This window comes from Sphaerodactylus townsendi, linkage group LG07, assembly GCF_021028975.2.
Source record: "Sphaerodactylus townsendi isolate TG3544 linkage group LG07, MPM_Stown_v2.3, whole genome shotgun sequence".
NCBI lineage: Eukaryota > Metazoa > Chordata > Lepidosauria > Squamata > Sphaerodactylidae > Sphaerodactylus > Sphaerodactylus townsendi.
The window spans coordinates 104,712,248-104,821,494 of NC_059431.1; the positions used below are offsets into that span (position 1 = coordinate 104,712,248).

Here is a 109,247-nt window from a genome sequence, read left to right on the forward strand (position 1 = left end):
GCCTCTGCAATGAGTGAGACACACAAATGGAAAGGAGTTACAGGATCCAAAGCAGAGTTGCGGTTCTGAAACTGATTAAACTCAAGTCCTGGCTAAGGACGGTGTCTGAATAGGGGGCAGGAAAGAAGTTGTTAGCATGCCATACAGGTTCAAAACAAAGGAAATATCTCTTTACTCAACAAGTAGTTTAACTGTAGGATTCACCATCAGTGTACGTAGCGATAGATCTGAGCATAGATAGCTTTAAAAAGATTTCTGACAGATTGATGGAGAAGAGGTCCATCACTGACTACTAGCAATGGTGATAGAACAGGGGTCTGCAACCTGCGGCTCTCCATATGTTCATGGACTACAATTCCCACCAGCCCCTGCCAGCATGGCCAATTGGCCATGCTGGCAGGGGCTGATGGGATTTGTAGTCCATGAACATCTGGAGAGCCATATGTTGCAGACCCCTAGATAGAAGGAAGCCCCCATATCAGAGGCAGGCAGAAAACTTCTGAATATTAGTGCTGGGAGGCAGAAGTATGGGAGGGCTCCAGTCTTGATTTATTTTCCATTTCCATTTATGTCCTGTATGTTTGGCCCTCATGGGTATCTGGTTGGCTGCTGTGGGAAACAGGATGCTAGACTAGATGGATTTGCTGGTCTGGTCTGATCCAGCAAGGCTCTTATGTTCTTAAGAGCCGTGGAATTTGTAAGCAGAGAAGAGTTGGCAGCCCACGGCCTGCCCCCTTCTCTCTAACCACCCCACTGAAGAAGCCTCCTCAACCAGCAGCAAAGTCTCATTACTTCATTTGTTTTTAATATTTTGGGCAGGGTTTAAGTTGGCCAAGCATCAAGTAACATCCGCAAAACAACATCGTATTGTGTCAATAGTTCAGGAGCATTGCTATGCATTGCCCCAAGTGAAAAGTCTCCACATCTTTACTTGTACATTTAGGACCTGTTTTCTAAGGATCACATCATAATACTGTTTCATATATCCAAATGCTTTCCCATTCCCTTTTCTTCTTGGGCTGCTCAAAGCACTTACAGCAATTTTGTTTATGTGCCAGAGGAGGTGGCCGGGGGGCGGGGACCACAACAAGCTATTCACAGCACTGTGCGGCCAATCATAATGTCAAATGCAACAGTGTAAACAATGCTTCTTTATGTTACGCCTGTCTTTCCGCCCTCAAGAACTATTTAAAGTCTGCCTGGGATGAGTGACTCAAACAGAGCCTCACTGTATTTTGGCCAAATATGTGGTGCCAGTTTAAAAGGTGTGCACCCTATTCCAATGTATGCTTATTGGAAGTTCCTCTGAGTTCAACAGTGCATTCTTCCAAGTAAACATGCACTGGATTGTAATGAAAATGTACACGTCACCTGCATTCAACCGAACATTGCAAAAGATTAAGGGAAGTTCAGTTTTCTTAAGAGGGACAACGATTTCCACCAATTCTTCCTCCTTTCTCACTGCAGACTCCCCTTCCCCCCCCTAGGCTATTTCTGACCATCAGGGAAAAATATCTGGGGGACTGGTTCAGCAGGAGGGAAAACTGGCAGAAATCACAGCACCATCATAAGAAAATGCAGGTGCCTTTAATTTTTTGGAACTGCATGGTTGTACACAGGTCAATAACCAGGTATCTGTGGTCCCTAATGGTTTGTTCAAGTAGTTCCAATAGAGAATTCACTTTTAAACTTTAGCTAACCTCTGTATCAATCATAGCTGGGTAAGCTTCAAATTATTTCATTCAGTGTTTTACATACTACTGAGGATCCCAGTTAAAATTCCAGCTCTGAAAGGTCTGTCTAATACTGCCCCATACTTGTATATCTCTGTGAGCCTAGCTCAAGAGGGAAGGGATCCTCCCTTTTATTCACAACACGAGATTGGAACTGCCAGCACACTTTTCAAAAATGAACCCAACACCATCCAACAAGGAGTGTTCAAGAAATCTCTCCTCCAAGAAAAGTGAGGAAAGGTCGGATGGCACGGCATGCACTTTAATTGTTCATAGCTGCAGCTGAAGCAATACTGTTTTTATGGTCTTTGTGCAATATGGCACCCAGCTCAAGCTTACTCTGACCGCAGCACTACTCGAGCATTTCCTGCATTTTACATTTTTTAAAATCCAACCATTGGGGGTGGACTGGCCTTTTAACTTGCCAGGAGAACATCAAGTAAACAGCTGCCCGGAGAGCCACTGGTGGTCAGCAGCAAGCTGAGTTAACTGTACTGTGTGGAATGGGCAGAGCGGCAGGGGTTGATTGGTCCAGACCAGGGGTCTGCAACTTGTGGCTCTCCAGGTGTTCATGGACTACAAATCCCATCAGCCCCTGCCAGCATGGCCAATTGGCCATGCTGGCAGGGGCTGATGGGAATTGTAGTCCATGAACATCTGGAGAGCCACAAGTTGCAGACCCCTGGTCCAGATCCAGGCCATAGCATGGTAGCCATGGGTGGGGTAAACCTATGCACGCTGTCACGGAAGCTCAGCAATGCCAGCCCTTGGCTCAGCTTCCTCCGAACTGTCTCAATATCAGTAATCCACTCCTATCCCTTTTCTCTCCAGATTCTCCATAACTCATTCTAGTCTCCAAAAAATGTAAACTGAACACAAAATTGTACACTGACAATATCTAAGCTAATTTAATACTCCCCTCTGCCCGCCGCAGTATCCCCAGAAAAATTCCTTTTTCAGAACTGGTGACACCTTGGATGCTGTACAATTACTCATCGGTTGTAAACATATGTAATCTCGGGTAAATCTCTTTTATCAAACACCTACAAAAATTCCAGTTTGCGATCACAGTGATTTCCATTCGCCCTCCTTGCCTGTTCAGTTAGAAGCTCCTTAATAGAAGAATCTGAAAGCGTGTTAGGATGCTTTACCGTGTGCTTCACTCAGCAGGGGTTCCATTTAGTTAAGCGTTCCCCTCAATCCTCCTGAATGCTAGTCGTGACATTTGCTTTCATCTATTCAGCCTCTGTGTTACAACCTCTCGGTACATGATGGAGATATATATAAGTAGCAGAAAGACCACAAAGAAATCGTCCAAAAATCCCAGAATTCCAAACAGTGCTTCAGGCAGAAAATCCAGAGGTGATGCTAGATATAACAAAGCTCCCAATAGACAAAGGAATATTCTGATCCGGAACATCCAGAAGAGACCTCCAAGCGAGAACATTTCTCTGAACGCGTGACGCAATAATGTGGGCAAATCCATAATCCTTTCCATTATCTTAAAAAAGAAAAGAAAGGTACAGTTAACATATAATTTCTAGTCATATGCCAACACATAACTTCAATACGTAACTTCTAATAGGGGATTTTTAAGGAGCACGTAGAATAGTGGTTCTCAACCTTCCTAATGCCGCAACTCTTTAATACAGTTCCTCATGTTGTGGTGACCCCCAACCCTAACATTTATCCATTTTACAGATGGAGAACACTGATGCAGAGAGTCTTAGGCGACCCCTGTGAAAGGGTCATTCGACCCCCAGGTTGAGAACACTGATGTAGAATGTAAGCTCATATCCACAAACAGAAATTTGAAATGACTACTATTCACAGTGCTACAATTGCTCTTTTCTCCAGTCCCTGTCATTTGAGGATCAGAACTGAAGAAAAAAATAAAACAACATCTGGGAACTTAATCACAAAGTTAAGCAAGAACAAGGGCTAAATAAACTATATATTTCAAGAATACACAGCAATGTAGACCTAAAACATTTATTATAGAACTTTTCCCAAGTTCCCAATGCATTTCATATAAATCCCCTCAGTATTTCTAAAAGCAACTCTACAAGACAGGCTAGTATTATTATAACCCCATTACCAATGGGAGAGTCAGGAAACAGAGAGTGGCTTGCCAAAGGCTCCCTTGCGAGTACGTGGCTGAACGGAGACCAACTAGGAAACTTGTTGGCTCATAGTTAATTCTCCTAACGGCAATGACAAAGCTGTCTTCCTAGTTAGATGGCTTAGTACTGCAGAATTTTTCTGATATAGACAGCTGTGTGTTCAAGGTAGATAAAAAGAAATCAAAAACTCTTATCTAAATTAGATTAATTCTCAAAGGCCTGTCTTTAAGAAAATCCCATCTTTGCTTCCTAGACAAGTAAATTTTTTTTTTTTTTGCTCTTTCTGACTTTATCTGCACACATACCGATCTTGGCTGTCCTGAAAATCTCCGGTTGTAATCAGTGACATCCTGAAGTACTTGCATTGCATCCTGTTGATTCTCGTTGAAGAGTGGTAAAAATAAAGTGACCTGAATGCAACAGAAATAAGTCATTCAATGCCTGCATGCTAATTATTTTTGTTTTTTTGCTGAGTAGTTTTCAAAGGTAATAGACAGATGTTTTAAAATGGCCACTCAGTCTACATTCCAGGAGAAGAATCCAAACTTTGAGCTGGGATTCCTTCCAACTGCTGAGTTTATACATACTACTGAGGCTTTGTGGGTGTCAGGGTATTCTGCCCTGAACCACTTGCTGTATTAGTCCAAAACAGGTGCACTTGTAGCCCCAACAAAACAGGAAATTTAGCCCACAGGCTAAACGCTGCATCTCACCATAAACATTCATCTGGATGATTGCAGGTAAATGACTTAAAGAAACAGTTACCAATAAAGAATGCATGAGAACGTACTGCAGACATTTGATCAGCAGCAGTTCACGCCTATTCACGCTGCATATCCCATAAGCGGATTCAAAAACAAACAAGCGTCCTGTCGTAATTCAAAGACTGTGTGATGTTTCATAGACGAGATGCTACTAAAGCCACCACAAAGGTGTCCCTGGTACCCTTGATTTATTTTGCTACATTGGTCTAGCACTGGGGTCTGCAACCTGCGGCTCTCCGGATGTTCATGGACTACCATTCTCATCAGCCCCTGCCAGCATGGCCATGAACATCTGGAGAGCCGCAGGTTACAGACCCCTGGTCTAGGATGGCTAACCTTTCAGAATTTGTAATGCACCAGTTTCTAAAGCAAATACCCTGCTACCTTGCCGGTCTGTATATCCTTAAACAAGCCATCAGATACTTTCAACTTTACTTTCAATGCTTCAATGTGTTTTTAAAAGTCATGACATTTTGACAAATTGGCAATAGAGGCTTGCTGAACTTGCCCTGCAATCAAACACCTTCATTTGCGTGTTTGATCTTAAAATACATCACACAAACCATTAAAGTAAAGCACCGGTTAATATTTACAGAAATGTGACTTGAATTTGATATCAGAATTTTGCATGCCATCGTATTACCGTCTGCCTGCAAATGGGGCAATGTATCGCACCCAGCCATGAGCCACACCGCCAGTATGCAATAATACAGGAACCTAAACAGAAGAAACAATACCATTACTAGCTACTTTTTCTATCTAACTGTAACATTACTACCTCACCCTTCTTCCATGGGTTCTCTCTCCCCAATTTTATCTTCTCAAAATGATAATACGTAAACAGAAGTCATTATTTAACTGAGAGGTAGATGGAAATGGAAGTGTAACATCACAGTTTTAGCCAGGACTGGCGATTGCTCTGAGCAGTCAAACCACGGATTCATATCCTGTTTTGTAGGTTCCGTGCACTTGTAGCCGCAAGTTTTAGGAACTTATTTGGGCTTTTGATGCCGTGTAAGTCCATATTCTTATGACCAGATCATATAAACTGTGCAAGGAAAAAGGGCCCGGAGCTGCTTGAAAGCAACACAACAAGGAAAAATGTACAGAATTAAACAACAGACTTGAGATAATCCAGTGGCTTAATGTTGACCGAACTCTGAGCTAAGAAACTAAGCCAAAAAATACATGGGGAGGCACTCTTTACATCAAAACACATTTAAACACCAATACAAAGTAGTATCTGCAGAACTCAAGGGTTCAGGTATGAATTTTAGGCTGAAATGTATTTAAATGTCGTTTGATAAAACTTGCACTGTAGGGGTTGCTATGATTCTCAATACTACTGTATGATATAAAATACAGTAAGGACTGAGGCAGGATTGCCATCTCCAGTTCGGGAAACTCTGAGGGATTTGGGGGTGGTGCCTATGAAGGATGGCATATGGGGAGGAGAGGGAGCTCAAGGGAGAGGTAATGCCATACAGTTCACCCTCTGAAGCTGTCATTTTTTCTCAGGCCAACTGGTCTCTGAGGACCCTTCCACACAGGCCAATAAATGTGGGCTAACCACAGTATGAAACCCGTGGTTTTTTTGGGGGGACTTCACACGGATTCCACTCCTAACGAGAGTCCACTCCGCGTTTTCCCTTCGAACCCAGTTTTTTCAAGAATCGCGCTATCTGAATGAACGGCTGCCCTGGGAAGTGTGTTACTTGGCCGTGCCTCCCTTTTTTCCCAGTCCCCACCTCTCTGCTGCATAGCTACGGAGGGGCACAGGGACGACAGCATGGCTGAGGAGGCGCATGCCTGCCAGGCTTCGTAGCTAAGCAATGGAGGGAAGTGAGTGGGAAAAAAGCACCTCCGGTGCAAAGGCACGCAACCTGGCCAATGTGCTCACTGACCACAGGACGCCCAGCCATGTGAACAGCCCAGGGCTACGATGGGTTCATTTATCCTGCCTGCAACCCGCTTTACATTTGCTGTGTAGAAAGGACCTGTAATCTGGAAATCAGTTGTAATTCCAAGAGAACTCCAGGTAACCCTGGACAGAAGCAGGGGACTGAAAACAGATTTGGCAAAATGTAATAAGTTCATTAAGATTGATGTCATAGTGGAGAGCACACTGAAATTTACAGGTCACGGTATACTTATTAAAAATCGGTGGTATCAACTAGCAGAGGCAAGGTGAATTAAATAAGGAACCGAAGTAGGATTGCCCTCTCTTTGCATGCTGCAGGGTCAGTTCATCTTGCTACTGTGATGGAATCCAAGATATTAAGTAAAAATAATTTTTTTGCTTACCACAGAACAGGTGTCCACAGTTTGTCTCAATAGGAAACGTAGCCTGTTGTAAACAGACAGGGCAGGACATATCAGTATAGAAGCGTTGCCTGTCTTCAGCTGCATTCTGTTGAGAGAAATGAGGCATGGAAGCTATTAGCAAGACCAGAAAAAAAATAGGCTGGATCCTGTAGAAAATTTCCACTAAGGGAAATAACAGGCAAATTTTCACTAATCTCACAGGGACACTCCTAAGACCACACAGAATGTTTGGCTATTGTCTCATGAGGAGACCACACCTAGATACTGAGCCGGAGAGCCCATGAGGGTGTGTTTAGCTTAACTGGCAGAGTTAAGTGTGGGTTTAGTGAAACCCCAGAGCTTAATCTGTCCCAAGCCAGTGTGAGTTCCCTCTGGAGTTAAGGATGGGAGTTTTAGGAGAGTGTTCAGGACCATGTTGAAAAGGTTTACCCTAAACAGAGACATCTCTGTGTGTGTGTGACGTTATCTGGAAACTGAAATAGCCATATTCAAGTGAAGTTATCTTGTAATTGAAACAGCCATTTAGCAGAAACTGCATGTGCTCTGTAACATCTAAGTAAATATCTGCCTAAATAAATGCTTAAGTATCTCTCTGTAACAACAATCTGAGAAGAAAGCTTGTAAAATAAAATCTAGTTTTGTTTTATCTTTTAAAAGCCTCTCACCAGCCCCTTTCGCACACGCAAAATAATGTGTTTTCAAACCACTTTCACAACTGTTTGCAAGTGGATTTTGCTATTCCGCAGAGCTTCAAAGAGCACTGAAAGCAGTTTGAAAGTGCATTATTCTGCATGTGCGGAATGAGCCTAAGTTCCATATTTTTACCTCAGAATGTGGTGGCAGCTTATTATTATTTTTCCTGACAGGATTGTTGACTAAAGGGCTTGTGTGTGTGTGTGTGCGTGAGTGGGGAATGTTTAAGCAAAAAGGCAACTATCAAACACCCACCCCTGCAACATGCTCCCCCCCCACCACTGAGTGGTTTGTTATGGATGGTAAAGTGGTGGTTTGTTATGGATGGTAAACTGGGATTCTAAACCATGGTTTGTGCATAGCTTGTAAACTGCAGTTCGTCATGAGTAAATAAATCCCAATTTGCTCCATAGTGCCTCCCCTTTTAGCCCCCTGTACAGGAAGGGCAGACCAACAGAACACCTTGTTATTCCTGTTGCATTCAGAAATCGAAGGTATTTTCTAAGGGCTCTGCTTCCCGTCTTCCCTTTGCCTTATGTGTCTACACTGCTTTCTTGCTAGTCAAAATCTTGCAAGCAGGAATATGAAACATTCTCCCAAAACTTAAAACAGCAGAAAGATGGCAAGATATTGTTGTCTGTATGCATAGAGGGTTGTAAAAGATCTATTTTTGTTTCAGAGTGCAGTTCAAAGGATGAACTGATGTGGCTGGTTGAAAGAGGCAGGGGAATTGACAGTCTGCAAAAGGGGAAAAGGGGGTAAAGGGTGCACATTGTTTCTTTATTGTTCATAATTGTCTCATGCCTGTTGGGTACATTTGGTAGACTAATTAGGGTTTTTGCAACAATCTCTGGTTTAAACAAACTATGATTTATTGTGACATCTGAATGCAGCATGTGAGGCAGCTTTATTATTCTGATTGTATCATGAATGTTTATCTATTAGACATATACTGATAATGCTGAACTGAACTCTTAGACCATTAATCTTTCCCCAAGGACATTTACAAAAAGACAGTCACACACACACAGAACAAGGGAGTTTTCATAAGCTTTTAAAAAGTCTAAGTACACTCTATACAATTTCATATTATCACCGTCAAATGCAGCCATTTTTGGACCATGTGCTCAGTCAGGTAATGTGAACTCTTTGAGAATTGCAACCTTCTAAGTTTTAGATGCCTACCCTATGTTCAACAACCCCTAGCGAGGGTATGTTAAGAGGCAGGGGCTACAAGTCTTTGAGACTGCATTTCTCTTCTCTAACATCAATTTATACAACCAGATTTGGTTCTGGTACAAAGAACTCAGGAACGCAAAATCAACCGGCTCAAATTAACCAACACTTCACTGGTTACACAAAATTTTTCTGAGACACAGCTGAAACAAAATGTAACTTATCCAAGGAGAAGTCGATACCAATAGTACCAGTAAGTGCTACTATACCTGTTCTGATTGCAGTTGCTGTCGAACAGCTCTGACTAGCTCTTGGTTTTCCGGGTGAATAGCCGGATGCTCATTTCTGTTTAAAGAAAATATGGAGTTGCAAATAATAATAAAATATTTAGAGCAACAGAATCAAGCCCAATAGTATTCATCTGCCACATTAACAAGTAAATCAGTGGGCTTGGAGGACTGTAGTAACTCCAGCGCATAAGAGTTAGAGTCATATCCATTAGTGCCAAAAGAGTTTCAGGGTATAAGCTTTCTATGCTAACATATTTGGAACCATATAATCTCTTAAAGACCACATTAATTACATGGGATTATGAAAAATTAATAACGGCAGCAAACAAAACATGCTCACCAATAAATTTATCCATTGTAGGTGAAAGAGGCTGCATGTCACCATATATCCAAATATTAAAAGATCCAAATCTGACACATGCACTAGCTATGGCCAGATTTAATGTAATTCCATTGGCTATGTTGCAAGGAAGAAACCAATGGATGAGAGAACTTGCTCATGTGAAGGAGGCCAAATAGAAACTTTAGTGCATTCTCTTTTTTTATTGCCCCCATCAAATGGCCTCCATAAGAAGGAAACATTGGAATCAAGTGTTGTCAAAGAGTGAGGGGTTATCGGATGACCAAAAAATTTACTTTCTTTTAAACAATCCAAATTCTGTGAAATGGTAGCCAAATTTCTCTTCGATGAAATTAATGCTTCGGTATGAAATATGGGTAAGCAACCATTAAGCATCAGTGAGAGTCTGATTGATTTTATATATAATTATATATTTTAGGCTGTGATTTTGTAATTTTTATATGCCAATAAAGGCTTTGCATGCTTGTAAGCTTTCAAGAATCAAAACTCTGTTCATCAGACCAACACAGCTACTCTATCTTTATAGAAGGCACCATATGTGTGATTATAGTATTTTATGCAATGATACGTCACTCAGCATAAGCGATAAATTTCACCCTGAAGGCAGCTAGTAAATGAACGTGCTTCCATAAATATCATTAGTATAAATAAATTCTGGGGAAAATAAATAGTAGACATTAAAAATAAACACTTCCACGTTTTTTTCCCTTAATGTGTACTCATAGCTAAATTATGAAGCAATGAGCAAAACAATAATAACGGTTCCTTTATTTGTTCTTCCCATTAATCAATTTGTTTTATTTATGAAATGTATACCCACCTTTCTGTCCTCACAAAGAATGCCAAGGTGGCTAACAATTTAAAACATGCACAATAAAATCACATTATAAAACCATTAAAATCAAGGCCCTCCCGAACACACATCATTAAAAAACTTTTTAAAGAGTTTCAAAAAGTTAACACACAGAGAACGGTTAAAAGATATACAAAACATAGATACGATGGTTGGGGAGGTGGATCACTGAGAGCATCCCAAATGAAATTAAAAGTCTTAGCCTGCTGGTGGAAGATGGCCACAGAAGGTGACAGACAAATCTCCCTGGGGAAAGTGTTCCATAGCTTTGGTGCCAAGCCCAAGAAAGCCCTTTTCTGAGGTTGCCACATGTCTGTTCTGAGAAGGTGGGAGCATCCAAGGCAGTTCCAAAGATGACCATCATAGTTGGGCGGGTTCATAAGGGACTAAGCGGTCCTTCAGATATGTTGGTCCCAAACTATACAGGGCTTTGAACATCAAGACCAGCACTTTGTACTGTACTTAGAACAAACTGGAAGCCAGTGAAGATGAGCCAGGACTGGAGTGATATTGTCCCTACATCCCATTCCAGTCAACATCCTGGATCCAGAGTTCTGAACCAACTGAAGTTTTCAAACACTTCTCGATGGGAACCCCATAAAGATAGCACTTCAGTGATCTAGTCTAGTTGTAACCATGGCATGCACCACAGTGGCCAGATCTCTTCTGCCCAGGAAAGGCTGCAGCTGGGTGACCAGTCAAAGCTGGCTGAAGACACTGTTGGGCTCAGCTGCCACCTGCCTATGCAGAAGTAGGTTTGGGTCCATGAACACCTGCGGACTATGAGCCTATTTCTTTAAGGGGAGTGCAATCCCATCCAGACATGAGTGAAACCCTAAATCCTGTATCAGACCTTTTGCCTACCAATAGCACTCCCATCTTAATAAACCTATCCCCACCGAAGTATTTTCTCATTGACCACATAAATAATGATATTATGGAGATGGGCTGTCTTGAATTTGAATACTCATACTAACAAAGAACAGGTGTAAGGAAACACAGTAATTGTAATATGTTTGTTAATCCTTTGAACCACCAACTTTAAGGGCATGTTTACATGGTTGGTTTCTGTGAATGGTGGTATAGATTTCTGCTGACTGTCATTCACAGTACAATTTAAGCAGAGCCACACCCTTCCAAATCCACTGAAGTCAGAGAGCTTAAATGGGTGTAGCTCTGTGGATGATCTTTCATTTGGATCCCTGTCTTCTTAGCATCAGTCTGTCCACTATAACATGTTGGTTCTCAAACACATCTATTCCAGATATCACTTCTGGAACGTGTCGTCAAGTCACAGTTGAAGCACGCACAATTTTTTAATTTAGTCTTTTAAAAGTGAGGGTTCGACACATCACAAAACATTTCCAGAGATTCCCGCAAACATCTCACCTTAGAAGCACATATGCCAGTACAACGAGGAACGTGAAGCCGAGCACAACTGCCAGCAACACCTGGTCACTTATTCCTTCTATCATTGAATCATTGTCTAGTTGGACTTCTTGACTGGCCATTCCAGAGCTAGAACCCACAAGAAGCACATGATCACCAATTCATACATGCATACAAGACAATATTCATGCATTGTCTACAAGTAAAAGGATAAACAACAACAATTAGCTTTCAAGGAAGCTTCAGCCTTCAAGGTCAAGCTGCACTGTATATTCTGGTATAGCATTAATGCAACCATAAGCAGAATTACACCCTTCTAAGACTTCAAAAGGTATAGCCAGTGGTGGGGTTCAGCCGGTTCGCACCACTTCGGCAAAACCAATTGTTAAAATGGTGTTTGTAAACAAACAAATTATTTAAATCCCACCACCGGAACTGGTTGTTAAATTATTTGAATCCCACCACTGGGTATAGCTCTTCTTCAGAGAGCACTATGTCTTTCAGATACTCAAGAGATCCAAGGAACTCTACCCCAAATCATTCCCACAGAGCAACGCATAAGGAAATGGTAAGGTTCATACTGGTTTCTTCCGAAGGAAATACCACCATACTATTGCGAGCAGTTATTCCTGCATGTAGAGCATTGTGCTTGTGCTTACGGGGGGTACATGGGAAATCAATATATGACAAATCTCACAAGATTATGGTGAAGATAAATGCAATAATTATTAATAAAGCAATAACTATGGTAACAGTACAAATTAGCACATTAGCAAATGTCAGTTACACAAGAGAACGCTACATGGCACAGTGTTTAAGGTCTCAAAGTTGTGGAACATGTCAAGTGCAGATTGTTGGGATTTTAGTCTGTATAATTTCAAGGCCGAAATTAGGTGAAATTTAATCAAATTGTATGTTCTTAACCTAGTAACCATAGTGCAAATATACAAGCAATACACCATACATAGTAACCATAATGCAAATACACAAGAAAGCCAAATGTTTCCTTTCTAACTGAAGTCCCCGCTGATACATCATTCTCTGTCCTTGTCATGCATTAACTGATACGTTTCTCCATGAATCAGGCTGGGGTTTCCTTGACCCAGCTGGCCTCTCCCATAGCCACATGGCAGCTGTAGGGAACTTATTACCCCATGGGTGGCTGCGGGGTGTGTGTGCGGTCTGTTAACTTAAAGGGCAAATAATGGCCCTAATGCAATTTTGGATTGGGAGAATTGCTTGGAGGAACTGAAGCCTCTTCTCTTGTACTGTGGTTCTGATCCAAATTGAGCCCTGAAGTGCTTGGGGAAATAAGTTCCCTGCATGTGCTGTGTGGCAGGTGAGCCCAGCTGAAGGAGCCGGACATTTTAGGACCTATCTTGTGGAGTTCCACAGAGTGCAATCCCTGTGCTTTTCAATCTCGCATGTAAAGCCCTTAGGGCAAATCATTCATAGCTTTGGGGTCAGATGTCATCAATATATAGATGATATCCAGTTCTACAGATCCTTATCCAAATCCCCTGTTGATGCAGCAGAGGTCCTGAATCACTATCTGGCTGGTGAAGTGGACTGGCTGAGAGTGAACAAATTGAAACTAAACCCTGAAAAGACACAGATAATGCTGGTTGGGAAGGGGAAGATCTTCAAGGGCGTTGTGCTTCCACATTTGATGGAGTTCACCTGACCCTTGCTCATACAGTTAAAAGCTTTAGGATTATACTGAACACAACTTTCTTACTGGAGAAGCAAGATAAAGTAGTGGCAAAAAAGGATTTCTTCCAACTCACCTTAGCCCAAAAGATGGCCCCTTACCTTGATATGACTGATTTGGTCACCTAGATCCATGCCACAGTAACACAGAGACTACTGCTATGACCTGTACATTAATCTCTCCTCAAAATCAAGTTGGTTGGTGCAGAATGCTGTGACTCGGTTATTATCAGGAGCTAGATGAAGCATGCATACTATTCCCATCTTGCAGGCACTTCACTGATTCTCCATGAGTTACTGGGCTCAGTTTATTAGCTATCACATACAAAGCTCTTCATGGCCTTGGCCCTCATATCTGTGAGATTGCTCCCTCTGCCCGCCACCCCCCCCCCCCATGCTCCACCATGATAGCTCCGCTCTCTGGAGCAGGCTCTTCTGCAGGTGCTCACCTGCAAATGGGCAAAATTAGCAACTGCTCACACACATGCTTTCTCCACTGTGGCCCCCACCTCGTGGAAAGACATGCCTGAGGATAGGAAGGTTCCCACTCCTATGGCTTTCCACATACTAGGCAAAACTGAATTATTCAAGAGGACTTTTCTTCACAGGCAGTGGAGGTGCACTGTATTAAAACATTTACAAAGTTACTTGAGAAATTATTAGGGACTGTGGCCTATGCGACAGTATAATTCTTGCTGAAACTAAGATCCTGCTTTAGAATTTTGCATCATTTAATTTGTCATGTTAACACTTAAGCTTTGTTTCAGTTATTTTTTTTACTTTTTGTTGATTAAAAACCCTAATTCCACTGCACTGTTCACTGAATGTTTCACCTGTCGACTGTATTGACTCACTGTGTGTAATGTGCCTTGAGTTCCATGAGTGGGCTACAAATAACATTAATTAAACAAAAAAGATTGTGAAGAAATGTAATTCAAGCTGCAGTCTATTACGGAAGTCCCTTTATGTTTCAGAACTCTGTCTTGCAAGTCTCAACAAGTTTAAGTTGATCTAGTTACAAAAGAACCTGTTTACAAACATGGCTTCCAATCTAGGTTGACAACTGACTAGTCTCAGTAATCATAATGCTATTTGGATATAATGTTCAATTTGGTTCACAGAAAATAAACTGTCACTACATCTCAGTTTTATAATGAAGAGCCAGGTTATATCAACAAACTGACTTTGTCAGCCTCCTGCATCTGAAGAATAAAATGTTAATGTCCTTTATTTACCTCAGCTGGAAATTGACAGACTTAGCACCATGTCATCAGTCTCTTTGGATCCAGTTTCAACCCTTCCAAGCAGTGCCTTGAAAGAAGGGAGTATTTTCAAGCTGCTTCTTGATCCATAATTTTTACATTTATAGAGAAAGGCCTAAGTAACAAAACGAAAAAATTACACTATTAAATCAGCCAAAACAATGACATTGAGATTAGGTGCTGGGATTGAGGTGCTGGGAATACCAGCACTTTAGTATCTCCTTCTGTTCTCTGTTGTCATCTGGGTATAATTGAAGCTGTTGACTTTGAGCGACAAAATGTTAAACAACTTGGGGGCCAACAAATAGCCTGCCTCACCTACCACAGTGTCAAAACTGAATGAAGGCATCATTTCTATGATGTCCTACATTTGTTTACTTCATTTACATGCCACTTTTCTCCCTAGTGGTGACCCAAAATGGCTTACAGCGTTCTCCTTCTCTAGTTTATACATGTATCAGGTTTAGGTAGCAAAGGTAGGAAGAAAAGCTTTCTTAACAGGGTCCCATAGATATGAACTTTCCTTTCCCTTGGATTTGTGGCCAACTGAAAGCCTTATTGTAATAATCTACAAGTGTCTGAAAACCTTTGTTTGGGGTTTGCTTTTCTGAAACAGGGGATCAAAGCCATGCTCCCAAGAGACTGGCTTTTAAAGAAGGGGTTGTAATGCAACTACATTTTATTCTACCTTGCTGGGATTTTCCTAAATTAGGCCTGGAATATGGTTTCCTGGGACAGTATGAAAGCCGTGACAAGCAGAGTTTTTTCCAGATAGCCTGTCAGTGGCTGGCATCTTCAGAGGATCAGATCCTCTGAAGATGCCAGCCACAGATGCAGGCGAAACGCTGCCGTCACGATGCAGGCGAAACGCCAGGAGAGAATGTTGCTAGAACACGACGCCATACAGCCGGAAACCACACACAGCACCCTGTAGTGATTCCCGCCGCGGCAAAAGCTCTCGACAATACATTTTCCTAAATTCTTTTGCATTTGTTATATATTTTAATACTTGGGACATAGGAGAGTTTTACATTTAAGTACATGACCAATGACACATTTTCATCATTGCTTCTCATTCACTGGGTTTTCTGTGACACCAGTAAACAGCACAGAAAATACACTTGTGATAAAATCTGACTCGCAGAGAAAAACACTGTCCCTTATCTGAAAGGAAAAATATGACAGGGATTTTTTTCTTGACCTGCTGCAGAAACTGCAGATTACGGTCCCTGTCCTTCTGCAAGGCTAATTACCCTAACTGTGGTTAGCAGTTACAGTGGCACCAATGTTAACCACATTTAGAAAATGTACTTAATAAAGAAACTGCTTTCCAGTTCAAGCTGCTCTCCAGTTCAACTTGGGTAAGTAGAACTCCAATTAACACTAAGCTCTAATTATGTTAACATTCATGCTTATGCAATGGCTAATCACACTTAGGCCCAGCTAGAGAGCATCCTCCACAGGGGGTGGGAGGTGGTCTGTCAAAAGGATGCATGTGGTCAGAGTGAGTGACTCAGCATGCCTGGACACTGGGGAGCGCTACATCACTCTAAATATACATATAAGTCAGTGGTGGTTCTTGCATCTCCAGATACAGGATCATACTTCCCATCAGTCCCTGCCAGCATGGCCAGGGGCTGATGGGAATTGTAGTCCATAACATCTGGAGTGCCAAAGGTTCGCCACCACGGATATAAGTGTTATCTCCTTGAATGCGATGTCTCTTTGTCTTAGCCTGGGAGCTGCCCTCTGACCCCTCCTCTCTCTTTCTGTCAATGTTCTTCCCACTGTCCATGTGGCTTTCATTGGAGTTACACGTATGTACAAGTCCTTTCTGTAGAAACAATGTCTCATAATCCCATACACATAATGCCACATCAGCTGGTCACTTGTGACAGGACAAAGTACTTTAGATTAGGTTTCTTTTTCTTCCTTTCAACTGTAACTTAAATGTGAACATGTATCAGAATAAAGGCAAGTTTTATTTCTGCAATATACTTCTTGGGAGATTTATTTATTGCACTCACTATCATGTTTCTGAGACTGGGCAAACTGGTATATTAACCAAATATCCCATTACTTACAACCCTATGGCATGCTATGGTATGTCACTGACACTAACATTGACATTATTAGGCATTATGACTGCAGAGAAATGGCTTCCCCCCTCCCTTTTCTTTTCCCTCCTCCTCTTCTCCAACTAGACACCATAGATCTGGAGGACTCAGAAATCCCAGATCAGTATAAGAAAGGTCCTGCCTGGTTGGAGGGCAGAAAAGGTAGTTTGCCTAGCAACACAGATAGAGGGACCCCAAAAGGGGTGGTAATATAAAAGCAGACAGAAACCCATGTGGAGGTCTTTTGTCTTTTGGTCGGTTATTCTTTGTTCTTGAGAGAGAGGGCTCTTGCCTGAGCTGAAAAGGCAGCGGCCATTTTTCTAGACCATGCGCTCAGCCAAGTGATGTGAGCTCTTCGCAAATGGCAACTGTTTAAGCTTCTTTGAGGACTCCACCCTACTTTCCACCATCTATTGTGGGCAGGGTATGCATTAGTGATAGGGAAAGGGGATTTGCATTTTGTCTCCCGCTTATTTGTTATTCCTTGTTTTATCTGGATGCAGTGCCAAAAGGTTCTTGTAGGACTGTTCCACTGTTACTGGGGCTCTTCTTTCTTCAAACCTTACATTTGAGTGACGGTTCTGTGCCAATGCGATGCCCCACTGGACTTGGACATGCTATTCTGAAATAGGAAACTGAGGCAGGAGGCTCTGCAGCCAGGGAGAGGGAAGCTGGGAAATCCCCTGGCCTTTCCCCAGTGCGGAAGTCCTCAAGGATCAGGTGCGTGGCAGCATACCCCTGAGAGAAAGATAGCCCACCCCAGGGAAAAGTTGGTAACTCCTGGGGGTGTGCAGTGTGAAATAGGGCCTGCCAGCCAAAAGCAAGCCCGTTTTGCCACAATGACATTATTAGGCATTATTAGCTATGGTATGTCATTGACATTATTAGGCTTACACTAGCTATGGTATGTCATTGACATTATTAGGCTTCATACTGAAGTCTCTAAAGAAGATTAGATAATAGAACTCAGGCTTTCCAGATAAATTAGGTCTGAGTACTTCATCAAGCTCTACCAGTGATGGCCAATTGGCCATGCTGACAGAGGCTGATGGGAATTGCAGTTCCTGAACATCTGGGGAGCCGCAGGTTCCCTACCCCTGCACTAGGAGCATTACAACTTTTTGATCATGTTTTAGGTAAGTATGCAATCAAGGAATCGCTTTTTATCAATACAGTGACTGTTTTGCCTTCTTGGTCATGGCATCACAGCTCTAGAACTCAAAACCCAGAGAGACTCATTTGTTCCCTTTTCTTAGCCAGTGGCTGTAGTCATTTTGTATTTTGCTTGGCGGTCCCAACCCTCTTCCCTACCTACCAAATCTTTTAACTGTTTCTAAGTTCCTATAAGGAGTTTGTCTATTCCTCGTCTTCAGCAAACATAACTTTTCAAAGTGATTTTATTAATCAGCCCTAAGACAGAGAGCTAAAGTACTTTATAACCAATCTTTTTTTCTATCTCTTTTGTCCCTAAGAAACATGTACCATGAACAGCTGCATTTGTGTTACAACAGAGGCTTTCATTCTTATGCTTTCAGATTAAAAATATTGAATACTGGAGGATTTGAAAGAACATAAGTTGCCATAACAGTTATATTCTTTCACTGGGGTTTCGAATAGACAGCTAAATTTCTCATGTGGCAGAACTGAAACTCTGCTACATGGCAGAGTTCAGATAGAATGTCCCAGTGCCTTGTAGAATACAAGAAATAATTGTGCCTGGCCAACCAAAATAAAATAAAATCCTACTTGCATCTACTTGAAGGCAAGTTCCAGCAGGAATGTAGGAGTGGGGAAACAAATCTGGTTCACCTGATAAAACTCCACTGCTCATGTGGAACAGTGGGGATCAAACCCGTTTCTCCAGATTAGAGTCCACCTGCTCTTAATCACTACACCACTATAACCCTGGCCTTCATCCCCTGCCTTATAAAATATTTAAGTTCATATTATTTCTCATACTGTGTGCTGCAAAATGCCAGTTTCCAAGTTTGTATGGGTGGATAACAGATGTTCCAGCTAAGAGCAAGCTTCCTATGTTAAAACAGCCTGTTTGCAGAAATTTAATCTATGAGTTACTCCAGGCAATACTATCTGGAGGTCACATAACAAGGACATGTATCTTTGATTATCTCACCCTACCAGAGTACTCCATTGACATAATGGAATCTGCACATCTCCTGGACACACCTCGATAAGATGCTTTTGGAAGCCACTATGCTCTTGAGAAAACATTTCTAAACAACTGCTTCTTCTTGCATTCTACCTTCGTAGATATGATCTCCCTTAACAACAAAATCCCTTCCTAAATCACTCAAGTCTCAGCTAATACCTAAGGCAGAGACTTGAGAAGCATCTCTGCATAAACCATTCATGGTATCACTGATATAATCTAGGACCAATTGGCCCCATTGGCCTGGGGTTTAGAACAATAGTTAGAGCTGTTAATTAGCTCTAGCCCCGCAAGTCCATGGAAATCCCAAGCAGTTTCAGAAAAACTAAACCTAAGCTTGAAGTTCCCGCCAAACTAGTGATCCACCCTATACAAATACTGCTCAGAGCCTCAGTGCTCATTACACATTAGCTTGAACCTCTTGGTCACGCTATGTGAGACACGATATCGCCCTTCAAGATTGGGTTTCTACATGGCACAGAAATCCTTCTTGTCTTCTAGATCAGGGACCTGCGCCCAGATGTTCAGGTCCACTTCATCAGCCTTCTGGCCGGCCACTGGCCGCTGGTAGGGGCTGATGGGAATTGTAGTTCCTGAACATCTGGAGAGCAGTAGGTTCCCTACCCCTGTTCTAGATCCTCATCAGCTGATTTAGGTAACGTATAAGTCCCCTGCCTCCCCAAATCCCACTCTATCATCCCATCTATCTTTTCCTCCCTATCTATATACTTAGGAACTGTGTGTATGTGCCTGGACGTCTTACTGTGTGATTGCTTGCAACAAAATCTCTATATTAAAATATTTAAACTGCAATTTGGTCTTTTGTGAATCTCTCTGCAGATAATGCTTCAAGCCGTTTCTGGCATACATAGTCTAAAAGATCCCTTCCAGCTTGCCTCTCACATTGCCAAGCCGAAGTTATTTCCCCATCGCTAATTTTAAAGATATTCGTGGTGCTGTTACAATTTTAGCATTCGTGAGATTCCCTAAAAATATGTTCACAACCTGTTAAAGCTGGGTAACACCATGCTCGCTCTCTATTGATGCTAATTACTAGTAAAGTTTCAATGGCTAGAAAGAACCAACTCGCTCCCAATTTACATGAACCTCCCAATCTTGCCATGTGGCCATAGGATGTGTATGGGTTTACCTACTAAAAATGGGTGACTGCGAAGGGTTTTTTGCTGGAAAGCAAGTTAAGCTTTCCTCCAACTTTACTCTTCAAATACTCACCCCAAATGCAATCAACAATTTCCAATTCAGAATATATGTTTAATTAATCGGGTCCTTGAAAGATCTGGAATCAGTGATTACTGGGAACATCTTTCCCTGAAACTGAAAAAAAAGAAATAGCTATTAATATCTTACACAAGGAATATATTGCTATGCACAGACTACAAAGTATTCTACCCCCAGTTTGAACAAACATAATTCAGTGGTGGAAAATACTTTTTGAGGAAAGCTAATGCAAAAGTCAGACTAAGCAGTTGCGGACTTATCAGTATTCTGTGATGTTGCTTCTGTCCTTTATAAAACCCTGCTTCAAGGCTGATAGATTCTTCTTGTGCTGCCCATTAGCTGTGAAGACAGTACACAATACAACAGGAATCCATCAGCCTAGAATGTTCCTCAAGTTCTTACACTTGGAGCTTTGGGGAAAAAAAGGATATAAATATTTTTAAATAAATAAAAAATTCACAGGTAAATTTAGCCAAATTACCGTAGATAAGACTAAACAGTCTTAGAAAAAAATCACCAGCTTGGATAGATATGAAAAAGACTTACACATTAATGACATGGAACTGAATGCAAGTCACACAGTGAAATCCTAAACAGAATAATACACTTCTAAGCCCACAGATGTTAATGGGGGCTACAAGAATGTAACTCTGTTTAGAATTGTACCATGGTGTCCTCTTGCAATTTACTTTATATAGCTTAGCCACACAGTGAGAGCCAGTGTAATACCGTGGTTAAGGGACTGGACTAGAACCTGGAAAACCCAGGTTTCAATCTTTATTTGTGCTATGGAAGTTTGCTGGGTGACCCTGGGCCAGTCATACATACTCCACCCTGACCCTGGCTAATATTTGGATACTCCTCAGGAATGCCAGGGTCATGACGCAGAGGCAGGCAATGCCAAACTACCGCTGAATGTCTCTTGCCTTGAAACCCCCACGAGGGTCACCATCAGTCAGCTGTGACTGGGTAACAAAAACAGCTACATATCAATCACTGATTACATTTAAGCATGACTTTTAATTAAAACAATAAAAGCATTCACCAATACTGTTGCTGCTGCAGGGCATGAAAATGTGAATTTTCCCCAGACTGATAAGCCCCACCCACAATACACTACTATCAACCACATCTTTGCATAACAAGTTCCACCCAAACACTTACTGATTGGTTCCCCACCCTGGAACATGGACAATGTATACTCCAAACGTTCCCTTCTCTCTGGACACAGTGTGTAACAGACTTCCCTCTGTGATACACCTCTGAAGATGCCAGCGACAGATGCAGGCAAAATGTTAAGAACAAGATCCACCAGACCACGGCCACACAGCCCGAAAAACCCACCAGAACCAGTTGAGTCCAGACGTGAAAGCCTTTGACAATACAATAAAAGGAGAGTTCCAGCATGTGAGGATGCCTATACTGCAAGAATTATACTTTAAATAAAATACATTAGGTGCTGCAGATCTTAGTTTCAATGTAGTGACACATGACAAGAGACTCGCAAGGAACTGTCCAGAGGATGAAGGAAAGACAGGGAAATCCACTGTATAAGGCAGGGGTAGGGAACCTGCGGCTCTCCAGATGTTCAGGCCATGCTGACAGAGGCTGATGGGAATTGTAGTTCCTGAACATCTGGAGAGCCACAGGTTCCCTACCCCTGGTATAAGGCAACTGGCCTTTTAGAGCTAGACGAGTTGCTTCACACTTATTTTGCTCAAAACTTTAATACTATAGCAATTAATTCAGAGTTAGGTGATCATCTAGCTCCAAACCTAATCAGTACAGTACTGGAGGGGGGTATACTTTTTATGTTTTCTTCCCTGTTTTGTATGAGGGTTGGAGGAATTGAGACTTGAGAGAGTAATACCCTGATTGCATGCAATTCCTTATCCTTACTTTAACTGTAAGTTTAATCAGGTATCTTTAAAAAAAATTGTCTGTGCATGGCCCATAACATCGGGTTTCAGAGGGTAGCTGATTTAGTAGACCACAACCAACGGTCCCTCTAACCGTGGTAAGGAACTGCACAGAAGTTCCCTACCTCTGCAAGGAAGTGAGCTGCTTGTGGGAGCTCCCTCTGCCAGTGGCTGCCCAAGCTGTGTGGCACCAATACGGTGTCTGCGTGGCTTACAGCAACTCAAAAGCTGACCCACATTAATGACTGGAAGGAACTTTGCACCAGAGACAGCGATGGAATTGCTTATTGTCAATAACTTCTAGATAAAAGCTAGTTAAACATTAGTGGGAAGGGCCCTGGTAAAACTTTTGGAGTTACTTAGAGAAACAGAAAACAATCAGTGTCACACAAAGTCTGAACTGCTGGTACTCAACTGGAAAGCACTACTGAATACTACTGTCTCCCAATGTAGAGTGGCATCTCTCAGACTATTTGGTAAAAAATTTTTTGCAGAGCAAAGACCAGCTACAACGTATGCTGAAAGTAACTATGATGATTGAACTTGGGACTGGATCTCCCAGGTACCAACCCACCCTACTAGAGATCTTAGAGATGAGCTATTCCCCCAGCACATTTCCAAGCTAATGCACTGGGGAGATCTGAAAGCTAGTAATTGTAGGCAGCAGGAACTCCATGCTCTCTAGCCCCTTGAAAAAGGGGAAAGACGGCTCTGTCTCCTTCCCCTGAGGTGCAGTCGCAGTCCCCATTCCTAGAAACGGAAGGGCTTCATTTTCAGTTTCCATCAAATGTGATAATCGTCACTCTCTCCCCTAACAGATGCCTTGGAAAACCCCTGTAAACCACAATTTTACGAAATGCTGCTATAAACTTCTAAGGCCTCTCCCCTTTACAGCTGAAACTATGTGGGAAAGAAAAAGAGCACATCTGTATAATTATGATTGGAGGAAGCATTTTTCCTCCAGTACTGATATCATTTCATGACTCTTTTCCTTCCAAGTAATCAGCAGAGCTCCTCTCGCTTACAGCACCCCCCGATGGGACAGGTGGCCGAATCTAATGGAGGAGCCAATGGAAGGAGTGGCACTTTTCCACATACCATTATCCTCAGCAGTCCTTTCTGATCACAGGAAAGTTGGACTGCGAGGACTTACACGGACTAACAGCCACACAGACTGGGTGACAGCAAGAGAAGGGGGAAAGGGCAAAATTGCCACTGACTGAACAAAGCATCTATCTTTTCTATATATTTATATCACATTTTTCCTTGCGGCTCAAAACAGAATAAAATAAAAGGCCAAATAACACCCCCATCCCTGATAAAAGCTATACCCCATTTAAAGCCTAGGCAAATAGAATGTTCTAAAAATTATACAAAGTCCCTTCTCAGGAGCCTGTTCCACCAAGTTGGAACTACTACAGAAAAGGCACACACTTCAGATACTATACTCTGTTCCACAGAAAGATGATTGTTTGGTCAGTTGAGGTGCAGTGGTTGAGAAAAATGTATGCTTCCTTATTAGAATATAGTCCTGAATGAATATGAAAATTATAATTCATTTTTATGTGCTGCATTTGTAAAAAGAACATTATCTTGTACATTATTGAACACAGGACTTTGATACAAGAGCATTTATGCCAAATGTATTTTAAACTCTTCAAAATGAATGGGGGAACAGGGCTAGGGTAGGCACTAGGGATCTCCTGTTGTAGGAACCTCTTGACTCTCCAGGATAGTTCAGGGTCTGCAATTCCCACATCCAGCTTCTTACCAGCATGGCCAATTGGCCATGCTGACAGAGGCTGATGGGAATTGTAGTTCCTGAACATCTGGAGAGCCGCAGGTTCCCTACCCCTGTCCTAGGCAGAGCATTTTACAACAAAGTGGTCCAGCATGCTTTGTCTGTGGCAAAGGAATATATAACCCTACTATCTTCATTCTGTGGTGGAACAGAGTATATGTTGGCTATCTTAAGGCAGGAGAACAACTAGCAGGTTGCAATTGGAGGACTGCATCTGATGCGTAAGGATATATGGGAAGAGACAACCCTTTAGGTATGTGGGTCCTAGGCCATGGGGCTTACTCTGGCATAGAAAGTAATTACTTGAACTGGACAACACACATTATTTGCCCAAACTCGGGCTAATAGCTGGGTTGTGGAGGCACTATTTCAGCACTGACATTACTCTTAGGTAATGTATGCATTATGCTTCAGGTAGCACAGAATGTCACAATGTATATAGAGTCATGCCAAAGGCAACAATTGAGGCTATTTCAGGGGAAATGTAAAATTAGGCATGTAAGGAAAAAACAGCCCTTTGTCCTAACTTTTATGTTGAAAAGCACTATTTTTAGATAAAATTAGCCTGCAGTGCTAATTGCAAACTGGGCGCCTGCATGATTTGCACCAGAAAACAGTACAGGAAGAAAGAATTAATTCACCTTTTTCCAGTGCCACTTCTCTGATTTTTAGTCTGCAATAGAAGCCTGCTAATTAGTTTTAAAAATCCTTCCAAACTTGAAAGATCCTAATCACAGATTTCCTGCAGGTCACGTGGTTCAGAAGATGCTAAAGAAAACAAGACCAACAATGCAATCCTAAACAGAGTTGCACCCTTTTAATGCCATTCATTTCAATGGACTTACATGGGTGCAGATCTCTTTGCAGACCCCTTTATAGCAGAGGTCCCTCCACACTTGTGTCCTAAAGCCCTTACAGGTCACAGACATAAACAGTTGATAGATACAAACAGATTATACAGCAACTGGTGTGTCCCAATCCCGTGAAGAGCACAAATTAATCTGAGGCCCATTCTACTCCAACAAGATGCTTGATCTCTTTGCATATGCAATTAATTCCTGCTCATTACTATTCCTCTAAGAAGCTTCTATTCCAACAAAACACTCACTAAGAACATCCAGCAGAAACGGCTCATTTTAAAGAGAGGGATCAGGAAGTGCCACCATGACTTTCATACAAGGCGGCAAAAAGTTATATACCGCAAGAGTTATATATATTCGTACAAGAAGGCAAGAGTTGTATCCTGCAAGCCTCCAACTGAAGAATATACTTAATTTAAAACATGTTTAATAGATGCTCACCCCAAACCTTCTGGGGTGTTCCTAATGCTCAGTCAGAGAACATTTGAATCAAGTTCACACCACTGCACTCAAAATTAAGACAGCCAGAAAGTGGAATTTGACACTTTGACACCATATGTATAAAATCATGTACCACCCAGTTTTACATGTGACCAGAACTGTGCAGGTCAGATTCACCTTCATGCAAACTTTTCTTTTCTTACACATGGCAACAACCCCACTCCCAACCCTACTACAACTACACATTCAAACAGTAGATTTTCCCAGCAATAAAATACTTATTTTTCTGTCTGCACTGCCAACGCTGCAGGACAGCAAACATTACAGGTGAATAACTGATTCTCATTGAAACCAAACTCAAGCAATATCTTAAATCAGGAGCAACCAAGGCAATACAACACCATGTAATTGTCGAAGGTAAGCAACACAGGTAAGCAGAGCTGCACCCTTCTAAGGTAAGCAGAGCTGCACCCTTCTAAGCCCATTGGCTTCGACTCTGCTCAGGATTGCAAACTTCCCAGTGCTCACAACTCTGCGATGAGGAAGCTGGACATATATATATATTAGACCACGACCTGTTGCACGGGGGAGACCATAGCACCCTAAGGCGCCCCAACCTTTTAATAGTCATGGGCAAGGCCAGGTCGGAGAGCGCACACCTGAAAAGAAAGGGGATGAGAGCACGGAGGGCTCAATGCAAAACCGCGGGGAGGAGAAAATAAACCGAGCTAGGGGCAGTGAGGGGATAGAGCCATTTTCTTCAGTGGGGTTTTGGCGCGGGGGAAAAATTGGCGGCCGGTCTAACCGGGCAGGGCGCTGAGGGGACCCGGACGCCGACCGGGGGCCAGGCGGCCATGGAAGGGGTTGTGGGCAGCAGGCCGGCGGCCGCCCCTCGCCTCAGTACCTCAAGTCTCGGCGGCCTCGTCAAGCAAGGCCTCGCAGCCCCAGCCACAGCGGGCCCAGCCGCTCCGCCCCATTCCCTCACGGCGTGACCGGCCGAGGCGGGCCTTGCAGGCCGGTGGGCGCCTGCGCGTTGCCTGCCGGTGCGGGCGGATCCCGGCGGGCCCGGTGACGTGTCTGCGCCACCAGCAGGCCGGCCCGGCTCTGCCGGCCTGGGTGAGAGAAGAAGAAAGGCCGCGAGGAGCAGAAGCCCGTCAGGCGGCCTCCACCTCAGGAGCTGCTCCGCTGCCGCCGCCGCCCGAAGACGCGCGTTGCCTGCGCCATGTTCAACGTGGAGAGCCTCGAGCGGGCCGAGCTGGGCGAGAGCTTGCTCACCTGGGTGAGTGGCCCAGGCGCGGGTGTCGTCCTCCGGCCGGGGCCCTCCTTTCCTCCCTTTGCAGCGCTGGCAGCTTGGGAGGCGCCTTCACCTTTCTGCCGCCCCAGGATCCCGGCTCCTGCCTTCTGTTTTGTGTGGGCCTCGTTTGCTAAAGTGCATGCACGAAGAGGGCGATTCTGTGCGTTTTTATACAGAAGTCAGCCCTGCCTGGACTCTTCAGATAATTTAGGGTTGCGGTCTTATAGTGTGTGTGTGTGAGTGTGTGAATATTGCACGTGAATGTGATAAACAGATGTATCCTGCAGTTAGAGAGCTCTGATTTGGTGTGTTTGATTGCATTTGTAGCCTGGCTTGTCTCCAAGGAGTGAGCTTTGGGGTGATGTTCATAATTCTCCCTCCCTTTTATTTGTACTCACAACAGCCTTGCGAGGTAGGTTAAACCAAGGGAGAGAGACTGGGCCAAGGCCATCTAGTAAGGTCCATGCCAAGTGAGGCCTTCTCTGCTCCTAGTTAAAAACCCTGATGGCCACAACATGGTGTGTAGTTGAAGGCATGTTTGCCTCTGTGTAAAATGACTGTGATGTGGATTTTTCTCCTTTTTTTCTCCATCTTTCTATCCATTGGCATCATTAATGTCAGTCGCTAGGTTTAAAAGGCTGGGCTTTGTTCATCCACTGTCACAGTAGCTCACTTACTCTGCTGCCTTAAGCATGTCCTCTGTTTTTCTTTAAAGCTCATCTCATCTCTTTTTTAAAACCTTCAGTGTTACAAAATGTGTGAAAAATGTGGCCTTTGTTTCCAGCAGTGTAATTTATGCCCAGCCGTACAATTCAGGAACTCCTTGGGAAGAAGGGATGTAGGATCTATTGGCGTGGGTGGAAAACAGCATTTAGAAGGAGTTCCCAAACTTTGAGTCAGCTGTGCTCCAAGAATGCAGGCTTTTGAGCTACTTATGAACTGAAGGAAATGTACCACTGCTCCTCCTTGTGTGCTTCATGTTTCTATCTAAAACCACTTTGACTTTCCTGCATCCCATTTTTAAATGATTTTTAGGGCTTGGGTTGTTGGTTTTGGAACCTGTTTTACACAGAGACCCTTGTTAAAAAGGAGGTTTGAAGGTATATTTATTGAAGAGGGGTGCGCACATCAACACCATGCAGAGTGAAAACAAATCAAGCCTTAGTGTTGTCATTACTAGTCCTTGCATATTCCTTCAGACAGACATGTGATGGTGCAGGAAATCCATGTCTGGCTTTCTGTACTGCTGTGAGTAGGTGACCATGTGGAGAACCCATAGAATATAGGACTTCTAGAAATGATGTTATCCTTGCAAAAACAAGGTAAACCCTTGCAAGACTCTGTGCTCCTAGAGGTAAAGGATATTCCTGATTATAATTTCATCTAGATTCCATTTATTACGACTGGGCTATTTAAATATTCTTGTATAAGAACTAATTGTCTGCATATTCATTGTTTGTCCTTGAATGTTAAATTAATCAAGATCATGTGGTCAGTTTGTTCTTAGGATTGTCCTAAGACTTAACTGTAAAAAGTGCATACTGCAATTTAGACAGACGTGTACAGAGCGGTAAAGAAGTTCCATTGATTTCAAATAGGGGTAGATCTCCCCACCTTTCTTTGAATTCTGCCCTTTGTCATACCAAGATATTTCATGTTGTGTGGCTTTACACATGGATAATTACATCCTATTTATGTGACTGCAGTTTATATTAGTTTAAGCTGTGATTTATATTATTCCTGATTGTGTAATGCTCTCAATGATGTTCACAGGACTCTGCTATACTACTGTGAAATGAACTATTTGATAAATGTGGTGGCTTGATTATGAAGCATGTTCTTTTCATTCACAAGTTCCCAGGTTCAGTCCTTGGCATCCCCACTTAAGGATCACAGGTAGAAAGGGAAAGACCTTGGAGTGCGGTTGATGGTTAAAGTAGACCAGTGGTGGCGAACCTATGGCACGGGTGCCAGAGGTGGCACTCAGAGCCCTCTCTGTGGTCACGCACAAACAGAGTTGTCCCCCCTCCCCCTCACACACACATCTAGGCTGGCTTGGACCGCTGAGGTCTATTAGCATTAAACCTAAGACCTAGTTTTGGGGAAGCAGTGTAGGCAACCCTGTTAAGCGCTGTTAAACCCCACTGATTTTCATGTGAAGAACTAAAGTGCAATTCTTTACCTGGGAGTAAGCTCGGTTGCTGGCAGTGGGGCTTGCTTCTGAGTAAACCCTCCTAGGGTTGTGGTTCACCCATTGGAAGAGTTGCACGGTTGCTTCAAAGCAAAGCCACCGACTACCACCAAGCTTACTCCCGAGTAATGCACGCCTCGGAGCCAACCATTTTTTTCTAAACTAAAACCTCAGTATTCAGGTTAAATTGCCATGTTGGCACTTTGTGATAAATAAGTGGGTTTTGGGTTGCAATTTGGGCACTTGGTCTCGAAAAGGTTCGCTATCACTGGAGTAGACAGTACTGCGCTAGATAAAGCAATGGTCTGTCTGCTTTGGTATCAAGCAGCTTCATATGTTGCAGTAACATCTTTAGTTGAAGTAGGAAAAATGTTGCCTCCTGGATCCGTTGACACATACGGTAATAGAGCAGGCAACAGTTTGAATCATGTGGACTTATTAGCAATCTTCTTACAGTATGCCTGTCCCATTGTGCTGTCTCAGTTGTGCTTCCGTTTCAGTTAGTATATATTGGATGCTTTATGTTCTCACTTTCCTTACTCCATGGTGAATGTCCCCAAATGTTACTCATACACCAATCCCATTTCCATGCATTGTTACAACATTTCATGGTGTCACTGTCTTTCTTCGGTTGATGGTGGGTGGGGCACATATTGCATTAGTGCAATGTCACTAATATGACTGGGATGGTTTATGATATGGGTGCTGCGGTGCTGCAAATTGTCATGTTGCACTCTTTCCTACACATGCGTTTGACAGCGCAGCAGATAGTTTATAGGATTATCCCACAGTTTCCCTTGAACTCATTTAGTAGATAGCTTCGTGCCGCCTGTTGGGTTTTCCTTCAGTGTAGAAAGGTTTCATTAGATGATGAGTGTATTGATGAGGTGTTTAAAGGCATTCTTATTTTGGCAGATGGTGAAAGTTAGGAAGTGAAATTAGCAGTAGGCAACAGGTCAGCACAAAAATGGGGTGTGGCTCGGAAAAGGTTGTGGAAACTGGATGTGCTCGTTCCACATCACCTGTATCTGCTTGTCTGTTGCTTGGCCCCTTTGCTGTTCTGTTTGTTTAGCCATCCAGTGTACCATAATCCAAGTGGCAGAAGCTAAGGAAAGGGAAACCCATCAAACATATTTAGTGGTTTGGGAGAGAAGTAGTAATGTAAACTTGCCTGACATGTTGGTTGTTGGGGAAGGGGGTGCTCTTGGGAGAGAGAAAAATAGAAGATAGTAACCCTTAAGTTATTTTACTCCCTTAAAATAAAATATATATTTTATAACTTGACACAGTGGGACTCCCTCCGTGGCTCATGGAGAGCCACATTCTGGCAACAGCTGCTCCTGTTGGGCATGGGTGTCACCTACCTTACTGAAACATGGGGCAGGTATCACACTTAGGAACAGCAATTAGAGAGCAACATGTGGCTCTCAAGCCAATGAGACCTTTTCTGCATGCCCAGCTTACTCCTGATTTTCTTGGGAGTTGATCCGCAATCAGTGGAAGTGGTTTGGACTGGGTTCTTCCACATGTCTGCCCTCCCTGTGGATTTTTACCATTGTGGAATCAATTTGTTTTCTCCCACACGTAACTTAAATAATGAGGATTTTAAGGAAGAGTGCTGCCATCATTGATGTTGTCAGTGGCATCAGAGCATCCTGTTCATTTTTTTAAATAAATGCCTCTAAAAATCAATATATCACTGTAATGTTGCAGTGATAGTTTAGCGGGTTCCCTAATTCTCAGCTTTTGTTTTTAGAAAGTAAGTCTCTAGGCCAGGCGTATCAAACATGTGGCCTGGGGGATGGATCTGGTCCCTTGAGAGGGCTTATTAGGCCCGTGTGGCAATCATCCCTCTCCTGATCTGGCCTGGCCAGTTTGCTGTGGGCTCACCAGTACAGACAGCCACTCCACTGCAGGCTGGTCTGGCCCGGCATCCACCCCAACCTGCTCCCAATCTGGTCTGGCAAGTTTGCTGCTGGCTCACAAGTACAGGCACCCACCCCACTGCAATGCAGGCTTGCCAGTCCAGGGACTCACCCCATCTCATTCCCAATCTGATCTGGCGAGCTTTCTGCAGGCTCACCACCAGCCCAGGCAGCCACTCCACCCCATCCCACTGTAGGCTGGCTAGTCTAGGCGCACACCCCATGCACTCCTGATCTGTCCTAATGAGCCACCCCACCTGCCCATCGGGACTGGTGTGTCTGCTGCAGGCTCACCAGCTGAGGCACACTCCCCCCCCCCCAGTGCTGACCACCTGCTGCAGTGCTGATTTGGGCTGCCTGGACTGCTGTGGGCTTGCCAGCAGAGGCAGCCACCCCCCAGTGCCAACTGCCTCCTCTAGGGCTCACCAGCTGAGGTAGCCACCCCCCCTCCCTGGGCTGATCTGGGCTGGTATGCCTGCTGTGCCAGCTGCAGCAGCCAACCCTCCCCCCTCCCAGTGCCGACCACATGTCCCGTGGCTGTTACGATCTAGCGAACCTGCTGTGGGCTCGCCAGCAGAAGCCGCCACCCTTCCAATAAATCAGGCCTTTAAAAAAACCCTGAAATCACTCATCTTCGGTGTGTGTGTGTGAGGGAGTGGCAGTCCATTGAACAGGGGGTTGGAGATGGGTGGGGCAAAGGAAACCAATTGAAACATGCTAGGAAAAAGCCAACTCAACATTGTGTTCACGAGAAACATTGGGGTGAAAGTGGTCTCAAAAGATCCAGAAATAACTGGGAGGGTTTGGATGGGTGGGGGGGAAACAGTGAAAACTAAAGACCAAAAAACAACAACATGTGAGTATTAGGATAAACAAAAACAACATGTGGTCAGAACCAACTAAAAAAAACGACGTGGAAAAGAGCTCAGTCTTGCTGACTTTGCATATAAAAGTGTCCTCTTTGATGTATTTATTGTTATAAGGATAGATGCTTTAGTTTCCCACAACCCAAATTATGTGTACCCAATACTAGAGAGAGAGGTTAGATGTTAGATTTAGTGATCAAATAAATACTTGAACAGTTGGGTACAGTCTAAAACAACTCACTAGAAACTAGAAAAACTACCGTACCCTGGCTGCTTATTGCAAACACATACAAAATCCTCTGCAAGCAGTCTATAATAAAAGTGCAAGTGCAGATCAGTGCAGAAAGCACAGATCATTATGTACATTCATAGACATTAAAATACCAACAGAAAATAAGTAGCCAAATCTGAAGTTTAGTTATTCCATTCTCAAACATTGCAAAGAGTTCAGTGAAGTAAAGGAATCCTGCCCTCCTTTCCAACTTAACTGACAGACTGGTATCCTCTCCTCATCAATCCCCTAGAAGAGAATAAAACTCCCCCACTAAGTTGGCAGCTTGAAGATGGCTAGCAGAGCGAAACAAGTCGAGTGTCCTGTTCCGTTTACACCAAGCAGAATGGGTCCTGTGGTAAGGTCACGTTTTTGAGTAATTTTCCTCAGTAAAAAGGGTGACTCTTACTGTCTCAGGAGTAATCAGATTGAAAGATTCTCAGATTCTGGATGCTGCTAAGAAACACTTGCCAATTCATTCTGGCAAGTGACTTTACAGTTGCCAACTTACCAGGAGAATGTTATTCCGTTCTGTGGGCTTTATGAAGAGAGAAAACCAGTCTGCCAGTTAGCTCCAGATTGGAGGTCAGGGTCCCTTCACTGAACTCTTTGCAATATTTGAGACTGACATAACTAGGCCTTGGATTTGGCTAAGGGTATCAATGCTGTATTCATTATATATAATGATCTCCACTTTTTGCTCTTTATTGCACTGATTTGCCCTTGCACTGACATAACTAGACCTTTCTTATTAAATTGCTTGCACAAGATTTTGTGTGTGTCTGTATTTAGAAAACAGGGTGTAAGTGGCTTTTCTAGTTTCAAGAGGGTAGTTTTAATGATCATCAGAGAAGCGCAACAGAAAGCCACCAGTGAAATGGCCCTATATTCATATCTTAGGAAGATGGAAGCACCTTTCTTACATTGAATGTTGAATATGTCTGCAAGTATTCTTTAATGCGAAAGAAATCTTCATGCTGCACATAAGCGAATAAACTCTTATCTTCAAAAGCATTCCTCTCTTCCCAAAACATTTTAAGGAGTGTTTTCCAGTGCTCTCCAAGTCTACTTTTTCACCTGGAGAAGAATATCTAGGAGGGAGGAGGAATACAGGGAAATTACCATTTTTTCCTTGAGCCTTTTCATCTCCTTGTGTGGAAAGCATGAAACATGGAAATACAGGGCATCTTGATTAATTTCTGGGCTTTTATCCCTTGGGATCAACTGTTACTGCTACTAAAGAAAAGTAACTAAAAAGAAAGTGCAGCATTTTACATTGTGCAGGGAAAGGGATAAGTAACGATGGAATTCACCTTGGCTGAGATAGGTGGCAGAAAGAGTAAACACTGAACCCACCAGGCTCTCTGATACGAACTGTCTCCTTTTTTCTTTCCTACTGTATCTGATTCCCTTGTGTTTGAAGTATATTGGTATATCTCACATACACAACTCTAGTTCTTTCCTGAAAACCAAAGCCAGGTGAAGAGGGAAGAAAAGGTGGAACAGTTCAATTCCTTTGCAGTTTAAGCGAACTCAGTTTTTTTTTAGCCACAAGACGTTGTGGATGGGGAGGTAATAACACCATGTATGAATATAACATTCTGTCATACTGTTTTAAACCTGGCTACTAGGAACTGTGTCAGCTGGCACATACGTGACTTACACCAGGTTGGAGGCTATCATGATGCTTTTGTGCACAGTTTGAGTTTTCCTTGACTTTTCAGTGATCTTTCTCAATCTGTCAGAATTGTACTGGCCCCACCTACACAGCAGCAACTTTTTAAAAACATTGGCTTCTTAATATATCAGTATTGTTATGTTCATCAAAGTTTTAAAAAACCCTCAGAAAAATGCCTCTTTTGCAGTGCTGGGAGAGTAACCATTTTGGGGACAGAGACATAGAAAACGCAGGCTATGTGGAAAGCTGCTATGTGGAAAGCCGTCCTTTTTCTGCAGCTATTAACGCCACACCTCAGGGGTTCCACCGGTAAGCTTTGCAATGTGGGAAAGGCCTGTGTATTTATTATTTATTTACTTTGTTTTATTATTTGCCACAGTACTTGAACATAAGAACTAGCCTGCTGGATCAGACCAGAGTCCATCTAGTCCAGCACTCTGCTACTTGCAGTGGCCCACCAGATGCCTTTGGGAGCTCACATGCAGTATGTGAAAGCAATGGCCTGCTGCTGCTGCTGCTGCTCCAGAGCACCTGGTTGCTAAGGCATTTGCAATCTCAGATCAAGGAGGATCAAGATTGGTAGCCATAGATCGACTTCTCCTCCATAAATCTGTCTAAGACCTTTTTAAAGCTATCCAGGTTAGTGGCCATCACCACCTCCTCTGGCAGCATATTCCAAAAACTAATGCAATACATTATTTGAACTGATTTAACTAAACACTGGAGTGTTTTTTCAGTTCTTATTTGTGGGTCATAGGTAGTTAAATTTTATTGAGGGGCTGTCAGCTCATTTTAGACATTCTAAAGGAATGGAGGTATGTTACGCTCAGACTGTTACATCTTGTGGGTTGTACTCAGCTCTTTGAATTCTGTGCAGAAAATCAGGCCACACCAAAGTGATGTGCTTCTGATGACCTGCAACAAATTTCTTCATCAGTTAGAAGTTCCTAAACCATTACTAGGTACAGGCCCACAGTGCAGACACAAAAGCATGCATAATGCTTGCTAAGTCCAGGGCTGCTACATCCATAACATGGCTGGATATTGTTCTCTTTTAGAGCTGTAGCAGTTATTTGCGGTTTAAAGCAATCCAGTACTGAATGGTTGCTATAGTGCAATGATAGTGCAGAATCCAGTGATGTAGGCATGCAACCCAGATTCAAAAGGGAAAAAAGTTTAAAGGAAAATAAGAGTTTAAAGGGACAGAAAACTCTCTTTTTTTCCGGTGAATGGTTTGAATGAAGTGGACTTTTTAAGTACTTGCAAATGGCCTGGAACTTTATTATAGGGTAGTGACAGTTAAGCTCAAATAACCCAATAATTTCTTTTAGACAAGTTTTGACAGGATCCCAGTATTTCTTAAAAGGACTCGGCCACAGTAAAATATGTACACAGAGCGATGCTATTGGTGCTTTTATTGTCTAAGTTATTTAGGAGACAGGATCTTGTATGGCTTACCTTTGTGCTGTGATAGTTTCCCAGTTTTTGCCAAAACCTGCCTTTGAAGCATCTGTGAAACATCTTCCCACTAGTAGGTAAAGTCCACAAGGAAAATGGCTGTAGGGTACCATGCAGTTGATAATCACCAATTAGAACAAGAGATTACAAAAACAATGTAAATTTGGTATTGGAGGAAAATATTGTATATTTGTGAACTGATAGACCGCATCCAAGATGCTTTCAACCCAACAGGTTTCAATGCTTTGGAGAATGTTTCTCTACTTGAAACTGTCGTGCTATAATTACAATTCATTTATAAGACCAAGTTGAATTAAAGTTGAAGGGGATGCTCTACCTCTGGTTGCAATGAAGAATTCAAAACCCATTAGAAACTAGAAGGATTTTCTTGTGAAATTGTTTGCGAGGAAATAGATAACTCCCACCCCAGCCTGTAATTTGTCAGTTGACCAGTCTGGAAGATTTTTCTTGTACTGACGTGCCTATGCTGGAATTATGGGCTGGGATCCAGAGAGACAGATGATATGCATGCACAGTGGAGCTTTCTTCTTGATGGCATGCCCTGCAAACACTCAACCATAGTTCTTCTCGACATAGAAATGCTTTTGAAAGTTGAATTTTGCTGGTCATGGAGGTCAGGAGCCTGTTAGGAACTTGCAAAAAGAGAGCTTGTGTGCAGGCATGAAGGGATTTGTTTAACCCTAATATGTCTGCCTATGTGGAGAAATGGCAGCAAATATTTGTTATTCCAGAGGGATAGCTGTGTCAGTCTAGCAGGGGTCTGCAACCTGTGGCTCTCCAGATGTTCATGAACTGCAATTCCAATCAGCCCCTGCCAGCATGGCCAATTGGCCATTCTGGCAGGAGCTGATGGGAATTGTAGTTCATGAACATCGGGGGAGCCACAGGTTGCAGACCCAGACTCTATTGCAACAAAACAGAAGTCCAGGGGCACCTTAAAGACTAACAGCATTTATTCCACTGTGAGCTTTCATAAGCAAGAGCTCACTTCTTTAGGTGCAGCGGAAAGAAAATAATTTCAGTTGCCAATGACATCTTCTTCCCTGTGAAATTCTTTTGTCACTGATTTTTGAAGGGTGATTATTTTTCCAAAGTAAAGCTACTTTTAGTTGTTTGGGGATTAAAATTAGTTAGGCTGGCATTTCAAATGCTAGTAGAACTTTCCTAGTCCACCCAAGTGCCCTAACCTGTTTGCCTTAAGAACTTGTTGGGGTGCATTCATTCTGTTCGTTTGGTCAGCCGGCTTGTTCAGTTGAAACTCTTCCCATATGCAACAGTTAACGCCTGGGTGTATGTAGCTGACTAACATTGACCCTCCCTTTCTTTTCCCAAGGTGTTAACTTCCTGTTTTATAGAGCATAGTTTTTAAATGTGTTTATACTGTAGGGATAGAAAATCTGGGTTTGGACATCTTTACCTTTAATTCTTTTTTAAATCCCCAAAGGTTCAGATACGCTAGTTCTCATCTGTTCCCATCTTCGTGGGAATTTACATTTTTAAGGTAAGAAGTTAGTTTCTGAACAAGTCTCAAAGCGACCCCTTGGTTTACATTCGAAGGCAAACTCTGGCGTGCCTTGGGGATTCCGAATTTTCAAATCTACAATTCCCTGGCATCCGTGCCTTAGGAAGTAGGCATCCCTTAGATGTTCCAGGTGGTTCCTGTTGATTTTGAAGCGCCCTGGACAGAACTAAATGTTACAAAAAACACAGGGTTGCTGCTGAATACAGCAGTTCTTCCCTTTCCTCTACCGCCAGCAGGACTTCGTGAGCGAATGGGTCTTTGGTTCTGCTATACCACACAATTTGCGGCTGCATGAAGAAGCAACGAGGTCCAAAGCGCAATGCATTATTGTCCCAAATGTGTTATAGAGGAAGGCAACTCAATTCAGAATTTCCGTTTGAGCAATACGTACATTTTTTCACGTACGTAACTCTGTCCTAAGATTGCAAGATTATAAATTTAATTAAGTCGAGGAAACTTTGGTGAAAATATTCATCTACAGAACTCAAGATTTGTGGAACAAAGAGAGATATTATTTGCTGCTGGCCCAGGGTCCACAAATCCCCAAGTCTTCGTGCCAGTGATGAACACTACTCTCCAGCTGGTAAATGGGCAAATTCAACACATTCCATAGACATGCATTCCACAGCCACACAGCCTGGAAAAGCCACAACAGCCACTTTGAGGGTAATCTAGGAATCTTGGATAGTGAAAAAATGGGATTAGTTCATAAGTGTCAAACTCGCGCCCCTCCAGATGTTATGGACTACAGTTCTCAACACCCCCTGCCAACATCGTGCTGGTAGGGGATTATGGGAACTGTAGTCCATAACATCTGGAGGGCCGCGAGTTTGACACCTGTGGATTAGTTTTATGTGATCCTGTGTAAAACAGAAGTTGTCCCCCCCACTCCACTTCAAGTCAAAGCGTAATCATCACTAGGTATTAAACTGACTTGAAAGTGAGTTTGTTGAAATATTTGCGCCGTCAGTGATCTAAAGATGCTCTAGGAAGTTTTGTGAAAATGTGGCCAAATAAGGATAAGCAGAAAACCTTTTAATAAATCATCGCTATCAAAGATGGTAAGAGTTGACCAAAGCTCCTCTTTTGTTAGATGATACAAAGATTCCCAACATATCAGCACCAAAGGGGCAGGTAGGTAACCATATATCACTAAATGTGTAAAATATTTAGTTCAGTTTTTTACAATTTACATATCGTGAAGCATTTTTACATACTTTTAGCTGGAAATGTATGTGCTTTTCTTCTTCAGAGTTGCTTTTGCTGTTTGTAGTATAGTTTGGCCTATATTGAGGCCATGTGTAGGAACATCATGAAAAACCATAATTATCTTAGCAATAAAAGGGACAGCGCCAAGGATGCGAAATGTTCTTCTTTACCTAGTTTACACTAAGTGTAGCCTTGACTTCTGAACCCAGTGCATTTTCCCAGTCTCCTGAACAAACGTGTTCCTCCTTAGCTGGTTTGTTTGATTATAGGGTGTTCTGATGTCTTCATTAGAGATATAAAAATTGAAGCTATGATTTTAAAAAGAATAAGTGTATCCAGATTGGTAGCTGTGTTAGTCTGTGTCAGCAAAATTAAACAAAAGTTTAGTGGACCCTTAATGATTACCAGATTTATCTAGGTGTAAGTCCTGATTCACAAGATCTTATTCTGGAATAAATTTTGTTAATCATTAGAGTTCCGCTGGACTCCTGTTTGAAACTGAAATATAAACAGTATTTAACTTCCTTACTGCTGTGCATCAAAGAATATGTAAGTTGTAATGACAAATGTGTAAGCTGTAATGATTTTTTGTTTGAACAACTTTAAAAAGATGTCTCTGCATTGTAAATATTGAAGTCACTTGTAAGTTTGAAGTAGATTAGAGAAGTATTTTTTGCATGTACCTTATATTATAAAGATTCAAAAACAATTATTGTCTTGGGACAAGTGAATTAGCCTTTTGGGTGTAAAAGTGGATTGACTGTACTTCTATAGTGCACCTACCCCATCATAATTTTTTGAATATGGTGGAACCTATTGAATTTCTGTGATATTTGAGTCTTCTTGTTGCAGACCTTTGGCAACTATGCTGCACCTGTCCTCTATATGCAGTTTTGCTTGCTAATTGACATGCTGCATGTAGTTTATGCCTTGGTACTTTTTGAGGTATTCTTTCTTGTGTGTGGTAGATGGGTGGTAAGCTTTATACCACTCCCAAAGATTCTAGGCTGGGCCCATACAGTGCAGCAGCTGGAGGCTAATTACCCCTCTTCCCCTCACTCCTTTTTCAGATCCAGACATTCAAAGTTGAAGCACCGTGCCAGACTGTAGAAGATTTAACCAGTGGAGTGGTGATGGCCCAAGTACTTCAAAAAATGTAAGAGAACAGTTTTTACAAAAATCAAGTTGTTGTGAAAGTGTCAGTGTGTTCATGTTTGTAACTTCTGGGTATCTGGCTGGTGCAAATCTCCTAGGGAGCGCTGCCCTCTCAAACATTTTTTACTGCTTAGCTGTAATTGCTGCTGTTGTAGAATTCATTGGCAAAAATATTTGTTGGAGTCTTGGATGTCTTGTTTTCAAACCCAGAAAACAATTACACTGGCTTTCTTCTCCCTGTACAGAGCAAATATGGAATTTGAGAGAAAGCATGTCCCAAAGATCCAACGTTATTTAACTTGATTATAAAATATAGGAAAATCTAACATGTTGAACTGAATTAATGTGAGTTAATATTGAACCGATCAGTTCAAAATTGCGCTTGGTTATCCTTTTCTCTGCTTTTATTATTATTTATAGAGTGCCACCAATGTGTTGATACTTTATAGAATAGCGTACTTATGTAAAAGTGGTTGTTCCACGTGGAAGGCAGTGGAGGGTGAGAAAGAGGAGGCAGCAGCCTCTTGAGCAAAATGTGTTGAATAAAAACAATTTGCATGTCTAGTTAGTCAGACAGTAGTGGGGTAAATCATACAGTTGTTTTTGTTCTTGTAAAGTCACAGCGGTTGTGACTTTGGTTATTGTAACAAGTATAAATTACCCTTTTACCCTTGCTCTGCGTCAGCCTCTCAAAGTCACGGCTGTGTCGAGGCCGTGTTGGGGAGAGTATTATTGTTTGTGTGGTGTGCATTCTGAAGTCAGACAGAACTCCGTTTGTGTTCATGTTTGTGTTCAACTCCGTTGAACTCCGTTTCCTGCAGCATTGTCTGGCGTCTTTCACGAACCTAGACGTGACTAAGTCCAGGGTTATACATTTATTTTATTTTAAATATTTACATGTTTTCCATAGTGTCCTGGGCAGTCCCCTTTCCTCATTTGTTTTAATCTGTTCCCTCCCTCCCCCCCCCCCATATTTTTAGTCCTGCCTATCCCTCCCCAGTAGGGTTGCCAACCCATCCTCACGCCGTACATAGCAGTGGGAGCATTTGGTGGGCGAAGAATTGTAAAATGACATTGAGTGACATCACAACATCCTTTCTGGGAAGGAACCTGGGAGTAACTGTATCAAGTGATACTGTAAAATTCCTTCAATCCCTGTGGTAAATACCATAGATATTGGGGAGATGTCTAGAGCGTAGCAGGGCTTAGGCCCCCCTGCTCCGTATGGGCTCAGGGTGGATGTAATTTTTGGGTTCTAGCTGGAAGTGATTTCAGGGCATTGCACAAAGCTGTCTCCCTTCCGTTGCTCCATTATGGCAGGCAAATGGCTCCTCGGCTCCCCAGTCTAAAAGCACCTTCTGGCTTGTTTGAGTTGTCTTTGCTTCTCCATTTGCAGTCTCTTTTTGTCAGTCCTAGGTTTGCTTCTTCCCTTCTCATTTTTGAAAAATAACTTTTGATGCAATCGAGAGTCTTTACTTCCCCTTCTTCCTCCATCCTCTTTGAAAGCAACTTCTGCCTGTAATCTTTGTCCTGCCTTTTTGTACTTACTTCCAGTATTTTTTCTGCCTTTGCAACAGTGTATCTAGGGGAGGTAGAAGGGCCCAAATGTGAGGCTCATTTTGGTTACCTACTCCCTCGTTTTCTCCCCCTTTCTGTGTCCAGTCCCTGACCAAACTCCTCCTGCCGGCCCATTCTCCCTGAACTCCTGCCACTCCCCTGCAAAAAAATCAACAAACCTTTCCTATGTCCAAGCTGTGGAAAGTGTGGCATCGCTCACACAGTAAGGTGAATTTTAAAGGAATGGTGCCTTTAAAATTCATCTTACTTTCCTCCATCCGAGAGGCATGAGGCCAGCAACACACTGAGGCGAGACAAGACCAAGGATGGAGCATTCCCTCCCTGGTCTTGTCTCTGCCCCAGTGTGTTGCCAGCCTCAGATGGAGGAAAGGTTTCTTGACTTTTTTTCCTGTGTGTGGGGGGGCGGGGTTGCGGTTGGGAGTTGTGGGGACACGGCAGGGAAAGTTGGCCCACGGACGGGTTTTGTAATAGTGCACCACTCTTTTTGGAAGGGTCTTTTAATTTTTTTTATTTTGTCCCCCTTTATGGGAAGGGTGGAAAGGTTTCCTAATCCAACAAACCTTCGGGTCTACGGATCTATTTACATATAACAGTTTTATCCCATCTTTCATCCAGTGAACTCAGGGTAGCATGCATGGCTTTTCGCTCTTTTTAATCTTTATAATAGCCCTGTGAGACAAGTCTGCCTAGGTATGTGTGACTGCCCTAGGATTACCCAGAATGATTCATAGCTGGGGATTTGAACCTAAGTGTCTCCTGTTCTAGCCTAGGAACCCACACCGCTAGCGGATGCTGCATTACCACCTACGTTGTTGGGGTAGACATGCCACTATTCTTTTCCCATCAGAATATAGTGAAAGATCCACCCTCTAAACAGTTTGCTCTTCAAAGGGAGCCACCCTAATTTTTACTTTCCTCCCACAAACACACTCCCATTCTTGTACCCATTCTCTATTTCTGGCTTCCTGGGAAAGGGTAGAGCATGTGCCAGGGCCCAGGTTCAATTCCTAGCACCTCCAGGGAAAAGTATAAAGAAATAGGTAATGTGAAATATCTCTTCTCTCTCTGGAAAGCCTGTCTGAGTAAACAGTCATGGCTTTGATGGACTCAGTGATCTGATTCCCCATAAAGTTCAGTTGGCTATAATTTTGGGGCAACTTTTCATAATTAATAAGATTTTTGGATTAGAAGAGTTTACTTTGCTTTCAGTGATTTTTAATGTGCTTTCTCATTGGAGTGAAATTCTTTACTCATCCTACCCCACATCTAATAATACAGTATATGGTCTGATTACTTTTGCAATTATGTTATGCTTACGTGTAATATTATTGTGGACTCTCCAGCTGGCCAGTAGAAAGTATCACTTGCTTATTGAATCCAGATGCAACTTGTGGGCTCCTGTTTCCCAGAATAGAGCCTCCTCAGTCAACCTGATCACAGACAGGTACCTGAAACAGACAGGTACATACAGGTGGTCCTTCAGATAATCTGCATCCAAGTCTCTTGGGCTGTAGAGAGCAGGGTTTTGTGAGGAAAATCATATTTCTGCAAATTCCCTCCATTTGATGAGCAACATTATAATATAACATACTGCATAACCCAGTTCATTTATATAATTCTTGTATTGTATGCAAAAAGGGTATTCACAAAAACTGGAATGTTCTTTCTTCAGCTTGCACCACCAATAGAAGTAGGATTAAGTTTTTCCTTGAAATGACAAAGCTGTTTTTTTGTGGTCAGCTGACCACTTCTGTGCTTTCTGTTCCAGTCATCCTTAGATTAAGAAATGAAAATCAAGCTGTACTTCAGAAACTGACTCATCCATGATTTTGAACATTATGAGAAATTCAAAAGATGAATTAAAAGGTTCAGTTCCTGTGAATAGCAGAATGTGAATTTAGATCTTTCTTTTTCGTGCAGATCAACTTTGAATTATGTGGTAATGGTAAAGAGTCAAGGTTCTTTGCAATAAAGTTGATGTATGTTGGGAATGTGCAGACTCTAGCTCCTTCCGCACATGCAGAATAATGCACTTTCAAACTGCTTTCAGTGCTCTTTGAAGCTGTGCAGAATAGCAAAATCCACTTGCAAACAGTTTCACAACTGTGGTTTGAAAATGCATTATTCTGTGTCTGCGGAAGGGGCCTCTGTGTCAGAGCTTCATGACAGAGGGAAAAGCAAGCAACTATCGGTAGATAAGCCTTGTTTATCCATGGGAATCTTTCTGGAGCTCTATATTAGGATTGGCATGGGAAATAGATTCTGTCGGTTGGCAGCATTGTTCATTTGTTTTGTTTAGTATGCGGACAAAACCTTTTGTTAATCTTGGGTGCATAGATCAATTTTTTAATAGCTATCCTATTCTATTTTCCAACTAGAACAGTTATGTGAAGAAGTCCTCTGAGAATCTGTAGGGCTGTTGAATGTTGTACAAACCTACCTATTTAACTGGTTGTGGTGGGTTTTCCGGGCTGTGTGGCCATGGTCTGGTAGATCTTGTTCTTAACATTTCGCTGCATCTGTGGCTGGCATCTTCAGAGGTGTATCACAGAGGGAAGTCTGTTACACACTGTGTCCAGTGAGAAGGGAATGTTTTAGTGCGGTATATTGTCTACTTACTGGTTTGTTCCCCACACTGGGACATGGACAATATATACCCCACTAAACATTCCCTTCTGTCTTGGCCCTTTTGAAGGCCCTCTGTGTGCTTGAAAGCATGCTTTATAATCAGCTGAGGAAAGGGGATGTTACATAAATGGATCTGTCTCATACTTTGAAGGCCAGCTTCAAAACATTTTGGGTAGATGAGGCAAAGTTGGATGGTGACATATTTTCCACAAGGTCTTGTTTGAGTATAAGGAGTAATATGTGTAGTATAATGTATGTATTCGTAATGTGTGCAGCTTCTGAAGGACGAGAGAGTATGTTGCAGGACCAGTATTACAAGCTTCATCTGTAGCACTAATATCTATGATACAAATATGTTTGCCAAATTGTAAGACTTGTATCTCATGAGACAATCCATTAAATTGAAGGGTTTAGCAATTTAATGTCACATAAAAGGTAAAGTTTCCCCTTCAGTCGTGTTTGACCCCGGGGTACCCCTGCAAGCAGCGATTTCATCGGCAAGCCGTTTTTGTGGGGTAGTTTGCCATTGCTTTCCCCGTTCTTTACCCCCTAGCTATGTGCTAGGTACTCATTTACCAACCAAGGAATGGATGGATGGCTGAATTGACCATGAGCCAGCTGCCAGGATATCTGACCCACAGGGGGCTCGAACTCCTGACCGTGTGAGTGGCAGTGCAAGCACTTAACCACTACACCACATGTCACATACCCATCAAATATAAAGAGACAGAGCGCTACAGTGCTTATGAAATATCTCTTCATAGTCTCATGAAATGCCCATGCTGTTGACTTTAATAGCTGCTGGCACTGTGTGAATAGAGACTGGATATTAATCAGTTCATCTGATAGAGTTTATCTGGTTAGCCCTAAAGATCTTATTTCTCTCATAGGATTGCAAGTTAATTCTTGGATTCCAGCATTTATGAAGTCGAGTGCCTTAATGAAAATAAATGTTTTATGCTTATAATACTTGAATAACGAAAGATAATTCTGGAGAAGCTTTTAGAACATAACAACATAAGAACTAGCCTGCTGGATCAGACCAGAGTCCATCTAGTCCAGCACTCTGCTACTCGCAGTGGCCCACCAGGTGCCTTTGGGAGCTCACATGCAGGATGTGAAAGCAATGGCCTTCTGCTGCTTTAGTATAGCTGTTAACTGATGCAGTACCAAGTTATGTAATTAGAGGATAACTTCAACAGTTTCACTTTCTGTTAATGTGTGTTAAATTCATTTTTACAAATGACAATGGAGTCTAACAGTTCTAAACACAAAAATGTTTGTTCTAGAGCCATGATTTTTATCCACAATATTTCACTGTGCTTGGTGCTTGGATAAAACAGAAAAAAAAACTTTTCCCCCCATCCAGAGGCGGAGCACTCACAGGGACAAGTAGGGTCACATGTACTGAGGCGCATGCCAGTTGGTCACATGGGGGATGGTGGAGAATTTCCCCCCACACCCGTCCCCTCGGGCCGGGCCGGCAGGCTGCTTCTTCAGCCGGTGGAGGTTCCACCAGCTGAAAGAGCAGCCTGGCGGGGCAGGGACAATAAGCAGTCTTTGGCAGGGTTCCACCAGCTAAGGTAAGTGGGGCACGGGGTGGGGGGCCCTGGACGCCATTTTCACCCATCTCTGCCCCATCACTTCAACATTTCTGGAAATTTTACATCTCTAGACACGTCAACTGGAACGCTTTCTTCCCCTTTTCCCAGTGAGTACCAGCTTCTCTGTGCTGTACTGCATAGGTGTGCAGCTTTGCACAGTGAGCTGAAATGTGAGGCAGGCATGGGATGTGGCGTGTTTTTAAATGTCACTTTCTGCCACCCATGCCAACATAATTTTGTATGTGTTGACATGAGTAGCAGATGCTGTATTTCAGTAGCAAATGTATGCCTGCATATTGATGATATAACTTTGCTTCTTCATTTGTTACATTTTGCATGGCAGAAAGTTGTACAGAGTTTTGTCAGGAGCCCAGATTTTCAAGATGTTGGCCTTCTTAGGCAATGCTAAATTATATGGAAGTTTTGTTCAACCAAACCTAATTCTAGCTTTGTATGACTAATGCCACTTTTTCATGTTTTTCAGTTCTGTTTTTTCCAGCCTAGTTTTGATGCAGGACAAACAGTTAATTTTTAAACATTCTTTGTTTCCATTGGGTCCTGGTTAAGATATTGGGTTACGGATTATAAAACCTTCAGTTCGGATGGTGCCTGTAGAAAAAGTATAGAGTAGATTATTGGTCTTACCTCAGCCCTTCATCTGAAATGTGGGCATAATTTTGGCCCAGAGTACAGGGCTGTTGCGAGGATTACAAGAGAATGTTGTAAAATACCATTTGTTGTTATTTACTGTGAGGCAGGAAAGAGAATGAAAAAATTTTTAGACAAAGGGTAACTCGGATTTTTAAAAAATATTCTTTGCTATCTTGTGTTTATTGTGTCTTGTAGGAACCCAGATATGTGGGCCTTTTAAAAATATTTCCAAATGTTAACAGCCCCTCTGATGATCAGGTGAAAATAGACAACTAGTTCTGTGAAGTATGGTGTTACTAGGTGAAAAAATATCTGTTTAAATTACACTGTTAAGGAATTTTTTATAAGACTTCTACATCCTGGATGCATTTCACTATATAAACACGGTATCATAAGAACATAAGAACATAAGAACTAGCCTGCTGGATCAGACCAGAGTCCATCTAGTCCAGCATTCTGCTACTCGCAGTGGCCCACCAGGTGCCTTTGGGAGCTCACATGCAGGAGGTGAAAGCAATGGCCTTCTGCTGCTGCTGCTGCTCCCGAGCACCTGGTCTGCTAAGGCATTTGCAATCTGAGATCAAGGAGGATCAAGATTGGTAGCCATAGATCGGCTTCTCCTCCATAAATCTGTCCAAGCCCTTTTTAAAGCTATCCAGGTTAGTGGCCATCACCACCTCCTGTGGCAGCATATTCCAAACACCAATCACACGTTGTGTGAAGAAGTGTTTCCTTTTATTAGTCCTAATTTTTCCCCCCAGCATTTTCAATGAATGCCCCCTGGTTCTAGTATTGTGAGAAAGAGAGAAAAATTTCTCTCTGTCAACATTTTCTACCCCATGCCTAATTTTATAGACTTCAATCATATCCCCCCTCAGACGTCTCCTCTCCAAACTAAAGGCAAGAGTCCCAAACGCTGCAGCCTCTCCTCATAAGGAAGGTGGCCTAACTCTTCAATCAGTCCTCAAGGTTGCCCTTCTCTGCACTTTTTTTTCTATCTCTTCGAGCATCCTTTTTTGAGATGTGGTGACCAGAACTGAACACAGTACTCCAAGTGCGGTCACACCACTGCTTTATATAAGGGCATGACAATCCTTGCAGTTTTTTATTCTCAACTCCTTTCCTAATTATCCCTGGCATAGAGTTTGCCTTTTTTTCATAGTCAAGCCATGCATTGAGTTGACATTCCCATGGAACTATCAACCAGGACGCCCAAATCCCTTTCCTGGTCTGTGACTGATAGCACTGACCCCTGTAGCGTGTATGTGAAGATTGGATTTTTTTGCCCCTATGTGCATCACTTTACATTTTGCTACATTGAACTGCATTTGCCATTTCTTAGCCCACTCACCTAATTTATCAAGGTCTGCTTGGAGCTCTTCGCAATCCTTTGTGGTTCTTACCCCCCTACATACTATGGTATCATCTGCAAACTTGGCTACCACACTACTCCCACCCCTACTTCCAGGTCATTTATGAATAAGCAAAGAGCACTGGTCCCAAAACGGATCCTTGGGGGACACGACGCCCTACATCTCTCCATTGTGAGAACTTCCCATTGATACCTAACCTTTTGTTTCCTGTTCCTCAACCAGTTTTTAATCCATAGGAGGACTTCCCCTCTTATTCCTTCATTGCTGAGTTTTCTCAACAGTCTCTGGTGAGGAACTTTGTCAAAAGCCTTTTGGAAATCCAAGTAGACAATGTCCACTGGTTCTCCCTTATCCACATTACTGTTTACACCCTCAAAGAACTCTAGTAAGTTTGTAAGACAGGACTTGCCTCTACAAAAGCCATGCTGACTCTTCCTCAGCAGGTCTTGCTTTTCTACATGTTTAATAATTTTATCTTTAATGATAGATTCTACTAATTTACCAGGAACAGATGTCAAACTGACTGGCCTGTAATTTCCTGGGTCCCCCCTAGACCCTTTCTTAAAGATTGGTGTGACACTGGCCATCTTCCAGTCTTCAGGGATGGAGCCTGATTTCAGGGATAAGTTGCATATTAGATATTGCATATCAGATATTGTCGATAGTAAAACAACTAAGTTGTCACAGTGATTGAAAAAATACTGGGCACAGATCTACTACAGTTGTCACTATACAAAAAAATGAGTATTAGCACTTGTCTATCCTATATCATTAGGCTTTGCTCAGCAGCAAGCCTTAGAAAGACATGAAATTGTTTTATTTTACAAATCCAAATTTGATTTTTAGGGAGAATATGGTGCTTCCTTAGCTTAACAAAGTCTGGATGCTGTTAATAACTTAAGTGTGATAACCTATCCTGTTCCAGGAGTCATTGAACATCATTTTAATTGATTTGTGAACATAGTTTTAAAGGCATTGTGTTGGATCCCATGATTTGCAGAAGCAAGGGTTGCAAGATCTCCCCCCACCCTTTGCTTGGAGCCCTTTCTGACCTAAGGCAGGTTTATTTCTGGAGTTGAGAGACATGTGTGGCCTTGCTGTTAGCATTTATGGTGGGAATTATTCATTTCTTCCTCTTTTATGAGCAAAGCTCTGCTCACTCTAGAGGTAAAAATGACCATGTTGTTCCCTTTCCTCTCTCTACTGCATCTGTCTTACCCACATGGCTGTTAGTCCACAGAGGCCTCTTGAGCCTGGGAATAAACCTTCCTGGGGCTTTATGGGGTTCTGGGGGAAGAGTGGGGGGACCATGTGCACGGTCCATGGATGGTTTGTACTGTCTCTGTAACATTTGACACTTTAATGTGTAGTTCTTCTTCCAAGAGAGTTGATACCATTTTCTAAAATCTGCTGGCTTGGGCACCTGTCTAGTACACACTTGAAAAAAAAACACCACAACTTTGCTTTGTGGGGTTTCCATGAAAGTATTTGAAAGGAGGTTTATTTTGTAAGTTTTGTTCACTTCTGTTCCTTCAGCTCTTGCTGTTCTTGCTGATATAGTCTAGAAATATTTGGATATGACATTGTTTGGTTTCTGTACAATTTGTGTCTTGTAGCTTTGTTTAAAACACTGCAGCCTGGCACATTGCCATCATTGATTGAAAATTGATGGATAGTGAGAGAGTTGTGTTAATCTCACAATGCACTTCCTTGAGGGCCACAGAGTTGAGATGTTTGTAGATGCAAAAGAACTTACAAACTAGCCTTGAATTCTTAACAGAGCAAAATGGGTCATGAAATAGCCACTGGCTTGAAGCAGAGCTGTACATTATCTGAAGGGCTCTAAAGGAGAATATGGTGTTCTCCTGGAGGTGGGGGGCGTATGTCCGAATGACTATTGAATCTTCAGTTCAAGCAGGTATTACAGGAAAGATTGCCTTAAGTCAGGTATTACAGTTTAAGCAGAGGAAGGTGTAAAGGAATGGGGAACTTGATGTCCCATCATCTATATATATAAAAAGCTAACAGTGACTTTGTTAGTCACTCCCTAACGCCGAAACGGCTGAACAGATCGCCCCCAAATTTTCACATGACGTTCCTCCCTATTGCGGGCAGGTAATCGGACCTTCAAATCGCCGAAAGTCCATACATGAGCCAGGTAAAACGTATTTTTCCTGGCGCAACAGGCCATGAAGCTGTTTGTGTTTAACTGTCACCCTTAGAATGTTCGTGCAGCCTGTCTGTCTGTGGCCTGAGGGCTTGGGATGACGGCTTAGACTGTTCGCTCAGATGGGCAGAGATGAGCAGTGAAAACAGTAAATAGGTAATACTGTTAGGTAATATGAGTGGAAGTGAAACACATACACACTTTGCCATGTGAGATATCAGGTGGGGTTCCCCCCCCTCACACACAGGTAACTTTCACTCTCTGTGCCTCACCCACTGCTACCACACAATACACATCCAGCTCATCCTCACACACCTCACTCTGCCCTCCCTCACATCCAACCACCACTTACCCACTTCCTCACCCATATTCGCCACAGCTCTCTTTTACTAAAAGCGAGCTGGAGTTTGCCTTTTTCTTCTAAGAAAATCCACGGGGTGGGGGCGAACCAACACTACTGGCTCCGCTTCTTTTGCACATGGCCCTTTAAGAACCCAGGGAGCTGGCCTCAATCCCTCACCACCCTGCCTCCGCTGCCTGACTGGGATAGCCTCCTTGCCCTAGTTCTGCCTTACCCAAGCCAGGACTGTGCATGTCAACCAGCCTCATGGACAGTGGGATTTGCACTCTGGACAGTTCCGTTGTGGAATGGAAAGGGTTACCTTATACTAAAAAAACAAGACACCACCATATAACAATGTGAATTGAAAAGGGAAAGAGGGATTCCATTTGACCACCCCAAAAGGCTATGCTGCGGATCATTTGATTTGGATGGACAACTGTGTGGGTTGCGGACTGTGATGAGAAGGACAATTGCCACAGCAACGTGTGGCCGGGCCCCGCTAGTTCTAGATAAGCAGTATGAGTTCCACTATGTCTCAAAACAAACAAACAGAGCAGGACAGCAGGAAAGTAGGTGTCAGGCCAGTAATTCTTGAACAGTGTTCCAGGCAGGGCGTACTAGGAAACCAAAGGGAATAAATTAATGAAATGTTCTTATTTGCCTGCACTGCCCATCTGCCTACAAAGAAAAACTGTCTGCTTAATTTCTGCTTCAGTTGCTTCTCTTGCTTAGTAATATCAAGGCCAAGGAGAGAAGGAGAGTAATAAATAAGGTGTGGGGACAAAGTGACCTAACACTTTTTTAAAAGCTGGTTTTCTTGAGATGTCGATAAACATGTCAGCAATTGAAGCAGAAAAGGAACCTTCCAGAGGATCTTCTCTCTGTGAACCACCCAGCTTGGAGATCTGCAAGAGCTCAGAACGTCTGCAGCTGAATGCAAATACTTACTAGTCCAACACTTTGTTATAAACAGTGTGAGAGGAAGGGCACCAGGTTGGTCCTCCAGGAATAGCATCTAACCATGCTGTTCACAAGCTGTCTCATTATTAGGGTAGCTGACAGCTCAGAGGCTGTTGTGAAATGTTGGGGGTAATCTGCCTCTGCTTGCCACAGCCATTTATCCATGTCAGCCAGGCCTTGTCTGTTATCTTGCAGGTCCTGAATAACTGGCATCACATTTGTCTGTCTGTCTGTCTGTCTGTCTGTCTGTCTGTCTGTCTGTCTGTCTGTCTGTCTGTCTGTCTGTCTGTCTGTCTGTCTGTCTGTCTGTGTCCCACCCTATCCCCAAAGGGCTCAAGGCGGGAAGCACTGTAATGGCAGAGGTAATCACTCACAATGAGTAACCTTGCCTCTTCCAGGTTGGGAATCCTATCTTCGGTGTGCAGGAAATGAGCCCCTTTTAGGGCTGGTGGTATTTACATACTTTGTTAAAGTAAAATTTGTCACCAGTCAGGTGCTGGGCAGCCCTATACACAGGGGCCGGATGATCCACCATGGCGCCGCAGCTGCGCTGACATGCCTCTTCTAAGGAAATAACAAACAGAAAAAGCCTCTCCAGCACCTTGAAGCCCCAGCTGCCAATGCTATGGGGCAAAGGCCAACTAGTGTCAGCTCCTCCCTTAGCCACGCTCCCAGCCACGCTCCCCTGCTACACCTACGAGGGCACAGGGATGCTGGTGTGCTGTGCAGTATCATGTCCCACCGCCAGGTAGGGATTTTCCACCACCAGGGCAAATGCCCCAGGGATGGCAAACGTACCGCTGTGGCCCTGCTCTGCTCCCAGTGGCAAATTCAGCCCCTCCTGTTGGATGGGCCAGTAAAGCTCCCAGGGGTTTGTGAAACGGTGTTTAGTGAAGGCAAAATGTAAATCTGAACACTGTCTTTTTATTGAAGTCATAAACACATATTGGAAGTAAGCACCACTGAAATTGATGGTGCATATTACGATGTGAATGTGCGTGGGGTGGCACCTTTCAGAGCTTGTAATCCCTAAGAAAGAATATGTTCATTTCTGTTGAATTATACAATTGGCCCATCAAACTTTAATTGGAAAATGGTGATCCCTTGGGCTTGAGAAAGTAGAAGAAGAAGAATTTGGATTTATATCCCCCCCCTTTCTCTCCTGTAAGGAGACTCAAAGGGGTTTTTACAGTCTCCTTTCCCTTCCCCTTCACAACAAACCCCCTGTGAGGTAGGTGGGGCTGAGAGAGCTCTGAAGAATTGTGACTAGCCCAAGGTCACCCGGCTGGCATGTGTTGGAGTGCACACGCTAATCTAGTTCACCAGATAAGCCTCCACAGCTCAAGTGGCAGAGCGGGGAATCAAACCCAGTTCTCCAGATTAGAGTGCACCTGCGCTTAACCACTACACCCCGCTGGCTCTCTAGTTAGTCATTCTTTGAATCCTAACCTTGATGTTAGAACTGTACATTTATTTCAGGAGAGAGAATGAAGATGTTAAAATATGGACAGAGTAATGGGAAAAAAGCTGTGTCTAGTTGCCTGGATGGTCTGGTATCCCCGCTTGATTACATGGTGTAACAGAGTTTCAAGTTCAGTAGGAAGAAAAGAAAGACTGTTGTGATAAAAAGGATCTATAACAGTCTGGTACTTTAGATGAGCATTTACATTTCTAGAAATTCTCTTTTAGGATGATGAGCATGGTATGTTTTCAGAATGTTACTAACCTATAAGTACTATCTTATTTACAGTAACTGTAGTGAATGTGATGATTTAGAACATAGGTGTCAAACTCACGCCCTTCCAGATGGTATGGACTGCAGTTCCCATCAACCACTGCCAGCATCATGCTGGCAGGGGATGATGGGAACTGTAGTCCATAACATCTGGAGGGCTGCAAGTTTGTCACCTGTGATTTAGGAACTAAGTATGTTTTTATGGGAACATTTTTTAACATGTAATACCTGCATTTCTCCATTTAGAGATCCAGCGTATTTCGATGAAAACTGGTTAAACAGAATCAAACCAGAAGTAGGAGACAATTGGAGATTGAAGGTATTTTCATTTTTAACTTTTGTTTGTAAACAATGTTGCCATTATTTATGTGTGATTTAGTTTTTTGTTTGTCCTTAAAGCTCAGGGTAAGATTCTAAACTTCTGAGATGTGCCAGCTGAAAAACGTACGAATTAAATGTGTATGAGTTAATTCCCGTTTAGCTCTCCTATGGTTTTGGTTCACAATAAAAATGTCAAAGTGTTACTAAAATATAAAACTTCCCCCTACATGTGGCACTTCATGCCGTCTATATTACTTTATAATAAAGTGATTTTTCTGTATTCTTTCAGCCCCTCTTCCTAAATATAAGCATTTCATTCAACTTATTCTGGAGAAAGCAAGAGATTGTACACCAAGATGCGGGCTAGGGTATGTGTGGTTGGGTACCCTAAGGGACCTCAGCATAGTGAAAACTTTCCTTTAACTAGACAATAAGAACATAAAAAAGAGCCTGCTGGACCAGACCAGAGTCCATCTACTCCAGCACTCTGCTACTCGCAGTGGCCCACCAGGTGCCTTTGGGAGCTCACATGCAAGACGTGAAAACAATGGCCTGCTGCTGCTGCTGCTGCTGCTGCTCCCGAGCACCTGGTCTGCTAAGGCATTTGCAACCTCAGATCAAGGAGGATCAAGATTGGTAGCCATAGATTGACTTCTCCTCTATAAATCTTTCCAAGCTCCTTTTAAAGCTATCCAGGTTAGTGGCCATCACCACCTCCTCTGGCAGCATATAACAATTGGGGTGGGGGTGTGTGTGTATGAGATTTAATTTGCTAAGCGAAGTGACGCAGAAAGGAATACAAGACCCAAATGGTTGGGGTTTCAAAGATCAGTGTTTGGCTTGAGCCCAGAATACCGTGAGTGGGAAGCCAGTGCAGATGTTGATGCTGTTGTGTTATGACCTTCTCCAATCAATCTTTTGTTTTTCCTTCAGATATTTTAGTTCAGTCACTCATCGTTGAAGTTTTATGTGAGTGATTGGTCCTGTGTTGAGTGGCATAAGAGTTTGGCAATTGTCCAAATGTATTAATTTCAGTGGGACATTCTAAGCTTTGGTAACTTCAGCTCCTTTTGTTTCATGATACCTAATGTGGAAGCAAATTTACAGAAGAGTTCACCAACTGGAGGCCCAACACTCAATACACTATTGCAGCCAGGCAAGAGTTTGTGGGAAAGAGCGTTGGCCGTGGCAGCATGGTTTGCTGACTGATTGATCTAGTAGGCGGGGTGGCCTTAACTTGCCAGTTTCCATGTATTCCTGATAGTAGGCCTCATAAAGCTAATTACTCCTCATAAATTACTCCTCATAAAGCTAATTACTAGCCAGGAATTTGCACCGGAGATAAGAGAAAGATGAATTAAACCTTTTTATGTTTGCAGTACATGTCTGCAGAAGGCAAATGCCAAATTGCCTTTCAGTGGCGTCTTTTTAAGGCTAACCTACTGATGATGTGGAGGTAACAGTGGAGCTTCTATCATGGAATTTTCTGGGCTATTAAAAATCAAGCAGTCGAAAATTGCTGGGCATTATCTTCATCATTCTACATTATTGATTTTAAATTCTCAAAAGCTTTTGCTTAACTGCTTCGTGGTGACACTGTTATCCCAGGGGAATTTAGAACACGATAAATTTCTCCTGTGTGGCTCTGTGGCTAATCTGGCCTTGTGATGATTCATGGTTGATCTGCTGAGTTCTTTAAGGCTGTTTGTTATATACAATAAATGTCCCTGCCCTTCTAAGGCATAAAGAATCTGTCAGCAGCTCTGACTTATTTCCAAACAGTACAGTATTAGCAGTTACACAGTATTTGAAGTGATGTTCTTGTGATGAGTCAGGAAAGAGTTTTGCTTGGCAGTGGCCCCAACTTTCTAGCAATCTTTTTTTTTGGGGGGGGGGGTGTTAAATTCAATTAAATAATGGAGATCGTGTGTTGCCTGTGATCTACTTCAGGGTGTCTGAATTGGTCAGTTTGTCCAAGGATCTCAAAAACCAGTTATCATGCCCATTGCATTGCTCTTTGCTTACACGCTTTCTTTGCAAGGAGTTTGATGATTTATATTTAACACATCCATGCACCACTTTCCTGAAGTGCTTCCAAAGCATTGTATGAATGAATGATGTGCTGGCGAGTCACAGCCACCGCATGGCGACCCTATTCATTGAGTGATTCACAGAAGAGATGATCAGATGTGCCTATCTCTGCATAGCAACCTTCCTCCCATGATGGTCTCTCATCAAGTACTAACTGTGGCTGACCCCTCTTAGCTTTAACAACCTGGGGCTATGCTGGGCTATTCAGGTTGCTAAAAGCATTGTATAGTAAAGTACAAAATGTCATAATTAAGCAGCTGAAACAGTGAAACTCAATAGCATTCGAATTAAAAATCTAAAAACAGAAAAGAAATCAGCAGGAGTTAAATCATAAGGCAATCTTTGAAAGCAAGTCAGAAAAATAAGTCTTTGCCTGTTTTTGAAAATATCAGGAGTGATGATACCAAATCAGCATACAAGTAGTCCATAGATGGGTGTTCTAAGGCTGGACAGCTAAGAAAGGCCCCATTGTAGAAGTGACAGAGGACAAGCAACTAAGATGCCACATTGCAAGCCAAATTACTCAAATAGTGCACTGAACAGTTTTAAAGATTGGAAATATTTCAAAAAGACAGTTAAAGATAAGATGAACCGATAACATTCATCCCAGCAAGAGCAGTCGAGAGAGATTTTGCAAGTGATCACCAATGCACTTTCAGACATTCAGTGTGTTGCTCTTATCAGGTGGCATGGTTTTCTGGTCACTCAAGAACACAGCCTATGTCAGTAATGATTTGTTTCCCCATTGAATTACTTTTAGAAATAATGTGATGGAAATGTGTATTTATTCGTGCTTGGTGCTTTCCTTTTCTGGTGTTAGATGCTGCTAGGCGCTGCATCAAATTAAAACATCTGTTATCTGAACAATCAGTTTCCTGATTTTCTTAGTCCTGACACTGAGCTGTTGTCTTCATGTTCTGTTTGATGATCTTTACAGTGCTTATCCGTGTTGATCATTGTGGAGTAATTTTGAATTCATTTGCTTGATCAACTTGTATTTCAAAGACTGTGCTTATTTGCTGAACATATAAGCCTGGCAAACCTTATTTTGAATACTTCAGGTGGACCAGAAGATCTTGCTGAAACAATAAGCATAATTTTTTAAAATATTGATTAATGAGAAGATTAAAGAGAGATATTTTGACATGTCGTTAGAAGAGATGCAAACTCAACTGATTTAGGCTTATAATCCATTGGCAAATATATTTCATAAAAATTATCAGCCTGACAAGCTCCCAAAGCAATCAGTTTGATACACTTTTTAAAGCATAAAGAACAAAAACCAGCACTATCCTTTGCTAGGGTAAGTTTACTGGGGAGGGCAATTCTGCTTCACTGCCTCCATTACCCCCACAGTTCCTTTCAGCTCCCCCTCTGTAAATTGGGTAATTAGAGCAGTACCTTGAAAGGGGCCTGGAAACCAGATGGTAGTTAGGCTCCTTCCGCACATGCAGAATAATGCACTTTCAAACTGCTTTCAGTGCTCTTTGAAGCTGTGCAGAATGGCAAAACCCACTTGCAAACAGTTGTGAAAGTGGTTTGAAAACGCATTATTTTGTGTGTGCGGAAGGGGCCTTGGTGCAGTTCTTTCAAGATTATATCTGCTGGCTTTTTTCCCTGCCTTTGGCATGCTCTCATGAGTATAAGAATATTGAATCTGGAAATGATTATAGAAACATAATTGTCTGATATTCATGATTTAGTCAAAGGCCTCTGTTTTGAGCAGCAAGCTCCTGCAATTTCAGTGTGTGATTGTATTTTTGTTGTAACATTTGTCTCAGTTTCTGAATTGCATCTCCCCCTCCCCTCTTTCCTCACAAAGACAAGCAATCTGAAGAAAATTTTAAAAGGAATTTTGGATTACAATCATGAGGTAAGGACTTTTATCGCTGGTTCAAGCTTATAGTTTCATTTTATTCTGGTTTTTTAAAAAATAATTCTTTATGTTTCATCTTTATTGATCTGTATCCTGCCATTCCTTTCAACGTTGTCAGGAGCCTTCCTCCAATCTAAGGCTCATTCCGCACATGCAGAATAACGCACTTTCAAACTGCTTTCAGTGCTCTTTGAAGCTGTGCAGAATAGCAAAATCCACTTGCAAACAGTTGTGAAAGTGGTTTGAAAACGCATTATTTTGCGTGTGCGGAAGGGGCCTAAGTTAGGACTTAGGCCCTGAGCCCTGCTTCTGTGGGGAAAGGGCAGGATAAAAATCCAAAAATAGACAAACTGGTTTATGGTTTTAAATCTCCTCCATCATGTAGCATTACATATGCAATTTAAATATTTTATTTCAATTTTGAACGTTAAAATTACTCTTACTGACAGTGTTGTTGTCTGAAAATATAGTTTTCTGTTTTGGTTCGTAGTTTCCTGAAGTGAAACAAGATTCTCCATTTCTGAGTATCCAGCATAGGGAATGTACAAAAATCATGCTTTCATGAATGGGGTGTATTTGTGCTGATATTGGTGTGTGTTTGTTTTTTAGTACATTTTCAGAAGGTGGTGGTTAAAGTTACGTTTTAAAGTTCCTGTTGTTTTTCATGCTCGTGTGGTAATTAATTAATGGTCTTTTGCATTGCTAGTAATGGTGTGTCCTTTGTTTGGAAGAATCCACATATTATACTTCAGTCCAATTCTAGTTCCACATAATAGCTAGTGATGTTGATGGACATGACTTATATTCATCAGTGGCTTTGATGAATTATATCGTGCTGATTGAGATGGGCAGCCATGTAGGCATCCCATACTGAATTGGAGCTGCAGTGTTTTTTGTATTGTTATTGTAACTACAAACTTATAAACAGTATTCCGCATGGGGTGCTGTGTGGTTTCCAGGCTGTATGGCCGTGTTCTAGCAGCCGCGTTCTAGCAGAGGATCAGATCCTCTGAAAATGCCAGCCACAGATGCAGGCGAAACATCAGGAGAGAATGCTGCTAGAACATGGCCATACATCCCGGAAACCACACAGCACCTCAGTGATTCCGGCCGTGAAAGCCTTCGACAATGCATTGAACATCTCTACGGGGAGAAATTGTTCCAAGACACTCGGAAACTATTCGGCATATTACCGAATATTTGTGTAACCTACATAAGTTTTTCCATTGATAATAACTTAAATTCGTTTTTCTGTTTTCTTTTTAATTTCCCATCTGTTGAATCATTTGACTCCAAAACATTTATATATTTTAGAGTTTTCTTTTTAAAAAAAAAAAGCTGTTAGTCTAATTGTACAAAACAATCCCTTTTAACTTGTCCATCCAAGTCCATTTGCTTGGAGAGGTAGATTTTTCTCCCAGTGTCTATCAAATACAGTATGAGTAGCCATAGCAGCATATGAAACCAATTCCTGCAAGCTCTATGGAACTATACCACATTATTTAATACCAACAGTTCTGGTGCATGCAGTATTTTGGAACCAGTACTCCTTGAAATACTTCATACTATCATTTTCCAGTATTCACATGTGTGAGGGCACTCATACCACAAATAGTAAAAGAAGGCATTTCCAGTACTTTAATACCAACAATTCCTGGCTGTGTTCTAAATTTGTCCCACTCTGCTTGGTAATAGTTGTTATTGGTTAGCTGTTTTCATAACATTTCATACATTTGCTGTAAATGTAGAACACTGTAAATATGACACTCCATACTATCAGGTTAACTTGATACCCTGAGTTCTTTGCCTTCAGGATGTTAAATGTGATGAGTAGGTTGTGCATGCACATCCGCAATTGGATCGGCCGTGTGTCGAGGCCTCAGATTAAATGGAGCCACCCAGCTAATTTCTTCTGAAATCCTTAGCTGAAGGTCAAACTGTATGCTCCCCAGCAGACCTGGGTGTGAGAGCATGTGTTGCTGTGCAACAGCATGCAGTTATGTTTGGCATCCTGAACGTTTAGTTTGGATCGAAGATTTGAACCCTAGAGATCAGCCACTAGAGATCTTCTCTGCTTACACTGTATTTGCCATGGCTGTGCGTTTCTATATGAATGTGTTTTGGTCTCTGCACAGATTTTGGGGCAGCAAATCAATGATTTTACCCTTCCTGATGTTAACTTGATTGGGGAGCATTCAGATGCCGCTGAGCTTGGAAGAATGCTTCAGCTCATTTTGGGATGTGCTGTAAACTGCGAGCAAAAGCAAGGTGGGTGAAACTGGATCAACGCTGTCCTCCAAACTTGGACCCACAAGACTTTTTTTGTTCAGCCAAACAAGACATGATTTCATCTGTCTGATTTACGACAGCCCTAGCAAGCACTTTCGAAGCAAGCGAGAAGCAGAGGTGGTTTGCTATTGCCCATCTGCAGAGACTTCCTTGGAGGTCTCCTTTCCGAATACCAACCCTGAGATCTGACAACATTAGACTCTACTATGATGCCTTCCCTTCCAGGTGTCTGCTTTAAGGACCAATATATGCCAGCATGATATAGTGGTTAAGAGCTGGTAGATTCTAATCTGAAGAACCGGGTTTGATTCCCCACTCCTCCACATGAGTGGCAGATGCTTATCTGGTGAACCAGATGTGTTTCTGCACTCCTACATTCATGCTGGGTGACCCTGGGGCCACACTTCTTCAGAGCTCTCTCAGCCCCACCTACCTCACAAGGTGTCTATTGTGGGGAGAGGAATGGAAAGGAGCTTGTAGGCCACCTTGAGTCTCCTTACAGGAGAGAAAGGTGGGACAAAAATCCAAAATCATCATCTTCTTCTTCTTCTTATGAGTAATTTCAGGGTTAGATCTGCAGTGTATTAGCTGTTTTGGTAGAGGTGATCTTTAGCTAAGGCATGAAGCTGGTAAAGGCCAAACTGATGTTCCATATTTTTATCATCTTACATGCGAATGACTGCATGCCCAAATTTCTCTTTTGACAGAATATATCCAGACCATCATGATGATGGAGGAGTCTGTTCAACATGTAGTCATGACAGCCATCCAAGAGGTAAGGAACTTGGTTCTGGGACCAGGAATGTATAATATTACATCGGGACTACTTCTGCCAAAAGAAACAAATTACGTAAAGATACGACGTTTTGAGAAATCAGAAATTTTGTTTTCCTTTGAAGGAAAATAAAATGTTTTCTAACGTAGGTTGTAGAATTCAGTCAAATGTTCCACTTTTCTTTAAATCTAGAAGGTCTAAACTTCTGGATGCTGTTATTAGGTTTCCTTCCTTTTGTCTTTCCTTTCCCTGTGGCTCCCACAGTACTTCAGAATTGCTAGTTTTAATGAGCAGCACAGGGTTGAATTGCTGACTTTTGTTTTATGTTAATATAAATAAGAATCTTCAGACTTCAAATCAAAGTTTCAGACTCTGAAAAAATAGTTTTCAAGTCAAGTGAAACTTGGTGCCAGTTGTCCGATTATTGGCACTTGTATGTGACAATACTGTACAGTAGTAATGTCTTCATATTTGTTATTTGGCTGAAATAAGTGTGGAAAAGAGGACAGACTAGGCTACTTAACCCCTTTTATTTCTACATATTCCATTGACAAGTTAAATATGTTCTTAAATGTTTCCCAGTGTACACAGTGTAACCCAAACTTGGTCTAGATGATTCCACATGTTTTAAAAAAGTTTAGTGACTTAACACATTTTGAGCAATATAATTGGTGCAGCCTTTGAATCCTGCTGGAGAGGCGCAGAAAAAAAAAAGGGGGGGGGAAGAATAGCAAAGCAGGGTAAAATCATTACATTTTCTGGTGTTGTTCTATCAAAAGGATTGATTATGCAACACGTTAAATTAAATATCAATGTCTCAATTTTAAGACTCAGTTTGTGCACTTTAGTTGGCATTTAGACTGAAATGTCTTTGAATTCTGCTGCATTTCAATGGTCTTTTCAGGTTAGGAATTCAAGTGGAGCTCCTTTCCTTAACCACTTTTACCAGTCTATCACATCATATGGATAACGCACGCATGTCAAAAAACGGGTTTCATAACTGGGTGGTCATCACTGAATGGCTAGATAATTCTGGAAGGGGAAAGCAACTGATGAAATGCCTTACCAGTGTTTAATAGTGAATGTTACCACTAAAGATTTTCATATTAAAAGACTGACATATTAAAAGGCAGAATGTAAATCCTAGTCTGTGGCATGAAGAAACATAGTGATTCTTAAACACTGTTCCACTCTTCTTATAATTGAAGAGATCACATCTGAATCATGATTCAACCAGGAGCTTCCCTGTTAGGCTTTCAACTGACGTGAGAGGAATGTAACAGCCAGTACAAAGAGGATAATCCGGAGTCCTACTTACCAGTGCCAGCTTTGGCCATTGCTGTTCCCTTCAGGCACTTCAGTTTCTTCCCTGCTTCAACTGGAGTTGCATGCAGTGGGAAAGACTGTCATCTGCAGAATGGGACTTTATTTCCTCCCCCGCTTCTCTGCAGCCCAAATGGCTCCCCAAAATGCTGTTCAGGGGGAATAGAGGAACCCCCCCCCCTGTTCTGCACAGGAAGTGAAACTGCAGGGCAAGCAGAGATTGAGCAAAAAAATCTCCCCCCAGTGCTTTCACTGCTGGATCCAACCACATACATTGATAATCCAGGCCTGGCACAGAATAGTAAGGGCTGTGTCATTCGTTCATTCAGCCTTTCATGGCATTAAAATCAACATAAAGCACAAAAGTGCAAAACATGTAATGAAAGGGCTTTGTCTCTGCATAGTAGATTCATTTCCTCCAAACTGTATTCATGGTTTACTGAATTCTGGATCCTAGAATTCAAAAGAGTTAGTCTTTTTGGGATCCTGGAAGTTTTAAAAATGTTCTTGTTCTTGTGGAAAGGAGGAAAGCAGGACCCATTCCTAAATCTGACTGTGAGGTGAACTGCAAAATATGGTAAGAGAACGACTTCTGAATGGGCATGCTGCTCATGCAGGTGATATGACATGATCCTGCTTTTCACAAAAATTATTCCTGAAATGCACCAGGAGTGACATTCTCAAATGTTCTAAATACAAGAGGTTTCTCAACACCTTTTGAAGTTCACTTCACTTTCTTCACCCTCGTTCTTATAAGCCATGTGGGGAGCACTGCTTTTACAGAAGGCCTTTGTTGCGCTAACCTAAAGTCTGTAGAGGAGTCCCTCACAAACAATGCAAGTGTGCCTGGAATGTGCCTGAACTAGAAATCTGGGTGTAATACAGCTTCTTAGAGGAGCTATTGCAAAACATCTTGAAATGCTGTAAAATGTTGAAACAAATTTATGTTAAGTAGCATCAGTCTAGTGAACTGTGATACTCTCAGCCTATAAACACACAAAACAGCTCAAAGAAGGATATGTTTCATGTCTTTGGTGCGTGGTGTTTTGCTTCAGATGACATTAGTCTAAGATATATGTTTTTCCATGACTTCAGACAGCAACAACAAAGGCTTAAGGGTGGCTTCACACAGTACACTCTTGGCACTGCAGGAACTAAGGCTGTGTCTTCATCAGCAGTTTTAAACATAATCTGGTGTTGATATTCACACAAGGGAGGGATTCGAGGCATGCCACTTCCCATCCCATTGTTTTGCACACTTTGCATGGTTCTTGTTTGTGGGATCATGTATTAAAGTGTTACAGCTAGTACACAGTGGGCATTATGGTTTCCTTCCTGGCCATTAACCCCCCCCCCCCCCCAATATACACTGTTGGAGCTAGCCCCCCCCCTCTCTCCCCTCCCCTCTCTCTGTTTTATCCTGTTTTCACATAATTGAATCTCTGCCTCTGTTCACCTGTAGACATTGATGTATATGTCATCAAACTACACTGAAAGAATCTACAGTCTTAGAAATGTAACCTTAAGATCTTATCTCCAAGGGAGTCATGTTTTTTGATAAAGACTGTATGAAACCTTGTGAATAAATGAGTGGGTTTGTATATTCCATTATAAAATTCAGCATTGATTAATCCATCCTTTTAAAATTGCTTGAGAGAGCAACTCTGGGAACAGGAACTATATTTGTCTGAAAAATATAAAAAATCATTTTAGAATAGCTGGGGACTAAAGGTGACATCAGATCTGACAAGTGTGTTGATGAAGATACAGCCTTAAGGTGTACCATTATATTAAGGAAAAAGGGTACCCACTGTAATTATTCCATATATATAGAAACAACTTGTGAAAGTAAGTAATTAATTTTTTATTGTTTAATTCTGAGGTTTTTGTACATCCCCAAAGCTTCCTTCTATTTTTAGACTGCCCTGTTTCTTAAACGAATACAAATAAATCTTTTGCTTTTTCTAATCCAGTGTAATCTAATTGCAGTTGATGAGTAAAGAATCTCCAGTCTCTGCTGGAAATGATGCTTACGTTGATCTTGATCGCCAGGTATCTAATACCAGCTGTTTCTTCTTATTAGTGGAGCTCATTGTGCAGTTTCCTGGCATATTGTAAATAAGCTGCATTTCTTCTGCTGTGTTTTTGTTTGCTTTTACTTTTTTTCAAGTAGGTACCTTTGGGAGGCTACTGGGAGACGGACAGCCCAATCCAGATGGGGGTGGGATTTGGTGGCAGGTGGGGATGGCACTGGAGAGGCACCCCCACACTGCCTCCAGTGGAGCTTTAAGTGGCATAGCAAGCATTGGGTAGAAAAACCCCTGCTGTTGCCTAGAAAAGCTCCATTGGAACAAATGACTTACTCCACGTGTTTTCATGGCATAAGTCAGAGGGCTACGACAAGGCCTCACAGGCTGAAAGCCCAGTGGAAGTCAACTAAAGTTGGCTCCATCCCCAGGAATGCCCACAGCCTGCCCCCTTATGCACCAGGGTGCTTCCGGAAGCTGGTGCAGCCTCTGAGTGGTTAGGCCTTCCAGGTTTGGGTGCAACGCAGCTCTGTGGTGCTCACCCGCTAGAACATTTGCTATCCCCCAAAGGCAGGTGCCCCTTATGCCTGCAGGCTAGACAAACACGTCGGTGTGGGCACACACCTCTCCCACGGCCCATTCCGCCCCTTTCCCATCTGGTTCAAAGTTTTTATGACGTCTGTTTCTTGGGAAAATGTAGGAGTTTTAGCATTTTTCCAGTTAGCGGTACAACATCAATAACTACCGCACATTCTTGACCAGTATTTCTTTTTTTAAAGCAACCCCACAGTTTTGCCAAACGGAAATGATTGCTGGGTTGAAAGCCACATTGTTGGTGGCAAAAGTATAGTTCCATCCCTTCAGCTTACCAGTTGTAAGTTTTCCCTTCCCCAGCACTAATTGATAGAGATCTTTTGCACGGAGCCTGTGAAATGGACAAAGATTACATCACTTACTCATTGATAAAAAGGGGCTTGTAAGGTTAGTGTGTCAAGCGCACCAAACTGTATTGTCAATTTCATCTTCTGTGCTCCTTTTCTGAGCCAACAGAGCCACGAGGCTGGCTCAGAGTCAAAAATAGTTGATAACCTCTCATTTGCTAGCGAGCGTTTTGAGGTTTATTTCTAAAACAGTATGTGTAAGCACGGTCCTGTTTGCTTCACAGAAGTGTAGCGAGTATTGCTTAATAAATATTTAAGCGGAACTTGATGTGGCAATTTAGCCAATGCACAAATTTGTACCAATTCCTCTTTGTTGATATTTGTGCTGATGCCTATGACATAATTCCTCACCAAGAAACAGAGGGCTTGTGTTCCTGTTGTGCTGGGTAATCTATGCTTTATTTTGCTGGGCGGAATAGTCAACAAGGGGGAAAAAATGATGAAAAGGCTCTGGAGTTGTCCTGAACTGAGTTTTGAATTTTTGTAGTTTCTTTAATATTGAAGGGGTTTATTTTCTGGCAAAAGGTGGATCATCAACCTCGGCTAGCAGCCAGCGGTTGGACACAGTTTAATAAGTTCTCCCTAAAAGCACCCTTGTCTGTCTTCAGGCCATTCTTGGTCGTAGCAAAAAGGAACAAGAAACAAAAGGGATGTATTTACTTAGGAAAATAAATACATCCTCCTAAACGGACAACTTGCTTGGTAGAGTCTATTTCTTGTACTGTAATGGAATTAGATTAGTCTTCTCTTTTGGAAACCCATGAAGTAATTTCCACCACAGTGTTGGTTCTTGCAGGAGTAGAACCCGCAGGCTAAGCAAGTTTTACCTTTGTCTGTTCCTTGTCTTTCCCAGTCTTCCGTGTTATATGCTTAAAGAGTTAAAATGGACACTATTCAGTCCTTGCATTCATAAAGAAAAGTGGTTTTGAAAAACTTGAAACATTGCTAGTACTGTGTTTTTTTCCAGCCCGTATAAGTTGTGCAGTCTAGCACATATATGTCTAAAATACTAATAATCAGCTATATCTCTTTGTTTATATATAAAATTTGCCATAGAACCTTTGCCATCATAATATGATATCACTGAGCAACTTGGCACAGATGCACTGTGATCCAGAGTTGTCACTTACAATTGAATAAAGGAATGATGAACCTGTTACACCTTGGAAAATTTCTCTGCCAGCTATCCTAAGAGGCAGGCTTCCACTTCTTTGGGACTGTGAGTTTTTATGGAACTTTTGAAGATGACTCTGGCTGTAACGCAGAGTTCCCTTACTCATGCATAAATGACTACTTCTGGATCACAGCCATAAGAGATTATTGTGTCATATTATTTTTAGTAAGTGAAATAAGATATTGTGTTTTTAAAAAAACCCAGCTGAAGAAAACTACAGAAGAATTAAACGATGCCTTAGCAACCAAAGAAGAAATTGCCCAGAGATGCCATGAACTGGATATGCAGGTAGCAGTCCATTTCGCAACAAGGTTAAAGTGTGGACTTATAACAGGGTGTTAAGAATCTTATGCTGCAGATGAGAAAAGTTTTGCACTACACAATATATTGTTCGGTAGTGGCTTTTAGAATTTTTTTATTCACAGTATGTTGCTCAAATCTGTTTACTCTTTACTAGCTAATTGAAACATACCAATAAGTATATGACATTTACTAGGGTGTTTACTGAAGTTGCATTTAGTTTTCGTTGTGATTAAAACTGAATAGAACACCATCTTCTGCCTCTGAGATTCATAGAACTGGTAGCAGATACCCTAAGGCAGTGGTTTCCCAATCTTTTCCTTAACGAAGTAATAAAAAAAACAAACCCTGAGCTACTCCCCCCATATGTTACCAAGTTATGATCTGTCCTTGAAACAGAATTGCTATCAGCTAAAAAACACAGAGGAAAATCCTATGAAATAAAAGCTTTTAAAAGCCTGGATCAGATCTCTAAGCGACCATTTCCTGGATCTTCTGGAAGTACATGAGTCAGCACATAGCATCCAGTAGTTCACAGACTACCTGCTGAAAATCCCTGCTCTAGTGTTACGTTGTCGTTGTTGTCCCTGCCCCATTTTTACAGTTGCGTTGTCTGTCCCGTTGTTGAATTGCTGTCTTGGAGGAGCAAGACAGTTGTGCATCCCTCACTTGAGAACAATCAGCAAGGTAACAGATGATTGTTTAATTAATAAGATGTTAGTGTTACATAGTGCTTTGGAATTTCATAAGTATTTCTATCCTTTAAATTTTATTTATTTATTTATTTATTTGTAATTGGTTTTATATACCGCCCCTCCCCCGAAGGGCTCTGGGCGGTGAACAACACAATAAAACAATAGTTACAATAAAAACCCCATTAAAACCACAATCAATAATATTATATTGGCATCCAATCATAAAACAGAACTTCATAGATCCACCCTGGAAAATAAAACAGAGAAGCGGAGAACCCAGAATGTAAATAAAAGGAGGGGGAAAGGGGAGGGGGCATCAGCGGCCGGCCCCTCCAAACGCCCGGTGGAACAATTCGGTCTTACAGGCCCTGCGGAACTCTCCAAGATCCCGCAGGGCCCGGATAGTTGGTGGTAACGTGTTCCACCAGGCAGGGGCCAGGGCTGTAAAAGCCCTGGCCCGGGTAGAGGCCAGCCGCATCATCGAGGGGCATGATAATCAAAGTCCAATATGGCAGATTTGACAAAGTGAGGGGAGAGAACTCAGTGGATGTAGTGCAGCCACTATATGTCAGCCTTTTTCCAGTCCTTGTATATTTTGAAGTAAGCCGCACTCATCTTAGCACTCCCAACCAAGTGTGCGTAGGATTGTAGCTGTAAAGGCAAGGTTTGGAGGAGAGATTTCATGCGTCATTGCCCAATCCATTAGCAGCTGTTCTACAGTAGCTCTGTTTGGACTTGTGCTTGGTGATTCCTTTCAAACGATGCTACATCTTTGTCCCTTGTTGCATTTTTGGTAACAGGTTGCTGCGCTGCAAGAGGAGAAAAGTAGTTTGCTTGCTGAAAATCAGATCTTGATGGAACGCTTGAATCAGTCAGATTCCATAGAAGACCCCAATAGCCCAGCAGGACGTAGACACTTGCAACTACAGACGCAGTTAGAACAGCTCCAAGAAGAAACCTTCCGGTAAGAGTTCTGTAACGCAGCACAATATTAAATCTGTAGACACCATGCATCAGAAGGTAACTGTTTCATTCTTGTTTCCTACTAGAATGAAATATGCCTGTCTATATTAGCATAGTTATGTTCTGATGGGTTTTCTGACTCCGTCATAGTTGCAAATAATCCTGACTTGATTGAACTTCACTGTTAGAAGCTTGGCACAAAGGCAATGAGAACAACTATAATTCTCCCTTGACTTCAAATAAAACGATGTGAAAAGTATTCAGAGAACAGCATTATTCCCTGTCCCTTTTAAGACTAATCTGATTATGTAGCCAAGAGATGTGCTAAATAACAGATGTTGGCCTAGATTTGAACCCCAAAATAAGACCCCTTGTTTCCTTTCTTTACGTATTGTGAACAATAGTTGGTACATAGCTCAGTTTTGCTTCAGGCATACGCTTTATTATGTTGGAGCTCTTACAGGAGATGGCGTTCACTTTTACCAGTTCATGACACCCATGTGTGAAAGGGTCAGTGTGTCTCAAACTACAACTCTGGTAGCTTGACTATAACAGACTACTCCTTCTCTCTCTGAGTGTGTGTGTGTTTACACCACACTGCCCCACATATTTTATTTTATTTTTTTAAAAAACCAAAACTCTTAACCGCAAATGTTACTCCCTGAGAACTGACCGATAGCTTCAGTTGGGTGCTATGAGTGCCTTATTCCTGCCTTTTGTTCCAGCACCTTAAGTGGAGCAGTCGAGGATGAAGGATAAACTGTGATTGGCTGGCTTTGTTTCTTTGTTAATGGTTCTGGATGTTCTCTTACAGATTAGAAGCAGCAAAGGACGATTATCGAATTCGTTGCGAAGAGTTAGAGAAGGAAATTGCAGAGTTGCGACAACAGAATGAAGAATTAACAAATCTTGCCGATGAAGCTCAGTCTTTGAAGGATGAGATGGATGTCCTAAGGTAAAGCCTTCCCAGATCCACATGACATCACCTGTCCCATAGCAGTCTACACAGCTGCAATCCATTCATAGGCTTTTTCAGTAGCTATCCCAGTCTAGCAGAATGGACTTCCTTTGCAAGTCTTGACGTATGTCTGTTCTTTCAGCTTTCAGGAAAACCTGTACTTTTTAAGAGAGTTTTTGCGTTATGCTGCAAAAATAGTTTTAGGGTTCAGGTGACATTTATATTGATTTTACCCCACTTCCTAAGCCAAAGGGGGGCAATAGAAGATCCAAAGGAAACCTCCAAAGTCACTCCTGTATCCTAATCATATGGACCAATCCAGGAATTAAAAGAGTAGTTTGTGCATTATTTTCTTACACTTCACCTACCTACATTCCTTGGTTGGGTAGTTTTATGCTTATTTTATGTATTTATATGCCAATAAATGGTGGTGGTGGTGTTGTATTTATTTGCCTTGTTTGGATGTTTCTATGACCAAATGAACAAAACCTGTGTCAACAGTAAAGAAAATATTTTTATAACATAATTATACTGTTATTATTGTTACAAGCCAAGTACAAAAAACATTATAAGCCAGAGTTTAAGAAACTAGCTATGTGGAAAGACCAAAAACCTTTCTGTGGAATCCTCCACTAATACCTCTGGAGATGAATTTTAGAATAGATCTTATCTTGATCAGCCATCCACAACATAATTAACTCGTGGCAGGGTTTTCCACAGCGCAGACCATGAGGAAACAGGAAGTAGATATAATAATCAATCTCTCTCCTAAACAGTGTATTGTCGAAGACTTTCACGGCCAGATTCGACTAGTTCTGGTGGGTTTTCCGGGCTGTGTGGCCATAGTCTGGTGGATCTTGTTCCTAACGTTTTGCCTTCATCTGTGGCTGGCATCTACAGAGGTGTTTCACAGATTACAATCTGTTACAACCTAAACAGTTGACTAAGGATTAACATGAAACCTTAAATTTTGGTTTAGAATTTGTTCCTTGTCCTCTATATAATTCTTTTCAAACCCACATTGATTTTTTTAAAAAGTTGGTTAGATTAAGCAAACCAAGAAATTTTTTTGGTCAACAATATCCCAGGGAGGATATCTTTAAGGATATCTTTAAGGATATCTTCTTTAATACCTAATGTAGATGTTCCTTCCATCACCATTTTTCAGAAGGTAGTATTTGAGGAACTGGCAAAGTTATAGAATCAAAGTGGGCCTCATATGAGCCACAACAATTTTCCTAATAAATAGGAAGTGCCTTTAAAACAGCTTACAAATGATAGAATCACGATCAAATCTGCTGCAGAGGGGTGCCATACTTGTTTTAGATACTGATGACTTTGCAAAATAGGTTTACTCTCAGTTAAATAATACAAATTTCTATGAACACCTAGAACAGCATCCCTCTAACCATATAGTAAGAGTTACTTTATAGGATGGTCTAATTGAAGGTTATATATACAGTAACCTTCACAAATGCTGTTGAATCAGCACCCTTGAGCTCCTGTATTTTATGTTTTACCTAAAATAGGCAAGGAAGGTCATTGCTGTCCTGGGAGACCAATAGTCTCAGGTTCCAACTCAGCACTTGAACCATTAGCTCAATATCTAAATTATTTTCTGCAACCTTTTGTAAAAATTGCAGACTCCTATATTAGAGACTCTTAGGACCTCATTTTCCAAATTGAAGGGATTTCTCTACCTCCGGGATAAGTCTTACATTTAATGCCAATGCATTGTGTACGAACATTCCACATGATGAGGCAGGAATGGTAGCTGAAGATGCCCCAGATAGATGAAAAGATTTATTTCCTCCTACTTATTATTTACTACATTTATTAGACTTGGTTCTGGACAAAAAATATTCCAGTTTAATGATAAATATTACAAGATTTTAAGTGTGACCATTGTAACGCCTATCGATTGACTCTTGAACTTAAAGTGTTAATTCATTCCACTTTATGTTATAAAACAGAGACATCACGTTTCTCTAAATGCAGTACTAAATTGGCTGTTTATACAGCCATGTGCCCTTGCAAATTATTATATGTTGAGTCAATTACCTGATTCATTAAAATGAAGAAAAGATGAATTTGGATTTATATTCCTCCTTTCTTTCCTGTAAGGTGACTCAAGACGACTTACACACTCCTTTCCCTTCCTCTCCCCACAACACACACTTTGTGAGGTAGGTGGGGCTGAGAGAGCTCTGAAGAACTGTGACTAGCCCAAGGTCACCCAGCAGGAAGGTAGGAGTGGGGAAACACATCTGGTTCACCGGATAAGCCTCTGCCACTCAGTTGGAGGAGTGGGGAATCAAACCTGATTCTCCAGCTTAGAGTCCACTGCTTTTAACCACTATACCATGCCGACTCTTTAATCACTACACTACACTGCTCTTAACCACCACTTTCCTGCAGGGTTTTTGAACACTTATCTAGATTGAGGCACAAAATTTTGGAAGCTCCTTTGGTATCCCACTTTATTCATTCTAATCACAAACCTGAAGAACTGAGATTTTTTTGTGATAGCCGCTTTGCCGGGCAGTCAAGAGCAATTTTGCACCCAGAGACATCTTTTACAATTGCAACCTTTCTACATTCATAAACTACAACCAATTTCCTCCTCTGGTCTTAACCCCAGTTGGGATCTAACTTCATTTCTGTAACTTCATTTTTGTGATATTTACATGCGATAACTATTGTGTGTTGTTTAACATTCCATTATTTTAGTATTGTAATAGTCTAGGAAATCGCAGTATCATTCCCCAGCTGAGTCTAATTGGTTTACCGGAGGTATTTAAAGGGAGTGTTTCTCTTCCTTGATAAGATGGAGGCAAGCTATTTTGAGACTGCGTGTAAGCCTTGTCGTTCTGAAGGTATTTTTTTTTGGAACTCGTTTATTTTCATTTTTTACTTTAAATGAGTGTGCAAGCCTAAGATATATTGTTGTTGCTTATGCTTTTCTTATAGATAAATAATTGAAGCTGTTTAAAGGGGTTTTCGAAGCAGTCATTATCTGGAATCCCAGCTAGGCGTTTTGCTTGAATTCGTAACAGCTGCTGCCCTGATTGGAGGTTCATGCCCTGATAACACAGCCGACAGCAACTGTAAACTCAACACTGTGGAGCTAAAAAGATTTTGCTTTGGGATTCTGCTTATATTTCCACCAGCCGTTGTGCTTGTTTAGAGGCTCATTCCCTGATTACACAACTTGCAGCAATGTGAACTCCGTACTGAGAAGCTTAAAAAGATTTTGATTTCAAAACTGAGAAGCTTTAAAAGATTTTGCTTTTTAGAATTTATTTAACTCAATACGGACTCTCAAAGCTTTGCATTGAAGAAGTTTATTTCTTCAAGAGTAAAATTAACTCTGGCTTTTCAGGTTTTTTTGGTATTTGGCTTGTAATAATAACAACAACATATAGTTATGTTATAAGAAATCTTTTCTTGATTGTTCATTTGGTCATATTGGGTTTGCTGTATACTTAGTCTTTGTTCTGTCCCATTTTTGTGCTTTGCGTGTTTTTATGAACATTCTTTGTTTTATTTTACTGCTGATTTTTTAAGGTTGTTTTTGTAGGCTGATTTCTAATTCGGTAATTAATTTTCTTTCAGTTTAATTTAAACCCTTTTGTAGGGTTTATAGCACTTCTGTTAAAAACATTTGATAACATTGAACCCAGATTAAGAATTTAAATTGGGTGTTAATAGTTTGAAGGACATAAAGCAGAAAAAGATGAGCTATAAAGTTTTTTTATAGTTAGGTGTTGGAGAACAAAGAATGGGGAAGATAGCTGAAGAAGGGACACTGATAGGAGAATATACCAGGCAGAGAGGTGAAATTGAAAATCTTGAGATCTGATCCCCGCTCTGCCGTAACATTCACTAGGTGATCTTGTGTTTATCATCTCTGAACCTAACATACCTGGAAGGGTTGTTGTACAGGGAGGGAGGTATTACTATGTTTTCTGGGTTCCAGTGTGTTGACTCAAGACTATGGTGGGCTTTTTCTAACCTTCTTCATCTATGAGATCAACCATTTTCTCATACACCATTACTAACAATTGTATTATAAACACTTGTATGTATGCGAGCAATTCTGAAGAGGGTTTCCCACCTTTGAACCTGTGTAATGTTCCCTCCTTCTCAGGCATTCCTCTGACAAAGTCGCCAAGTTAGAAAGCCAGGTAGAATCCTATAAAAAGAAACTGGAGGACCTTGGGGATCTTCGGCGACAGGTGAAACTCCTGGAGGAGAAGAACACAATGTACATGCAAAACACTGTAAGCTTGGAAGAAGAGCTGAGGAAGGCTAACTCAGCCCGGAGTCAACTGGAAACGTATAAGAGACAGGTGGGAGCAGATCACAGCCAATGAAATTTCCTTACTTGCATATACCTAGTTAATTGCATGTTCTTCTGTTTTCCACCCAAATGTAGAATTCTTCTTGAAAGAGCAGTGTGGTGCAGGGTTTAGAAAGATGCATGCATTTCATCTGGGATGAACTGGTCCAGCCCCTCCCCCAAATATGAAAGTTATTGGGGGGCCCTGGGCCACAGTTCCTCAACCCCAACATACTGCAAATGGTTGGTGGTTAGGCTGCTTGGAAGAACTGCAGGATCACAATAGTTATCTTTTCCTCACATCCTTTGAGTTTTTATGTTTGAAAATTTGTTAACAGTTTGTCTCCCTTAAAAGTCTGAACAGACATTTTACTTCATTAGAGACATGTATCTAACAGGTCCTCTGTTGCAGAGAAAATCTGAAGGGATTTTTTGCTTCAGTATTTTAAATTGTTTCTCCCTATTTTAACAGTTACGGATTTGATTGGAAGCTGTCATATATTAACGAAATATACGATTTCACATTTCTCTATTAAACTTGCAGTTCTTATTGATGCTTACTGCACCTTTTTATAATCTATTATTCCCCATGTACCGAGCAGTTATTCCTCTACTCCAGTAAAGCAGCTGTTAACAACAGAATAACTGGACAGATTTTTTTTTGACAAATGTATTTTTATAAATGTAATAATTAAATGGAAAGGAAGGTAAAAATGGAAATTAAAGGTACGGATTCCCCTCTTCTCCAAAACAAACCTGGAATGGGGACCATGTTCCAAAAAAAAAAAATCTTTCCTGTTTACAATTTCTATATGCTTTTTTCTGCCATTGTCAGTCATCTGACTTTCTCCCATGTGTTTGCGGAAGCAGCACCCCCCCCCCCCGTTGTTGTTGTTTTTTTGCTTGTCTAACAGAACTTTGCCATTTTTTTAAAAGGACATTTTGAGTTGAGAACTCTTAACTGAGACTGAGATGTGCAGGCACGTGAAGCTGCCGTTTACTGAATCCGATCGCTGGTCTGTCAAGATCTGTATTGTTGACTCAGACTAGAAGACACTCTCTGGATTCTTTGGCAGAGGCCTTTCACATCGCTTCCCTTTTTGAACCCGTAACCTTCTGCCTGCAAAGGAAGGGCTCTACCATTGAACCTCACAGTCCCTACATACGTATACTACATATATGTTGCAGTCCTGGGGAATACGTTGCTTGCATCTGAACTGTATTGCCACATATTGCAATCTCAGGATAACTGCAGGAAAGACGATTTCACTTCCCATTAATATTACTGACTTTGTAGCGCTAACAGACTAAACCACATCCTTTGGTATTATTGACAGTGAATGAGACGGTTTAGTGATATTTAATGGCATTTGTCTCAGCTTAGTTACTTCATCCATTGAAAACCGAAGGGAAATTTATTGAGGGTTTATGACGATTGAGTAAAGTAAAAGTAGAGTTTCCCCTTCAGTCGTGTCCGACCCTGGGGTACCACTGCAAGCAGTGATTTTATAGGCAAGCCGTTTTGGTGGGGTAGTTTGCCATTGCTTTCCCTGGCTATTCTTTACCCCCTAGCTATGTGCTAGGTACTCATTTACCGACCAAGAAATGGATGGATGGCTTGAGTTGACCATGAGCCAGTTGCCAGGATATCTGACCCACAGGAGGCTCGAACTCCTGACCGTGTGAGTGGCAGTGCAAGCACTTAACCACTACGCCACGCGGCTCCTGACGATTGAGTAGTAATGGGCTATTTATTTATTAAAATATTTATTGCCTTTCTTCCTTGCGGAGCTCAAGGCAGCCTGCAACATATTGAACTATTAATGCTGTTCTCTTGCCAAGGAAGAGGTGTGTTTCTGAGACCTTCCATCATCTATAAAAATAACTGGTACCCTGTCACATTTAAGGCGGTACAGTGGGTGACTGTATAGTCTTACAAACTAGGACTATATTATACACTCTGTCATTCTGCTTCACAAAGTCTGAAGCCTTCCTCCAGGTTACTTTCTTGTAGAAGAGTCCCTTAAAGTGGCTCAGCCTGAAGGACGGATCCAGGCTTTGCTGAGCAGCGCGGTGGGACACCTGCCAATAGCTCTCATGATGCTTTGATTCCTTTTCATTCTCATAGTGGTGACTGGTGATGCCTCCTTGCTCTTACAGGCAGTTGAATTCCAGAATAGATTGTCTGAAGAATCCAAGAAGGCAGACAAGTTAGAATTTGAGTTCAAGATGCTGAAAGAAAAAGTAGACAGTCTACAAAAAGAAAAAGATGTATGTATTGCAAATGCAACCTTTTCATTTCTAATGGAAGCAGCCTTATATCTTAAGGGCCATTGTTACCAGCTCTTATTTATGAATTCAGATTACACCTAACCCTTTATCCTTACCAGATTATTTCTGTGAAGTGTATTGAGTCTGCTGGAGTGAATCTAAGGACCGTTCTTCAGCTCTGCCATCATTGCCATTCGTTCATACTGTTTCCATTGACTGTTGCTCTGCTTCCTCTTTGGGTTTTCATGATACAGTCTCTTTCCCAGTGTCTTCTGTTTTTAAATGGGCCAGGTCTGCTTTTTCTGGTCCTTGTCTTTTCCTGTCTATTTCTTGATGCTTGATAATTTCCAGGTTTACTTCCTTCTGTCTGCCTTTTGGCTTTCCCTTTCGCTGGCTATCTGTTTGACGACATCTTCTAGATATGTTGTTCTCAGCTCCAGGCTTCACAAAGTGAAGATGGAGATCTTTATTGACTCCCTTTTGCTCTTCCTATCTTCCATCTCTGTCTGTGATGCTTTTATCTTGTTTGCCATCCCAGTTACTGAGGAGCCATTTCTTCCATCCTGCATTCAGACAATTCCATACCTAGACTACTGTAATCTCCTCCCTCCCCCCTTCTCTCTCTCTCTCTTTCAAAATTCTTCTTGTAGAATCATTACTGACAGATAACTAGCCATATGCTCTGTCAGTCTTCTGCAATAGTTCCTTGTTCAGAGTGCATATAAAAAATTCTGAATAGTGGCGCTGGAATTGCGTCCAGCTGCAGCCCAACGTCAGCATAGCCAAAATCACTGCTTTTCCATTGTTCCTATCCCAGTGTGTAAGTGTGGGACGAAACTCCTTTTGTGGTCTTAGACTGCATTAGCTAGAGCAGATTTTGCAGGCTGCTGCTACGCTGGGTCACCATCTCATTCTTAATCTGTGTTCTTCACAAGTGCTTGATGGTCATCCTCCTCCTTTCTGTACATTTGCTTCCCCTGTTTTGGCAAACAGCTTTTCTACTTCAGCCAATCCTCTTTGTTCCCCCTTCTATCTCTTGGATCTCTTTCTCACTGACCTCTATATATCCAGTTCTCACTCTCCCTGTCCTGTTAAGCCTTGCGCAGGTGTCTAACTCGCGGCCCTCCAGATGTTATGGACTACAGTTCCCATCAGCCCCTGCCAGCATCATGCTGGCAGGGGATGATGGGAACTGTAGTCCATAACATCTGGAGGGCGGCGAGTTGGAAACCTATGTGTTAAGGCATCTCTCCTCGAATAACTCCCTAGCAAAGTCTTTATATTACCATTCCCCTGTTTTCTTCTGACCTGTTCCAATCATCCCATGCTTGCTTGGTATCTTTTTTTTCCTGCATTCACTTTTTCTGCATTTTCCTGCATTCACTTTTTTCTGCATTCACTGCTTGGATTGGAAATAAAATGTCTTCAGACGTGCTTCATTGCGTTTCAAGTGTTTGTCGCTTCACACTGCCACCCCTTCTGCCAACCTACGTTTGTGTCTGAGCCATATGTTGTTCATGCATTTAGTATTCTGCATGGACTTCTGCAACTGAAAATTGTGTTAAGTCAGTATGAAAAATAAATTCCCTTTGGGATTCTGAAAGAACGGCTGGCGACCTATCTTACATTTATGTATACCTTGGGCAGAAGTGTTAAAATACTGGGCTTCTACTGGAAATGGTAGCCCCGTGTCTAATGCCACTCCCTGGCCTCAGAAATGTTAAGTTCACCTTGCCCCGTGTCCTGATATTATTCTGATGTGTTTCACTGCCCTGTTCCCCATTGTTGGCTGGCCGGGGCAGGATAATGCACAGCTTAGTGATGTTAGTGGATCTGAGCTCATGGAAGACAGAGACGTCAATTGGTTGTTGTGGGTTTTTCCGGGCTGCGTGGCCGTGGTCTAGTAGATCTTGTTCCTAACGTTTCGCCTGCAGGAACAAGATCTACCAGGCCACAGCCACACAGCCTGGAAAACCCACAACAACCAGTTGAATCTGGCCGCAAAAGCCTTCGACATACAGAGACATTAATGTTTTTAAAGTAACATAAATGTCAGCATATGAGGTACATTGAACCTGCTGTTTTGAGGGATGGGAAAGTTGACTGTTTCGGGTTGCAGCTTTGTTGTGGTGTTCATAAAAGTGGTTCCTCTGAATACATGCTGTATGGTAGAGCATTAACCTAGAATTCTTGCAGGGCAATCCTATTCAGAGTTACTGTAGTCTGAACCCATAATAATCACTGGACTTTGACTGGAGTAACTCTGCATAGGAGGCAATGTGTGTCTATTCAAACATTCTCCTTTCCCCTCACTCTGGGGCATCAGGTTTCATAGCATCAAGGAGGAGGAAGATATGAAAAAGCATTCATTGGGATCAACTAGTTCCTGTTCGTGGCCTTCTTTGCAGCCCCACGTGGGTCATTTTTACAGGCATTGCTGTAGGGCTAGTATTTTAATTCCTTGTTGCTTTGCAGCAACACTGCCAGAGCCCTGCTTTTAAAAGAGTGGGCATGGTGAGTCTATTGAGCAGTCCTTTGGTAGGTGACGTGGTCTGTCTCCCTTCCTGGTTTTTGGTGTTGCAAGTACAGTTCTCTGGAAGAGAAACAGCTGTGTTGATGCTGTCATTTGCATCACAATGTGGATAGATCTGAAATGCAGCAGTGACCTTGAGACATATGCCTAGGCAATTGGCAAGCATCAGATGGTAAATCGCCCCTTCCCCCCCAGTTGTTTTGAAGTTCTTTCTGTGAAAGACTGTTGTAGACACCTAATCGAAATGCCATAAAAAGAGATAATCACGCAGCAATACATTATGAACTGATTTGAAAAATTGAATCCAATACTTTTACATTTCTGTAGCGGTTAAGGACGGAGAGAGACTCCCTAAAAGAAACGATTGAAGAAATTAGATGTGTACAAGCGCAAGAGGGGCAGCTTACCACTTCAGGTAACGAAAAACAAAACATGCCAGATCTTTTTCTCCTTCAATCTGAGAGATTCTGAAGTATGGTATGTAAAATCACAGGGCCATTGTTTTCCTGCTTTAAGCAGTAGGCTGGTGCACCTATTGTAAGGAACCTGAAAGGACTAGAAATTAAGTAACTTCAAAGAGTTCTTTATTTCTTAAACTTCATGATGCACAGTACACGAAAAGCAGATTCTGACCTTCCCCCAACAGTTCGCCGCTTTTACGGACGATTCTACTCCCACCCACAACCCCCAACACAGTTTCCCACGAAAAGAGAGAGGCAAGCTTCAGACATATATGATAAGCGCAGGCAGCAAGGTTAACGAAAACAGCCACCCCGGGCATGCAGCCCAGCTCGTGGAATGTTACCAAGGCCAGGCTGGCTGAGCAGAAAATACAAATCAAACCGCAACCTTACACCTATCCACAAGGTGTTTTAGTCGAGCCTGACTTTTGCATCTGTTAGTATATGGAAGTCTCTACCTCATGGGATCTTCTCCACCCTCCCTTCCTCCCATTAGTCATTTCCAGTCCTGGGATCAAAGTAAGGGTGGCACTCCAAGTAAGGGTGGAGAATTCCTGGATCCTTGTACTCATGGGCTCCAGGATGCTACCCACTGAGCCGTGCTGCCTGTTCTGAACATTTGCCACAGAACTATAGCAAAGAGTAGAAATTAATAATTGTGGGCGTTGGTTTCCGATGTTTTCTCCAGTTTCTCAGGCACTACTGGTAAATGTTCACAGTTATCCAGTTTCTGACAGTGACCCTCTTATTCAGCCTGTGGCTTTGCAAATTCCTAAATGGTGAGTTAACTTTCACCAGCAGATTGTGGCAGTTTTTGGGGTGAATATCTTGTGATTGGTAGCAGTACCTATTGATATCTACTCAGCAACACAAAGGGTTAAAGGGTTTCGGGAAGTTCTGGTCCAGAAGCTGAAGGCAGTTATCAGTTGTGCACTGAGTACTCTAGGCAAATTAAAAAACCCTCTGATGTAATTTAATCAATGCATAGTTTAAAAATACCCTGGAGAGCCAGCGTGGTTTAGTGGTTAAGAGTAGGTGCACTCTAATCTGGAGAACTGGGGTTGATTCCCCACTTGAGCTGTGGAGGCTAATCTGGTGAACCAGATTAGCTTGTGCACTCCAACACAGACCAGCTGGGTGACCTTGTGCTAGTCACAGTTCTTCAGAGCTCTCTCAGCCAGTCCAGTCCAGAACCTTTAATAGGCATATAATCAAGAAAATGTCAAACATTTCCAGATACATTAAAAAATCACTCATGGTTACATTGTAAAACACACCTTAAAAATACGGCAACTGCTTCCGAAATTTCTACATGGAACTACCCAGGAACTTAAACATTTTTTTAAATTGGAAAATAGTGTGAATCCTGTTGGTAACAGTGCCCACAAATCAGTTCTAAAGTTGTTCAACTTCGAACAATACAGCAGAATATGAGAAATTGAGTCCTATGTATAGGGGCAGTACCGGCCGCGACGTTCGTTGTATGGAATATTGAGAAAATGCCCTTGGAGGTAAACAGAGGGAAAAGAGTTGCATCTTGCTCTGGTTATGACCCATCTACTCTTGTAATCAGCTAGTTGTTCCAAATATACAGCCAAGCTTGTTTTCTGGGGAATGATCCCAGGGTATAGCGGGGAGCAAAAGCTTTGCGCTGTGATCAAAAGAGATTGATATTCCAGATCATATAGTCTGGTCTTTAGACGGTGATAGTTCTCTGTGGCGGTAAGCATACTCAGAGGATCCCGTGAAAAACCCAAGGAGAAGATTGTTTTCTCAATATGCAACCACCATTTTGAAAGCTGGAGCGCCCTCATTTGCTCTCTCAGCCCCACCCACCTCACAGGGTGTTTGTTGTGGTGGGAGTGGGAGAGAAAGGAGTTTGTAAACCCCTTTGTGTCTCCTTGCAGGAGAGAAAGGGGATATATAAATCCAAACTCCTCCTCCTCCTTTTCTTCTTGAAGCTCCTTGAAGTATAAGGAATAGGAGACTTTAAAAAACTTCTTATTTTGTGTTTGTTATTCTTTTTTAAAAGGTCACTATACTGATAAAACTAAACACTTCCAAGTGCTGTTGATTTCAGTGAGAGTTACGGAATGTTTTAGATCTCTCCTGCTGAAATCCGTGGAACTTAAAAATGTCTTAACTTGCCTTCAGTGTGCCACAACCACACACATTTCAGTTGTTTCTTTTGTTCCTATATTTTTTCTCTCTCTGCTCACCCCAGGATTATTGTCATTGGAAGGTCAGGAGTCTTCAGATAGTTTAGCAGCGGAAATCATTACCCCTGAAATCAAGTAAGTCGTATAATCCTCTTTGTGTCAAGTTGGGTTGCTAGATGTGTGGGATCTGTGTGGCCCCTGAAGGCTACCTGGAAATTTAACCAGTGGAAAAGGCTGCCTCTCATCAGTAATTCAGTTTTATTACGGCCATTAGGCCAGCAAAAAAGAGCAGAGAAGAACAAGAAAAAGGAGGAACAACAAACAAAAGAACAATCGAATTTGCACTGAAATCCACGAAACAGAAATCCACACAAAAAATATCATCAGCTTGTAGCATTCTTACGGTCACCCTCATGTGGTCTGGCTCTTGGTCCCAACATGGTTCTTCTCTTACTATATGCCAGCATACAAAATTTAGCTACCTGCTGAGATATAAGAGAAACTCGGTCTTCCAGCAAAATTCTCACAAGAAGCTTTGGAGTCGGAATTAACTCCTGGATTTAAATTTCTGTACTGGATAAACAATGGATGAATTAACGCCTCCCTTTCCCCTTTATGGAGTTCACAATGCAATAAAAATATGTAATACAGAGTCCACTTCCCTGAGTTACAAACACATAGTCTCCTAATAATGTCGGTAAAGGATTTTTTGAAATCTGCCCATTAGATTGGCTGATGGGAAAAAGCGTCAAAAGCAGAATTATGAAAAGAGGCCCGAAAGTGACATTTAAGTAGATGTTATATTATTGGACAGGTAAAGGGGCAGCCGAGATACCCTGTCCAAGATTTTTAATAATGGTTTAGATAGCCCACTTGTACGGTAACAAGGAGAAATCTTGTTTGCATTTCCAGCTATCATTGAGCGTTCCCGATAGACCAAGAGCTGTTGCTTCTCTGCAATGATCCAGTTCCAATAATTGTACAGGATCCAAAACCACACTGTGTAAGAAGTTTAAGTGTTATTTTTTTCTAGCCAGCTTGGATATGGTGTTTGCTGCCATGAAGCAAAAGGCAATAAACCCATGGGATCAGAGAAGGGACTTTCAAGCCAGTATTTGATAATAAGCCTCCAAAGGTTGTCTCCAGCTTTAACCAACCCTACTTCTTGTCTTAAAACTACATTAGCTGTGCTATGCATTTAGGAGTTGTTAAAAAGAGCTCACTGAGGAATTAATGATGTGGATAGGACTCTCTCTCTAATAAGAGTGAAATCGAGAAATTATTACTTAGTAATGGGGCTCCATATGGGTGAGAGATTGTGCCAGGGATTTAGCTTCAAATGAAATCTAATTGCCGCTCAAAGGAATAAATCCACCCCCCTTGTGATCGAGAAAATATCTTAGGATTGCCTGTGAGCTCCTTTGTGACATGTGTGTATTATGTGGCTGTTTGTATATGGGCTGAGGAGGGTTTTCCGTTGTACTGGAGAAACCACACCTGAAGCTATTTGAAACACTTTATTTGTTCAATCTGATGACCTAACAACTGCCATTTCCAGTTTCTTAAATTTGGCATTAAAATGCACTTTATCTTGAGGATCTTTGTTGTAGATTGATAGCAGCTGAACACTCTGTGCATATCTGAGCAAATATCTTCAGCTCTTTTAGCTGTACTCTTGTCAATGATAATACAACTTAGCATCATGTCGGCTTATACATGAGAGATGTCTATACTCTTATCAGCTTTGGTAAGGATCAGGTTGCGCCGGTATCTTTTCTTATGGAAACCCTGTTATTAATGTGTTAAACATAAAAAAAGTTAAACAAATGGGGTGCTTAGAAAGGCACCCTTACCTTACCTTTCTAGAGTAGAAGATGGAGCCGTTAGATGACCTTTGTGTGAGAACCTTACCTGTATAATGGTGGAGTGTTCTCATGTAACTTGACGAATTAAAGTGGAGAAAGGAAAGTCTATCGATATTAGTTTCTGCTAGCACTTTTGACCAAAGCGACTTCTGAGTTACATTGTCAAATGCAGCTTTTAAGATCCTTGAAAAGGTCATGCGTTATGAAGTGATCCTTTTTGACAAGCACATATTTCTCTACCCAGGTAGTTTGAAGTATCAGAGCAGTGATCCATATGGTTGAGCGGCAGCTTCTCACGAGAAAAGCCAGCCTGTTCATCCTCAATTGGTTTTCTCCTATTCAGCCATTCAAGTAGTTTTATCACACAGATATTTAGTATATAGTTTAACTTTGGCAACACTAAGTAAGCTAATTGGTCGGTAATGAGCTGGATTTGAGGATAAGCCTTTTTTAAAAATAGCCTCTCATCTCCTTGTGGGCATTAGATATTATGAGCACTTTGCACAAGAACTGAAGAAACTACACTGATCATCAGCTTACTTTGGGCTGCATTTTAACATTTCGAGCCCTTCAGCATGGTGTAGAGCCGGAGTGACATAGTGCAGGTGAACTCTAATCTGGAGAATCGGGTTTGATTCCCACTTTTCCATCTGAGTGGCAGACTCTTATCTGGTGAATCAAATTTGTTCCCCCACTCCTCCATTCCTGCTGGCACAGTACATTCAGAACTCTCTCAGCTCCACCTATCTCTAAGATGTATTTTATAATAGGGAGAGGAAAGGGAAATAGTTAGTGGTGGTAGACCACCTTGAGTCTCCTAAGGTGGGTTATAAAACCAAACTCCTCCACCGCTGCCTCCTCCTTCATTTCAACCTGAGACCACTCATCTAAAGGATCACTTTCCTAGCATTAGTGCATGCATCAGTTTAAATCTTCATGTCTGTTCTTTTTTATCTGCCCCTTTTAATGGGATGATAGACACATCTTCCACAGAAGGTAGAGAACTCTTTGTAGCTGCACCTTTGCTTTCGAGCTGTCTGTCAGAAAATATGCAAAAATCTCCTTTTCTGATGGTATTTAAAAGAGAGCATTAACTTACTTATTCGTTATTGAAAAGGCCATCTTGCCTCTTCTTTATGAGGTGAATTGGGTGGCCCATTACGCATGGAATGCTTACCTCGGGACTCTTGTCTGCACTGTGGGCATGCAGAGTACTCTCCTCACATTGTGAGGAGGCACTCCCACCTTCCCCAGAGCTTTTCTGCAGAGTTCTTTCCAGGTCTGTTTTCTTAAGTCTGCCCATTAAGTGATTCTTAAAGGCACAGATCTTACTACACCCCCCACCAAAGGAAAGAGACAAAACAATTCCCTGGACCACAGGTTGCTAAAGAAGGAGACTATTCTAGAGCAGACATTCTCTCCCTCTTGCCTCTCCTTTCCTCCCTTTCCCTCAACACTACACTTCCTGTTGTTGGTGCTGTCACCGCCAGAGGGCAGAGGCTTGTTATTTCCAAGCTCTCTTTATATCTCAAAATATCAAGAGAATGGTGATATGTGAGTGAGCTTCTTTTCTGTTACCTGAAGCAGCCAGCAACATGGAAGGGGGGGGGGGGGCAGGGGGAATGCATTCAAAGCGGTTTGAGGAAGAGGGAAGGCTGGCTGTGGGTGGAGGAAAGATCTCTGGGGCAAAGCGTTGTTCACTGACAAATCTCCCTGCTCTGGCAATGAAACAAATTAAAAGTTGTCCTACAAGTGATCTTCCTTGATGCGGAGAGAATGGAAAGTGAAAGCAAGGGTTGAGGGAAAAGGTCCATACAAGAAATCTTGGAGCGACAGACATTCGCCCCCGTCAAGCAACAAGCACAATGTGCATAATCAGCCGGGGTGTGTCAAATGGTTCATAGTGCTATGGAGTTCTCACACCTCTGAACCAATTCCTCTGTATTTTGTTTCTAGTTCTCTGTGTGTGTGTAAAAGATGTTCTGTAGGTAACTTTTTGAAGAAGCTGGTAAAATGTGGCATAATGTTAAGAAAATAAATAAATGCACTTCCTTCTAATAGCAGTCACTGTTTTGAATTTCAGTTTGGTGACTTGGCTTAGATCACAGGTGTCCAACTCACGGCCCTCCAAATGTTATGGGCTACAGTTCCCATCATCCCCTGCCAGCGCGGATGATGCTTTGGCAGGGATGATGATGAGCAGCGATCCATAACTGGCTGGAGAGCAGCAGTTGATACGGTGTTTAAATCGATCATAAACCCCGTCCTTTGTTTGCTCCTTTAAATTTTGAGAAGCAATTTAAACATTCTGTTTATAGTTCAGTGAAATGTTTTTCCTCCTCTTGGACACCTGCAATCTACGTTTTCTGAAAAGTTCTCCTCTTTCCCTCAGGGAAAAACTCATTCGCCTTCAGCATGAAAACAAAGTGCTGAAACTTAACCAGGAAGGGTCTGATAATGAAAAGATTGCCCTGTTGCAAAGTCTCCTGGATGATGCCAATCTCCGGAAGAACGAATTGGAGACGGAAAACAGGTAGGCGAGAGCCATTTTGCTCCTCAGTATAATGTTCTTGGGACCGTTTTCTTGTCAATATTGTTTGGCCAGTCCCAAAGAAGGACGTAGACTTCAGTTTATAACCAGGAGTGATCAGCTCTAATCTCTTGATGAACGCTACAGATTTCCACATCTTTTGTGGAATAAGGCTGCTGCATATGCTGTGAGAGGGGGGGAGGTGTCATTTTCTTCAATGCAAACCAAGGGGCTGCATATAGCAGTGATGGCGAACCTTTTTGAGACCGAGTGCCCAAATTGCAACCCAAAACCCACTTATTTATTGCAAAGTGCCAACACGGCAATTTAACTTGAATCACTGAAGAAGGGTTTTAGTTTAGAAAAAAAAACAGTAGTTGGCTCAGTGTGTTACTTGGGAGTAAGCGGGTGAGTGAGTCGCCAGGATGGCTCTTTGCTCTGGAAACAGCCGTTCAACTCTTGCTTGCGGGTGAATCCACTGACCCTAGAGGGTTTACTCAGAAGCAAGCCCCATTGCCAGAAGTAAAGCTTACTCTAGGTCATGCTTTGGTTCTTGGCATGAAAATCAGTGGGGTTGAACAGCGCTTAACAAGAGGTTACCCTACACTGCTTCCCCAAAACTAGGTCTTGGAAGCTTAATGCTAACAATCAGAGCTAGCGACCCAGGCCAGCCTAGATATTGGGAGAGAGGTAGCACTCTGGGCTGATAGCGTGCTTACAGAGTGGAAGGGCTCTGAGAGTTGCCACCTCTAGCTTTTCCTGTGCCCATAGGGATTAGCCACCATAACTGGCATATAGTATGGTGATTGCCATTAAACTTCCAGGTAAGAAGTGTATACTAGCAGCAGAAGCTGAAGAAGGCATGCGTGTCAGCACGTTGAGCACGTATTTGCGGAGGAGGCAGTGATCCCTGGCATGTGTGTGTGGCACATAGCATCACTTATTTTTTGGTATTGTGTAACCCTACATCTCTGACAAATACGTGAAAATGTACCCGTGCTTGAAGTGTAAGTTGAATGCAGACAGTCTGTAAGCCCGTACTCTTTCCTCTATTTCCTCAAGTTAGCACTAAAATCTTTAAACTTGGGAGGCACTCCTAGAATTCCATGGCTGTGCTTTTTTTAATCATGGAGCTCTAGTGCAGGGGTGTCCCTCTCTGGCGCTTCAGATGTTCATGGACTACAATTCCCACCAGCCCCTGCTGGCATGGCCAATTGGCTGAGGGGCTGATGGGAATTGTAACCCATGGTATCCTGAAGCTTCAAATGAACACCCTGGATCTAGTATCTTCCAATTGCAAATTTTGTCTCCTAGAGTGCCTCAAAGGGACGCTTTTTTTTAAAAGCACCTTAACTCTCACGCAGTTAGAGAATTCTGTTGCACCACAGATCTGCAGGAGGCCAGCTAAGACTTGCATTCTGGGAGAATGGGGCTCAGAAGGCAAAAGTTCCTCTTGGAATTTGGAAAATGTGCTGTTGTCAGAGAGGAGCTTTTGGCAGATTTTGAGGTTTAGATGGCAGGTATTGCCGAGTCTAAGCTTGGTTTCACCCTGTACTCATGTTGTCGAACTACTGGTAATCTGTTGGAATGTTTTGGGAAATAAATGCAACAACATGCTAGCTCTACCCTGTTTGTCTAGCAATTTAGGTGCCGCATTGAATTATCTATGCCCACTTGGGGGGCAGGGGAGACCAAATCAGACGAGATACCGGGAGTTCTGTGATTAGAGGCTCCAGTTCTTTGTTAATCTCCTTCAGTAAAATAATTTGGCATATGGGGCATTTTTTTAAAAAAAAAAAATGCTGGGAAGCCAATGATGGAAGCGATTCTAAGTATCTTGTTCAGCTTCAGTGCCCGCTTAGAAAATATTTAAGAACACGATCTTGGGAATAAAAAAAAAACAAGAGAAGATGGAAGCAGACGTGTTCGTAAGTTTGACAGGATGAATCAAATAAATACTAGACCCAATACATAAATATCTTTAAATAAATATACAATAATCACAGCCTATAAAACTCTCATACTGTCATTCATTGGAGCTGGTGCAGTGTAGTGTGTAGAATGCCCAACTGGGATCTAGGAGTTTCGTGGGGTAGCCATGTTAGTCTGTTGTAGCAAAACAAAACAAGTCCCATAACACCTTAAAGGCTATAAAACTCGTTCCAGTATGAGCTTTTGTGAGACAAAGCTCACTTCTTCGTATACAGTGGACACTGGAGACCCAGGTTCAAATCAGTCACTGTCACTCAACCTAACCGACCTTGCAGGGTGAGGGTAAAATGGAGGAGAGGAGAATGATGTGAGTTTGGGTCCCCCACTGAAAGGGTGGGGTATAAGTGAAGTTAACCAATAAAATAAAAGATCAGGCACATTTTGACAAAGCTGTCTTCACCAGCGGTCAAGTATACAGTTTTCACCCTATAGTTACAGCTGATTCCTATGCCAAAGAATACATGCGAACCTTGCAAACTGTTGCACCCAGTATACCTGGAATGAAAACATCAATAATATGAAGTGGGTGTGTCTGGTTAGACCATGCCCAGTATGTTTTCCTTTAACAAGATATATACAGTTCATATTACTGATGTTTTGATGCTGGTTACATTGTATGCTTGGCTTTTTAACATGAGAGTTTTATGTGGGTTTTTTTTTACACCTATTGTGTATTTGTTAGTCAATTTATATATTTGGGAATTTATTGGATTTATTATTTAATACTTACATAATAAATATCTCAGCTTCTCTTGTTTTCAGTTTTTTTGGGTGGGATTGCAAGTTTTTTCCCCTTTTCCACCTCCTTTTCCGGTGCCTAGTAGAAGTAAGAGTAGCCATTCTTTCTGAAAACCAAAATTTGTTCCTTATTTCCAGGCTTGTAAATCAGAGACTGCTCGAAGTACAGTCTCAAGTTGAAGAACTGCAAAAATCTTTACAGGAACAAGGTTCAAAAGCTGAAGATGTAAGTGGAAATACACCCAAAACATGGGCCATGCATTTGCAATGGTGCTAAGTTTTTTAGTGCCAACTTTTCCAGTCCGTGCTGTATTGCATTTTCATGCTAAGCTTCACCACCTTAAAATGTGAAGGTGAAATGGTGTTTATTACCCCTGTATCTTTAAAACAGCAAGCTACTTGGAGTAAAAGAAGAGTTGCAGGCATTTCCCTCCACTTTAGAAGCATTGCTGGCAAGTCCACCACCACCCCCCACCTCACCTCCCATTGCTGTAAAGAATGGTGAGGCAGCGACTGAAGCGTGCCAGCTGAAAAAGGAGGTGGTAGGCTTGCTGCTACCCTATGGTCTTCTCTTGGGCCCCTTCTGCACATGCAGAATAATGCACTTTCAATCCGCTTTCAGTGCACTTTGCAGCTGGATTTTACTGTGCGGAATACCAAAATCCACTTTCAAACAGTTGTGAAAGTGGATTGAATGTACATTATTCTGCATGTGTGGAAGGGGACTCTCTGAGGCTGAGCAAGAGAGAGTAACAGGGAGGCAGGGAAGAGATAGACAAGACTAGGGAAAAGAATGCCTCTCAGCCTAGTTTCCTTCCTTGCCCAGATTTTTCTAGGTCAGGCCAGCAGGAAGAACAACCCAGGCTGTTCCAAAGAAAGAAAACTTCTTCGTGCATTCCAGTCTGTATTCTATTAGACCAGGGTGCCCCAGCCCAGAGGATGTTATTCTGACTCTCTGGCCTGCAGTAGCCTAGCCTAACTTTCTCAGAAAGAAGGCGGATGGAATGAACCATGTGTTCAAACCATCCCATAAACTCAGTTCTGGGGGGAGGTAGAGGAAAGTGGGAGAAAAACATTCATACGTGGAGAGCTAGAAAGGCAGCACAGTCATTCTGATGCCAGGCCAAGTGCAGATGCATGTACTTGAATATTAAAACAGTTGCCTTCTGGATAACTGTTAAATGCCCAAACTGACCTGTTGGCAGTCAAGGCTGTTTGCAGGCTCTTTCTATGTTGCAAATAATTCTGTGCACTCTTTTACCTGGCTACCATTTAAGAGTGGTACACGCCTAATATCATCACTGTAATCCCCAGATTACAGACTGTGCATGGAATTCCCCACCTGTTCACCTTCACCCAAGGATAGTGTTGATTCTGAGAGCCTCAATCCTCCTGGCCGGGGTGGGGTGGGGGGAGAAATGGGGAGAGGACTGAGTCCTGGCTCTCCTCTTTCTGTCCTACAAAGATTCTGGACCTACATCTCACAAGTACTGAACGAAGAGGTAACACTTGGGGACAGTTTGGGATGAGCGTGTCATACAGCCAGCCACTGTTCAGTGCAGAATTGTTGATCTCCCATTTAATAAGAAGAAAACCAGGAGCACAGCCCTTGTGAATTGCTCAATAAAAAGTGCATTCTGTTTTTCTGTATCATTATATGGGGCTGTTATACACCCAACCATCTGATCACCTAATAACGTTTGCATTTACTCTGATTGAAGCCTGCTGGTTCACACGGGAAAACTGTTTTGGCACTAGCTTTGCAATAGCTAAGTTGAGTCTGTGTGCTTGCTGCTTTTTTTCCCTTTCTCTCTTCCTTTCTGTTTTTTTTTCCCCCTGAAGATGTCTTGTGGCATTTGCTTTGAGTGGGAACATTCATTCATGTACCTGAAATGCATTTGTGATAGCTTTTTAGAGCTCTCTAGGTGATGAGACGGGAGGAAGGAACCATCGAGAGCTGAGCAAGAGGCATCAGTGTGCATGCTCGGAGCGTGGCTAGCTTTCAATGTTTTCCTCTTCAGAAGGATGCTAAAATAGTTTCCTCTGTTGGCTGCTGTTTTGCTTCATACTAATTTGTCCGTCTCTGTTTCTTGGCATGGGTTTCTGCTCAAGGCTATTGTGAGTATGGCTTCCTATTTACTTCACCCTGCTCTGAGTCAATCAATGCCCAATTTCGGGTTCTAATTTGTAACAGGAGTTGTGAACTGATTTTTAAAAAAGTTTTTTTTTAGTTTTCATTAATGTTGCGTTTCATTCCCACACATGAGCTCTCCATCTGTGGTTTAAAAGCTCAGGTGCACATGTGCCAAATTCTTTTTCTCTGTGTTGTCATTGTGGCAATGCTTCTGGCAACTTGTTTGCATGCTTCCTTTGGAACAGATGAAAACATCTGCAAAGACTGAAATCTGTAAAATCAGAAGACAATGGAAACAGAAGGTTATGATATAAAAACAATGGTAAAGTTTTTTTTAAACAGTCTGAGGTCTGCACTCCACCTTCCATTTTTAATGTATTGAGGTGTATTTAGAAATTCTCCCTGTGTCGCAAATCATAACCTGACCTTCAAACCCAGGCCTTGTCTGAACCCCTGGACATCTTCAGACACTACAAAATTCCTAAATGAAGCCATTTTTGTAGGAATTAGCACACAATCCTGTGGGTGGCAATGTGTGAAACAGTACTTATGAAAGACTGCTGCAGGTACACATGCATGGCCATTGAGTATGTGTATGTGCAGACACACAAGAGATGGCAGTATACACCTGGCTTTCACTTGTGGCTTCCTGTAGGAAGATGTGTAGCATGTGCTTCAGATCTTGGGACCCAGGCTTCTAAATTAGCATTACCCTAGACACCTTGGGCTTGGGTATTATTAATTGTCCAAGATATTTTTCCAGACCCAGCAAACAGAAAATTTGATGGAACTGCTGACAGGCTGGTGTCCCGTCCTGGTAGTTTCATTTCATGTCACACAGCCTAGTCCGTTGCCACTGCGATCTGGCGCAAAATGTGTGCTCTGGTTTGAAACTCCACATTAAGCAAAGTTTCCATCCATCTAGAGCCGTGGTGGCGAACCTTTGGCACTCCAGATGTTATGGACTACAATTCCCATCAGCCCCTGCCAATTGGTCATGCTAGCAGGGGCTGATGGGAATTGTAGCCCATAACATCTGGAGTGCCAAAGGTTCGCCACCACTGATCTAGAGCAACTGTTAGGCCTCCTGGGCCCTTTCCTTGCCCCCCCCCCCGCCCCCACAGGTTTGGCTGCCAGCAGCAAAAACCACCGCCGTTCACTCACTGCCCAGTTAGCTTCAAAAATGGTTCTGGAATGCCGAGAGCCTCATTCAGAGGATGTTGTGCCAACCAGTCTTCTGATTGTTTCCATATACATTCTACAAATGAAATTCTCAGATTGCTGCATTGTCTGTATATGTGTGGAATGAGCCGGTGCAACAATTTAACTTTTTTTTTAACGTATATGTATTAAGCGGTCGAACAAAGGATGTAAGCAAACCAGGCCCTGATAACTGCTTTCAGAACTGTTAGCAAAGTGGGGAAGCAGAGTGCTGTGGGATTGGTCGAAACAAAGCCAAGTAGTGGCGGGTATTTAACATTTCCCTTCCCTCCTTTTTAATACTCCACTTACCCTCCCATCTCCAGCAACCTTTGTTCCCCATGAGACTGCAAAGAGGGAAAGTGAGGGAGAAGAAGGGGTGGCAGTGAGCAGGGAAGGGGTGAAGGGCCCACATTTGCCCCTCCCACATCTCTGGTCGATGCCACTCGTGGGATTTTGTTATGTGTATTTGTGTATGACGTTTAGTTCCACACTCAGCTTTCTATATCACAGTGAATACGTCCTCTTAACCTTTCTTTTTCCCTTTGATTTTGCAGTCTGTCATTCTGAAGAAGAAACTTGATGAACACCTGTAAGTAATTCAATTTTTTTAAAAAAGGTCCTACTATTTTTCATCCAAATAGTTAAATACCATTGCATAGATAACAGTAAACAATGAAGCTGCTAAATGCATGAAGTTATGGTACATCCTGAAAACAGTTGAACACAAAACCATTTCTATAATTTATTTATTTAGAAAATGTATAGGCTGCCTGTTCAGAAACCTGCTTGAGGTAGCTCACAAGTAAAGCAGTGTTGATAAAGCCCAGGTGGTCAATGAAAATAAGCCAGATTGTTATTCGTTTTTTTTAATGTATTTATTTTATTTTAATCATAAAGACAACTTAAAAGAAAATGACAGTCTTTTCGGCTGGAGCAGTCTATGACAACAATTTTAAAAGATCATTCCCACTTAGTGAAAAGCCTGTGTGAAAAAGAAATGGTTTGGCTGGGTTCCTAAAAGTGAATAGGATGGGTGCCAGACGAGCCTTAAGAGGTTCCATGGAAGTTCAGCCAGATTTATTTCATGATACATATTTGCAGCATTTTGTTTCATGAATTTCATCTGTGAGCATCAGATGAAATTATATACTAACTCTCCCTTTGTGTCTCAAATTCTGTGTCTTGAATTATCTACCTATGTTATTGATGCTGATGTCTCCCTGAAGTGTAGCATCAGAGGGCAAAAATGGATGTAGCAAAGATCAGGTACTTTTGTCCATCTGTAACATTCAAACTGCAGGGCCTGATCCCTCTTGGCCCCAGTGCAAGTTGGAGCTGCCCAAGACTCCAGTTTGTATTTTGCCATATCTGTTTTTGCCATATCTGATCTTTGCCATATCTGTTTTTGCTATTTTCTCTAGTCTAAGTTGTTATTTTTCCCCCTAGTGAAAAGCTTCACGAAGCTAATAACGAGCTGCAGAAACAACATGCTATCATTGAAGATCTAGAGCCTCGCTATAACAGCAGTTGTGAGTAGTAGTTCTCCGTTTCCCATCGTAACTGCAAACTTCTTTTTAATTTGGGTCATCTTGAAAGCGCTTACTTTGTATGTGTGTTTAAAGATGAAAAGCTGCCTGCAAGCATGGCTTTATATGAGTGGTGCAGTAAACGGCAGTAAACGCAACTGCTTAAAACTAATGTTTTCGGTCACTGTGCTTGATGAACCTGACGATTAATAGTCACCCCATCTTTTCGATACTGGTGGCAATGATTTGTATGAAGCTAGATTGGACCTGTTTTTTAGCATTACTTTAAAATTCACCAAAATGTTTGTGCTCACGTGACCTAGTGTGATCTAGTAGGAGAGAGCCCTTTTTAATCTACTGAAGGCTGGATGGGGAGGTATAATTATGGCATAGTCTGGTTTGAACATTTCATGTCATTTCACATTTAATTTATATCCCGCCCTCCCCCGGAGGGCTCAGGGCAGCGAACAACAGGAGTGAACAAACAATAAAGCATAGCATAAACAGCAACAATAATAAATCATAATACAACAATATCAACAGCATAATAATGCATCACAGTGATATACTATAAGCAATAAACAATTTAGACATCAATAAAATAGATATATTTTATATAAACATGAGGTTCTGCATGCCCCGAGCCCGTATAGGAAGGGATGATATACAAACCTAATAAATAATATAAATGCTTTTTAAGTAATATCCCCCCAGGTACTGCAAGTAGCTTACAATGACAGGAAAAAAAGTCCAATCAAAATGTAATTGGATAAAAGGCTATTTAAATAAACAAGAATAACTAACTTCACCTTGAGCCAGTCTTATATGCAGTGAGCCTTTGAGTGGAATGTCACTGGCATTGGCCACATCCCATTGCTATACCAGGAGACAGGAACAGCAAACGAAAGCACAGTTCAGATGTTACTGCTGACATTCAGTGAGAGCCAGTGTGATGTAGCAGTTAAAAGTACTGCTCTAGTATCTGAGGGACTCTGTTTCTGAGAGGGTCAAATCCTGCATCTATGACTGTCATCTTCAGGGACATGTTATGGTAAGAAGTGCCATGGAGTGGACCCTTGCTGCCTGGCCACAGGCACTTCCACTGGGCTTCTGGTGGAGAGGAAAGGAGGCCACTGTGTCCAAGCAGGGAGGGTGGCAGATTCAAACTTCTCTGGCCAGCCGAGGACCTGGCTGTTGGACTGACTCTTTCTTAAAGAACAGCCTGGGCGGCTGAGCCTGCACAAGAAGGTGATCCTCTGGCCTGGGGCTGGATTCCTGCATGTAAGCCTTGATTGCGCTTATTAGCGCAACAAAGGAATTGTGGGCTGAAGGAGGAGAGGGCAGCTCAGGGGGAGGGGGTGGCCGAATGTGCCCCCCATGTGACAGAAGCAAGTGATACCTGGGACATCAGCCCCCCTATCCCCCCCAGGCACACCATTGCCTGGGGCACGCATACCCCCAGGGGTATGCACCATAGTGTTTGGGGATACACAAAAAATTATGTGATAGACTTGCTAATATGGGTGGGTACAATTTTAGGGAAATTGGTTGCCAAGGGGTACATGAGTGAAAGAAGGTTGGGAACCACTGGCCTTTTAAACATCTGCCTTTTAAACATCTGCATTTGAAAACCACAAGCCATGCGATAAATAAATAAATAAATACCTTTCAAAACGGACAGTGACTTGTGTGGTAGTAATGACTCAGTCTTTGGGTAATGAACAAGCTATTCAGTTAGAGGACCTTGCTGTGGCTTCCAGGATCCATGTTATTCTGAAATGTGGAATTTTTCCTCTTAAAAAGCACTCAAGATAGAAGAATTACAAGAAACTTTACGGAAAAAAGACGAAGAAATGAAACAAATGGAAGAGCGGTACAAAAAATACTTGGAAAAGGCCAAAAGCGTAAGTATTTTGTGCTCTGCTCTTAGGTCACTTAGAGAGTTGGAACTTGTACTCTCTCCAGAGCCTAATAAATTATCCTGCTGCCATTAACATCAAAGGGAGACTTGCATTAATTCCCCACCTCCCATCCGTGCTTTGATTTCTGGCTGTGCGTTGGGCTGTTTGGAGGTTACATCTCTCGATTATCTGTGTCTGGTTCCTTGAGCTTGCACAGTTTCTTTACACATTCTTCTTGCCTCTTGCCACAGATACGTTAGCGTCTTTGTCCTCGAGCAGAGATTTTATTGCAGAAATCTCTGGAGCAGTGAAGTTTAGATGTCTGAACCAGTATAACGAGGGGGAGATTAAGCTTTCTCTCTCAGCGACGTATAATTTGCATTTAAGTAAAATTTGTGAGATATCTGTTATTTCCTTAGCACTGCGTCTCTAACTTCCAAATAATATATCTTAAGGGATTGCATCAAAAGTGAGCTCTAGAAAAGGCCTACCTACATTTGGGAAGAATATTGGTAGATAAATAAGGTGCAGGAGATATTCCTGGTCAGGTTTTTAGAGTTCTGTATAGGGTTGGAAGGTGTGCAGTCTCAGACTGCATCTCAGTGTCACTGAGACAGTGAGAAATCAGAGACTTGGCCCTTCTCAGTCCCATCTCCAGCAAATGTTCCATGTCTAGTCTTGTTTAGGTTTTTTTGTTACTTTGGTACACCATGATGGGTAACGGACAGCCAAGAGAAACTGAGGCATCAAACCGGTCAGGTTAAGGTGGATTTTCAACCAGTAATTGATTGTGATCAGCTATGCCTTTGTCTCCACCTTGCTGGCCTCTTGTATGAACACCACATTAGCCTCACATTTAGGAGCATTAAACAAGGCCATAAGAAAGCCAGATTGCAATTTCTCCAGTGGGGTGAAGTTGCTATATGGCCTCAACCGGGCACCATAGGTAAGCTGAGATGGAGATTTGGCTATGTATAATTTAAGAGCAGCAGGAATGAAACTGTCACCCTCAGTCCTGAAAAACCTGAGGATTGCATGCAAGCTTCTTTGGGCAGAATAGGTTACAGTTTGTATGTGAGCAGAGTTTTTCCCGTTACGTTGGAACACTACTCCTAGATAATTGAAACATTTGTCTTGTTCGATTTGCTGCCTGCTTATCTACCAGGAAGATCTCTTGTAATTACTGTAAAGTGCATGATTTTTTTGTTTTTGCATAGTTAGTAGATAAATATTCTGCTTGGCGTTGCTGAGGTACTGTTCTTAAGGCACCCTTTAGCCCAATTCTTGTTTGGGAAAGGATGATAGTGTCATCTGCGTATAGTGGATAGTGGTTTCTCTCTCCCACTCCCACTCCGGTTAGTCTGTGGGTGTGCATGTCTGAGTTCTGAAAGCCTTTTATGAAGGAGTTGATATAGATGTCAAGCAGAAAGGGGGTGGCTGATGCAAAACACCTCTGCATGCCAGCTGCTTGTTGGCCTTCCCCTGTTCTCTCCAGCACCTTCACACCCTCCTTATGAGCTTTCATAGGCATCTGGGTGGCCCCTGTTGGAAACAGAAGGCCTGGCTCTGGTCTTGCAGTTCTTTTTGTATTTCTTTTCATGAACATTATTTTCAGAGTCACATTCTCTTGTACCCAAGAGAACGTACTTCTCATTTCCCCTCTCTCTCTGATGTGTATACCACTATACCAGCTAGGAAGATGGACAGAGAGACGGGGAGAATGGATACCTAAGCACATTCAGAGTTCTTCCAAGCCCAGGCTGCTGCTGATACCTATTAGTTACCTTATTATAAGTGCTAAAGAAATCCAGAGCTATTGCAGTTTATCCTAATAGCATAACTGAAGTTTTCAAGGCACTCTAAAGTGTTTACAAAGAATTTATGTTAAAAGGAAAGCAGCATGTATATGAAACATATAGGAGAGAGAGAGAGAGAGAGAGAACACTTCTAAACATAGCAGCAGTTTTCGTTTGTTTTAAGTAGTAAGAACAGTCTACTACCACTGAATGGTGCTTGACTGGTTTGACCAGGCAGAGTACAGAAATTTCCTCTGAATCGCAATCCTTTGTTCATGGTGTTCCAGGAAGGTGGTGTTGGCTTCCTCTTTCTTCAGAAGCCAGCCAAACAATGCCATCTTGGCACACCAAAGCTCTGTCAGCTCAGAGAAAAAGAAAAACAATCCAGTGTTATTTGAAGCCTTCTGCTAGATAGAAGTTTACTGTTGGGATCGACAGGGAGGAGGGGTGCTTGACAAACAAATGAAACAGTGGCATGTCCTTGCATCCAGCTCTGACCCTTGGTGGAAATGGAGGCAACCTTGAATAAAGAAGCTACACCTTTGCTTTGGACGGAAGAAAAATAGAGGCCACTTTACACCTCTGGCTTGGCCTGGCAGAAAGGAGGAGCATTTCTAGCAGATTCTTTGAGCTTTTACTGCCAGGTGATAGACACAAACCTGTTTTTCTGACCAAAAGAGGCCCTGAGAAATCTTGGGCTGTAAACAGGAGAGGAAAATGAAAGCTTTCAACTGACCGATGAAGGCAGAAGTTTGTCACAAGAACTTTAATAAGTTTTCACTTCCCATTGAAGTTACTTTCTTTTTTTCTAATCCTGAAGGCCCCTGTGTGTTTTTGTGACTCTGTGTTTGTGTTTGCAGTGCTTTGATTCACACGTGTGATTCTCGCCCCTTACAGGTTATCCGTACCTTAGACCCCAAGCAGAACCAGGGTTCAGGACCGGAGATCCAGGCTCTGAAGAATCAGCTACAAGAACGGGACAGGATGTTCCATTCTTTAGAGGTGACATTGTTGGCTTTGGAACTTCTTCATCCTTGGCTTCTAGTTGAAAGCACTTTAAGCAGTAACTGTGCAGTTGGCACTTAAAAATGTTACTTGAGGCAGCTCTAGCCATGGTGGTACATCCCCCAAAGATTGCTCTAGTCTGCAAATGCAAATCTGTTGGTGGTCCCCTGCCCCCCAAAAGTCCAGCTGGTCTCAACCAGGGCCAGGGCTTTCTGATCCCTGGCCCCAGCTCAATGGAACACTCCGTCTGAGGAGATCAGGGCCCCGTGGAATCCATTGCAGCTCTGCAGGGCCTGTAAAAGAAGAAGAAGAAGAGTTTGGATTTATATCCCCCCTTTCTCTCCTGCAGGAGACTCAAAGGGGCTTACAATCTCCTGGCCCTTCCCCCCTCACAACAAACACCCTGTGAGGTAGGTGGGGCTGAGAGAGCTCCGAGAAGCTGTGACTAGCCCAAGGTCACCCAGCTGGCGTGTGTGGGAGCGCACAGGCTAATCTGAATTCCCCAGATAAGCCTCCACAGCTCAGGCAGCAGAGCTGGGAATCAAACTCGGTTCCTCCAGATTAGATACACGAACTCTTAACCTCCTACGCCACTGCTGCTGTTTATTGGGTGCTGTGTGGTTTCCGGGCTGTATGGCAGTGTTCTAGCAGCATTCTCTCCTGATGTTTCGCCTGCATCTGTGGCTGGCATCTTCAGAGGATCTGAAGATGCCAGCCACTGATCCTCTGGAGATGCCAGCCACAGATCCAGGCGAAAAGTCAGGAGAGAATGCTGCTAGAACATGGCCGCACAGCACCCCAGTGATTCCGACCATGAAAGCCTTCGACAATACAGAGCTGTTTATTGTTGCAGCAGCAAACATCTGCAGGTCTCCCCCGCCAACCTTTCCCAATTTTAAATCAACTATTGACCATCAATTTGCCCCCAATTTCTAGGTTCCAGTCTAGTGGTGAGCTGGAATTAGTTGCTGCTTGAGATTTGTATTGTTGAGAGTTATGTTTTAAATCTTTTGTTGTTTGATCATTGTTGTACACTGCCTGAACCCAAAAGGGGAGGGGTGGGATATTAAGACCAATACATAAACATGTGGACAGCCCAGCTGCACACTGAGTCCAAATCTTCTCACCTTCCTAAAGGAAAGTAATGATAGTCAACATCAAATAATTTGGCTACATTACGAAGACCTTGACTGCCTGTTTGTTTCTGTGTTCAGTGCATGGTACAGGTTTTAACCTTTAGCTTTCTGCGAACCTCCGTACTTGCTAGACTGCCTCTACTGATATGAGACCTCAAGGGAGACGAGTTCATCGCTATAGGAGCTGCCTACAATCTCAATCCCAAAAGAGGTTAAGGCAGTTTTGTTTTGTACTCGGGGTTTTCCAAGGGCAGCCACACTGCTTTAGGGATAACTTTCAAAACACTGTGGAAAGTGTCGTCTCTAATGATCTCCAGGGGGGGAAAGAAAATTAAGGCTGGATTTTTCCTAAAGGGCTTTTGGAAATCGGCCATGCTGATGGTTTCAATCTGTTGGTTTTGATTTTCGCGGTGTTATCTATCTGGAAACCTGGGGTGCTGTGTGGTTTCTGGACTGTATGGCTGTGTTCTAGCAGCATTTTCTCCTGATGTTTCGCCTGCATCTGTGGTTGGCATCTTCAGAGGATCTGATTTCGCCAGCCACAGATGCAGGCGAAATGTCAGGAGAGAATGCTGCTAGAACACGGCCATACAGCCCAGAAACCACCCAGCACCCCAGTGATTCCGGCCAGGAAAGCCCTCGACAATACATATCTGGAAACCGCTTTGAGTATATGTCAAAAATAGTGTAAATATTTTAAATATATTGTACAGTCCACTGACCAGCTATACAATATATTAACTCAATCCTTTAATAACACATATGCGGATCCTGGAGGAACAACATTTCTTCAACAGCCAGGATGTTTTAATGGCCACCATTAAAAGAAGCATTTAAATTGTTAGGCACATATCCAGCATCCATGCCTAGCCCAATGTTTAATGCATGTCAAATAATCCAAAGTATTTGATACGTTTTTTTTCCTAATTAGAAAGAATTTGAGAAAACGAAGACTCAAAGAGAAGCGGAAGAAAAATACATTGTCAGTGCCTGGTACAACATGGTAAGTAGATGGAGGCCGACACAAACCTTTAGAACGGAGCTCAAGGTGAAGCGTGAAGTACTGTTTGGGTCTGTGGTGTTTTTTAAAAGGTTCTGTGCTTTTCTGAACAAGGGTAGCTTGTAGAGTTTGTTTGGGAAATTTCCTTGATTACTGGAGACATTTATTAGTTGGGAGAGAGATCATTAGTTTACAGTTTTAAGTTTGTTGGCTGGGGAGGCGGGTCATATGCCACAATCCTGACCTTGGGAGGTGGTATGTAGCCTGCAGTAAAGAGATTTTGTAGGAGCCCCCCCCCCCACACACACACACACAACCAAGCATCAAATATGGAACTATGTCCAGTATTTAGCTTCCTCGTCTCCTTGATCCCCTGCAACTGAGCTGCCCTCTAGTCCCATCAAGGTGTTCTGAGAGGTCAGGAGAGCTGACATAATGAAGTGGCTGCGAACTGGGGAATTCCACTTGTCATCTCAATCCCTCTGTAGAGTTATTTAGTGGCCTTGTTACAAGCCATTCTTTCAACCTTTCCATCTTCAATATAATATCGTGTGCGATCGAGTTGTGACCGACTCATGGTGGCTCCCAGAACCAGGCGGTTTTCAAGGCAAGAAATGAGCAAAGGTAGTTTGCCATTGCTTGCTTCTGCGGAGCAACCCCAGTCTTCCTCAGTTGCCTCCCATCCACGTACTAACTGTGGCTGACCCTCTTAGTTCCCAAGTTCCGACGTGGTTAGGCTAGGCTGGATTATCAGGCTGCTATCGAGATGATAATACCGGGCAGGATTGTTGGAAGCATTGCAGAGGCCCCTTCTGCAAATGCAGAATAACCCACTTTCAGTGCACTCTGCAGTTGGATTTTACTGTGCGGAATAGCAAAATCCACGTGCAAACAATTGTGAAAGTGGATTGAAAGTGTGTTATTCTGCATGTGTAGAAGGGGCCAGAGAATGTCTGTGAATTGCTCTGAAACATAGAAGCATGCTTCGTGAATGCTAAGTATAAGGTATACAGCAAATATGAACACTCTCGGCCTAATTTTATGAATGGGGGGGTACAGAGGGGGATGACCCAGCCTGGTTAATATGTGCGACGGAGAGTAAGCCGAGTGCACGTTTGTTTCACTCCACAGGGAATGACTCTTCATAAAAAAGCAGCAGAAGACAGACTTGCTAGTACAGGTTCCGGACAGTCCTTCCTGGCTAGACAAAGGCAAGCCACCAGCACAAGAAGAGCTTATCCAGGTCACGTCCAGCCAGCGACAGCAAGGTAGAGGAAAGCCTTGCCCTTTTGATAGGAAGCCATCCTGGGATCAAGACCTGCTTCTTTTGCAAGCGACAGCATTTCAGGAAACCCGGCCAGCATCCTCTCTGCATTTTTTTTTCACCCCTTGCTCCTTCGACTAACTTCTAATTTCAGGAAGGCTTTAAAAGAAAAAAAAACCCTCTCAAAGTGTTTAATTTTCCTCCACTCTTCTTTTTGTGTTGTTTTGCCTTCTAATGTGCCAAAACATCAGAGACACCTAGTGGAGTATAATCCTTCAGCCCCTCCTTGCGTATGGAACTTTTCCTTCTCTTTGTCTCTGCAAACTGGGGATGACTGGGTAGAAAAACCTAAAAGTTTCCCGTTGGAGCAAATGTTGTTGTCCTTTCCAGGGCTGCCATTGTATAAAAGGGAATTCTTCTCCCTCCTCCCCACCCCCCGGTACCCTTCTCTAATTTGTCTGTTTTTCAATGATGGGGTGGAATGGACAACATTGCTCTGTAGATTAATTATGAAATGCATGTGTTTCAATGGCCTAGATACAGGCAGAAGCTGGAACCTGGCTGCAAGGTCTCTCTGACCAGGGAGGGAGGAGGTTCAATAAGTTTCTCTTGCACTGCTGTTAATTCCTTTCTTCGACTTTAGTTTTAGAGAAGCAGCTTAACTCTCTTTTTTTTTTTGGCTTTCGCTTCTCACTTCCTCTTCCTGCCTCATCAAGAGCTGAGCGATCTGATTATTTCTCCATTGGTTAAAAAGAGACACGCCCGTTTTACTGCACAGGACAACACTGTAAAACCAAGACACTCTTAAGCATGGGGAGAACAGGCCGTCCATAAGGTTGTTACTATACTCCTGAAACTATCTGGAAGTCCGAGGAAGTGGGGCTTTTGGTTCAGCAGACAGCTGCATCCAACTGAGGCACAGTGCTTTCTGTGTTAAATCGCCACAAGGAAAGCTAGGAAGTTGTGACCAGCCAAAGAATGGCCCCTCTTTCTACACTGAAATATATTTAATTAGTTTTTGGTAAACTGTCTTGAAACAGCCATCCGTTACATATTGTCTGTTTAGTTGATAGGCCGGTGTAGGGCAGTTCCCCTTTTTTTTGTGCCAAATCTTATTGTGGACCTGGGTTAAGTTATGGATGCTTGCTCTCCATCCTAGAATAAGCATTTTCCTTTGGATTCCAGCTCTGCTGAGTCTTTCCAAGGGTTGAGTGATTCCCTTTTCCTTTAAATTAATGTCCCTGAAATTTGAGATGGCTCAATGTCGGACATCTCCGTCTGGATTTACTGTTAGAATAACTTGGGAAGTCTGGTTTAACGTTTGAATTATTTATGAATGATCTCTTTTCCATGCCTGCTTTTCAACAAGAGAAGTTCTCGTTTCACAACCTTCCTTTAAAAAGGTCAACATGAGTCACAGTAAGTATTCCAGTATAGGTTTTGCCCTTTAAAAAAGAGGCAAGAATTACTTTGACTTGGAAGTGGGTTTTTTTAAAAAATCACGATTAAGTTCGAAAGGGTATTATTAATTTTATTAATAAAAAACAACACTGCTTTTGATTTTTTAAAAAATCTTGTAGATATTGGCCCTTTGTGATAATAAGCAAGGTATCTTCCCCAGTATGCAGAAAAATAAAAAAAAATTCTAAGGATAATTCTCTTGAAGTAGCATTTTTTTGTGCTTTAACGGAGACAGCAGAAAAAAACTGAAGTTGTGTGAGTTAAGCAAAATTATTTGATGTCCATCTTATTTTATAACCTGATTGAATGTGTTAAGCAGTAACACATTGCATAAGAGGCACAGCTGTTCGTCCTAAAAGATACCACACTTGGCCATTCTCAGAACTGACCCACATCTAGTCATATAAGATATCCACTGTTATCAATTTTAACCATTGGTATGCTTCACTATGCAAAACGATATTAAAAACCTGAGGGTTTTTTTTCTGTTTAGAAAGAAATGAATTATTGTCTCCAGACCAACATGCTAAATAGATAAAATCTCATTTTGTTCTGTTCCTGAAAGAAACTTGAATACGACCTTTATAAATGGACTGACCTGTTCTCCGGTTTCAAGTTTTCATTCTTTTTGCCTGTTGATTGGAGTTGGGATTTTTCTGCCTTCCATGGCATCTTTTGGTTTCTCATTTCTCTGTCTTTCAGCTTTCATGAAAGGGTATTTCTCCACATTTGCTTGTTTCTTGCTTGCATTGAGGTGGTCGGGCAAGTAAAGTCTTTTGAAAATATCATGATCAGTTAAAAACTGCATCAGTTTTGTTCTGATACTTTGAAAATTGAACATGCTTTCCTGCAGTTCAAAAGAACCCTAAAAAACAGAGGCAGTTGCACTAAGACCTGTTGAAATCAGTGGGACATTAGCCTTAACTAATGTAATGACATTAATTCAGTGGGTTTGTGCAATTTGCTTTCTTGAGAGCAGTTTTTGTGTCTTGCTGCTTATGCCAAAAGTAGCAAGACACAAAAACTGCTCTTGAGAAAGCCAATGTTGTGATACATAAGCTGAAAGATCTAGGTGGAATGGAAAGGATAAATTACAAGAAAATTCAGTCATTTGATAAAAGGGAGATTTTTGGCTAAAATAAAAATATAGAATGGTTGTCTTAGTGTAGCTAAATGGGTAAAGACAAGGTATATAAGTGTTGTACTGTATAAGGAGATATAAAAGCTCCTCAGTTTTTCCTAAAATTTAACAGCAAATTCTTGGAATGATATTGGATTTGTGTGAAAATGTTTCTCTCCCGTTGTTAAAGTTCATGATTTTATACATTGATGCATTATTGGTTAGCTTTTTAAATTGTTTTTTTGTCCTCTGGATTCTGTTGTACTACAAACAGGCAGGTTAAGTACTCATATTCGCGCAAGGTATACTTCACCTATGTATGCTTTGCCTTTTCAAGAATTTATCACAGCCTAGCTTATTGTAATTTCTTTAAGGGGTTTCTGAAAAAATATACGAAAAAATTAGCCAAATGTATTTTACTCCATTGAACCTCCAGATGTTCCTTTTGTTTTTGTTTTCTTCTCCTAATAAGGACATTGTCCTCGCATTTTTCTCTCTCATAGATAAAGTCTTTACTCAGTTAAATAACAATTAACTTAATCACCATTATGTTAAGGTTCTTTCCACTGGAGGACAGGGGCTCAGCTAGTGGTATGGATCTGGAAGATCCAACCTTTTAATTTTCACAGCTAGAATGGGGACAGTGACTTGAGAAAGTCCTGGACTTGTTAATTCAGTCTTTGAGTTTTCTGTACTGAGAAAGATTTGGGGGTGTTTTACTCTGCAGTATTGAGTGAGTTTTGGCCCCGTACTGTTTCCGTTGATCCCCCATCTTCCACGTTTCTCTCGATCTGTTAATTTTCACCATGCATTTTTCCCATTCCCCCCTCCCCCATTCCCCTTGGGACCGCTTCTGCACTGGTCTTTTTCTGTCAGTAGATTTGCGCTTGTTTGTTCACACGTGTAATATTTCCTATGCTTTTGATACTTTCTCCCACTTTCTACTGGACTATAACTGTGAGCAACCCTGCCCTGTGCTCTGCTTCCCTATCCCCCCCCCCCGCCCCCCATCCCCAAATGTCTCGGTAATGAGGAACTTTTATCTCTTGCGTAGGCAAATTTTTCAAGTATTTTTAAAAACATTTGGCTGATAGTGATATATCATCATAAGAAAGCCCAGGAGTGATAATTTCTCATTTGTCACCTTTTTCTTCCTCTGCCCTGAAATTTATTTTTTTTGCCATGGCCGTTGGCTTTCTTGCACGTTTAGAAGTTACAGAAGCACTTATTGCTTTTTCTGGCCACTCAGCCTTTTCTCCTTACCTTTGTGTTTGGCTCTCTTGAGGTGCCCCAACCCCCCTTTCCTCTCCCCCCTATGAAAAGAAGGAATTTTCTCCCTTGCATAGGCAAGTTTTGATCCCCCCCCCAATGTTCTCTGATAGTGAGATCTCTCTGTAAGATCTGTCCATGCTTGATATCCATTTGCTTCCCCTTACTGTGTTTTATTTTTTTTGAGAAAATTTTATCTTTTTGGCTCGGGGGAGGTATTTGAGATTCCTTTTGATGGGAACGGTTCACGGAGTAGCGTACTGGGCCACTTTACTGAGTAAACATTAAGTACTATCCACTTGGAAGCAATTGACTAGATGGGGGAGCAGTTGACTCCTTTCCTTGCCTGCTGGGTTTGTTGACAGGAACACTTTTAAAAGCACTTTTAAAAACCAGTTTGCAGCTCCAACCATATAAGCATAGGGATGAACCTTTGAATGGAGGCATTTTTTCCACAGTGAGGAAATGACAGTTCTAACGCATGGATATTCATAGGTCCTCTTTTAGCCCATCTTTTGATAATGTGTGTGCAAAAGGGAGTGGGACTGTAATGTCACCAATGACAACACCTTCCTTGTTTCAATGTTCTGTGTAGTGGTTAGGAGCCATGGGCTCTAATCTGGAAAACCAGGTTTGTTTCCTGCTCCTCCACATGAAGCCTGCTGGGTGACCTTGGGCTAGTCACCATTCGCTCAGCTCTCTCTCAGCCCCACCTACCTCACAGGGTGTCAGTTGTGGTGAAAGGAAGGGAAAAGGAGTTTGTAACCCACTTAGATACTCCTTATGGTTGAGAAAAGTATAAATCCGAACTCTTCTCTTTTTTCCTGATTTTTAAAAAATTTACCTCTGTAAAGAAAATAAGCAGCAGTGGCCACTGGAAAAATGCAAAAGAAGGGATGATGCGTGAAACCCCGTGCTCCACGTGATTCTGATGCTGGCCGATCAACAGTAAGAGAAAAGCAAGAATAGGTTGTCTGTGCAGAAAACCCCTTTGAGTGTCTCTGCTTTTAAGATTTTACGGTCTAGTATTTTTATTAGGGTGTATAAAAAGATCAGCTTTAACCCACCCTCAGCCAGGCTTTCTATCGGCTACACATTTGTTTGCTTGTATTTGAGGAAAATCCCTTCTATCCTACCTTGCTGGGAACTTTCCCCCCCTCCCCAGTTCCCCTTGTTTTTTAAGTTAGGTACACTAAGTGAGAAGGGTTGCCAGCCTCCTAGTTGTGGCTGGAGATCTACGATGACCACTGATCTCCAGGCGACAAAGAGCGCCTCACCTGGAGAAAATGGCCACTTTGAAAGGTGTGACTCTGTGGCATTATACCCCATTAAAGTCCTTCCCCTTCCCAAGCCCCACCCTCCTCAGGCTCCACCCCCTAAAATCTCCAGGTATTTCCCAACCCGAAGGTGGCAACCCTCTGGGCAAGCCGGTCCAGCAGTAAACAGTGTTCATTATGCATTAACGTTTGAAAATATGTTCAACTTTTCGTATATATTTTACAAAACCTTTCTGTTGCCCTTGCAGAGTTCCTCCCTACAAAAATTGCTATTACAATAGTTGGACATGAACTGAACAATATTTGTTAAATGGCTGAAGGAATCTTTCTTAAACAGTGTTTAAAAAGCTTTTCAGTGGGTAAAAGCTTTGATGCTTCTCACCAACCTTTTTTTTGTTCCTAATTTCAGTTTGCAGAGTTGAGATTCCTTGACCTGCACCATTGTTCATACGACAGGGCTGTTCAGTTTGAGACTGCGCTATTCCGCGCTAGCTCCGCAATTCTGCCTTCATAACAAAACCCTGTCATTTTTTGAGGCTTCCTGGGTACCTCCTTTTCAAGGAGAGGAGTAGTTTGCAGAAAGCCACCGTACACCCTCTCTCCCATTTCCCCTCATTCTCTCAGATCTGTAAAGATGGTGAAATGATATTCTTACATTGTTTTTAAAAGAAAAAGAAGCTCGAGTAAGATTAATAAGTTCTTGTAGCTCTTCATTTTTACCTCCCTATTTTATTAACAGTATTAATATGCAAGCTTCTTGCAAATCTTCCATTAACTAAGCTAGAAAGCATTTAACCCTCAATGTGTTTTTATAAACGCACCTTTGTTTACTATTATGATTATTTAAAGTGCACTAAAAGAGCTATGTTGTTCAGTCTTATTTGGGTCCCGTCTCTCCCCTGCCCCCCCCCGCCCCCACCTTTTATTTCTTGCAAAGTCAAGAACTGCTCCCCAGCCCTTGGCGAAAACAAATGGGAAGCGGTGTCCGACTTCTTCCTGGTTTTCTATTTAAACCTCCAAGTCTTTACCAACATATATGCAATACGTTATTTATTGATGTTGCATACTGTCTTAATGTCTATAATTCCTCATTTTCTTCCCCTGCCCCCTTTCATTTTCTAGAGTGTTTACATTTTCCTCATAGAGGCCTCTTTCATACCCCTTCGTGTGTCTTTGTACAAGCAGCTCCAGAAAGGAATAAGAATAGAAGTCACTAACATGAGCATATTCTTTTCAGAACAGTATGACAAATGCCCTTTCTAGGGGGGCTTGTCTGTCTTTGACCTTGGTTCTGTTCTAGATCCCTGTCTCTTAACTTCCTTTCAGATTGCACTAACACGTCTTTTATGTTATGAAACGTTGCTATTATTCATGGACAATATGCCGACAGTGTAACAATGCTTTTGTGCTGCCTTTAAAAATATTTTTAAAGCTGCTTAATTTTTTTTAAAAGTTACTCTTTTAAGTATCCATTTATGCTGCTGCAGGTTCATATTTGTATTGAGGCAGATTTAGGAAATGTGGCAATATGATAGGAAAGCTGAGGGAGAATTGTTTCGTGGTCATATTTGTATCATTACTGTTACATTTACCATCCCAGGGAGGATAGTTAGTAGCTACTTGTATTGGAAGGTTGCTTTGAAGAGGGGGTCCCATTTCCCCAGATTACCAACAAGTCTCATGGCTAGAGCTGCCACTCTCTCTCCACACCTCTTCCTTCTTTGTTGGAAACTAGGGAACCAGCTGGTAACTGCTGAGATGGCTAGACTTGTCTTTGAAGTCTACCTCCGTTGGTCCCTACTCCCAAGCCATAGGAGTTGTCCACACGCTGAAGATGAACAAATTTGTGTTAAAAATTGTTCGGCTGAATTAGCAGAATGGTTGGTTCACAGAATCCCAATGACACCTCCAGTCCCTAATCCTCTGAACACAGAGAGTGAAGAGGAAATGTGGTCTTCTCTGCAGGTCTGTGGGTTCATGCCGAGAAGATCTTTCTTGTGTTGGCTGCCAGCACTGAAGCCAGAGAGATGGATGAAATTTTGAGAGGGCTGCATGTTACTGCCTGCTGAGGTCTGGGGGAAGATCTTCCTGAAGTCGAGGTAGAACTGGAGGTTTCTTTCCAGTACAGAAGAGCTACTGGTGTGTACGTTGTTAGTTAAGGTAGCTAGGTGACGTTAGGTAGGTCACTGTGGGTGGCTCCGCCCCTCGTGAAAAAGGGTTCATGGGAGTTTGGCATTCAGCGTGTAAAGATCTCCTAATCCTTTGGCAGACAGTGCCAAACTCTCTTGAGCCATATGTTTATATTACCCAGGCTACCTCCATAATGAAAAATTAATGCCTCCTCTTCCTTTTGGCCCTTCTGCGTAATTGTTTCTGTTTGCTCTTTGTAGGGATTTGTCTTGCAGGTGCCTGGTGTGGTGGCTCTAGAAGTTTCTTTTTCTTTTCTTTGTACCTGATGTGTGGCCTGATGTCATAGGAAAACTTATGGCCCCGGGCCTTTAGTACCCCCCTCATTTTGCTTGCTAAGCCATTTTTGACCACTAGGTGGAGTAGAGGAATGTGAGATGACGCTTGGAACCTCCTGTAGGTTGTTGTTGCTGGCTATTCAAAACATTTGTACCATGACGCAACTGCAATTTTCTGAGATCCTAAGTGCATTTTCAACATATCAGTTACTGTGTGTTATGTAGGAGACTTACTTTCCCCCCATTTTTGCAATATCAACTTGTTTGACTGTCCTAAACTAGGTGTTGACTGGTTACCAAAATTCCTGTTTGTGAAATTACCAGTAATATATTTCTGTAAAAGAATGAATTCCTAAAATCACCACGTGTTTATTTCCTGCCCCCTCCCTTATTTTTTTGCCTATGGATCCTTATCCTGTAACTACCGGAGCAACCTGGTAGTGGTTTTAATATACATATATGTATATAGACAACCAAGGTAATGGTTATGAGTTCACACCATCTTATTTTTTTTCTCAGTTCAAAGACAATAATACTTCCAAAACTACAAAACCAGTGTACAGTTGTTGAACAAGTTGTAAATAAAGGCTTATATAAAACCTGTGTTGCTTTCTTGTTGGTGCAATTTTTCACGTGTCTCCTTATTCTAATAAGTTCATGGTGACTTACGTAAATCCTGTTCTATTTTGTATTCAGAATGTTTCTGAGAGAAGGGTCTGGCTGAGACGTAGCCATGGCTCATTGGTCCAGGGCATTCTTTGCCTGAAGAAGGGCCCAGGTTCAATCGCCAACATCTCCAGTTAAAAGAACCAGGTAGTAGGTAATGCGAAAGACTTAAGAGCCTTATTGGATCACACCAGTAGGCCACCTAGTTGTTGAGAGCCAGCGTAGCGTAGTGGTTAAGAGCAGGTGGATTCTAATCTGGAGAACCAAGTTTGACTCCCCACTCCTCCATTCCTGCTGGGTCACTTTGGGCTAGTCACAGTTCATTCAGAACTCTCTCAGCCCCACCTACTTCTTCTGGTTCACATCCTTTCACACACAGTAGCCAAGCGGTGCCTCTGGAAATTCAACAATAGGCCTTATCCGGATTTTTCCTCCTGGCACTGTGATTCAGAGTTTGACTGCCTCCCTTTGGTTACCATAGCTGCTAGTCTCTATCCTCCATGAACCTTTCTAATCCTGCTTTAAAGCTGTCTGTGCCTGTGGGCATCACTACATCCTCTGGCAGCGAACTCCACATTTTAATCACTCACTGTGTGAAGAAACATTTCCTTTTGTCCATCCTAAATCTTTTGCCATCAGCTTCATTGTTCTAGTATTTGGGGAGAGGGAGAAAAATGTCTCTCTGTCAACTCTGTCCATCCCGTGCATAGTTTTATAAACCTCTGTCATGTCCCCTCTTAGTTGTCCCTTTTTTAAACTGAGAAGTCACAGACCCTTCAGCCTTTCCTCATAGAGAAGGTGCTCAAACCTCCTAAACATCTTCCATACTTTTTCCAGCTCTGCGATGTCCCTTTTGAGATACAGTAAACAGATCTGCACCCAGTATTCCAAACAAGGCTGCACCATAGAACTATCCAGGGGTATTATGATATCATGTTTTATTTTCAGTCCTTTTCCTAATAATCCCCAACATTACATTTGTACTGCTGCAGTCACTGTGGTGACACTGTCATTGAGCTATCTACTAGGACCCCCAAGATCTTTCCCCCTCTTAAGTGCAGACTGCATGAGCATATGCTTGAAGTTGGGATTTTTTGTTCCATTATGCATCGCTTCGCTCTTGCCAACGTTGAACTTCATCTGCTATGTTGTTTCCCAGCACGGTGTAGAGCCAGCATGGTTCTTGTAGGTGGATTATAATCTGGAGATCTGGGTTTGATTCCTCACTCCTCCACATGAGCAGTGAACCAGGTTTGTTTTCCCATTTCGACGTGACCTTGGGCTAGCCACAGTTCTTTGGAAATCTCTCAGCCCCACCCACTTCACAAGGTGTCTGTTCTGGGGAGAGGAGAGGCGTTTGTAAGCCCTTTTGAGCCTCCTTACGGGAGAGAAAGGGGAGGGGATATAAATCCAAACTCCTACTACTACACTTTTCCCCACTCACCCCATATGTGAAGATCTTCCGTGTCATCCTTGGTTTTCACCATCCTGAATAATTTTGTGTCACCCGTGAACTTGGCCACCACCCTGCTTACCTCTACTCCA

The 109,247-nt window shown here is 42.3% G+C and overlaps 2 protein-coding genes across 3 annotated transcripts; one reads left to right on the plus strand and one right to left on the minus strand.

Annotated features, from left to right (window-relative positions):
• Positions 1-2,737: 2,737 nt before the first annotated feature.
• On the minus strand, positions 2,738-26,272 carry RNF170 (ring finger protein 170). The gene is made up of 9 exons (XM_048503972.1): positions 26,131-26,272; positions 20,200-20,301; positions 14,653-14,794; positions 11,708-11,836; positions 9,084-9,159; positions 6,925-7,030; positions 5,264-5,337; positions 4,162-4,266; positions 2,738-3,234 (listed from the first exon to the last, which is right to left on the minus strand). The coding sequence occupies exons 4-9, from the start codon at positions 11,827-11,829 to the stop codon at positions 2,965-2,967; spliced, it is 753 nt and encodes a 250-aa protein (XP_048359929.1). The 5' UTR covers positions 11,830-11,836; positions 14,653-14,794; positions 20,200-20,301; positions 26,131-26,272; the 3' UTR covers positions 2,738-2,964.
• HOOK3 (hook microtubule tethering protein 3) lies at positions 26,261-101,508 on the plus strand. 2 transcript variants are annotated; one of them, XM_048503970.1, is made up of 23 exons: positions 26,261-26,505; positions 38,732-38,817; positions 52,102-52,174; positions 56,090-56,140; positions 58,279-58,411; positions 59,140-59,207; positions 62,520-62,582; positions 64,877-64,960; positions 66,468-66,631; positions 67,445-67,585; positions 71,739-71,940; positions 74,091-74,201; positions 77,062-77,149; positions 79,420-79,489; positions 83,612-83,752; positions 86,618-86,705; positions 88,592-88,597; positions 90,371-90,405; positions 91,263-91,345; positions 93,146-93,246; positions 95,937-96,041; positions 98,112-98,183; positions 99,312-101,508. In XM_048503970.1, the coding sequence occupies exons 1-23, from the start codon at positions 26,449-26,451 to the stop codon at positions 99,450-99,452; spliced, it is 2,163 nt and encodes a 720-aa protein (XP_048359927.1). In that variant the 5' UTR covers positions 26,261-26,448; the 3' UTR covers positions 99,453-101,508. The 2 variants fall into 2 exon arrangements, with proteins under 2 accessions (XP_048359927.1, XP_048359928.1); XM_048503971.1 differs by lacking the exon at positions 88,592-88,597.
• The last annotated feature ends 7,739 nt before the right edge of the window (positions 101,509-109,247 follow it).

Coding starts and splice junctions, on each gene's coding strand:
- RNF170 (XM_048503972.1), bottom strand. CDS start 11,829: ATGGCCAGTCAAGAAGTCCAACTAGACAATGATTCAATGATAGAAGGA. Junction 4,267..5,263: donor GCCCCATTTGCAGGCAGACG/GTAATACGATGG, acceptor TGTTGCATTCAG/GTCACTTTATTTTTACCACT. Junction 3,235..4,161: donor TTTCAGGACAGCCAAGATCG/GTATGTGTGCAG, acceptor TTCTTTTTTAAG/ATAATGGAAAGGATTATGGA.
- HOOK3 (XM_048503970.1), top strand. CDS start 26,449: ATGTTCAACGTGGAGAGCCTCGAGCGGGCCGAGCTGGGCGAGAGCTTG. Junction 56,141..58,278: donor TTTTGGATTACAATCATGAG/GTAAGGACTTTT, acceptor GTCTCTGCACAG/ATTTTGGGGCAGCAAATCAA. Junction 83,753..86,617: donor GAATTGGAGACGGAAAACAG/GTAGGCGAGAGC, acceptor CCTTATTTCCAG/GCTTGTAAATCAGAGACTGC.